Raw genomic sequence first — 118,069 nt, 5'->3', positions numbered from 1 at the left:
CACACCTCCTGTGCTTCTCATAAGTCATAATAGGCCCTTGGTCATTTTCAGCTCCAGGCCCATGTGGCCCTCAATATGGCCCTGTTAATGCACATTGATTCATCCTACAAAATGGCTGCCTCTTCAAGTGCCACTGATTACAGATGATAGGTTCAGTTTTGGGCCAATCTTATCATCAAGGGCCTGATTCAGAAATGGTGCAAACCCGATAATTTTGCAATTGAGTGATTATCGTGGTCTGCACATTCGTATGAGTCACACAGTGCATGCGTCAATTTGCGTTACCATCGGTGGTCGCAACAAGGATTTGGCTGCAGTGTGATTGACAGGCAGGGAGCATTTGGGTATGTAACTGGGGTGTGATGATTCAAACCCCAGTGTTTGTCGATCTATTTGGGGGCATGTTGCAGACTGTGATTGCGATCCCAAAGGCAGAAAACATGGCTGCGGCATCTCAGTTCCTGTGGCCATTCCGAGCAGGCATAGGGTTACTCAGAAGTTCAATATTCGCCTTATCTGCATTGTTGCTGCATCTTTGGAAAGCAGCAAGTTTGACCTCACATAAACAGATCAAAAGAACTCACCATGTTATATCTGTTTTTGATGTAAAATTTATATTTCAATAATAACTGGGAGCTTCCAAAATCATATAAATATACCTGAAGTCTATGTGCAGGTCTGATTTTAAAGTACCTAGGATGTATGGTTTTGGAGAAAATGTATATCTGACTAATAACTACAGAGAACAGTGCTAACGCGATACATACAGGGGTGCCGAGAGGGGGGGGCGGGTACTATTTATCCGGGGCTGGGCTTCCTGAGTGGCCTGGCAGGGGCCCGGGTCTGGTGCCGCCTCCCTCCCTTCTCCCACCCACACAGCAGCCCAGCACACAGCGTGTGTTGGGCTGCAGTGGGAGACTGCATGCGGCTGCTGATCAGCAGCTGCAGCAGTCTCCTATGCCTGTGGGGGGCACACTGATCGCTCCCTCCTCATGCTTTGCGCTGGGCTGAGGGGCTCACAGAACCCCCCTCCCCAGTGGGCAGCAGCACTGCAAAAGTGTTTATTTTTTAGCTCAAGGGGAAATGGCCACATCTCCCGTGATTAGGCCATGCCCCCTCATCACCTGGGCCCAGAAGGGCTCTCTACGCCCCTGGGTACATAGTATAAATGACTGTGGAATTCAAAAATAAAATGTATGACACATTTTAATAAAACAAATTAAAACTTCAGATAATAATAAATGCAGTAGATAAAATGTTTTATATGCAGCAGGTATGAAGGACAGTCTGTAGAATATTCAGACATATGGTACAGTATGTTTTTATGAGAAGTGGTCACTGTTCCATAGGTGTATGTAAAGAGGCAATATTAAGATTGATTGTAAATGATGTCCAGAAATGAAGATGGGAGAATAAGTTACCAGTTCTTCCTGGTAGATAGAGTCCCATAAGCAACGAAGATCCTTGGCAGATAATCGGCTCCTGTACTCTTCGGCTGTAGAATCTGGATCAATTAGTCCCAATGAGCAGGTGGTGGAATCCAATCCGTAATGACCAAATGTCTACATCCACCTTTGAAACAGGCAAATGATCTTGTCAGCTGTAAGGACTTTCCAGTTTCCAGATTACAAGTCCAACTTTATGGCAGGTTATGGCAGCTGGCAATGGTACAGAGAGAGGATTTAGCGATTTCAAAATACCTGGCCATTGGCCTGCCAGGTAAGTGCAGCCAAACCCCCAAGTTGGAGTATCCATGCCACCTCCAGGATGTACATATTCATGATATGGTCATGCTCCCCACTCAGTTGGTCATCCTCTTTCATTGTGCTCTTGGCAACAAGCACTGATAGTTAGGAGGTAGCTATATTAGGAATCCACTGTGGTTCTGGACAGATGTACTCTCTTTGAGACATTAATAGGGCAACTAAAAATGTTAAAAAAAGACTTTGGGAAGTTGTTTCAATTCTTCTAAAGAGGACAAGTCGAGAAGTTGCCCATAGCAACCAATCAACTTCTACCTATCATTTATCAGTTACACTCTATAAAATGATAGCCAGAACACTTTTAGAGACTGTTAAGCTATGGAGATGGAGCAGCTTACTATATTCTTGGGTTGCCGAAGGTTCCCTTCAGCAACTATTGCCCCATTGCACATACTGGAAATATTTGATAGGGATACATATATGATTTGTTGACAGTAGAATGCAGACACATTTGCAAAGTTATTTAAAGCATTTTAATCGTATTAGCATTACGATTTTAAGCATGATAGTAAAGCATACTTTTTAAAATTATGTCAGCACTGTTTAAATGCTTTAAATGACATTACAACCGTTTCAGCATTCTCCCGTCGACATTACTCTGTGGACAAATGTGGACTATTTAACTACATCGCATTTGATAACATTTGCACAAATGAAACCCCTAACCAGACACACATTTGCTCTAGTTTTCTCACTTGCTCATAGCAACCAATCAGATTCTACTTAACATTTATCTAGCACCTTCTAGAAGGTAATAGCTAGATTGGTTGCTATGGGCAACATCTCCACTTCTAAAAACTCTCACTTTAGTAAATATAGCCCTTTGTGTTTTTGCAAGGCAAGTAAAACACAATGTTTTATACAGTATGTCGATTAAATTAGGTCTTCGGTCATCAAACTGTATTGCTTGGTAATGTCAAATCAGAAATCTATTGTTTTATGATTATTGGATAGCAATGTTTATTATTTTCTTTATTAATAATATCTATTGATAGACGTATAACACAATAAAGATTCTCTATAAACAAGAGCAAAATAGTAACGATAATTTGCGTGAACCAAAGAACACATGGAAAAAGCCCTTCTACAGGGTTATAAATCTTCAACTTTCATAATTTGTTGTCACTCTGCACTGCATTTGTAAATTTTAATTTTACGGAATAAATAGAACTGGGGTAATAACAATTCTGCCATGTGGTGTGGTTGGCGTAAGACTGAGATCATTTAAGCCCAAACTCCTCTGGCGATGTGCGCAGAATGTCAGGCCCAAATGTGGAGTGAAGCAAAAAATTTTTTAAAAGTTTTAACATTTTTGCTCAAGTTTTTCTTTTTTTTTTTGTCCATTTATTTAACTGAACTTTTATTAAAAAACAAAAATGTAAAATTTAGTTTACTGTTTTATAATAAAGTCTAACATCAGCTATAATTTATTTTTTGGCCAACATTCCTAATTTCCAAAACCAGCAGAAATATGAGGAACAAGTGTTGAACAAACAACCATATACTGTACGTAGGTAAGAAAAACATTAAACTTCCTATCGACTGATGTCAGCCTACATTTCTACACCAGGTGAATACAGTAAAAAACATATCTGCAATAAAGACACAGAGACATATTGGTGGGGAAAATGGTCTGCTTTATTTCATTTATTGAAAGGAGGGAAAAAGTATGACAAGGAAGAAAGAACTATACTACACACAGCGTCACCATATTACCCAATTACTCCAATAAAAGGCTTATATGGGGGCCAACTGCCAGCCCGTCACCAACAATTCAAGGACTAGATAGGGTCCTTATCTGGTCCAATGGCCAGTCCATCATCAACAACTCAAGGAATAGATAGGGACCAATGGCCAGTCAATCATCAACAACTCAAGGACTAGATAGGGACCAATGGCCAGTCCATCATCAACAACTCAAGGACTAGATAGGGACCAATGGCTAGTCCATTACCAACAACTCAAGGGCTAGATAGGGGCCAATGGCCAGTCCATCACCAACAACTTCTCAAGGCTTAGATGGAGGCCAATTGCCAGCCCTTTGCCAACAACTCAAGGTAGCCAACCACCCACTGGGACCAGTTGTGTCGCTGACTCCAGTAGGGTAGAATAATCCTGAACCCGTATATTAGCAGGGAGAGAAACTCAAAACCTATAGTGACATAGCCACTGTTATTGTACTTCCTGCAAAACAATAAAGCCGACAACCACAATAAGTGTGTGTGTGTGTTAGGGGTGGGGGATGGGGTTTAGGAACTATCAGACACAAGAGACCTCCCAACCAGAAAATTACTATTATAAACCAGCAACTCAGCCCCAAAACTCCACCCTTTAACTGTAATAGGACTACACAAATCAGACCTTAGAAAGGGAACATCCTTGCATTTTTTTAACCCTTACACTTAAATGCTAGCTAGTGCCTCAAGAGAAATGTTCCTGGTGCAAAACACACATGAAAGTCTTTGAAAAAGTAATTTCTTCCAGAATAACTGTATTTGTGTACCATTTCATATACAGTATATACTGTACATTTGATGCAAATGTAAGTCTTCTTTCAAACAATAAACATTATAATTTCCAAACTTTTATATAATTTATTTACGAAATATTATCTTTTTAAAACTTGAGAGAGCAAAAGAACCTGACCTGAATGAGTTATATTTTTTAATTCACCACCCACTAAATATAAAAATAAAAGTGACTGAATGGCCGATATATCGCCCAGTGTGTACCCAGCTTATGGGAGGAGAGGTCAGGGTTAGGCACTAGGGGGAGGGTTAGGCTAAATCATACTTATTGATGCAGGATCAGACGGAAGTCATCCTGATGGCACCACTGGACCCAGAAGACATCACTGAGCCCGCCGAAACAGGTAAGTAATCACTAGACCATAAGGGACGTTTTATCGACATTCTAATCATGTCAACATTTCATCAGTCTCCAGATGATGAATGTCAACATGGACACAAGCATGTCGGCATGTTGACATACGACAATGTTGACAAAATATACCACACCTGTTTAAAATAACTCATCCCTTATTGCGCCAGCACTGACGGCTTGCTCCAGTCACTGCCTATGATAGAAAACCAACGTAGCGTTGTTTGAAACCATAGTGCATGGAACCCCAATAGGAAGCAGAATATTGAGTAAAAACGAAATTTTAGCTTGTTACCATTTACAATACAGGTTGAGTCTCCCATATCCAAAATGCTTGGGACCAGGGGTAATTTGGATATCGGAATACTCCATATTTTGGAATATTTGCATACCATAATAAAATATCTGGGAATGGGACCCAAATCTAAATACAGAAGGCATTCATGTTTTATATGCACCTTATACACACAGCCTGTAGGTCATTTTATACATTTTCTAGAATTTTGTGGCTCAAAGTTTGTGTACATACATGAAATTTTTTTATGCTTCATATACACTATATATATATATATATATATATATATATATATAAATATAAGCGAGTATAGTTTTTGGCGCACAAGGGGCACTGCATAGGGGGGCTGTGCAGTGCCCCTTTTACAGTGCTCCCAGTAGTGGTCCCCCCTGTGCAGTGCCCCTTGTGACCCCAGTAGTAAGCCCCTTATATAGTGCCCCCAGTAGTAGTCCCCCTATACAGTGCCCCCAGTAGTGGTACCCCCTATGCAATGCCCCTTGTGCCCCCAGTAGTGGTTCCCCCTGTGCAGTGCCCCTTGTGCCCCCAGTAGTAAGCCCCTTATATATTGCCCACAGTAGTAGTCCCCCTATGCAGTGCCCCCAGTAGTGGTACCCCCTATGCAGTGCCCCTTATATAGTGCCCCCAGTAGTGGTCCTCCCCTGTGCAGTGTCCCTTGTGCCCCCAGTAGTAAGCCCCTTATATAGTGCCCCCAGTAGTAGTCCTCCCATGCAGTGCCCCAATAGTGGTACCCTTTATGCAGTGCCCTTTAAACAGTGGCCCTAGTTGTAGTCTCCCCCCTCTATGCAGTACCCCCAGTATTGCCCTTTATATAGTGCTCCCAGTAGTGGTCCCCCCCTTGTAGTGCCCCTAGTAGTAATCCCCCCTTTTGTAGTCTCCCCTTGTAGTAGTCCCCTCTATCCAGTGCCCCCAGTAGTAGCTCCCCTTGTAGTGCCCACAGTAGTAGCCCCCCTTGTAGTGCCCCCAGTATTAATCCCCCCCTTGTAGTGCCCTCAGTAGTAATCCCCCCTTGTAGTGCCCCCAGTAGTAATCCCCCCCTTGTATTGTCCCCAGTAGTAATCCCCCCTTGTAGTGTCCTCAGTAGTAATCCCCCCCTTGTAGTGTCTCCAGTAGTAATCCCCCTTGTAGTGCCCCCAGTATTAATCCCCCCCTTGTGGTGCCCTCAGTATTAATCCCCCCCTTGTAGTGCCCTCAGTAGTAATCCCCCCTTGTAGTGCCCCCAGTAGTAATCCCCCCCTTGTATTGTCCCCAGTAGTAATCCCCCCTTTAGTGCCCTCAGTAGTAATCCCCCCCTTGTAGTGTCCCCAGTAGTAATCCCCCCTTGTAGTGCCCCCAGTAGTAGTCCCCCCTTTGTAGTGCTCCCAGTAGTAGCCCCCCTTGTAGAGCCCCCAGTAGTAATCCCCCCTTGTAGCACTCCCAGTAGTAATCCCCCCTTGTAGTGCCCCCAGTAGTAGTCCCCCCCTTGTAGTGCCCCCAGTAGTAGTCCTCCCTTGTAGTGCTCCCAGTAGTAGTCCACCCTTTGTAGTGCTCCCAGTAGTAGCCCCCCCTTGTAGAGCACCCTGTAGTAATCCCCCCTTGTAGGACTCCTGGTAGTAATCCCCCCTTGAAGTGCCCCCAGTAGTAGTCCCCCCTTGTAGTGCTCCCAGTAGTAGCCCCCCCTTGTAGTGCCCCCAGTAGTAGTCCCCCCCTTGTAGTGCCCCCAGTAGTAGTCCTCCCTTGTAGTGCTCCCAGTAGTAGTCCACCCTTTGTAGTGCTCCCAGTAGTAGCCCCCCCTTGTAGAGCACCCTGTAGTAATCCCCCCTTGTAGGACTCCTGGTAGTAATCCCCCCTTGAAGTGCCCCCAGTAGTAGTCCCCCCCTTGTAGTGCTCCCAGTAGTAGCCCCCCCTTGTAGAGCCCCCAGTAGTAATCCCCCCTTGTAGTGTCGTAATAAAAATAAAAAAACACTTACCTGAAACCCCGCTCCTACTCCTGGTCCCGCCGCTGCTATCAGCTCCTCCGTCAGTCCTCCAGGCCGCTTTGCATCATGGGAGATACGTAATGACGTCATGACGTCTCTCCCATTACCCACTGCGGGAGCCGGTAGATGCCAACAAACACAAAGCAAACACACAGCCGCCGGCTGTTTGTCACTGTGTAGCGCTGACCGAACTCCGTCCGGTCAGCGCTACACACGCGGTGCAGCTGTGTCACAGAGACACAGACTGCCCGTGGCCCGCATGGTACGCAGCTGTGGTGCCCTCCACTATGTGGCGCCCTATGCAGCTGCGTACCATGCGTAATGGGAGAACCGGCCCTGCTTATACACAAAGCCTGAAGGTAATTTTATACAATATTTTTAATAATTTTGTGCTTTAAACAAAGTTTGTGTACATTGAACCATCAAAAAACAAAGGTTTTACTTTCTCAGTCATGCTCAAAAAATTCCGTATTTCAGAATATTTGGATATGGGAGATGCAACCGATAACTGGTATTGGCAGATCAAATAATCACCAAAACATACATGAAGTGGACTATTATAATTTTATTAATAAAGTACAACAAATATGTACAACATATTTGTGACAACAAAATAATAGGTACAAGAAACAAAAATTCACACCAGGTTGCATTGTGCAAAATAAATACATACAATACATTTGTGACACAATAGGGTATTAAAATAACAGGAGTCATAGTACAAAACATTTGTTATTTATAAATATTTATTTTTTATTATTGCACACATGGCACTAGAGTAATGACCAAGTCATTTCATTAGTTTTCTACTGAAATGGTCAATGCTGCATTTTATTTCACATATATTTATAACATAACATATTTTATTATTGATGGAAATCTGTCAGCAAAATGTAAGTATAATATATAAATGGATTAAACATACATTGACTTGCAATAAATAAGTGTGGCATGCAGGCCCGCCAAGTGCCGCGCTGGGCCCAGGTAAAAGGGGGATGTGGCCTAATCGCGGGAGGTGTGGCCACACCCCCTTTGGTAAAAATAATAATAAAAATAAACGTTTATCAGCGGCACTGCGTGCTGGGGAGGGGGGCGCTGTGAGCACCCTCAGCCTGGCGCATAATCAGTTGGGGGCGCGATCAGTTTGATCGATCCCCCCCACAGGCATAGGAGACTGCTGCAGCTGCTGCTTAGCAACCGTGAGCAGTCTCCCATTGCAGCCCAGCATACAGCAGAATGTGCTGGGCTGCTGTGATGTAAAAGGGAGGGGGGAGCGGTGCCAGACCCCCGCCGGGCCCCTAACGCAAGTCCGGGGGAACGGGTGATTAGTACCTGGTCCCCCCCCCCTCTCAGTGCCCCTTGTGGCATGTACATATTTCTGATTGGTTAATTAGTGCATGGCCTAATTTGAAGAGATGTGCAGTTCGGCTTTCCTGAAAAACTCAAAGTTTGGGGTTCAGAGTCGAATCGGATCCCATCTCGGATCACTTTCTGGGTTCCAAGTAGAACCGAGTCCCAACTTGAGTCTCCTGTAAATTCGGAACTCGGATTTAAAAACCGAATCTCGGGTTTTGGATTGCATGTAAACAGGCCTCTACTGATTTGTCCTGATTTTCAATCTGGATGTTGCAAGGTATGCTATTGGTTTTTTTGAAGCCCCTCTTTTGTATATTGTTATTAAGAACAATTAATTACAAACTGAGCTTACTATGAATATAAGTTCTGTAGCAGTATTGAGGTTAAGCAATAATTTTGCACAACATATTCAAGAAATTCCTTATGTATGGTGATCATCGAGTGTCAGTCGTGTATTCCAAGGAACAGTTTCAAAATGCCCCATGTGACACAGATAGCCAAGATCTAAGTACAAACAGACTTAGCAGGAAAGCATAAATACATCATGCCTCTGTAAGATCCCACCTACAGTATTAGCTATGTCAGTGATAGGTTACTTTTACATTTTTTAATACTGTAAGTAAAGTAGTCTTTGTTGTCCATCCTACATTGTATATTATAATAAATTCAAATGCTGATAAAAAATTGCAATGTAATGACAGTTGGTAAGAACTCGGACCCCTACCACCAATGTCAGTGATGCATGAGAGAGAGTGAGGGGATGGTTTTAGAGAGAGACAGTGGGAGAGAAAGGAGAGGTGGCAAGAAAGTGTAGAGGTGGGGAAGAGAGTGAAGAGCAGGTGTAGAGGAAGATGGGGATAAAGTGTCAGGAAGAGAGTAAAAGAGTGTGTGTGTTGGGGAGGGGGGAGAAGGAAAGAGATAGCGATAGAGAGACAGAGAGAAAAAAATAATAAATAAAAGCCAAACAATGCCGAGCATTACAGCTAGTATCTGAAATTAATTTAGTTGGTCTTCCAAAATATACGTTAGCTGTCTGCACACAATATGCCTACAATACATTAGCATTATTAAAGTATGTATTGATGAGTAGATTCCTGCAATGTAATTGTATGGTGAATGCTACTTTGCATTAAAAATATACAGAATCTAATGCAATGCTACTGGTCAAACCTTATACAGAGCACATAAAGGTTCTCAGAAGGTATTTTATTGTCAGCATGTGATCAGAGGTGTTTTTTGCATTCAGACATTGACAAAAGTTAGTAGAACTAGTCGAAACTAGTGTTTTAACAAATAAGACATTCCACATTTTCTAATGTTCTTGTAGTTATCAGAAATATTTTCCCCATAACTGATAAGAGCACATTTTGCATAAGTACAAAATGAAAGGAGTTGACTACTCTCAACTCTCAATAATCCCTCCTGAATAAAACATTCACAGAAATTAGGTGGTAATGTGCACCACCATTTTAAGTAACCCTGACTGCAAAATGAATTGCTCTAGATGACTAATTTGTTTTTAAATTCTTCTACTTTGAGAGAAATATGTGTAATGCTATTATATTCTGTCTTAAAAACACAACTATAATATACTGTATATAGTGATATTTAAGTGTAACACTTCTGACATGACCTACTGGGAATCAGTATGAGATGCCGGTGCTCGGGATCCCAGTTGTTAGAATCCCGATGCTGGCATCTCCAAAGGGTTAACATACCAACACTTATTGGGCAGTATGCTAACCTTTTCCCCTCTCAATACCCAAACCTCTCTTTGGTGCCTAACCCTAACCTCCCCCCTAGTGCCTAAACCTAACCTCCCCCTCCCCGGAGCCTAACCCTCCCCCCTTAGTGCCTAACCCCAGGCCCCGGTAATAGGTGGCGTGGCCTAATAGCGGGAGGCGTGGCCACGCCCCCTTGCCGATAGAAAAAAAAAAGATTTGCAGCGCCGCGCTGGGGAGGGGGGGGGGGGTGCTGTGAGCCCCCTCAGCCCGGCGCAAAGCCAGCGGGGGCACGATCAGTGTGATCGCTCCCCCGCACAGGCATAGGAGACTGCTGTGGCTGCTCCTCAGCAGCCACGAGCAGTCTCCAACTGCAGCTCAGCACACGCTGTGTGCTGGGCTGCTGTGAGGGGGGGGCGGACCCGGGCCCCCGCCAGGCCCCTCAGAAAGCCCGGGTAATCTGTACCCGCTCCCCTGCCTAACCCTATCCCTCCCCCTAATGCCTAACCCTGCACCCTAACCCCCCCTAACACCCTGATACTTACCTTCAGTATCCCGGCGGTCGGGATGACAGCACCAGGCTTCTGACCGGCATTGGGATTCCGACGCCGGTAATAGGAGCATTAGCATCCAGACTGCCGGGATGTCGAACACATACTGACCTATCCTGTAGCAATCAGACACTTACTGTAGACTCATTTTCAAGTGTACTATCTAAATCAGGGGTCTTCAAACTTGGCCCTCCAGATGCTGTGGAACTACACATCCCAGCATGCACTGCACATAGTTTTAGCATGCTGTTACATCAAAAAGGTGGCAGTGCATGCTGGGATGTGTAGATCCACAGCAGCTGGAGGGCCAAGTTTGAAGACCCCTGATCTAAACTGTAGTTAATCGGTTGATATAGCACCACTTCCCTATTCACCAGTTATCTGACAAATCATTAATGCACGGGACACTAACCGCAAAACTTAATTTGTGTTGTGTGCCAGAAGGTAAAAGTGAAATACTGTGTTTTATGCTCTACAGTATATTTAGGTAAAGATAATTCTGTGGGAGTTGTGTGATGCCAAACATCATGGCGGACCATCCCCAATCTCCCCATATATATTTACAAATTCTTTTATTTTCTGGTTGTTGGAGGAAGGTGGGGGGTTTTGGTGCAAATGCTAAAATTAAATTTGGTAGACAGTTTTTCTGAACATTTATTGATATTAAGAAAGCGACCTTCTTCTTACAGCAAATACTTTAGCAATGGTGGTGTTTATTTTTGGATCACTGGATAGTCAGCAGAGCATATTAAGACGTGTTGGAGACTCAAACTTTGAGGGTTGGCCAGGGACCAACAAAGCCCTAATTCTCCACTAGAGGCAGTGTATTTGTCGGAATCAGTATTTAGAACTAGGCCAATTGCACCTAGTGGTGGCAGCTATTTTGCTACACAGTTCATGGGTCAAACCTTTCCTAACCTCACAAGTGATAAAATAACTAAAGGAAAAACAGAAATAATTTAATTTATATTTGTGGAGGAGAAAATATGTGAGAGATCTATCAAACCTTCTAAAAATGAAAAGAGTAGGTGTCATGCATAGCAACCAATCAGATTATAGCTATCATTTTCTGGAATGTATTACATAAATGATAGCTAGAATCTGGTTGGTTGATATGGGAAACATTTTTAGAAGGTCTGTTAAATTTCTCCATATATCCTGCTCTGCAGCAATACTGTCCTGTGTAAATGGAGTAGAAATAGGGCATTATAGCAGCAAAGGTCATGTACCTACAGGCCCCAACTATGTTGTCATTTCAGGCCTGTACTTAGGACCATCAGCAGCACCAGGAGTAATAGTTTTGGTTTAGAGGTGCACACTAACTGTACGCAATACTGATATTCACACAGTCGGCCGATGTTGGAAGTACCGCGCATGCGTCTGAGTCGAGTTGCACGGTGCATGCATCCCGATGGTTACCGCCGGAAAACACTGAACGAATTTGAACGCAAGAGCCATGGATATGAGTGGGCGTTGCTGGGAGGTAAGAGGGGCGTGGTTAGACAGAAGCGGGTGTGTCGCTGACTGCAACTGCGTCTAAAGACTCATACACAGGACACCATGGACCTTATTCAGAGTCGGTCGCGAGCGCTGAGCGCTCACAACCGACTCGATGTTGGTCCACAGGGCATGCGCATGACGGAGACTGCTCCGTCGTGCGCATGCGCGAGCCCCCGCTAATGACGGATCACCCGTCGTTAGCGGGCTCGAAGCAGACGGAGCGAGCTGTCGATGTTGATTGACAGCTCGCTCCGTTTGCTGGGCGGGCCGGGGGCGTGCCCGGCCAAACGGAGGCGTTCCTTTCAGAACGCTTGCCGTTTTGTGGGCGTCCCCACTGACATAATCTCTGTTTGAGCAGGAAGCTCCCTGGGGCTTAAGTTTGACAAGACCCTACCCTAGGGTCTCGTCGTAAGCCCCGATGGTCGCGATGGTCTTGACCATCGCGACCATCTCCCTTAGCAGTCGTTAGAGCTGTGGGTGTTAACCCACAGCCTAACGACCGACATGGAGGCGGCCGTTCAGGATGCAAGCGGCCGCCCTGTTTCTGAGCGACTGCTTGCATCCTACGACCGCCTCTGAATGAGGCCCCATGTCCGGATTGAGAAATTGTATCTGCCATTGGGCTGGTGCAAACTTAAATGGTGCGACCCATGGTGCAGTGATGGTGCGCCTAAGATGGATTAGCGCCGCTGCTGGTAGGCGTCTCAGTAGGAAGATCATCGGTCATGGCATTAGCATACAGTCGCAGACACAGCTGTGGAAAACGAAGCAGCAGTACCTAAGTGCTCCTCAATCAGGCCCTTTATTTCAAATGCTATTTTTCAGTGTAATACAACTTTATTTAAAGCATACTTGCCTACTCTCCCAGGAAGGTCGGGAGCCTCCTGAAAATCGAGTGGCGCTCCTAGCCCCCCAAAAGGTGGGCAAGTTTCCCGGGTCGGCGCCACAACCCCCCTCACCCAACTACCGCTGGCGTCAGCTCCGTCTTGTAAGTGCCTAAGTGGGAGGTCTGGGGGAGCCGATGATGCGATCGCGTCATCGTGTCTCCACCCCCAGCTACACAATGCTGGTAATCTTGGCATCGTGTGGTGGTGGGAGCATGGCTGTGATGACTCGATCGCAGAGCCATGCCCCCATCCGCCCCAAAATTAGCGTCACGCCCCCCTGCTGTGCAGATATGGCTGCTTCCTCCCGGAGGAGGCAGCTGCATTGTCAGCATGTATGATTTAAGGTGATTATCCACTTTCTGATACCTTTCATCCTAGCTTCCTTCTGGGTCTTTTATCTTCAGAAAGTGCTATATTTTAATTTCCATCGGATTCTGCACAATGCTCTTCTCGGGATACAGTGGTATGGAATGCAGAGGCCTAAGCTGAGCCGCGTCACATCCTAAGTCAATATAAATAAGATAACTCTGCCTAGTTATAAATTAAATGAAGCTGGAAAGCACAGACGGAAGCCATGACCATAAAGTGACATATTTAGTAGAAGTTATCCGGAGGTGGAACTCTCTATTAAGCTTTTTTTCAAAATGGGTGTAGTCTTTGTTGCCAGAAGTATATAAATAAGGGAAAACCTATGCAAGTATACAGCAGCTGTTTCTTGAGTACATTACACTACAAGCTTTGGGGTGTTATAAAACAACACAATTATTTCTCATACAGGAACGGTAGATACACATGGTGCAGCTACACAGTGTCCACATCACCAGCAGATGCTTGTGTCGGAGCCGTCGTTCTTATTCTTCCTCCTCATCCTCATCCTTGCTTGGGGCACATCTTTGGAAACAATGCACAGTGGTAGCCAGGAAGAAGCTAGAAAAAATGGCAGCGATGGATACGGCAACTCCGGAAAAGATAATGATTAAAAAGTCTGTCAGTGACAAACTGAATTTGCATTCGCTGAAGCTGATGTCTGACAGTTCGTGTAAGAAAATCTTTCGGTCCTCTAAGGAGCACTGAATTTCCTCCACACCTGTGGAAAGGAAAAAAAGTGGAGGAAACAGAGTCAGCTTTACATAACTCGGCGGAATAAACATGACATAATTTTTGTTAAAGAATGTGGAGCATTAGACGATAAATCTATTATACTATACACTATATCATTGATTCCTGCCTTTCCCCGCACTGCCCCTGGCAGGGGAAATCATTACAAAGCACATCATAAAATGCCTTGGATTTGCACCAGTGCACCTAATGGTCTGCCCAGTGTGAATCCTGCTGCATGCCGATTCTTCCTGTGCACCATTGATGGTGCATCCGTGATTTACATTGATAGCGATAAACCATTGCTAATAGCCTTCAATGGCTTACACCATTGATGAATGTCCGTGCTTGTGACACTAGGCGCGGTCCAATCAGGGAAGATGGGCTGGAGGCTAAGAGGCATTACAGGGGAGCAGAGCTATGCAGCATGTCCCATGTATCATGACAAATCTCAAACCATTGTCATACTCTCTGCCATTGATGGTGGAAACCATTGGATCTCTGTCATCGATGGCAAAACGCTTAGCCATCAGTGGCAAACCATCAATGGTTGCTACCCATCGATGGCCAATGGCCATCCCAGAGCATAAGGCCGGCGCCGGTTTAAATTTACCATGGTCCGGACTGGCTTCGGCTACTACAGGCAGCTCAGAAAGCAGGGAAGAGAAAAGAGAGAGAGCGAGAGGGGCCTATTCATCATCACTTAGTTTTTACAAAAGCAGGTGAAAATTAACATTTTCACCTGCAACTGTAAAAAATAAGTTAATGGGCCATTCATCAAGAAGGTAAAGCAGGAGATATCTTACGGTCCTCTCCCAGAATGGCCCGCTGTCCCCATACACTAGTACTTATCTTCCTTTTGCGGGATAGCCTGCTGTCCCCATACACTAGTATGGGGATAGAATTCATCAAGCTTGAATGCGGTAGCATTCACCATATTCAGATAGCGAATGCTCCCGCTTGTGGATCGCAAGCCATTCCTTCCCTATGGAAGGATCCCTCCTCCCCTGTAAGGCTCCTTCTGCCGAACGTCGGGGCTATTGTGCGCATGCGTGACCTGTAGGTCACACATGCGCACTATTGTCACTGCTCCGAAAAGGAGCAGTGAAGCCACTCGTGGGGCCAGTTGATTTCGCATCAATGATGAATTGCTCCGGATTCCGTGGCTAGTTAGAATGTTAATTATAGTTCGGACCCCAATAATTAAAATCATGAATAGGCCTCAGAGAGAGAGCAGGGAAAGAAATGAGAGCAGAAGAGAGAAAATAAAGCAGGGGAGAGCAAAGAGAGAGCAGGGAAAGAAAAGATATCAGGAGAGAGAAAAGAGTAGAGGAGAGGAAAGAAATTGAGAACACATTAGAGAAAAGAAAATCCAAGAGAGAGAACAGAGGAGAGACAAGAGACAGCGGGTGAAAGAGAAGAGAGAATGGGAAAGAGAAGAGAACAGGGGGGAAAAGAAGAGAGAACAGGGAGAGAAAAGATGGAGCAAGGGAGAGAAAATAGAGAATGGGAGAGAAATGAGAGAGCAGAGGAGGGAAAAGAGAATATGGGACAGAAATGAGAGAGGAGAGAAATGAGAGAGCAGAGGAGAGAAAAGAGAATACGGGAGAGAAATGAGAGAGCAAAGAGGAGAGAAATAAGAGAGCAGAGGAGAGAAAAGAGAATATGGGAGAGAAATGAGAGAGCAGAGGAGAGAAAAAAGAATATGGGAGAGAAATGAGAGAGCAGAGAGGAGAGAAATAAGAGAGCAGAGGAGGGAAAAGAGAGGAAAGCAAAGAGAGCAGTGAAAGCCATCAGGGAGACAGCTGATCTTCAGATCAGCTGTCTTCGTGCAGGAGCAATGATGAATTGCTCCGGCGCTCGTGGCGAGTGAGAATGTTAATTATCGGGACTCCGATAATTACCGTAATGAATAGACTCCTATGAGAGAGAAATGAGAGAGCAGGGAAGAGATTAGAGAATTAAGAGGAGAGAAAAAAAGAGGCCTGCTGTGCTATGGGACCCTTATACACACACCCTTTCCCCTGGCTCACACTGAGTCCTGAGAGGTGCAAGTGCAGTAGGTGCATAGAAGAGATCCCGCTCTCTGCGCTGTTCAAAGCAAAGCGGCGCTGTCCTTAGACTGCAGGGGAATTGCTGGGATCCGAATTATACTATTGGGAATGGTGATGTGGTGTTCTGCCCAACCACAGTTACTCTAGATTAGGTGTGGAACTACACATTCCAGCATGCCCTGCCACAGTTTTGCTATATGACAATGTTAAAACTGTTGCAAGGCATGCTGCGATGTGTAGTTCAACAACAGCTGGAGGGCGCCGCTAATTGCCCACCCGTGCTCTAGATGCTACTTTATCATCTCGCATGGACTCTCTCTGCCCTCTTGACATTACAGAATCATCTTTCCTTAAATCAACTGCTCCCAATAATTACTTATGAGATAATTAGTAACTCTTGTTAATGACTCATATCCTCTATAACATTATTCATCATGATCTAAAATGTTCAGCATTGATTTTTCTTGTCATTCTCCTTTTTTCCAGCTCAACTGAAGAGAAAATGAAGATTCAGGCTAGCGGCACACTGGCGCTTTCCAGCTTCAGAGGAGCTCCTGCCTAATCTTTATAGAGTCTTTACAGCAGCATTTATACAATGTACGGATTGCATGGAGAGCCGATTATTTAAATAATTTAATATTATATACAAATGAATACAATTATATTTTAGTATAACATCTCCAAAGCTTCTAGCAGGCCCTCAAAACCCACTTATTTATTAAAGCTTCCAATTATGATAACCCACCACTCTATTCCATACTTACCTACTCTCCCGGGACTGCCGGGAGCAATCAGGTGCTGCTCCCCGCCCCCTGCAAGAGTAGGCAAGTCTCCTGGGACGGCCTCTGGCCCCCGATGACCTGTGCGCTGAATCGTGTCATCGTAACCCTGCCCTCTGCTTTATAATGCTGGTAATATCGCCATTATAAAGCCGGTGTGGCCCCGCACTGCCCACTTCAGCCACCAGAATGTCGGTAAGTATGCTCTATTCTCCTCGCTCTGTGTCACCACTGTCTGCCTGCCCACACCCTTTAGATTGTAAGCTCTAATGAGCAGGACCCTATTCCGTCATGTGCTTTTCTCTCCCTCACTTATACCATAATCTCACCCCACTGCCCACAATGTCAACAAACCTTTGGTTCCAAGAGCTGGGGCTACTTCTTTAGGTATTATGACTACATATAAAACAATATTATATAGCTCGTATCTCATGTTCTGCGGTGCTTTGTACGGGGGCACCAAGAGGGGTGGAGTGGTTGGTACTAATTACCCAGGCTTGCTAGCGGGGCCCGGGTCCGACACCCCCACCCTCCCAGCACCCTCTTACCTGTCAGCAGAATAGCCCAGCACACGCTGCTGTCTGCAGAGCAGCAGCAACAGTCTCCTCTGCCTGTGGGACATACTTGCCAACTCTCCCTGATTGTCAGGGAGACTCCCTGAAATGGAATCGGTATGATTTACCACCGGACGCATGTCCAACGGTTGGAATCCCGACACCAGCATCCCGGGAGCAGTGGAAATCCCAGTCGTCCTCAAGTAAGTATTAGCTAACCTAATTCTACCCCCGAACCCTAACCCTCCCTTAGGGATGCCTAACCCTAACCTCCCCCCCAGTACCTAACCCTAATCCCCCCTCTAAGTGCCTAAACCTAACCCCCCCTTCCCCACTGCCTAAACCTAAGTCCCCTGGGGGGGTGCCTAACCCTAACCTCCCCCCAGGGGTGCCTAACCCTAACCCCCCCTTTCCCCTAGCCTAAACATAACCTCCAGGGGGGGGTGCCTTACCCTAAGTCCCCCCTGGGAACCCTAAACCTAACCCTCCCACCCACGGCTATCCGCGCTCGCGCCCGACGTCCCTTTGATCGGGATGTTTGGCGTCGCTCACCCAGCGTATGCCTAATGACAGGCGTCGGCATATCAACGCCTGTCCTAGACCCTTGTCGGGATATGACAGTCGGGAAGCCAGCTGTCGGGATTAGGTCCGCTAGCTTCCCGACTGCATACCCCTGAAATAGTAGCAATCTCCCTGACCCCCTGAAAAGTCTAACATCTCCCTGATTGCACCTTACCCCCATTATGTAGCTGTTATACAGGGCCGTAACAAGGGTACTGCGACCAGTGCCATGGCTGTCAATGTATCTGTTTATTATCATTCTCACTTGTAGCTTCCTCTTCTTTCATCCCGAGCATCTCCTGGCCTCCCCTATGTCTTCCCTGGCCCTTCCCCATGAGGCCATTACCTTTTTCAAGTGCACTATCTTATGTCCCTATTTAAAAAATGGAGGGGGGGGGGGTTAGCGCCAATGCTCTCTCTGGCACAGGGCACCAAAAAGTCTAGTTACGGCTCAGCTGTTATATACTTGGAAAAATAAATAAATCATAGATACATTCAAATGATATAATCAGTGCCATTTCAATACATTGATAGACCTGAAAAGTATCAGTGTGTTTTTATCAACAAGTAGATCTTACTAACTGCTTTGGGGCTTGTGTATATTTGGATGAAAGCCAATTTAAAAACACGCCTCTCAGATTTAGCAGTACACGCCCACTTTACTGCCGCACTCATAGGTGCTGCTTTCACAATCTCCTTGAAATGCTTTTTCAAAAGTAGGCAAGTATGCTCTGTGGGGGAGTGACAATCATCCCCCCCTGGATTTCCGCTGGGCTGAGGGGCTCACAGCTCCCCCTCCTCCCCAACGATTTTTTTCTCTAAAGGGGGCGTGACCACGCCTCCCGCTATTAGGCCACGCCCCCTTCACCTGGACCCGGGCTGGCTCTTAACGGCCCTGGCTTTGTACTGTAAATCGGCTGCACCGTTTCTGCTTACATATAATGTAAGGCGCTGAGAAACTCTTGTGGCACCATATAAATACAGGATTATAATTAGAGATGTGCGCTGACCCCCTGTGTTTTGGTTTTGGATCTGGATTAATTTTCGCGTTTTAGTTTCGGTTTTGCCAAACCACCCTCAAATGTTTAGGTTTTGGATCTGTTTTTTTTTTTTTATATTGATAAAAACAGATGAAATCATGACATTTTTGCAATCCAAAATCCTAAATTCGGATTTATAATCCGAATTCCAAACCGTAGGAAGATCAGAACTGCGACCTGGATCTGTCCGGATCTCCTCAGGAGATCAGAACCGCTACTCAAGCTGGGTACACACGAAAAGATTTTCTGTCCAACCATCCAACCACTTGATTGGTTGGAATGAAAATCTGGTAATGTATGGGAGTAACTGACGATCAGCAATTTGCTTCTAAATGCCAGAAAACAGATGAAAATGGTCTGTCAGACAAGTTTGTTAAATGTTTGATCTAAACAATTTGTTCAAACAATAGTTTTTGTCCATTTTCCGGCATTTGGGAGAAATTGCTGATTGTCAGTTACTCCCATTCCTTACCAGATTTTCATTCCAACCAATCAACTAGTTGGATGGTTGGACAGAAAATCTTTACATGTGTATGCACCTTCAGTTTGGGAATTCGAAATTCGTGTGTATTTGGATTTCTGGAGAACCAAACTGCACATCTCTAATAATAATGATAATAATTATACACACACACTTAATAATACGTACCAATTACCAGTTCCCCGCACTGAATAACGGCGCACAGTTCATGGACTTATGTTTTTATTTGGCGACTTATGAAATCTTTATAATCCACAGTACAGGATCCATTATCCACGATATATTTTTCAGAAATCAATTTTTTAAAAAGAGTTCAGATGCTCACACGGGTTACAGTATATGCAAACAAAAAACCATGCAGCATGATATTAATATTTACTACAGCTTCTAAAACAGACAAGAGGTGGTGTTGCCCATAGTAACCAATCAGATTCTGTCTATCATATTCTATAATGAAATAGAGAAATGTTAGCTAGAGTCTGATTGGTTGCTATAGGTAACACTACCACTAGCCTATTTTAGATGCTTTATTAAATATACCCCCTAGGTCTTTGTAACATCTGGCAGAAGTGCTCAAACTACTGTATGTTCCTGATTAGAACTTGAACCTAATTTAAAGCCTAAGAGATTGTGTAACATTGTGCTGATTACACTGTGCTTCATGATCCTTTAATGACTATTTATAAATTTAGGGAGAGAAACGTGAGAAAAGTGTAATTCACCTGACCTGGGGTTACACTTGGCTGTTCTCCTGTGACATGTACGTCTAGAATTCAGTAACGGTCGGCAGTATTTTTTTCAATGCATTTTTTATTTATTTCTGTTGAGAAAGTCATTTTCCATGTACATAGCACAACTCTTGTATCAGTTCTGGATACTCACTAAACTGTTGTGTAGTGTACAGTATAGATATATACTAAGCCTTGGAGAGAGATCAAGTACCAACCAATCAGCTCCTAACTGTCATCTTCCAGCCATATGTTTGAACAATGACAGTTACAGGAGCTATTTGGTTGGTACTTTATCTCTCTCCACTTTATTTCTCTCCAAGGCTTAGTACATCTACCCCATACAGTATGTGAGAGAAATGATCACATCTGTTCTGCAGAACATTCCCCTCACACCTATAATTCTTTATACTTCTCGAACTTCTCTGTTCTCCAGTCACAACACAGAGCAGAGTGACACCATCATTATCCTAGCCTTGCTTATAGACTATAAATTCTGTGAAAATTACAAATAAGGTGTGAACAGTTTCATGAGAAGTTATACAGTATTCAATTTGTATGAACATTCATAGCATCTTCTCTCACTTCTAATGTATTCTATCCAGGGGTTAAAGTGGCCCGTAATGGGGCAGAACTGCGTTCCGTTAGTTGTAATTGGAGGTGGAACCCATTTCACCTCAGTCCGCCCAACTTGCCTGGCCTCAGAAAAAAAGTACTGGCAGCTGCGGCTGTCTGAAGGACAAGGCCCGCCTAAGCCTGCCTACCCACCCGCCAATGTGGCCTGGCTGAACGTCCCGCCTAACTGGCTCGGTCGGCCCACCCACCTTGCCCGGCCACACATCAAGTACAGGCAGAGACACACAGGGGCTGGGGGGAGGGGACTGACTGAGAGACATGATGAGGAATGGGGCTTAGAGACACACTGGTGCTGCGGACTTGGGCTGAGAGACACATTGGGGCTGGGGAATGGGGCTGAGAGACACATTGGAGCTGGGGAATGGGGCTGAGACACACTGGGGCCAGGAGAATGAGGTTAAGACACACAGGAGCTGGGGAATGAGGCTAAGAACCACAGGGGCCTAGAGAGCCACAGGTGGGCCTGGAGAGATGCAGTGGGGCCTGGAGAGATGCAGGGGAGCCTGTAAAGATGCAGGGGGTCTGGAGAGACACAGGGGACCTGGGGATGGAGAGACACAAGCGGTCCTGGAGAGACATAGGTGGTCCTAAAGAGAGACACAGGGGACCTGGAGGTGGAAATACACAGAGGAGCCTGGAGAGACACAAGGGGGCCTGGATACGAAGAGAAACAGGGGGGCCTGGAGAACCACAGTGGGCCTGGAGAAAGACAGAGGGCCTGGAGATCGAGAGACATAGCGGGGTCTGGAGTAACACAGAGGGGACTGGGGATGGAGAGACGTAGGGGGTTCTGGAGTGCAGAGCTGTTCGTCATTGTCACTTCTAATGTTGAGTTGAAATGACACTGGAAGCTTATGAGAGTATATTATGCTTTTTAAAAAAATACCATTGTGTTGGATCATCCTGCTCCCACTGCCCCCCTCCCTATTGTGTGTGATCACCCTGCTCCCAGTCCCCCCCTTGTGTGTGATCACCCTGCTCCCAGTCCCCCCCTTGTGTGTGATCACCCTGCTCCCACTGCCCCCCCTCCCAACTATGTGTGATCACCCTGCTCCCACTCCCCCCTTCCCCACTGTGTGTTATCACCCTGCTCACACTACATGTGATCACCATGCTTGTTCCCACTGCCCCCCTCCCCTACCTACTGTGGGAGAGGCTAGGGGTGTGGCATCTGCCAGATGGGCAGGATGGGGGGCATATAGGAGGGTGAGTTCCACCACCTCTCTAAGACCACTTTAAGCACTGGTTCAACTCCAGCTTGATACAAATTGTCAGACCACAGTATATGACAATGGTTCCCAAGCTGGATGCTGTGGCTCTCTGGGGTGTCGCGGTGCACTTGCAGGGATGCCACAGGCTGATGGTCCAGGACCAAATCAAATTATTTATATTCATTGTGATAGGCAAAACTAATTATAGTGGCTGCCAATCTTACAATGGGTGGACAAAGAAAAGTTCCATCCTGTCCACCACCACATAACTGACCCTAAGGATGACAGGTAAGCATATTTTACTTAATTTAATTATATTTTCAGAATTTCTCAAAAACAAACTTTTGGCAGCCCCGCTCTGTGCTCCGCCTTTAGAAGAGGAGATCTGTTTTGCACAACTTCAGAACAGATCTCTATCGATTCCTTGTAGCCCCCGGAAGTGATGCTATACTATTTTATCTCATAGGAGGTTGACATTACAGCTGCTTTGGGTATACTAGGCAGGGAATTGGTATGAAATCGGCGGTTCGATTCCCGGCAGCGCCTGGCCGACCAAAGCAGAGTTCCCGGCAGCGAAAGCCCGACATCGCTGGAAATACCGATCGTCGATAGATAAGTACTGACTAACCTAACCTAACCCCCTAACCCTCCTTAGGGGTGCCTAACCCTAACCTCCCCCCCAAGTGCCTAACCATAATCCCCCCTCTAAGTGCCTAACCCCCTTCCCCGCTGCCTAACCCTAAATCCCCCCAGGTGGTGCCTAACCCTAACCCTCCCTCCCCCTAGCCTAACCCTAACCCTCCTGGGGGGGTGCCTAACAATAAGTACCCCCCGGGTGCCCTAAACCTAACCCTCACCCCCCGCGGCTGTCCGCTTGCAGCGCCCGGCATCCCTTCGATCGGGATGCCGGACGCCGGTCTTCCGGCGTCTGGGAAATGTCAGGCGTCTACATCTAGATGCCCGGCATTTCACCCTCGCCGGGATATGACAGTCGGGAAGCCAGCTGTCGGTTTTAAGGCAGCCGGCTTCCCGATTGTATACCCTAGGCAGCACCAGTGTGGATTACCTTCCCCCTTTTTTTGCTGATCAGAATTTGGGGCTACTAGATTAGTGGTTAGGGTAGCTGACACGTAATGAGTGAGTGCCACTGACTTAGAGGTGTGAACAGACTGCAATTTGCGAACGGATCATTTGAATAGCCACCCCTTGTTTTTGAACGAACGACCGCAAATAGCGAACGGCTCTGAATCAGGCCCAATGTGTCCAGTGAGCAACATCGGCAGCCGCGGGCCCGGCGGGCGTGCTGGCATCGGTAAGTGCATGCACATTTGCTGATGCCGGCAACGACGAATGACGGCGGGGGCGCCATGCTGCATCCGGCAGCATGGCAACGCTAACGATATCCCCAGGTTGAGCTGCATGTTCAGACGGCTGGGGATACCGTTAACGACTCGCGGGAGCGTGCATTGTCCGTCGTTTACTGCATACACACTGAACAATATATATCGCTCAATAATATCATTATCGTTCATATCATTCACAATTATCGTCCAGTGTGTATGTGGCTTAAGAATGACATAGTCCCAGAGCAGTGAACTACAATGGATTTACTATTATCACTGGCTGATGTGAGGTGAACTTATTACCTGTAAGCAATGGAAACTGCCAATCCCCATTTCTGGTCCACTGCTCCCTCCGCCTGAACCGCAAGTCCACTGTTCTGCTCTCAAAAGACATGGGCAGAGGCCTTTTCTCAGCAGGTGCTGGACCTGTTTATTTTGTATTAACTTCTTTTCATTTAGAGATTCAGTGAAATCTGTTATCATTACTGCTCCAGCTGACTGCTATTAGGCTCCCCTTTGTCTAGATTTTGCAGCTCCAGAGGGCAGCAACCAAATATCTGAGTTCTGGTCTCCTCTGGTTACTGGGTACTGTAATCTACACTTGGACCTTCTTAGTTCAATCATGTATCCATCCATGGGCACAGCCATTTTGGTGTAGTTCACAGACCTGCAGCTCTTCTGAATCTTTCCCAGCTGATCTCAGCAGCCAATCATACGTGCTGACACCCTATTTAAACTTCCCAGTCTTTTTCCTTACTATGAGATCCTATTCTATCTCCCAGAATAAGACTTTCTGACTCCACAGCTATTCTAGTGACTTTGTTTCTAAGTGCATTGAATTCTTTGTACCAGTACTGGCTTAGTCTTCAACCCTGTTTCTCTGCCTGTGACCCAGACCCTTTGGCTTTTTCCTTTGCTTAAGAATTTTTGATTGTGACCCTGACCTCTATCTTAATTGACATCACTCTTTGTATTACAATTTGGCACTGTGTCTAATTTGCTTTCACAGTTTATATGGGAACCACAACCTTTGGAGTGCCTTGTGGGGTTTCCTGGTGAAGACCAGGTCCCTGTTATACTCTATGCCCTTTGGTGAGTACCACCAAACCAATTGCAACTACGTTGAATCCATAATGGTTTCTGCAGGGAAGCCATTTGCTCCAGATATCTTTTCATGGGGATCTTACTAAGGAGGTCATTGCTTCAGCAAAATTTCCCCTCAATTACAGCTTTCACCAATTAAATCGGAGCAGGAGGTCACCATTCCTCCTCCATACATAGCCTACCAAGCTTTCTTTTGTAAACAATGGGCAGAGACTCTTCCTCCTCACTATTTGGAAAGCTTCATTGATATCATGCCTGGCAACAGTGGCGTCACTAGGGTATTTGGAGCCCAGGGCAAATTTGTAAATGGAGCCCCCCCCATGTGCGCGAAAAATGGGAGTGGTCACAAGGGGTGTGGCCACTGAAAAATGGGGTGTGTCAAGATGACACACACCACTTTCTTGTCACTGGAAACATTTCTTTCCATTTGCACCTTAATGCAGTGCCCCCTATGCAGTGCCCCTAGTAGTGGTCCCCCTTATGCAGGTACCCAGTAGTGCCCCTTATATAGTACACCCAGTATACAAAGCCCCCAGTAGTGGTCCCTCTTATGCAGGCCCCAAGTAGTGCCCCTTGCACAGTTCCTCCTGTAGTAGTCCCCCTTATGCAGCCCGCCATTAGTTGACCTTATACAGTGCCCCCAGTAGTGATCTCCCATATGCAGCCCCCCAGTAGTGATCCCCCATATGCAATGCCTTTATACAGTGCCCCCAGGAGTGATCCCCCCTTATGCAGGCCCCCATTAGTTATCCCCCTATGGAGTGCCCCCTGTAGTCGTTCAGTGCCCCATGTAGTGGTCCCCCCATTGCAGTGCCCCCAGTAGTAAGCCTCTTATATAGTGCCCCAGTAGGAGTCCCTGTTGATGCAGTGCCCCCAGTAGTAGTCCCCCCTATACAGTGCCCTTTATATAGTGGCCCCAATCGGAGTCCCCCTTGATGCAGTTCCCCCAGTAGTAGTCCCCCCTATACAGTGCCCTTTATATAGTGGCCCCGGTAGGAGTCCTCCTTGATGCATTGCCCCCTGTAGTAGTCACCAGTAGTGGTCCCCCCCAATGCAGTGACCCCAGTAGTATCCCCCCCAGAAACAGTGCCCCCAGTAGTAGTCCCCTCCTTATTAATAGTGTTCCCCCCCAGTAGTGGTCCCCCCCGAAGCAGTGACCCCAGTAGTAGTCCCCTCCTTTGTAATAGTGTCCCCCCCAGTAGTGGTCTCCCCCCCCGAAGCAGTGCCCCCAGTAGTAGTCCCCTTCCCCCCCGATAAATACACAGACATTAATCAATAAATAAAAGTAAAATACTTACCTGAATCCATGCTCCAGCTCCCGCCGCCGTCTGCACGTCAATCCTCCCGGGCTGGCGGGCTCTGCATTACGGGAGAGACATCATGACGTCTCTGCCATTACCCACTGCAGGAGCCGGAAGGGAGCCCGCTCTTGTAGTGGGCGCTGCGGCTGCAGCAGTCAATAAGACTCTATCTGACTCTCATTGGCTGCAGTTTAACACACACATAGCCGCCAGCTCTGGCGGTGATGTGTGTGCAGCAGCAGCCAATGAGAGTCTGTCTGACCTCATTGGCTGCTGATCACACACACATTGCTGCCGCTCGGCGGTGATGTGTGTGCAGTAGCAGCAGCCAATGAGAGTCGTCTGACTCTCATTGGCTGCTGGTTAACACACACAGCGCTGGCGGCGATGTGTGTGTTAGCACAGCCTGAGCCCACCCACTTGCTAACCTCCTCCTGGCGCTATTGGGCAAGAGCTCAGGGGGAGGGAAGGGGCTCAGCTGTGCAGCACAGGACCGGCGCTGGGAAGCCTAGCATCGGTCCTGTGTAAATATGTAGCGCTGACCGCACACACTGCGGTCGGCGCTACACTGGCTAACTAGGGCGGGCCGGTACCGTGACCGGCGGTGACCACCCCTGCGCCGTCGGCCCCACAGCGCCCAGGGCACATGCCCCGCTCACCCTGCCCTAGTTACGCCACTGCATGGCAAGCTTCTTCCTTGGCAATGAGCCTATCCTCACTCTCTTCTGGGGAGGCAGGCAGTGCCAGAATATATCAAGGACGACTTTCAATGAGGATTGGTCCATCTTTCTACCTCTACAATGTTCACCAAATTAGATCAGCGATGGGCCTACAGCCTTATTTAGAATCTGGAAAGGAGAGAAGTGGAAAACAACCTTCAACAATCAGGATGGGCATTATGAATATCTTGTCATACCTTTTGAACTCTGTAAAGCTTAAGCTGTGTGCCAAAATTTTGTCAACAAGATCTTCTGCGATCTACTGTTCTCTATCAATCAGTTGTAGTGTACTTAGACGACATCTATTTTTTCCTCAAAACGTATGTTCTTGTCACATCTCACGGATGGATAATGGATGCTAGCCCATATTTTGGGATCGGCGAGACCCAGTACTGAGGCGCGGAGTCTAACGTGCCGGAGGTATTCACCAGGGACCACCGCAAGGAGGTTTGGTCTTAGCTGCGTCTGACATGCAGATCGTGGCCCTCAGACTTGGTTCCCTAATACAGGTGCTGATGTGTACTGGATAAGAGTGGCATACGATGAAGGTGTACAAGCCATGTCAGAACCAAACAGACAAGATGGTACCAGGGATCAGACGTAAACAAGTCAAAAACGGAATATCAATTGCAGTACCAGGGATGAGCTGGAGCCAAGGTCAGGAATGAGCAGTAAGGATCACTAAGAACACTGGAGTATGGTTGGGAGCTTATACTCTGGCACCTGTCTAGTGCCAGAGAAGCCAGAGCAGAAACATCAGCAGCGGGCGCAGGGGACTCCCCACTCGCTGCCCGCCGGGAGTTCAGGGCTGCTAGGCCCGGTAAGTAAAGGCTGGTGTCTGGCGCTCTGTGAGAGTTCTCTTCACTTCAGTTTTCCTGAGGTTTTGTCTCATCTGTGGGCACACCAGCTCTACTACAAGTTGGAGAAATGTGTTTCTGTGAACAAGATATATATTCACTTTCTTGGCTTCATTGTGTCCGGCTCAGGACTGCAAATTGGCCCTGATAAGTTTCTAACCATCATGAATTGGTCTCCTCCTATGGACTTTAGGATTCAACAACTATCATAAGCACTTCATCTGTGAATATTCATCTTTGGTGGCTCCTATTACATCTCTTCTCATGAAACAGTCAAAAAAAAGGGGGGTACTGTCACACACCACTGTGCAGTGTGACTTACTGGCTACAGCAAACTGCTATTAGGTTCCCCTCTAGACTTTGTGGTCCTCTTCTGAATTTTTCGCAACTGATCCCAGTCATACAGTATGTGCTGTTGCCCTATTTAAATTCCACAGTCTACTTACTCAATTGTCTGTCTCCCAGAGAAAGACTGCCTGACTGCACCAGTATTATAGTGGCTTGTCCTCTCAGTTGATTGACACTTGTATACCAGTTCATTTGGTTTTGTCCTCCACTTAAGAATCTTCGCTTATGACCCTGACCTTTAGCTAGATTGACCTCGCGCTCTGGATTCTAATCATCCTGTCTGATTTGCTTTCACAAGACTCTTCCACATAGTCTGTTGGTACTTATGCGGGAGGGGATGGGGGTGTGACCTGCAGATTACCTGCACCTAAGTATAAAAGGTTAATGTATCAAGCAGTGAAAACAGTGGAGAAGTGGAAGAGTGGAGAAGTTGTCCATAGCAACCAATCAGCTTTGAGGAAGCATTTATCAAATACATTACATAAAATGATAGGCAGATGCTGATTGCTTGCAATTGGCAACTTCTCCTCTGGTCCACCTCCAATCTTTTCACTACCTGATACAGTACATATATCCTATATTTCCTTGGATGTTTCCCTGGTGAAGAACAGGCCCCCTTTGACCACACACCTTGGGTGAGACTCACCAACCAAAGCGACTACGTAGAATGCCAAAATCCTCCCTGATGTTTGACACCTGTAACTTGAACAGTGGTACAGAAACTTTGGCATATGACTGTTTACCATAATGCCAAGAATCCCAATAAATAAACCTGATCATGCCTCAATCTGTAAACTTCTAGAAACAAACTGTAGTATGAGAGTAACGTAAGGAATGTATACTGACTTGAAGAGAATTGGACACCATGGATGACTATGTGCTAAGAATTTTCTACATCCTCAAATGTCTATTCTAATTGTAATGGGGAAATGTGAGAAATGTGGGTTTCACCTGACCCTGGATTGTATTTTCCTGTTGCTCCTGAGAGAGACGTTTTCTTAGAAATCTTGAAAAGGTCACAAAAGTATAAATGTTTTATTGTTGTTTCTTATTGATCTAGGTCTTATACCAACCAAGATAGAATTTGAATTTCTTAGAAAGACTTTAGTGATTAAGAGCACTGATTGCGAAAACAGTGACAGAAATTCTGGCTCACAACCCCCAGTTTGAATACTTGTGTCTTTTTGACTCATATCGGTTATGTTTTTGACTTAGTATATACCATCCAATATTTCAGTCCCATTATTGGGTACATCGGGCACTGTTAAGTCACAGTGAGTGGCTGCATAACAATGGATCCGTGCCTTAAGCTTGTGTTACATTCCCATGTGCACTACAAGCAGGTGTATGCTGCAGCTGTGAATGGGACATGCCTTACAACTTTCCCACTGGGGCACAAACATGTCCCCCAAATTAGGACTGCCCTGCCTAAATAGTTAAGATGTATGTAAAGGAATCATCTCTTTTGTATGTTTGCAGTATAGATAACATAACATAGGTATACTTTCCAAAATTCTGAATTTGAAAGTCGAGACACGTCAGGCAATATCTTCGCTCGATTTAAACCATGCCACCTACTGTAATTATAACAGTAAGCTGGATATAGCCAACACAGCTAAGACGAACCTTGAGCCTTGATGTGATTGCTACTTTGCCCCTCTCCAGATGGCATTTGCTGGTTTTCAAAAATTGGGTGCTATTTTCATAGACTCATGATTCCCAACAGTACACTCCCTATCCTGCCCACTTCACTGCCCACTAGTGGGTGGGATGCAGGAGGGCTGAGAGAGAAGGTAAATATGACCTGCACCCTTGGGCACAATACAAGCCAAAATTAAAATGATGTCTTGTGCACTACTTATGTGTTGAAAACCCCCCATTACATTTCCACTATGCTCCTTTCCAACCAGGAGGCAGCATATTAAATTGGCATGCACAGGGCCGGATTATAGGCAGGGCGATAGGGGCGGTCGTCCTGGGGCCCTACACATAGGGCACCCCCCACTCTGTCCCCAGCACCATCAGCAATATTTTTTTTTAATCTTACCCAAATGCGGCCCGCGATTAAGTCCCGCCCCTGTATTTGGCTCCGCCCCCTCATTCTGCTGCTGGCCTGCTGCCACTAAAGTAAGCAGCACTAATGTACAGTAATGTTTCTGTGTCTATGTCTCTATGTATGTATGTATGTGTGTGTATATATATATATATTTATGCGTATATATATATATATATATATACACACAGTAAATATATATATATCTCTATATATATATATATGTATATAGACACACACACATCAGGCAGGCAGTCCGATGTATGTTTGCGTGTGTGTATACTGTATACTGTGTGTATGTATATATGTATATAGTTCAAATATATACGTACATAGTTGTGTATATATATATGCATGTGTGTAAAAGTTATGTATTTATGTGTGTATATATATATATATATATATATATATTATGTACTGTATGTATATACAGTATATAACTTTTATCGATGGGGGCCCCCACACGGTTGTTGCCCAGGGGCCCCCGCAGTCCTTAATCCGGCCCTGGGCAAGCACTATATAATAATGCCTAAGTCAGCTTCAGTATCAGGCTTCATCCTAAGTGACATCTTCTTACAGTCACTCTGCGCCTTCCAGATGCAGGAAACCATGATGTCACCGGGCAGTAAGCTCGACTCTGACATAAAAATAAAAAGCAGACGGAGGCATTTCCATTTAGATTATGCCAGAATTGTACTGTATGTTTTCCCTGGGAGGAGGGAGCCACTGTTACATAAGGCACTGGGTAAAATGTACCTTTCCACTAATCCTAAATGGGATACGGTCAGTAGCCTGGCAAATGGGATGCCAGCTTCAGGCTACCGGTGCCAAAATTCCGACACCTGTCAGAATCCTGTCGCCGTCATCCCAACCGCCGGCATCCCAAAGGTAAGTAGTGGGGTTAGGGGGAGGGTTAGAGGTTAGGCAAAGGGGGAGGGTTAGGGTTTGGCACTAAGGGGAGTGGGTTAGGTTTAGGGTGCGGGGAGGGGAGGGAGAGAATAGGTTTAGGCATACTTGCCTACCCTCCCGAATTGGTCAGCAGCCTCCCAAAAATCGGGTGCCGCTCCCGACCTCCCGGGAAGGCAGGCAAGCTCCCGGACACCAGCGACCCATCCACCCCCCCTGCATTTACTAAAAAAATCCTGGCAGCGGAGGCGCCAGTGACGTGATTCGTGCTGAATCGCGTCATCAAGGCCCCGCCCCCTGCCTCACAATGCCTTTAAAAATGGCATTGTGGAGAGAGGGCGGAGCCGCGATCGCGATACCACACCCCCATGCCCCGCCCCAAAATGTTCATCACCGCTGGGCCACGCCCCCTTTTCTCTGCGACCCGTCCCCCGCTGAGAAAGCCCGACAGCTCCCCTCCCGGAAGGAGGGAGTGAAATGTCGGCATGTATGGGTTTAGGCACTGTCGGGATGCCGACATCAGGATTTTGACCGCCGGGATCCCGACCGCCGGCAACCCGTACCCAACACTTTTAATATAGGCAGGTACTTTTACTTATGAAATAGAACTATCAAATATATATATACAATGCCCCTACAGGTAGCTGCAAACTTTAAATAAGCATTTATACTGTAAATCAGTTACAAAGATTAGTGTACACTTTTGTTTGGTCTGCAATTGCATTCCTCGAGGTGTCAACTTTTTCAAATATTTTGCATTCTCTTTGGGCTCTATTTACTACAATTTGCATATTGAATGCGTATTGTAGTGTGATATTACCGAGTGAATTCGCATATCACAGGTATTTACTACAAATCCCTTACAGGGACAGAGCTTGCGATAAAGCTCTGTCCCTGCAAATCCCCTTCGGAGCCTTATCACTGTATTTTCACAAAAAATACCGTGATTAAGTGCCTGCGCATGTGCCGACCGACCGCCGCTGCTACCCCCCGACCGGCTTTAAGCCCCGCCCCCGGTGCTAAGCCCCACCCTCCGCGATCGTGGACCCCGCCCCCCCCTCTCCCTTACTTACACTTACCTGCATTCTCCAGGCCTCCGGTGATGGTCTCCATTCCTCCGGTCAGGTGATCTCCCATACTGCACTGGGACCTGATCACCTGATGACCGGGCAGCAGAGCACTATGGGAGACCAGCTGACCGGAGGGGAGTCATCACCGGAGGCCCGATCACCGTCCCTGGAGAGGTAAGTAATTTTTTTTCTACAATTTTTTTTGCAGTGATCAGCTTGCGGTCTGTTTAGACCACACAGCTGATTACTGGGACCGACTCCCGGCTCTGCTCTCCCCGTTAGAGCAGGCCAGGAGTCCGGTAACCGGGGGAGACCCTGGATAACGCCACCTCCAGGTGGCGTTATTATCACAGGGCTTTCCCCGATATTTTTTTCACATTTATTTTTAGTAACTCTGGTCGGATCACATTTCCCATTACAGTTATGGGAAATGCGATCTGCTTTACTAAAAATAAGTGATACTTGGGGGTTGGAGTAGAATTTTACGAATTCTACTCCAATTGCCCTGTAATAACTATAGGTGATACTAAAATAATGTGAAAAGGGTGTGAAAACACCCTTTTTCACTTTATTTTAGTAAAAATAATGTTAATAAATAGAGCAGGGCCGAAACTAGGATATCTGTCACCCGGTGCAAGGCAGCAATTTTGCGCCCCCTCCTTTCTCGTACCTGGAGTATGTCCTTGCTCCTCCATAAGGCAGTGCACTACTCAGACGTCCCTGGTATAATGACTTACATTATTCCACACACCATAATGCCCATTACACATTATGCCACACACTGTAATGCCTATTACCAAAGTGCCACTTACATATTTGCCCAACACCATTTTATGCCCCACAGTAATGCTTCTAATTACTTTAAAATTACCTGCTCGTTGTCAGGGGTTACATGCTCGTTGCCAGGGGGTTTCATGCTTGTTGTCAGGGGATTTATGCTTGTTACCAGGGGTTACATGCTCATTGCCAGGGGTTTCATGCTCGTTGCCAGGAGTTACATGCTCGTTGCCATGGGGATTATGCTCGTTGCTAGGGGGTTTCATGCATGTTGTCAGGGGGTTTCATGCTTGTTACCAGGGGTTCCATGCTCGTTGCCAGGGGTTTCATGCTCGTTGCCAGGAGTTACATGCTCGTTGCCATGGGGTTTATGCTCGTTTCCAGGAGGGTTTGAAGGGAGAAGATGCAGCTCTCAGCATCCTCTCCCTGCAGCGCCAGCGTTCCCGGCACTTCCGGGAATGCTGTGTGCATTGCGCTCTGCTAACAGACTCTAGAGGTCCAGTAGGACCTCTAGCATCTGTCTCTTCCTTGGCGGCGGCCATTTTTGGACGGCCATTTTCAGCAGAGTCCATGCGAATCTGCTGAAAATGGCCATCCAAAAATGGCCGGTGCCAAGGAGGAGACAGACACTAGAGGTCCAGTAAAGACCTCTAGCGTTTGTCTCTTCTTTGGCGGCGGTCATTTCCGGATGGCAGAGTCAGATTTTTCACCCCCCCCCCCCGCAATCCCCTCCCAGTGCACGTGCACCTCTAGCCCCCCCCATAGTTGCGGCCCTGAATAGAGCCCTTAGTGTGATATGTACACATACAGTGGTCAGAGTGGAAATGTAGAAATGCCGTACTCTTACAGCTGTTTGCTAAATCCAGAAACCTGGCATAATCCCTGGCGAGTGCTAAACAGATTATACTTCGTTAATAAATGGGGGCCTGTATATTTCAGCACTGTGGATGAGACAAGTACCATGCCTGTATATTACTGAATTGGATTTGATGCTGAATTTTGGATTACTGTGCTGCTTTCCTCATTAATACACTTTATTTAATTAATCAAATGGTGATGTGCTGGTCTTCTTTTTAGCTTGTTGCCAGCTGAAGTGTGTTTTTCTCTATTTGGTATTGAGACCCAGAATATATGACTACTATTTTAGTGTGTGCAAGATAGATAAAGGATGAGAGAGAACCGATAGTGTCGGCACTCAGATCTTATGCAAATAAGTTCAGAGACTCACTCCATATTTTACTCATTATTATCTCTTCTTACAGGAAATATTGGAGTTGGAATATGGGGTGAGTCTCTGAATTTATTTGCACAAGATCTGACTGTCACCACTAGGATCATTTCTTTGTATATCTGCAACGTGGAGACCAACAGACACAGCAATTGTTGGTTAAGTTTGAGTGCCGAATACAGTCTATGGTCGGTATCCTGTGATCCGGCATGGACCACAGGACCGGCAACAGGGGGGTACAAGGGGGACACTTACTGGGACCCGAGATTCTGAGGAGCCCCATGCATGTCCCCTCCATCCCTTGCCTCTGGCCTGCTGCTGTAAACACCAGGCATATGCAGAATGAGACGAGAAGGCGGGGCCAGGGATGTCGCACCGCTGGAACAGAGAGGAGCCAGAGCTGACTGCGCGGGAAGAAGAACAAAACAGCACAGCTGGAAAGTGTTGGCTGGGCTGGGCTAGAGAGACACGGGCGGATGGTGCAGGGCTTCAGATTAAGGGGGATCTTGGGGTGGAGCTGAAGGAATGAGGCTGAGGTGGAGCTGAAGGAATGATGCTGAGACACACGGGGACTGGGAAATGAGACTGGGCCCTGGGTGACACATGGGCTGGGGAGACATAGAGGGGCTGGGGAATGATTAAGGTAAAAGACAGAGGGGATGAGTGATTATTTAACTGAGACGGAGGGGCTGGGGGGTGATTTTACTGGCATTATAAAGCAGGGGGTGGTGACACGATTCAGCACGATTGCATCATTGCACCCCCGGACCGCCCGCTTTTGCGGCGATCGTGGGGGAGGGTCGCGGGGGGGCTTGCCGCCATTCCGGGGGACTTGCCTACTTTTGCGGGGTGTTGGAGGGTTCAGGAGGCATCCAGGTAGTCCCGGGGAGAGTAAGCAAGTATGATATTATTGATTGTGTATGTTTTCTTTTCATTTGTTTGCTATAAGAAAGGACAAGGACTGTATAGTCCGAAACATCGCAATTTCAATAAACCAATGTGTTTATGCAGCCGACTGAGGTTTGGGGTGCCGTTTATTATGAACTGTGTTTGAAACAGTTTTTTGGCACCCAGCTATTATTTACCCAGAAGTGCACCCTATTTCTAAGCCTATTTATATTGTAATCTTGCGAGCAGGGCCCCCTTACCTCTGTCTGTCTGTTTTATTACTGTTCTATTAGTGTTGTGTTCCCAATTGTAATGCACAATGGAATATTCCAGCGCCATATAAGTAAATGATAATAAATAAATAATATTTAAAAAAAAATAAATATATATATATATATATATATATATATATATATAGTCCAGAGTAAAGTGACACTCAGTGAGCAGCTCAATAAAATAATATACAGTGCGGTACAGTACACACTATGTTGTTTTTCTTTTTGTTTTTTTCCACATATCGTTTTCCATGGTCCTACGACCGAAGAACCCCTCACCAGATAACTTGTTTATAAATCATCCTCTTTGGTCTCACTTGTGATTTAATTTTTCTAGACACTAGTAGGCGCTTCTTTAATTACCTTTCTATATTCCATACTTGCCTACTTTTGAAAAAGCTTTTCAGGGAGATTGTGAAAGCAGCACCTATGAGGGCGGCGGTAAAGTGGGCGTATACTGCTACATCTGAGAGGCGTGTCATAAAATTGATTAACATCCACATGTAAATGAGCCCCGAAGCAGTTATTAAGATCTACTTGTTGATGAAAACACACTGATACTTCTCAGAAAATACATGTAGCCATAGGGACCATTGTGCCTATAACCAATGCAGGGAAATTATACTAATGAACCCATTTGAATGTATATATCTCTGTTTTTTCCTTTATATAACAATGTCATAATGGGGTAGGGTGAAATGAGGGAGATTGGTAGACTCTTCAGGGAGACAGGGAGATTGCTGCTATTTCAGGGAGTCTCCCTGACAATGAGGCATATGCTATATTCACTATTGGGCACCAATCCCTATCACTTTTTTGGAGCAGCCACTTAATTATTATTTAAGGAGTGTCACATTTTAAATCGGAAGAAATAATCCCTCATCACATATTGTTTTTCACTATTTGTAGTGTTACATCACAATCAGTGCGCCACTACATCTCTTACACGAGATATATATATATAAAATTATATATTCATTTATTTTAAATTACGGCAAATGCAGCTATGAGGCTGTTTAATTAAATGAAAGAGATGTCAAAGTTCCCTCACATGTAATAGATCAAGCATGTTAACTGTCAATTATTAATAAGCCTGGCCTAAATTCCCTGTGGTAATCACAGAACCTAAAAGTCTATGACAGACGACGGCTCATTTGGGAAGTTTTCATTGTTTTCTAAGCCAGCCATTATTAAGAGTGCAGATTCAATGGGGTACATTTACTAAAGTGCAGGTTTATAGAAGTTAAGATGTTGCCCATAGCAACCAATCAGATTCTAGCTATTATCTTTTGGAAGGCACTGGATAAATGACAAGTAGAATCTGATTGACTTCTATGTGCAAGATCTCCACTTCCATTAACCCACACATTAGTAAATATACCCCAGTGTCAGGGGCATATCTATAATGGGTGCACCCATATTTCTTAATACTCACCTCTCCGAAGTCCCGCGTCGCCTGTCACAGCCCTGCATAAAACACCTGGAAAATGTCCGCCGCTGCCATATTTCCAGCATTTTGCACATGCGCAGTGGGGAAATCGATGGCAAAATTGCGGCCGCACCATTTTTCTGGTGATCTGCGCGTGCGCAGTAGACTCTGGGCACAGACTAATGTTTAGAGTCTACTGCTGCAGTCAGTCCACCGCCGGGGAGAGAGGAGGGGGCCCTGGACGGGGAATGCACACGGGCCCCCACCATTCTTAATATGCCCGTGCCCAGTGTATCTGTTATATCATCTTCATTATCCATGATACATCTACAGATCCATCTGTTTTTTTGCCTTTACCTGTGGATTGTAGCAAACAGGGCTGGTTTAAGGCTTGTGGGGCTCCTGGGGCAACGAGGTTGTGGGGACCATCACCCAAAATTGGTTCCCCACCCACACACCCACTCCCTCGCTGCCAATGCAGTGTATTACATCATGTTGCGGGGTCTTTATAGCTATATAATAAGCAAGAAAGTGTGTGTGTCTGTCTGTTTGTCTTTTATGCACGGCCAGAGTTTTGGACCTAGCTCTACCAAATTTGGTATGATGGTGTAGTTTGACCAGGATTAGGTTTTTGCCTAGGTTTGAACTTTGTCATGGCCACACAAACTCTAAAAATGAGGACACTCTTAAATTACACAGGTTCCGGGGCTGGCTCCAGTGTAAATTAGCAGAGCAATCTTGATGACTCATGCAAGTTCATATTAAATCCAGAGCCTCTGTGTTTGCATTAGGGATGTGCACCGGTCCATTTTTGCTGGATTTGGCTCTGATTCGTCGTCCGGCTTTGGATTTGCCAAACTGCCGTGAATGGCTTTTTATTTGGATTTTTTACAAAAATGGACAAAAAAGCTAAAATCACATAATTTGGGATTTTGTTTGTTCCTAGAGTAGGCTGCAGTGAGCTGGCTGGTTACTAAGCGACAGAGCATCGGCACAGACACCGCAATTTAAAGTACATCTATGAAACATTGCCAAACAGCAGTGGCAGAAATGAAAGGTAGTACAAGATGGAATTGTCCCACCCACCCACACAGTACTTGTATACACAGTGGGCTACGGCCCAAGGAGCCACAGTGCTTGTATACACAGAGGGCTATGCCCCAAGGAGTCACAGTGCTTGTATATACAGAGGGCAACGGCCCAAGGAGTCATGGTGCTTGTATACACAGAGGGCTACGGCCCAAAGAGTCACAGTGCTTGTATACACAGAGGGCTAAGGCCCAAAGAGTCACAATGCTTGTATACACAGGGCTATGGCCCAAAGAGTCACAGTGCTTGTATACACAGAGGGCTAAGGCCCAAGAAGTCACGGTGCTTGTATACACAAAGGGCTACGGCCTAAAGAGTCACAGTGCTTGTATACACAGAGGGCTAAAGAACAATTAGTTATGGTGCTTGTATACACAGAGGGCTACTGCCCAAGGAGTCACGGTGCTTGTATAGACAGAGGGCTACGGCCCAAGGAGTCACAGTGCTTGTATAGAGTACATAGTGGGATACAGCACAAAAAAACTCTATTTTTTTTCTACTTTTTTAAAAAATATTCTTTTTTTTTTTTTTTACACTGGAGCAGATGGGCATGAGTACAGCGCAGCATACATCAACATGCCTTGTACACACAGTTGAGAGTCTGGACACAACCACTTTAATCAGCAGAGTAGCGAAGCATACATCAGCGTGCCATGCAGTGTGCCCCCCTATACACAGTCACTTAACAGCACTTGTGAATCTGGAGTCGGACACAGGCTACAGCCACTTTAAACAGCAGAGTAGCGCAGCATACATCAGCGTGCAGTGTGCCCCCTATACATAGTCACTAAACAGTACAGCCACTTGTTGTGAGTTTGGAGTCTGGCCACCTTATTGCAGAGCAGTGTGTGTGCCGAGTAAGAATGGCGCCGAGTCCCGGTCGTGGCGCCATATATAGAACCAAGTCTCACGAGAATCTGACGTTGGGAGGATGATGTTCGGCCACAAAGTGGGATCCGAGTCAGACGGGAATACCCGAGCCGCGGTTTTAGGTGGACTCGGATCCCCTCTGTACGGAGCGGTTCGGGTTCCACAGAATCCGAACCGCTCATCCCTAGTTTGCAGGGTCACATGGTGTATGGCCACCTTAAGGTCAAAGACAATTCTTACAAAGTCTGTTAGCTCCAAATTTGACTGGATCCCACCATTTTATATCCCCCTACTATGAAGAACTAGGTGATAAGATCTTAGAGTTCCGTTCAGGGGTTGTACTAAGTGTATAAAAGTAATAATACGAAGAATTCAGGAAACGTTAGTTTTTTATTTATTTTTTTATTTTTCTCTAATACTCATAAAATTAAATAAATGTAGATAAAAATACTACCAAACGTCTTCTTAAAAGACAATAACATGTTGCATAGTTAAACCTAAAAATATTTTTTTTCTTAACAGCGAAGCTTATATAGCAGAAAGACGCAACTACTATCAAACACAGAAGTTAAAAACTGTAACATGCAGAATACACCATTTGTTCTATTGAGTTGATCATAGACACATAGGGGCTCTTTTAAGAGTTGTTTGCAAAGCCGATGGTTTGTGTATAACTCTGATGTTGAAGATCTCTGCAGGCGTAGGATCTGTACTGTGCAGGGGTAGGATCTGTACTGTGCAGGCGTAGGATCTGTACTGTGCATGCGGAGGATCTGTACTGTGCATGCGTAGGATCTGTACTGTGCAGGCGTAGGATCTGTACTATGCATGCGTAGGATCTGTACTGTGCATGCGGAGGATCTGTACTGTGCATGCGGAGGATCTGTACTGTGCATGCGTAGGATCTGTACTGTGCATGCGTAGGATCTGTACTGTGCATGCGGAGGATCTGTACTGTGCAGGCGTAGGATCTGTACTGTGCAGGCGTAGGATCTGTACTGTGCAGGCGTAGGATCTGTACTGTGCAGGCGTAGGATCTGTACTGTGCATGCGGAGGATCTGTACTGTGCAGGCGTAGGATCTGTACTGTGCAGGCGTAGGATCTGTACTGTGCATGCGTAGGATCTGTACTGTGCAGGGGTAGGATCTGTACTGTGCATGTGTAGGATCTGTACTGTGCAGGGGTAGGATCTGTACTGTGCAGGCGTAGGATCTGTACTGTGCAGGCGTAGGATCTGTACTGTGCAGGCGTAGGATCTGTACTGTGCAGGCGTAGGATCTGTACTGTGCAGGGGTAGGATCTGTACTTTGCAGGCGTAGGATCTGTACTTTGCAGGCGTAGGATCTGTACTGTGCAGGCGTAGGATCTGTACTGTGCAGGGGTAGGATCTGTACTTTGCAGGCGTAGGATCTGTACTGTGCAGGCGTAGGATCTGTACTGTGCAGGCGTAGGATCTGTACTGTGCAGGCGTAGGATCTGTACTGTGCAGGCGTAGGATCTGTACTGTGCAGGCGTAGGATCTGTACTGTGCAGGGGTAGGATCTGTACTGTGCATGTGTAGGATCTGTACTGTGCAGGCGTAGGATCTGTACTGTGCAGGCGTAGGATCTGTACTGTGCAGGCGTAGGATCTGTACTGTGCAGGGGTAGGATCTGTACTTTGCAGGCGTAGGATCTGTACTTTGCAGGCGTAGGATCTGTACTGTGCAGGCGTAGGATCTGTACTGTGCAGGGGTAGGATCTGTACTTTGCAGACGTAGGATCTGTACTGTGCAGGCATAGGATCTGTACTGTGCATGCGTAGGATCTGTACTGCGCAGGGGAAGGATCTGTACTGCGCAGGGGTAGGATCTGTAATGTGCAGGCGTAGGATCTGTACTGTGTAGGGGTAGGATCTGTACTGTGCAGGCGTAGGATCTGTACTGTGCAGGGGTAGGATCTGTACTGTGCAGGCGTAGGATCTGTACTGTGCATGAGCAGATCTTCTTCTGCGAGATCGCTTGCCGTACCTGGTATTATGATGCACAGACAACAACAACAATAATAACAATAATAAAAATATATACTGTAGGTACCACAAACATCTTCTGCTCCTACATGCACCACTACTAAACTATCATGATGGAGTTTGTACTTTGTAAACAGCCTGTAACTACTGTATATTTCCTCCTAGAACTTCTCAATGGGCACCTAGGGTATAGAATATAGTGAACATAGGTCCAAGGGGGCCCATATTGATATAGGCACCCACATAGTAGACATATGTGCAGGGAGAGCTGTAAGTGTGGCAGGAGGGCATCATGCTTTAGTGGTGCTCTGCTCGCTGGTCCAGCTATTGATCTTGAATGAGGATTTCAGAAACTTGGGTTCAGAACTGCAGCCCAACATGTGTGCACCCTCGGGAAAGCTCCCCAGGTTTGTCTATGCCCTTTGACTGTAATTGGATTAGGAGCCAGCCCAATTTTCTAGTTTACAAACTTTGGTTATAGGTTGCCACATTCTGCTGCATTCCTTGCTTCCTGCCAGCCCATCTGCCCCACTCGTTAGGTACCTCAACTGAAACACTCTCCGTACCCGGTTCTCGACACCCTATCTGCCACATTCCCCTTACCTGCTGCCAGGCACCCCTTATGCTAAACTCCCTCCTGCCTGACAGCCTAGATACCATATGGCTCCTCTCTGCTGTGGTAAATCCCATCGGTCACGTGTACCTTTTTGCTACTTATGAGGGCATCCCACAATATGATAAGAGAGAAAAACATTAATTCTGACTCCATAGAAAGCTAGCAGATTAATTCACTGGATTATATACTAGAAGGGCCATACTGAATTAGCCACAACTTTGCCACTAATCGCGGCTGCAACTCTTTGATATTAAATTAGAAGTCTGCGCAGGTCAACACAGCCATCAATGGAAGTTAATGCGGCTTTTAATTCGCAGATCCTGAAAAGTGATAAGTAGAAAAAAATATGTATCTCAAGGTATAAATGTGTGTGATTTGTTGCAGAACTTGCGGATGGGATGCGATGCGATATTTGACTTGAGTACATTGCAAATGCAGGGGCAGAGCTTGCGCGAAAGCTTTGTCCCTGCGAAACCTATCCCCAGGGCCGGCACCAGAAATCTTGGGGCCCGTTACACAGATATTTCTGGGCCCCCCCCCTCGACCCTGACCCCTTGCCGATGCCAGCAGTGAGAGCTAGGGCCTTGCTGCATTCGACAGCATGGCCGCCGCTAACTAAATCGCCCACTGGATCTGCATGCAGGGCCAACGGAGGATGTCACTGATGATGCGTGGGAGCGTGGTTCGTCAGCAACATATAAAAACATATATACATAATATAGGTATAAATGTACGTACATATATATAGACATATACATATATAGTTACATATATACCCATGAGGCCGCGCGCCTGCGCTGGCCCATCTCCCTGGCCAAGCATCCGGCCTCACTCGGTACAAGTGAGTGACACGGGGCCCAGTGGCGTAACTACTGCCCCCGCAGCCTTGGAGGCGCCGGGTAGCTTGGGGGCGACGGGGGCAGTGGTTATGCCACTGCAACTGTGAGCGCTGGCCTCTGAAGTGATCGGAGGCTAAGGAAGCCTCTGATCACTTCAGAGGCCAGCGTTCCCAGTCATGACATCACCCGCGACCTGGGGAACCTGCGCGGCCGCGTCTGCTCCATCTATTTAGATCCATTCAGCGTGGCAGCCGGAGAGACAGCCCGCATGACAGCGCGCAAAGTCAGGTAAGTGAGTGGGGGGGGGGGTAGAGGTTTGGGGAGGCCACAACTACGGGGGGCACAACTTTAATGGGCACAATTACAGGGGACCCTGCATAATGGGCACAATTACAGGGGGCCCTGCATAATGTGCACTATTACAGGGGGCCCTGCATAATGGGCACTATTACAGGGGGCCCTGCATAATGGGCACTATTACAGGGGGCCCTGCATAAGGAGCACTATTACAGGGGGCCCTGCATAATGGGCACTATTACAGGGGGCCCTGCATAATGGGCACTATTACAGGGGGCCCTGCATAAGGAGCACTATTACAGGGGGCCCTGCATAATGGGCACTATTACAGGGGGCCCTGCATAATGGGCACTATTAAAGGGGGCCCTGCATAATGGGCACTATTACAGGGGGCCCTGCATAAGGAGCACTATTTATTACAGGGGGCCCTGCATAAGGGGCACTATTACAGGCGGAATTGCATATGGGGCACAACTACAGGGGGCATTGCATATGGGGCACTATTACAGGGGGCCCTGCATAATGGGCACTATTACAGGGGGCCCTGTATAATGGGCACTATTGCAGGGGGCATTGCATAAGGGGCACTATTACAGGGGGCATTGCATAAGGGGCACTAGTATAAGGGGCACTGTATAAGGGGCACTAACTTGATACACGCAGTTTACAGGTTATAAACTATGTTCCCAATAATCTGGTTCTACACGGACATAATAACTGTGCAACATGTCTTGAGCTGAGGTGACAGACTGGCAGGAGCAGAGATGAGGGTTGGTGAAGTAGATCTGTCAGGGTGGGATGTAATGGGCATTACTGTTTGGCATAATGTGTATTTGGCATTACTGTGTGCACAATGTGCTACTAGGGGCATTACTGTGTGGCATAATGTGTTGTATGTGGCATTACTGTGTGGCATAATGTGTTGTATGTGGCATTACAGTGTGGCATACATTTGTTATAAGGGCATTACTGTATGTCATTATGTGTTATACGTGGCATTATCGTGTGGCATGTGTAAAGGGCATTGCTGTGTGGCATTGCTGTGTTGTAAGGGGCAATCCGGTGTTGCACACTGTGTTATAAGTGGCATTACTTAGTCTGTCATAATGTGTAAGGCACGTTATTGTATCATGTAACCACACACCTTTAATGTCGTCTTTGGTGTGTTTGATCTTTGGGCGGGGAAGGGGGACGCCTGAAACTTTTTTGGCATGGGGGAGCAAAATTTATAGTTACGCCACTGACGGGGCCGGCCAGGGAAACACTTTGAAGGGGGAGCAGCAATGGGTAAAATTACACTTTTACACAAGCCGTGGCAGAGAGGTGCTTTGTGCCCCTCAGCCAGAGGCATAACTAGAACTTTTTGGGCCCCCTAGCAACATTTTTAAGCCCCCCCCCCCTCACTTAGGTCTTACACAATGCCCACAATAGGTCCCCTAAAACACTAAGGGCCTGATTTAGACTTGGTGAATAGAGAGAGATATCTCTCTCTCAACTGATCATCTTGGTGAAACCATGCTGCACTGCAGGTGGGGCAGATTTAAAATGTGCAGAGAGATTTAGTTTCAGGAGGAGTGTTTCCAAACTGACATCTAAATTGTAGATTAATAATAAAGCTGTGCAGTATTTGTGGGCTACATGCAAAAGCAGCCAGTATTTACCCCACATTATGTATTTACACTCCTTGCATTGCAACATGGTTTGTCCAGGTACACAGTAAAGTGCTATCTCTCTCTCTATTCCCAACTCTAAATCAGGCCCTAAATGTCCACTGTAATGGTGCCCCTTATGCAATGCCCACTGTAATGGTGCCCCTTACGCAGTGCCCCAGTAGTAATAATGCCCCCTGTAGTAATGCCCCCTTGTAACAATGCCCCCTGGTAATAATGCCCCTAAAAGTAATGCCCCCTGTAGTAGTGTCTCCTGTAGTAATGCCCCCTGCAGTACCACCAGTAGTAAGGGCCCTTGTAGTGCCCCCCAGTTGTAATGCCCTTGTAGTGCCCCAAGTAGTAATGCTCCCTGCAGTGCCCCAGTAGTAATGCCCTTTGAAGTGCCCCCAGTAGTAAGGCCCCTGTAATGCCCCCTGTAGTGCCCCCATATTATGCCCCCAGTAGTAAGGCAGGCCCCAGTAATGCCCCCTGTAGAGACCCCACATTATGTCCCCAGTAGTAAGGCAGGCCCCTGTAATGCCCCCTGTAGTGCCCCCATATTATGCTCCCAGTAGTAAGGCAGGCCCCTGTAGTGCCCCCATATTATGCCCCCAGTAGTAAGGCAGACCCCTGTAATGCCCCCTGTAGTGCCCCCATATTATGTCCCCAGTAGTAAGGCAGGCCCCTGTAATGCCCCCTGTAGTGCCCCCATATTATGCCCCAGTAGTAAGGCAGACCCCTGTAATGCCCCCTGTAGTGCCCCCATATTATGCCCCCAGTAGTAAGGCAGGCCCCTGTAATGCCCCCTGTAGTGCCCCCATATTATGCCCCCAGTAGTAAGGCAGACCCCTGTAATGCCCCCTGTAGTGCCCCCATATTATGCCCCCAGTAGTAAGACAGGCCCCTGTAATGCCCCCTGTAGTGCCCCCATATTATGCCCCCAGTAGTAAGACAGGCCCCTGTAATGCCCCCTGTAGTGCCCCCATATTATGCCCCCAGTAGTAAGGCAGGCCCCTGTAATGCCCCCTTTAGTGCCCCCATATTATGCCCCCAGTAGTAAGGCAGGCCCCTGTAATAAGGCACCCCCTGTGGCCGCACACTGACATACACACACACGCACAAAATAAAAACAATACTTCCCTTAAACCCCGCTCCAGTGCCTGTTCCCGTCTGTCCGCGGAGCCCGCTCCTCGGAACTGTGGAGTGACGTCATGATGTCACTCCCATAGTGCACTGCGGGACCCGGAAGCCAGAGCCCAGGAGTGAGCTCCGTCCTCCGGCTGCCGCTAGCGCCGGGGGGGGGGGGGGGGGGTCGGAGAGAAGGAGCTGGACGCCCGTTGGTAACACAATCTCAGCGGGCGCCCGGCAAATGGAGGGTGCAGGGGGTGCGATCGCTGGGCCAACGGGCCCCCTGCACCCTCCGTAGCTCTGCCACTGCCCTGAGCCCTGGGGCCCCTCAGAACCTCGGGGCCCGGTACAGGGGTGCCCCTAGTCCGCCCCTGTCGCCTGCCTCTCCCCACACTTCCCAGGGTATTTTTTGCGCACAAATACCCTGCGACTGTGCCTACCGCCCCCGCGACCGAATGGGTAAGACAACATTAAAACACAGATATTAAAAGCTATTTTGCACAGAAATGTATATGTATTTATTTTATTGTATAATATGTATTTTTAAAGAGTTATATTTAATACAATGTCCATTTAAATGAAGACAACGTCCCAAAGGTATTAAAGTTAGGAACTCTCTTTTCAAAAAGAACACAATGTGAGAATATAAAGGAAAATAAGTATTCATGCAAATGTAATAACTAAGTAGTAATCCCAAGTGTTTTATTATGAAATTAAATAATAGAATTGGCACAGCATTGCCTCGGGCTCAAGCCGCTTGTGGAATTTTCTTTGGTACCAGCTGGATCATCCGCTTGCCAAGTGGCAGCATGTAAACTTTTGGGGTCAATGGCCTGAAGATTTAAATAGACAAGAAATAATAATTTCTAATAGTCCGATAGCAAAATATTTAATTTTAGAAGGAATGATTATCTTTTCTGTACTTTATGGACGCCCCAGCTCTAACCCAAGTGGCTGGCTTAAGCATAGTGTGTTAGAGAGCCTTGCTACTAGTCAACGGCCACTAGGACCGGCTCTTTGCTGGAGGAGCAACCTCTAGCCCGGCCTTCTATTCATGCCCGCGTTCCCGCCGCATCTCCTCTCCGTCTGGACTAGGGATGGTCATCGGTGGTTTAACATCGATAGTGTGTAACCATCGGCATGGAACCATCAATGGTTTTGCCATCGATAGTCAGCCCTACTTTATTAGACAGCCCTACTCTATTAGTCAGCCCCGCTCTATGGGCCAGTCCACCCAATAGATTTGGGGGCGGGGCTTCACATGTAGTGCGGGGGGCAGAGCTATGCTTCATGTCCTGGCTCTACGTAGGGGAGAAAAAAAAAACATAGGGAGACTCTGTGCCATTGATGGCAGAAAACCATTCGCTCTCCGCCATCGATTGCAAAACCATTGACCATCATCCCTTGTCTGGACTCCGCAGTGAACAGACCTACCCCTGAGTAACTCTACGCTGAGGAGAGTGGCCTGAGACAGCAAACTCCACTATACTACCTCCGCTGAGTATAACATATACTGTAGGTCATGCTGCCACCACTGCATTAGTGTACACAGTGAGTGCACACCTGGCGCACCACAATACGCAGCAAACCCTACAAATGCTCCTGGCTGCAACTGGACTATCCAGAGAACCTGTACCTGCTATATAGTAATTAATTAACCCTTTATTGTCCTGTTCCTGTTGCCACCTGGTTAAGTCATCAGCCGTGTGGACTGACCTCTATTTACACACCGCTGCCACCTACCACCGTAGTGTCTGCCAGTATAGTGGACCACGGTTTCCACTTTTAATTAATCACAGTGGAGGAACCGAGTGGAGGACTCTGGAACAGATGGACATGCATTACTCAGCTCACCCTTCCTATCCAGCCCCACAACAGCTGCGTTAGTCATGCAACCGGGGTATTAGTACAGTTAAATATGAAATTTCAACTTACACAGCTTAGATTTGCACAAAAGCAGTTTACGGATGGGACATCGATAACTAAACATCCCCAACTTAACGTTGATGCTATTTTTCAGCAGGAACAAGCAGGAACTCAGGGCCTGATTCATACCTGCTCGCTAAGATGAATACTCTCGCTGCTGCTGATGGTATGCAGTGTGTATGCATTGTGCGCATGCATCGCAGTGCGAGTGCGCATACCTTAGCGAATGTTCACAATTCATTTGTTCGCTGCACATAGACAGCCCAGCAGAGTGAGTGACAGGGGAAGTCGTTTGTAGGCGGTAACAGAGGCTGGCCATTAAAAACGGGGGAGTGGAGGTGCAAACGCAGGCGTGCCTGAGCATCTCAACGGCGTGTTAGAGGTGTGCATAATTATAGGACAGTATCATAGTACACGTCACCTGGCTTGTTTTAACACTGAAGTGCTCGCAGTGCTTGTGGCAGGGTATAGTCAACCTCAAGCACTGCGATAGCATCCGATGTTACCCGATGTACCGATGGTTGCATACACTTCCTGGACATGACGTGCACAAGCGGGTGCCTTAAAACAGGCTGGTGGGTGTGACCGGATGGCTTCCAGCCCGGCAGGGCCGGTTCTCCCGTTACGCATGGTACGCAGCTTCGTAAGGCGCCACATAGTGAAGAGCGCCTCAGCTGCGTACCATGCGGGCCGCGGGCAGTCTGTGTCTCTGTGACACAGCTGCACCGCATGTGTAGCGTTGACCGGAAGCAGTTCGGTCAGCGCTACACAGCACAAACACACAGCCACCAGCGCCGGCAGCTGTGTGTTTGCTTTAGCAGCTGATGAGAGTCAGACTGCTGCTCCCACTGCCAGAGCCGGACATCTTCCTGCTCCCACAGTGGGTAATGGGAGAGACGTCATGACATCACTGCCATAATGCAAAGTGGAGGACAGAGGAGCTGATATCGGCGGCGGGACCAGGAGCAGGAGCGGGTTTCAGGTAAGTGGTTTTTTTTTTGTATTTTTTTATTACGTCTCTACTGCGGGCGGGGGGAGGTGGATTACTACTGGGGGCACCACAAGGGGGGATTACTACTGAGGGCACCACAAGGGGGGCTACTACTGAGGGCACTACAAGGGGGGGACTACTACTGGGAGCACTACAGGGGGGCTACTACTGGGAGCACTACATAAGGGCTACTACTGGGGGCACTACAAGGGGGATTACTACTGGGGGCACTACAAGGGGGGATTACTACTGGGGGCACCACAAGGGGGATTACTACTTGGGGCACCACAAGGGGGGCTACTACTGGGAGCACTACAGGGGGGGCTACTACTGGGAGCACTACAAGGGGGGCTACTACTGGGAGCACTACTACTGGGGGCACTACAAGGGGGATTACTACTGGGGGCACTACAAGGGGGGATTACTACTGGGGCCACCACAAGGGGGGATTACTACTTGGGGCACCACAAGGGGGGCTACTACTGGGTGCTACTACTGGGAGCACTACAGGGGGGGCTACTACTGGGAGCACTACAGAAGGGCTACTACTGGGGGCACTACAAGGGGGATTACTACTGGGGGCACCACAAGGGGGGATTACTACTTGGGGCACCACAAGGGGGGCTACTACTGGGGGCACTACAAGGGGGAACTACTGGGGGCACTACAAGGGGGGGACTACTACTGGGGGCACTACAAGGGGGGCTACTACTGGGAGCACTACAGGGGGGCTACTACTGGGAGCACTACATAAGGGCTACTACTGGGGGCACTACAAAGGGGATTACTACTGGGGGCACTACAAGGGGGCACTACTACTGGGGGCACCACAAGGGGGTATTACTACTTGGGGCACCACAAGGGGGGCTACTACTGGGAGCACTACAGGGGGGCTACTACTGGGAGCACTACAAGGGGGGCTACTACTGGGAGCACTACAGAAGGGCTACTACTACGGGCACTACAAGGGGGATTACTACTGGGGGCACTACAAGGGGGGATTACTACTGGGGGCACCACAAGGGGGGATTACTACTTGGGGCACCACAAGGGGGGCTACTACTGGGGGCACTACAAGGGGGGGACTACTACTGGGAGCACTACAGGGGGGGCTACTACTGGGAGCACTACAGAAGGGCTACTACTGGGGGCACTACAAGGGGGATTACTACTGGGGGCACTACAAGGGGGATTACTACTGGGGGCACCACAAGGGGGGATTACTACTTGGGGCACCACAAGGGGGGCTACTACTGGGGGCACTACAAGGGGGGAACTACTACTGGGGGCACTACAAGGGGTGGACTACTACTGGGGGCACTACAAGGGGGGAACTACTACTGGGAGCACTACAGGGGGGGCTACTACTGGGAGCACTACAGGGGGGCTACTACTGGGAGCACTACATAAGGGCTACTACTGGGGGCACTACAAGGGGGATTACTACTGGGGGCACTACAAGGGGGGATTACTACTGGGGGCACCACAAGGGGGGATTACTACTTGGGGCACCACAAGGGGGGCTACTACTGGGAGCACTACAGGGGGGCTACTACTGGGAGCACTACAAGGGGGCTACTACTGGGAGCACTACAGAAGGGCTACTACTGGGGGCACTACAAGGGGGATTACTACTGGGGGCACTACAAGGGGGGATTACTACTGGGGGCACCACAAGGGGGGATTACTACTTGGGGCACCACAAGGGGGGCTACTACTGGGGGCACTACAAGGGGGGGACTACTACTGGGAGCACTACAGGGGGGGCTACTACTGGGAGCACTACAGAAGGGCTACTACTGGGGGCACTACAAGGGGGATTACTACTGGGGGCACTACAAGGGGGATTACTACTGGGGGCACCACAAGGGGGGATTACTACTTGGGGCACCACAAGGGGGGCTACTACTGGGGGCACTTCAAGGGGGGAACTACTACTGGGGGCACTACAAGGGGGGGCTACTACTGGGAGCACTATAGGGGGGCTACTACTGGGAGCACTACAGGGGGGCTACTACTGGGAGCACTACAGGGGGGGCTACTACTGGGGGCACTACAAGGGGGATTACTACTGGGGGCACTACAAGGGGGGATTACTACTGGGGGCACCACAAGGGGGGATTACTACTGGGGGCACCACAAGGGGGGGCTACTACTGGGGGCACTACAAGGGGGGCTACTACTGGGGGCACTACAAGGGGGATTACTACTGGGGGCACTACAAGGGGGATTACTACTGGGGGCACCACAAGGGGGGCTACTACTGGGGGCACCACAAGGGGGGATTACTACTGGGGGCACTAAAAGGGGGGGATTACTACTGGGGGCACTACAAGGGGGGAATACTACTGGGGGCACTACAAGGGGGGGAATACTACTGGGGGCACTGCAAGGGGGGATTACTACTGGGGGCACTACAAGGGGGGATTACTACTGGGGGCACTACAAGGGGGGCTATTACTGGGGGCACTACAAGAGGGGGGACAACTACTAGGGGCACTATATAAAGGGCACTGCATAGGGGGTACCACTGCATAGGGGGGGAATACTACTGGGGCACTATATAAGGGGCTTACTACTGGGGGCACAAGGGGCACTGCACAGGGGGGACCACTACCGGGGGCACTGTAAAAGGGGCACTGCATAGGGGTACCACTACTGGGGGCACTGCATAAGGGGACTACTACTGGGGGCACTATATAAGGGGAATAGTACTGGGGGCACAAGGGGCACTGCACAGGGGGGGACCACTACTGGGCGCACTGCATAGGGGGACTACTACTGGGGGCACTATATAAGGGGAATACTACTGGTGGCACAAGGGGCACTGCACAGGGGGGACCACTACCGGTTGCACTGCATATAGGGGGTACCACTACTGGGGGCACTGAATAGGGGGACTACTCCTGGGGGCACTATATAAGGGGAATACTACTGGAGGCACAAGGGGCACTGCACAGGGGGGACCACTACCAGTGGCACTGTAAAAGTGTCACTGCATAGGGGCGCCAAAAAATATACTCACTTACAAAAAATTTGGGCTAGGGCCGGCCCTGCAGCCTGGACTCCCGATCACAGGTTGGGGTTTCGATCCCCACTAGACCTTGGGGTATCAGGGATTCCCACTTACCGTCAGTGACCGCCTGTCTCTGACTCCGCCCACTGTGCTGTGGGCGTGTAACGATGCTGCCACCACCGAACTCCTCCTATCGGCACTTGGAACCGGTTTCAAACACCCAGGCTCCTACCTCAGCACTTGGAACCGCTTCTGTTGCGTATGCGTTTGACTAGCTGCGGCTACACCCCCTGATTAGTGTCGGCTGATTCCTCCTGATCGCATGCGATGAACCAGGTCAGCACGGTAGCTGGCAGAAGGCTTGAACTTGGAGACGCTGAGCCCTTACCCAGAACAGCCGGAGAACAGAATAGCGTTTGGCGCAATTCTGTTGGTTGCAGGATTGAGATGCAATTGAAGTCAGGCAAGATGTTTATTGCTCAAAGTCTTAAAAAGACTCAACCTTCCGAATGAAGGGTACACAAGCATACAGAAATGTTATCAATCAGCAGTTTTTCTCCTCAAAGCATTTACAAAGATGTACAATTTTACCAGACACAAAGGGCTCTATTTATTAACATTATTTGTACTAAAATAAAGTGAAAAAGGGTGTTTTCACACCCTTTTCACATTATTTTAGTTTCACCTGTATTTATTACAGGGCAATTGGAGTAGAATTAGTAAAATTCTACTCCAACCCCCAGTATCACTTATTTTTAGTAAAGCAGATCGCATTTCCCATAATTGTAATGGGAAATGTGATCTGTGTGCAAGTTACTAAAAATAAATTGTAAAAAAATACCGGGGGAAGCCCTGTGATAATAACGCCACCTGGAGGTGGCGTTATCCAGGGTCTCCCCCGGTTACCGGGCTCCCACTCTGCTCTAACGGGGAGAGCAGAGGCGGGAGCCGGTACCAGTAATCAGCTATGTGGTCTAAATAGACCGCAAGCTGATTACTGTACAAAAAAGAAAAAAAAAAATTAAAATTTTTTTTTTCACTTACCTGAATCCAGGGACCGGTGATCGGGCCTCCGGTGATGGCTCCTCTCCGGTCAGCTGGTCTCCCACAGTGCACTGGGGCCCGGTCATCAGGTGATCGGGCCCCAGTGCAGTATGGGAGATCACCTGATCGGGAAGCCCGGAGAAGACCACCGGAGGCCAGGAGGATGCAGGTAAGTGTAATGAAGGGAGGGGGGGTCGCGGGAGTCCGCGATCGCGGGGGCGGGGCTTAGTGCCGGGGGGCGGGGCTTAGCATCGGTGGAGGGGTAGTAGCGGTGGTCGGTCGGCGCATGCGCGGGCTCTTAGTCGCAAGCTCTGTCCCTGCAAGGGATTTATAGTAAATCCCTGTGATATTACCTGAATTCGCAATGCGAATTCACTCGGTAATATCACACTACAATCCGCACTCAATATGCGGATTGTAGTAAATAGAGCCCAAAGCCTTCTTTTATGCTACTCCAATACACATTACCACAGGGGGTAAGTCCGCCCAGGGTTCCTCTTAGCCAATCAGGCTATCTCACAAAACATAAATAATAAATGCGTCTTACATTTCACAGAAATTAAATAAATTTCCTCGATACCACCCAAAAACATTTGGTTTTCCTAAGCACAGACTGGCAGACTCATTTATTAACTACTTTATCACTCAAAACTAGTGATAAATATCACTGTGTATGATAAATGGTGCTCCAGCCAATCAGCTCCCAACTGTCATTTTTCTAACAGTTGACAGTTGGGAGCTGATTGGCTGAGCACCATTTATCATAAAAAGTGATATTTATCACTAGTTTTAAGTGATAAACTCGTTGATAAATGAGGTCCAAGTTGAGTTAGCATATACTGTTTCTGAAAAGGTAAATATAATGCAAATTTCTATTGCATTCGTCCTTTCACATGTCTCTGACTAAACCAGTTTTGGCTTTCGGAGTCTTTTAACCTTCTAAGTTCTTACACAAAATAAAAGCTTCCTAAACACAAACAACTTGATTTCCCCAAACTTGCAGGGGTATTGTACACAGACACACACTGGAGACCTCTGCATTGCATTTCTGTGAAAGTGCTGTAAACAAAGGTTTGGGGCTCTATTTATTATCATTATTTTTACTAAAATAAAGTGAAAAAGGGTGTTTTCACACCCTTTCCACATTATTTTAGTATCACCTATAGTTATTACAGGTCAATTGGAGTAGAATTCATAAAATTCTACTCCAAGCCCTAAGTATCACTTATTTTTAGTTATCAGATCGCATTTCCCATGATTGTAATGGGAAATGTGATCTGCCTGGTAGTTACTAAACTTAAATAGTGAAAAAAATACCTAGGGAGGCCCTGTGATAATAACGCCACCTGGAGGTGGCATTATCCAGGGTCTCCCCCGGTTACCCGGCTCCTGCTCTGCTGTAACGGGCAGAGCAGAGCCCTGCGCCGGTCCCAGTGATAAGCTGTGTGGTCTACACAGACCGCAAGCTGATCTCTGCTGAAAAAAAAAAAGTACTTACCTGACTCCAGGGACCAGTGATCGGGACTACGGTGATGTTCTCCCTCCAGTCAGCTGGTCTCCCATAGTGCACTGCGGCCCGGTCATCAGGTGACCGTGTCCCAGTGCAGTATGGGATGTCAGCTGACTGGAGGCATGGAAGACATCACCGGAGCACCGATGACTGCAGGTAAGTGCTATTGAGGGAGGGGGAGTCGCAGGGGGGGCCGCGATCATGGGGGGTGGGGCTTAGCACCGGGGGCGGGGCTTAGTACCGGGGGGGGTAGCAGCGACGGTCGATCGGCGCATGCGTCGACACTTTGTCATGGTAGTTTTTGCGAAAATACCGTGCCTAGTGTGAGGAGGGAATTCGCAGGGACAGAGCTTTATCGCAAGCTCTGGGCCTGATTCAGAGCCGGACGCTCTAAATGAGCGCCCGCTCTGAATCAGGGCGTGTTTTTTTTTTTCCGTCCGGCCTTTTGGACGCTCGCATAGCTGTGGGTTACCACCCACAGCTTATGCGAGCGTCCATGATGATGGTCGCGATGGTCAAGACCATCGTGACCATCGGGCTTGCGACGAGACCTCGGTGACCGGTGACCGCAAGCCGGTGACCGCAAGCCCTGGAGTGATTTTGGCTCTATCAGAGCCAAAATCACTCCCACTGACATCACTAGTGATGTCAGTGGGGCCGGACCCAGACGGTAGGCGTTCCCATGGGAACGCCTCCGTCTGGCAGCCACGCCCCCGGCACGCCCATCAAGGGGGGCGTGCTGTCACTCACCATCGACAGCACACCCCCTTTGGTGCGAGACCCATAACGACGGCTACCCCGTCGTTATTCGGGTCTCGCGCATGCGCACGACGGAGCTCCCTCCGTCGTGCACATGCGCACTAGGGCACCATCGACCCGCTTGCGAGCACTCAGCCCTCTGTCCCTGCAAGGCATTTGTAGTAAATCCCTGTGATATTGCCTGAATTCGCAATGAGAATTCAGTTGATAATATCACACTACAATCTGCATTACAAATGCGGATTGTAGTAAATAGAGCCCTTGGGGGTCTATTTACTAAGCAGTGTTAGGAGACAGAGTGAAGAGTGAAAAGGTGCCAGCCAATCAGCTCCTATGTGTCATTTTTCAAACACAGCCTGTGAGATGACAGTTAGGAGCTGATTGGCTGGCACCTTATCACTTTTCACTCTGTCTCCTAACACTGCTTAGTAAATAGACCCCTTGGTCACTACATCAGGATAATTCACATATCACTAGGAGGTGAGAATGTCACAAAACCATTTGCCTTAAATGTTACAGCCTTCTAAAACAAAACAACTTATACATTCCTTATAAGTGCATTTCCACAACTGTGCACAGCACATTGAATATGACATGTTCAAACACATTACGTATACATTCGCAGTATGTGGCGCACTGCGCCTAAAGCAGACATCCTGACATTCTGGCTGCCTCTCCCGGGAGGGGGCAGCCAGATCGGCAAAATCGGGGGCGATTGTGGGTGGAACTGGGGGCGTGGCCACATGATCACGTCATTTTGGCACCGTCCCTGCTACACAATGCTGATAATCCCGGCATTGTGAAGCAGGGGCGGGGCCAAAATGACGCGATTTGGCGTGAATCACGTCACAGGCCCCCCTCTGCCGGGGATTTTCTTGTAATTGCGGTGGGGGGCAGGAGGGGTCGACAGCTGCCGGGAGACTTGCCTGCCTTCCCGGGAGGCTGGGAGCAGCACCCGATTTTCGGGAGGCTCCCGACCAAATCAGGAGGGTAAGCAAGTATGGCCTAAAGGTCCTTTTAAAAATGGTGCAACGGCATGAGGGTTAATCCTTTCAATACCTTGGCAGACATTTTAATCATGTGTGGTCAGCCTCCGGCCACACTGGGTGTCTGCATACACTCTAAGAAATACTGGACGTGGTATTTGCATACACATCGTGCGAGCGATCGCATCTAGCGAGTGGCTCTGAATCAGGCCCTCAGCTCCTGAACCTAACATTAAGTATCACGAAATGTCCTGGGTCAAAACTAATTTTCCATAAGATAAGATATACTTTAAAGTCCCTTTTGAGTGCCTTATTTTCTAAATATTATATACAGTATATGTGTAATATATATATATATATATATATATATATATTGAATTGTTTTTCTATAGCTCCATCCCCAGTAGCTCCACCCACAGTTCCTGAACCTATTTTTCCAGAAAAATAGCCCTGTATATTACCATTGACTCATATCTATCAATGTCATAAAAAAACATCAACTACAAAACATCAATGTTTTTGGACTTAATATAAATATCAAAACATTGATCATCAATGTTGGATGTCTAGCCCTACAGCAATTCTAATATTCTATTCTATTACTAGCTATTGCCCGCGGCCAGTGTCGGACTGAGGCATGAAGGGCCCACCGGGGAAATGCAGTGGTAGGGGCCCATGCTTAAAGGGTGTGGTCATGCACCAGAGGGGGTTTGGCCAGCAACCATAGACCATAGTGTTGTTTCTATAGAAGGGAACCGAGTCCCCATGTTGATCCGTCGTCCTGCTCCTCCAGGTAACTGAATGTCTAGAGGGGATGGGCTTACAGACAGTGGGGCACACCAGGAATTTCCCCTGTAAACCTGTGGGAGAGTCCAACCCTGCCCGCAGCTTTGCCCATGATGAAATCGCTTCTGCAAACATATTTTATTTGAGGTGTTCTAGTTGTATTGCTTTGCATAGGGGTCCTGTCGCAGGAGTGGCCCACGTGACCAGCAGCACTATACAGACTGGTGGCAGCAGCGTGGTGGCGTCCCTACCTTTTCATGCACCCAATGTGGGTGTGTTTTTTCTTTTTGGGTATTTTAGTAATTATAAGATGCTAAGCATTCCATAGCGCTGTGAATTATTGCCATCTTTATATACTAATATCTGCTCAAAACACTCTGTTAGCAGGTACGGTGAGGACAGCTATGGATTCCTCTGAACTAGTTAATGGAGTCTACTAGAAGAGAACAGTTGAGAGTATCCCAAGCAGAGCAATATGCCTTTGAGCAATACAGTTATATTAGCTATATATTTGTCCAGTAGCTCCTCGTGTATTTATGTGTAATTTGACTGGAGCCCAGAACTACACATTAATACATAGGGTTCAATAATCCTGCTTTTCTGGAGGCCACAAGAGTATTTACTATATCATTAGGGCTGGAAGGAGGAGTGCAATAATTCTTCCCCATTATTATCGCTCTAAGCCACACATGGCACGAAATCAGTCACTGTGACTTATTAATCAGTCTTCCAGGGTCTTAGTTTGCAACACAGATGCTGACAGTGATGCAGCAGTGACCAATCAGGGACTGTCCTAGAAATGAACACAACACTTCCTTACTGTCAGTGACCTTTTAGTTTGTCCAAAGTGCCATAGTGCTGCTAGTTGTGGAGTACTTTGAATTAAATTAGCCTTTATGTTCAATTCTTATATACAGTTCAAAATTCACACACATACAGACATGCACATACACACGCACACAGTTAAAAAAACCCCAAAAACCCTATTATCAGTCATTTCATTGAAAATCTGTCAGCAAAATGTTATATTTACTAAAGTGCAAGTTTTTAAAAGTGGAGATGTTGCCCATAGCAACCAATCAGATTCTACTTAACATTTATCTAGCACCTTCTAGAATATAATAACTAAAATCTGATTATTTGCTATGGGCAACATCTCCACTTCAAAAAACTCTTGAACGGCAGTGAACTTGTAAGGAGGTCTGATAATCAAATAAATGTAAGAGGAAAGGTCTGAGTCGGGTCAGTACACAAATGATCCGAAGTTTAGAGCAGTAAGCAGAGGTATAGTCAAAACAGGAACTTGGTTAGCAAGGTTCATAGTCTTCCTAGGGATGATGCAATCACCTAGCACTTAGTGTTAGGCGAGTTCCCAATTTATTAGAAGAGAGGGTATGTCAGAGCCTGGACAGCTGCCATTACAGTGCACTGAAGACCATAAGCCAGGAACTGCCACTCCATCCAAGCCAATAATGTCAAATGCCTGATACCCATAATGTCTGGCCAACTTCCTATAATACAGACTCCTGAGCATAAAGGAGCACACAGGTATTACTGAGCATAGTACAGAATGAGACCCTGAAGCATATTCCAGTATAGGAAAAAAAGCACATTGCTTGCAAATTACAGACTCTGCAGCCCAAAGCATTCATCCGGAGCTTGAACTTCTAAGATGAACAAGGTATGGTTAAAGGAAGGTCTCCGACAATTTAAGGGTACTCCAAGTATAAAGATGAGATATGGATGTTCCTGCTACTCTATGCTCATGATCTAAACAAAGCTCACAGGAAAGAAGAGAATATTATCTTTTACTTATGAATTGGTACAGATAATTACGGTAATTGTTGTATGTAGTAGCAACTCTTTATCCAGTAGACATGTATAGACTTGTGTGTAAGTTTGGTGTCAAGAGATTCAAGCAATATCATAAATAGGCTCAGGACACATATCTGACAATATCGGCAAAAGATGACCTTAATATCAAAGGAAAAGTAGATGCATAATGGGCTGGTGACTCCAGCATTTGCAAGTTAGCGAGTACTTACTTGTGGCTTGCCCAATCTCCTGGCCCAACAGAAAACAAATGTACAGTACTGTAATACCCCTTTCACACTTGCAGCAATAACCTGGGTTATTTCACGTAAATGCGCAACAACCCAGGTCACTGTGTAGTGTGAAAGTGCCAGGTTGAAATAACCCAGGTCGAGTGACCCGTCATTTCAACCCTGGTAACAAGCATGGTTGAACATGGGCTCAACCCGGCTCATGCTGCAGTGTGAATGGGTAACCCGGGTTCACAGCATAGGAAGAGCCGGCGCTTGGAGATGCCTCAGCTGTCTCGCACCCGGGATGGACCCGTGAACAAAATCTTGGCTGCGACCTGGCATTACGTTGAGAAAGGGGTATGACTGGGGGCACCACAAGGGGGGATTACTACTTGGGGCACCACAAGGGGGGCTACTACTGGGGGCACTTCAAGGGGGGAACTACTACTGGGGGCACTACAAGGGGGGGCTACTACTGGGAGCACTATAGGGGGGCTACTACTGGGAGCACTACAGGGGGGCTACTACTGGGAGCACTACAGGGGGGGCTACTACTGGGGGCACTACAAGGGGGATTACTACTGGGGGCACTACAAGGGGGGATTACTACTGGGGGCACCACAAGGGGGGATTACTACTGGGGGCACCACAAGGGGGGGCTACTACTGGGGGCACTACAAGGGGGGATTACTACTGGGGGCACTAAAAGGGGGGGATTACTACTGGGGGCACTACAAGGGGGGAATACTACTGGGGGCACTACAAGGGGGGGAATACTACTGGGGGCACTGCAAGGGGGGATTACTACTGGGGGCACTACAAGGGGGGATTACTACTGGGGGCACTACAAGGGGGGTTAGTTTGCAACACAGATGCTGACAGTGATGCAGCAGTGACCAATCAGGGACTGTCCTAGAAATGAACACAACACTTCCTTACTGTCAGTGACCTTTTAGTTTGTCCAAAGTGCCATAGTGCTGCTAGTTGTGGAGTACTTTGAATTAAATTAGCCTTTATGTTCAATTCTTATATACAGTTCAAAATTCACACACATACAGACATGCACATACACACGCACACAGTTAAAAAAAACCCAAAAACCCTATTATCAGTCATTTCATTGAAAATCTGTCAGCAAAATGTTATATTTACTAAAGTGCAAGTTTTTAAAAGTGGAGATGTTGCCCATAGCAACCAATCAGATTCTACTTAACATTTATCTAGCACCTTCTAGAATATAATAACTAAAATCTGATTATTTGCTATGGGCAACATCTCCACTTCAAAAAACTCTTGAACGGCAGTGAACTTGTAAGGAGGTCTGATAATCAAATAAATGTAAGAGGAAAGGTCTGAGTCGGGTCAGTACACAAATGATCCGAAGTTTAGAGCAGTAAGCAGAGGTATAGTCAAAACAGGAACTTGGTTAGCAAGGTTCATAGTCTTCCTAGGGATGATGCAATCACCTAGCACTTAGTGTTAGGCGAGTTCCCAATTTATTAGAAGAGAGGGTATGTCAGAGCCTGGACAGCTGCCATTACAGTGCACTGAAGACCATAAGCCAGGAACTGCCACTCCATCCAAGCCAATAATGTCAAATGCCTGATACCCATAATGTCTGGCCAACTTCCTATAATACAGACTCCTGAGCATAAAGGAGCACACAGGTATTACTGAGCATAGTACAGAATGAGACCCTGAAGCATATTCCAGTATAGGAAAAAAAGCACATTGCTTGCAAATTAGACTCTGCAGCCCAAAGCATTCATCCGGAGCTTGAACTTCTAAGATGAACAAGGTATGGTTAAAGGAAGGTCTCCGACAATTTAAGGGTACTCCAAGTATAAAGATGAGATATGGATGTTCCTGCTACTCTATGCTCATGATCTAAACAAAGCTCACAGGAAAGAAGAGAATATTATCTTTTACTTATGAATTGGTACAGATAATTACGGTAATTGTTGTATGTAGTAGCAACTCTTTATCCAGTAGACATGTATAGACTTGTGTGTAAGTTTGGTGTCAAGAGATTCAAGCAATATCATAAATAGGCTCAGGACACATATCTGACAATATCGGCAAAAGATGACCTTAATATCAAAGGAAAAGTAGATGCATAATGGGCTGGTGACTCCAGCATTTGCAAGTTAGCGAGTACTTACTTGTGGCTTGCCCAATCTCCTGGCCCAACAGAAAACAAATGTACAGTACTGTAATACCCCTTTCACACTTGCAGCAATAACCTGGGTTATTTCACGTAAATGCGCAACAACCCAGGTCACTGTGTAGTGTGAAAGTGCCAGGTTGAAATAACCCAGGTCGAGTGACCCGTCATTTCAACCCTGGTAACAAGCATGGTTGAACATGGGCTCAACCCGGCTCATGCTGCAGTGTGAATGGGTAACCCGGGTTCACAGCATAGGAAGAGCCGGCGCTTGGAGATGCCTCAGCTGTCTCGCACCCGGGATGGACCCGTGAACAAAATCTTGGCTGCGACCTGGCATTACGTTGAGAAAGGGGTATGAGTTGCATTATTCACAGTGGCAGAATATGTTTCAGCAACTTTAGCTAGCCAGTTTGGTTGTGCTGCGCTGTGCTATGCTGTCCTGTGCTGTACTCTGCTGTCCTATGCTGTGCTGTGGCCACACCCTGTATACCCTGAGATAGTGGCAAAATGATAACTGGTGCTTAAGGCACAAACAAGACCAAAGTTTGAAGTACTCAGGGAAAACAGGGGAAGTTGTTGAATGGATGAGTTAGAAGAGAGTTAATATCCATGCTTGTCGCTACAACAGGAGCCTGCATACTGAGAGTTGTATGAGAGGTGTGTTGCTATAGTGTGAAATAAATCTTGTACAAATTGTTCTTCATTAATTTTAACATGCCTTGGCAATGTCCTTAATTATCTACTGCTACCTTAGCCAGACTAGCAAATTGAAGGGATCGTGAGATGTCACAACATGAGATATCACAGATACCCCTTTCAGACTTATACCTAAAACCCGTGTTTTTTGTGCGTGAACGCTCATCAACCCGGGTCTTGTGTAAGTATGAAAGGTGCAACCCAAGTTTTTCCTGGGACTTGCAACCTAGGTAGCCGGCCCGGCTCCAGTGTGAAAGGTGCGACCCGGGTCTTTTTAGACCCAGGTCACGCCTTCAACAAACTGATTGGCTGGGGACAATGGCGCTTGAGATGAATGTTGGAAAACCCAAGTCACTGCAAGACCCAGGTCCGATGTGAAGGGTGGCGACCCAGGAATAACCCGGGTCACCCCCCCCTTTGGTTGAGGGGGTATCCCGGCTTCAACCTGTGCTCGGCATCCCGGGTCCATGCCGGGTTGAAGCCGGAAATTTATGTCTGAAAGTGGTATCAGTGACTGCTGTGCAAGGCTCTTGTAGAGACAGAGTGGACCTACATACAGTGATTCTTATGGTAAAGGAATCAATATTTCAAAGCTTAAACATATTTTCATTATCATGATGTCTCAAATGATTTTATACCATCTGCCAAAACTGCAGCTTTCCCCAATAAGAGAAATGCTGGACTGCAGCCACCAGAGCTGTGTTCTGCCCAGTATTGCAGTAGACAACATTACCATGGGCCAAACTCTCCAGGAGTGTTTTGTTCATGGGATCAGTAGGGGTATTCTTCTTCAAAGGAACACAGAGTGGTTTTAAATTAAAAGGTCCCTATGAAGTTAATTAAGTAGAACATTACAATGGAATACTACCTCTTTAAACCTACTGCTGTTACACTTGGCAGGAGCACATCTGATGCCAAGAAGGGTCAGAAGAACTAACGATGAGCAGATTGTGTTCCCTTCTACATCCCTGACTTCAGAGATATAACAAGACTTGATATAAGAACAGTAAGCAATGTCTGTAACTCATACTGAACCCATTCCCTCATTAGTATAACTAAATGGGTGTAGATGTTCTTATTGTTCGAATAATTGAATGGATGAGTATACACAATATTTAATAGCGAGGATTTTTTTAAATTGATGCTTGAATTTTTTAAATGCAGCTGTATGTATTACATAACTGCTATCACTAACAGCACCTTCCCCAAATAGTAGAACCACGGCGGTTTCTCTGGGACACTGTCATAACAACAGCAAGTTTAACTATGCCGGGGCGGAAAAGTACATCACCAGGCCCCCTTCAAACTTTGCTATTAGGACAGTACACATACTGTACATATATATGACCTGGGATGTGGCATGACTGATTGACAGTCTGAAGGTGGACATGGTCATTAGGTTGACCACCAATATGTAGAATGTGTTTTTAGGATGACATGGTTAAATGGTCGACACATTTAAAAGGTCGTCATTTAACTTATCAACACAAAAATGTCGACATATGTTTTTATTCTTATTTTACCTAAACACGAAACCTAAAAATCATCAGTAAATCATAGGTCTGCATTTAAGGCAAGTACAGCCCCATACATATGATCTGCTGCACATTAGGCGAGTACAGGACCATACATATGACCTGCTGCACATTAGGCGAGTACAGGACCATACATATGGCCTGCTGCACATTAGGCGAGTACAACCCCATACATATGACCTGCAGCACATTAGGCGAGTACAGGACCATACATATGACCTGCTGCACATTAGGCGAGTACAGGACCATACATATGACCTGCTGCACATTAGGCGAGTACAGGACCAAACATATGACCAGGTGCACAACAGGCGAGTACAGGACCATACATATGACCTGCTGCACATTAGGCGAGTACAGGACCAAACATATGACCAGGTGCACAACAGGCGAGTACAGGACCATACATATGACCTGCTGCACATTAGGCGAGTACAGGACCAAACATATGACCAGGTGCACATTAGGCGAGTACAGGACCATACATATGACCTGCTGCACATTAGGCGAGTACAGGACCATACATATGACCTGCTGCACATTAGGCGAGTACAGGACCATACATATGAGCTGCTGTACATTAGGCGAGTACAGGACCATACATATGACCTGCTGCAGATTAGGCGAGTACAGGACCATACATATGACCTGCTGTACATTAGGCGAGTACAGGACCATACATATGACCTGCTGCACATTAGGCGAGTACAGGACCATTCATATGACCTGCTGTACATTAGGCGAGTACAGGACCATACATCAGAGCTGCCTACCTTTAAAAATCTCTTCCCGGGAGAAGCCCGGGTAAGAGAAGCAGGAGGGAGGCAATGGGGGCGGGGCCTGACGATTCACGTCATTAAGCCCCGCCCCCTCACGGGGAAATTGCCGCGATTGGCTAGAATTTGCATAGGGGGCGGGGCTAAATGATGTGATTCATGTAGAATCACGTTTTAAGCCCTCGCCCCCTACAGGGAGACCCGCGATCGCAGCGCGTATTCTCCTCATTCTGCCCACTTCACTAGGAAGTGGGCAGAATGCGGGAGAAATGCCTACCCTTCCGGGGGTGCGGGGGGTTACCCGAAAAATCGGGAGCCTCCCGCGAAAACCGGGAGGGTAGGCATGTATGCCATACATATTATCTGCTGCACATTAGGCGAGTACAGGACCATACATATTATCTGCTGCACATTAGGCGAGTACAGGAACATACATATGACCTGCTGCACATTAGGCGAGTAGAGGAACATACATATGACCTGCTGCACATTAGGCGAGTACAGGACCATACATATGACCTGCTGCACATTAGGCGAGTACAGGACCATACATATGACCTGCTGCACATTAGGCGAGTACAGGAACATACATATGACCTGCTGTACATTAGGCGAGTACAGGACCATACATATGACCTGCTGCACATTAGGCGAGTACAGGACCATACATAGGACCTGCTGCACATTAGGCGAGTACAGGACCATACATAGGACCTGCTGTACATTAGGCGAGTACAGGACCATACATCAGAGTTGCCTACCTTTAAAGATCTCTTCCCGGGAGAAGCCCGGGTAAGAGAAGCAGAAGGGAGGCAATGGGGGCGGGGCCTGACGATTTGCGTCATTAAGCCCCGCCCCCTCATGGAAAATTTCCGCGATTGGTTAGAATTTGCATAGGGGGCGGGGCTAAATGACGTGATTCATGTACAATCACGTTTTAAGCCCCCGCCCCCTACAGGGAGACCCGCGATCGCAGCGGGTATTCTCCTCATTCTGCCCACTTCACTAGGAAGTGGGCAGAATGCGGGAGAAATGCCTACCCTTCCGGGGGTGCGGGGGTTACCCGAAAAATCGGGAGCCTCCCGCGAAAACCGGGAGGGTAGGCATGTATGCCATACATATGATCTGCTGCACATTAGGCGAGTACAGGACCATACATATGATCTGCTGCACATTAGGCGAGTACAGGACCATACATATGACCTGCTGCACATTAGGCGAGTACAGGACCATACATATGACCTGCTGCACATTAGTCGAGTACAGGACCATACATATTATCTGCTGCACATTAGGCGAGTACAGGACCATACATATGACCTGCTGCACATTAGGCGAGTACAGGACCATACATATGATCTGCTGCACATTAGGCGAGTACAGGACCATACACATGACCTGGTTGACATTATGTGAGTTACAAAAACAAGAGATTAGGCGCTAATGAATAATTAAAAAAAAAATATATATATATATATATATAAAATTATATACAGTCAGGTCCATAAATATTGGGACACTGACAGAATTTTCAGATTTTGGCCTCTATTCACCACCACAATGGTTTTGAAATGAAACAAACAAGATGTGATTTAACTGCAGACTTTCAGATTTAATTTGAGGGTAATTACATTAAAATCGGGTGAACGGTGTAGGAATTACAACAGTTTCAATATGTGCCTCCCACTTTTTAATGGGCCAAAAGTAATGGGACAATCAACTCAAAAGCTATTTCATGGACAGGTGTGGGCTATTCCCTCGTTATTTCATTATCAATTAAGCAGGTAAAAGGTCTGGAGTTGATTCTAGGTGTGACATTTGCATTTTGAATCAGTTGCTGTTAACTCTCAATATGAGATCCAAAGAGCTGTCACTATCAGTGAAGCAAGCCATCATTAGGCTGAAAAATCAAAACAAACCCATCAGAGAGATAGCAAAAACATTAGGTGTGGCCAAATCAACTGTTTGGAACATTCTTAAAAAGAAAAAATGCCCCGGAGAGCTCAGCAACACCAAAAGACCCGGAAGACCACGGAAAACAACTGTGGTGGATGACAAAATAATTATTTCCCTGGTGAAGAAAAACCCCTTCACAACAGTTGGCCAAATCAAGAACACTCTCCAGGAGGTAGATGTATATGTGTCAAAGTCAACAATCAAGAGAAGACTTCACAAGAGTGAATATAGAGGGTTCACCACAAGATGCAAACCATTGGTGAGCCACAAAAACAGGAAGACCAGATTAGAGTTTGCCAAACAACATCTAAAAAAGCCATTACAGTTCTGGAACATCCTATGGACAGATGAGACAAAGATCAACTTGTACCAGAGTGATGGGAAGAGAAGAGTATGGAGAAGGAAAGGAACTGCTCATGATCCAAAACATACCACCTCATCATTGAAGCATGGTGGTGGTAGTGTCATGGCGTGGGCATGTATGGCTGCCAATGGAACTGGTTCCCTTGTATTTATTGATGATGTGAATTCTGAAGTGTTTCGGGCAATATTATATGCTCATATTCAGTCAAATGCTTCAGAACTCATTGGACGGCACTTCACAGTGCAGATGGACAATGACCTGAAGCATACTGCAAAAGCAACCAAAGAGTTTTTTAAGGCTAAAAAGTGGAATGTTATGCAGTGGCCAAGTCAATCCCCTGACCTGAATCCGATTGAGCATGCATTTCACTTGATGAAGACAAAACTGAAGGGAAAATGCCCCAAGAACAAGCAGGAACTGAAGACATTTGCAGTAGAGGCCTGGCAGAACATCACCAGGGATGAAACCCAGCGTCTGGTGATGTCTATGCATTCCAGACTTCAGGCTGTAATTGCCTGCAAAGGATTTGCAACAAAGTATTAAAAAGTGAAAGTTAGATTTAGGATTGTTTAGTTTGTCCCATTACTTTTGGCCACTTAAAAAGTGGGAGGCACATATAGAAACCGTTGTAATTCCTACACCGTTCACCTGATTTGGATGTAATTACCCTCAAATTAAATCTGAAAATCTGCAGTCACATCACATCTTGTTTGTTTCATTTCAAAGCCATTGTGGTGGTGAATAGAGGCCAAAATATGAAAATTCTGTCAATGTCCCAATATTTATTGACCTGACTGTATATATAATCTTGCAGTCAAATGACCAAAATATTTTTGTTAATAGCAGCAAAATGACATGTGTGCTTCGGCATACACATCTACACCAACACTTACTATGGTGTAACAAAGACATGCAAAGAAAAAAGTCTATTTGCGCTAATAAAAAACCATTAATTTATAAAGTAGAATAAAATAATCAGGGGGTCTGATGTTCAATAAAAAAATATATATATTTATTTATTCAGACTAGGATATGACTAGCCAAATAGCAGGTACGCATTAGGTGAGTATAGGCCTATACATATGAATAAGTGCACATTAGGCGATTACAAGCCCATATTCATAATAAAACTACTACTAATAATAGTCGATATACCTTTAGACAACAAAGCAAATAAATCAGTAAAGTAATTAAATTCCCCATACAGACAGTGTTAAAACCATGTATGTCTAAGTAATGTGTTATGATAAAAATGGGGTTTAATATTTACATACTATACTACTCACAGCTGCGGCTGTCTCAGTCTCGGCTCTGAGCCACACTCGCACAACCCTTTTCCCCATTAGACAGTCAGCTCCCCCAGGAGCAGTCCCTCCCTACTCTTTCATTCTTTCTGCGTTTATTAGGTCCCTGTTTCATGTGTGCCCTGTATTTCCCACTGTTCTGCTCTGCGGAGCAATGTGGTGCCTTACAAATCAATGACAAGAATGAGAATTATAATTTAGCAACATAAAACTTGTCACATCTCCTTGACAGTTGCCATGGTAACTGCTGTTCGGCCTAAGTTTTAATTCGATTGATCTCTCACAGGGGCTGTAAGTCCACACACGCTGAATTATATGAAACACACGCAACAAACACTTTATACACAAAGCACAATTGGCATTATAAATACCAATTTAGTATTCTCATTTTTTTTTAGCAATGACAAAAAATATTTCTTATAATAATTAAGGGGCCTATTTAGTTAGTTTCATTTGGTAGAGAAAAAAAAGATAATACATATAAAAACAAGTTAAAACCTTAGAAACTGAAACAGTACGGCAATTTTGTTGAATGATTTTCGCTGCAATACTTCTTAAATAGGTGCAAATGTTGTATAGGTCATAACGAAAGTTGCCGTCACTGGAGATAGCAACCCTTCTCCCCCTACTGTAGGTCTTCTTCCCCTTTGACAAATTACTCCCTAAAGACGGGCATCATGAACGCAAATGAAATATATATCTAATATATAATTATAAAAGCTTTGCTTTCACAGCTTGGCTACGACGACTGAAGCCATGGCAATTCCCAATGGCTATGTTTTTCCCGGAGAGGAATCCACTGTGCGCAATTGTGGGCAGATGGCTTTACATGCACAATAGGTAAAATCTGTCAGGACCCGTAAAAGTCTCCCAACTCCCAGGATAGCGAGCAAGAGTCCCACATTGCTGCGAATCACGTCACCATTGTCCACACCCCTTTCCCCACAGCATAATGCCATTAGTTGCTCCACTGGTTAGTGGGTGGCAGCAGGGTCGGTGATACCATTAGGCGGCTTTAGGCAGCTGCCTCGGGTGCCAGGAGCTGGGGGGCACCACTGAGGTTGCCTAATGCTGCCCATCCACTTAATGATGCGGGGGACGACGGCACGATTACGACGCCGTCGTCTTCCGCGGGGTGAACGGCATACACTGAACGTTCAGACGTTCAGTGTATGCAGATCAATCATCCCCGAACATGGCAACCTGCCGGCAGTCGTCAGGTTGACCGTCATGTTCAGGCGATGATTGATGTTAAAAACGACCAGCAGGCGCGCGTATCGCTGGTCGTTTTTAACCTTTTGCTGCCCAATTTGCGGGCGATTACCAAGCGATGGAGCGATAACGACCGCCGTTATCGCTCCATCGCTAGGTTTAATCGCCTAGTGGATGGGCAGCTTAAAACTAAAATGAAGGATGTCTATGTAAGATGACAGATGTGTAAGCCTATTCCTTTTGCTTTCACTTGGTCTGTCCTTTCTTCTGAATGACCGGAACACTCATTTATTTATATAATATTTATATCATTTTTTAATGACATTAGACAGTAGATTATACTGTTTTCCATTATATTAATTTTATTAATACTTTTTTCCCTTTATTTTTTTTAAAGTTTAAATTCCATTGTGCCTGTATGAACCAACAACGCCAGGTCATTCTTGCACATATGCAAAAAGTGAAGTGTGTGTCTGAGCAAGTGTGGAGAGGGTATTGGGGTAGCAGGGGCGGTAACATAAAGTTTTGCCTAGGGTGCCTACAAACCTTGCCCCATCCCTGCCGTAGTGGGTCCATGATGATGAAAATTGCATTGCCACGGCACACTTGCACCCTGGACCTAAAGGATCTCACAGAACTATCGGTGTCTACAAGGTGATTACTGAACAGCAAAATCGATAGAAATGTTGTACTCTTCTGATTATTTTTTATTTTAAAAAATATTAATGACTACATTTTTGGGACAATAGGACAGGCAGGAACATGCAGAGAAATGTGTCTTATGCTCTATGGGGTGTAATTGTAAATAATGAGCGGACAACAGAGGCATCGCTCTAATGAGACCGTCCAGATTGCCTGCACACATCTATCAATCATCTCCGCTGTTCAGGTGACAACTAGATTTACACAATCCTTTACTGCTGGTAGATGAGAGCCCCTTAATCTTGCAGCCTCCTTACAGATAATTACATAATATTACTCAGCACCAAATAACAAATTAAGCCATTATTTAAAGGCATAATAGGACACTAGAGCTGTAATGATTTCCCGTCCCACAGTCCACGGCGCAGACAGATGGCTTCAATCTCTGCTGGAAACACACAGAAATTAATATTCACTAAATCAGTGCTGACTGTATGCCCCGCACTGCAAAACTGTAATATTTGCACTTCTAAATATACTGTAAGCAGGTCAGCGTTTCTCCAGATGTTCTTCAACAGCAGCTACTGTACCAGCAATCACGCCATCAAGCTGTCAGAGGGCAGTGAGATTGCAGAGCGTACTGGCCAACCATTAAATGTAATTGTCAGGGACAGATTGATGCCTGTCAATCATTTTTCACCTTTACAAGACAATCAAAATTTTTTTTTGTAAACAATATTATAATATTTTTTTTCCCCATCACTACAGCATATAACAATATATTATTGTCATTGTTATTGAGCAATACATGAGACATGCCACTGTGTGGCCGGATGACCTCGCTCCTTCAGGGGATCACAGATTTTTGTCACTGATAGAATGGGGGGGTACTCAACCCTGAGTAACCTGAGTGGGCTTACTTTACCACTCCTAGGGATGCCTTCTCAACAACAGTAACCGCCTGTTAGTGACTCCACCCACTGCGGGTAATTCACTGCCACCAGCAGGCTCCTGCACGGGCACCTGGAACCGCTTCTCCCAGGCTCCTACCACCCATCCAGAAAAGAGGCACCATTCCTTCTGATGAAACCAAAGTGTATTGCATCTGGAAAAATGCGTCAAGGCTTTGGTGACACACACCAGTACATTGGGACTGTATTTCCTTTATAATTGGATCAGCATTTTTCTAAATAGGTCCCTACCTTCAATTAAAGGTACCTTTGCCATCCTGCTGAGGTGCTGGCGGTCTGTGAACCAGCAGGGGCAAAGCGGAGATCACATAATGGTGGGTACACACAGAGCGATTAAAATGAGCGATTTGAACGATAACTACATCGATATTGTTATCGTTTAAATCGTTAATTTTTAGGACCCTACAAACTCACCAATACCCTGAGATGCACGGGCACGTGTGGTCGATATCGACCATCGCCTGTGCATGAAGGTCAAGTTGCTCGATATCAAGCAATTTACTATAGGGACCCGCGATCGTTGGTCGTTATAGTCGTTGGTAGGTACATGAGGTCTCATTCAGACGCGGTTGCAAGTGCCGATGCGCTCACAACCGGGTCGATGGTTAGCCCTGCGCATGTGCAGCGGCCGCACTGCGCGAGCGCAAGCCCCGGAGCGAGAGAGAAACTCTCTCGCTCCGGAGCTCTCTACAAAAGGGGCGGCTGTTGATGTTGATCAACAGCTCGCCCCGTTTTGTAGGCGGACCGGGGGGGGGGGTGGTTTCCAAAACGGAGGCGTTCCTTAAGGAACTCCTACCATTTTGTGGGCGGCCGCACTGACATCATGATGTCAGTGGGGAGTTTCCTGCTCGATCAGAGCAGGAAGCTCCCTGGGGCTTGCGGTTGCTGAGACCCAACCTTAGGGTCTCGTCGCAAGCCCCGATGGTCGCGATGGTGTTCACCATCGCGACCATCAACCTGGTCAGTCGCTAAGCTGTGGGTGGTAACCCACAGTTTAGCTAGTGACCGGGAGGCCGCACTAAAAAATGGGATTTTGGTACCTACCGGTAAATCCTTTTCTCTGATTCCACAGGGGACACTGGAGGTGCTTATGCTGGGGTATAGAGGCGTGGATAACTGGAGCCGGCACTTTAAATAATTTAGAAGTGTGAAGCTCCTCCCCCTCTATGCCCCATCAGCCCTCAGTTTAGAAAATGAAGACCGAGAGGAGATGGAGAACAAGCGGAGTAAGAAAAGGAGAGAAGAACACACAATAACTGTATCACACAACATACGGAACAAGCCGAACAGGCAGGCTAAGAGCGCAGAGGTGGGCGTCCAGTGTCCCCTGTGGAATCAGAGAAAAGGATTTACCGGTAGGTACCAAAATCCCATTTTCTCTTTCATCCACTAGGGGACACTGGAGGTGCTTACGCTGGGGACGTCCCAAAGTTTTTACCCCACGGGCGGGAGCGCTCTGAGGCACCTGCAGAACTAGGCGGCCAAACCGGGATGCCGAAGAAGGAAACATATCCACTTTGTAAAACTTGACAAACGTGTGAACTGAAGACCAAGAGGCCGCACGGCACAATTGTGACGAGGAGGCTCCTCTACCGGCCGCCCATGACGCACCCACAGAACGTGTGGAATGAGCCGAAATGGACGAAGGAGGCAGACGGTCGGCACTAACATAAGCCAGATGAATAGTCAGCCGAATCCAACGTGCCAAAGTCTGCTTAGACGATGGACAACCCCTCCGAACAGCATCATAGAGGACAAAAAAAACGACTCAAACTTAAGGAGGGACGCTGTCCTGGCAACATAGTTGCGGAAAGCCGTAACCACGTCCAAGGCAGAAGAGCCACCAGAGTCCTCCACCAACGACGGTACCACAATAGGCTGATAGATATGAAAAGCCGACACAATATTGGGAAGGAAAGCGGCTACCATCCGGAGTTCCGCCCTATCAGCTTGAAACACAAGGTAAGCTGCTTATCAGATATAGCCCCCCATTCTGAAACTCTACGAGTCGAAGCAAGAGCCAGGAGGAGGACCGTCTTCCAAGACAGGTATCAACATCCTCCAAAGGTTCAAACATGGGCAACTGAAGAAACAGAAGCACTAAGATTAGATCCCAGGGAGCTATTGGAGGTACGAAACTGTGCTGCGCGCGCAAAACCCCTTACAGAATGTCAGCATCTCAGGAAAGAAGGCCAATTTCCCTTGAAAGGAAAATGGAAAGGTCAGAGACTTGCACCTTTAAGGTTCCTAGACGAAGGTCAGAATCCAGACCTGTCTAAAGGAAAGCAGAAACCGTGGATAAACGAAAAGTCCTAGACAGAAGACCCCGACCGGAACACCATAAGATATAAGCACGCCAGAAGCGATGATCATGCGCAGCCGAAACTGGCTTCCTGGCACGTATCATGGTGGGGATAACCGCGTGTGGGATCCACTGCGTCTTAGGATATCGGTTTAAAGAGCCACCCCTTAAACGCAGTTGCGCTAAGTTGGGGTGTATGAAAACAAAACCTGCTGTAGAGGATCAGGGCGCATAGGATAGGACCACGGATCTTCTGTCAATAGAGACTGAAAGTCCGAGAACCAACTTCTCCGAGGCCAGTTGTGAGCCCCGAGAATTACAGAGGCTGTCTCTTGTTTATTCCCTTTTTAGAAGTCAAGGAAGACGTGGAATCGGAGGAAAAAGATAAACAAGGTCGTAGATCCACTGACTTGTCAGAGCGGCTACTGCTTCCGCCTGCGGATCTCGAGTCCTTGACACGTATACTCTGAGCTGACAATTCAGTCGTGACGCCATGAGGTTCACCTGAGGACATCCCCATCGACGTATCAGTGCGCTGAACACGTCTGGATGAAGCTTACATTCTGGACCTCCTGTCAATTTAGGTAATCTGCTTCCCAGTTGTCCACACCTGGGATGAATACCGCCAACAGGATTACTTACTGGTTCTTGGCCCACCGGAAGATCTCAGTTACTTCTCGCATAGCCATGCGACTCAGGCCGTTGATGAAAACTGTCGGACTGAACTCTTACCGGATGAGCCCCTTTAGAAACTCTGTTGCCTATCTGAGCATTGTTCGCTCTGAGTTCCAACGCCTTTATGGCCCACTTCCGTTCTAGAGGGGACTCTTGAACCTGAAAGTGGTAATCGAGGACTACTGCTCTCCATCCTCGGAGGCTGGCATCCGTAGTTACGATGATCCAGTTCCACACTCCGAATTTCCGGCCCGCTAAAAGATTTGGTGGATTGCGTCCACCAGAGAAGGCCACTCTGGTAACCGGGCTCAGACTGATCTGTCGTTGTAGAAGCAGATGAGACCCTGACCCCTGGAGTGAAACCAGCCGAACTGTAGTGCCTCGAAAGCAGCTACTATCTTTCCTAAGAGACGCAGACAAAGAAGCATTGACACCTTCTTTGGTCTGAGGACCAGCTGGACTAACCTCTGTGCTTGACCTGATAGAAGAGATACTGAAAAAACAGATCGTCCAAATAATGGATTATGTTCACTCCTGATGACCGAAGGAGAGTGATCATGACTGCTATGAATTTGCTGAATATGCGGGGAGCCGAGGATATGATCTTTCAATATGGCAAAATGCAGAAAAGCTTGGTGTGGTTCCCATAGGAAAATGGAGGTAAGTATCCCTGATATCCAGGGATAATAGGAACTCCCCTGGTTCTAAGCTCGCAACAACAGCATGCAGATTCCATTTTGAAACGATACATCTATAGATACAGGTTTAAGGACTTGAGGTTCAAGATGGCCCTGACCGCACCCTCCGGTCTGGGCACTACAAACAGGCTTGAGTAAAGCCCCATACCTCGCTGATGCTCCGGAACCGGAACCAACACAGATGACACTACTAGAGACCTGATAGCCTCCTGTAGAACTTGAAATTCTTGCAAGTGGGCTCCCACCGCAGGAGACCCCAGGTGGGACGGAAAACCGTCATGCCACCTGTTTCTCAGCTGAATTAGACTCTGGTCTACGTGCAACCATGTGTGGACGACCTCTACCTCCTCTCGGTTGCGTAGGAGCACCTCTGGCTCTACCATGAAAGGAATGAGGTCCAGTATAAGGTCTTCTGGGAACCGGAGCAGTAGACGGGAGGAAAGAGAACTTACCGCCCCGTGGCTTGGGATATCCACTTGTCCAATTCCGGGCTAAAAAGCATGTCACCCGTGAATGGTAAACCCTCAACCGCACGCTTGGACTCTGCGTCCGCCTGCCAAGCGCGCAACCACAGAGCTCTGCGTGCGAGCACTAATCTGACTAATATCCTTTGAAGCTTCTCCCAAGTAAACTGCAGACTCACGGATGTGTTCTGCTAATAGACGTAATTCTGCTCTGGAAGTACCTGAGTCCAAACCTGAAATCAGCTGGTCAGCCCAGCAAACCACAGCCTTGTTAACCCCGGCGGTAACAAGGTTAGGACTAAGTTGAGCTCCCGTTGCGGTATATATAGATCTTAGTGTTGTCTCCAACTTACGATCCGAAGTGTCCTTTAAAACAGTAGCTCCCGGCACCGAAAGTGCTGTTTTCTTAGTGAAATGGGAAACAGACATCTACAGGAGAAGGAGTTTCCCACTTCTCCATCATGGATGATGGAAAAGGGAAGCTAGACGGAAAACTACACCCAGATGCAGAACAGGTGCTTTACCCTCTGCACCATCTCTGGATACACATTAAATAGTCAGTGGACGTGGGATCTGAACCCAGGTCTTGTTAATTTCTTGTAAAACTTCCTCCAATTCACCCTCTACGGTATCCTCTGTGGCGAGGAAATCTACGTCCGTCTCTTCTGACTGGAGAACCGTCATTAGAGTACGCTTGTGAGACGGGCTTTGGTAGGAAGTGGAGGGTGTAGGCATCTGAACCAGGGTGTCTAGAGACTTGGTGAAGTCAGCTACCCCAGGAGGTTGAGACCTGCGCGCCTCATGCCAACTCCGATGTTAAATTTGACATAACTCCTACCATGTCAGTGACCCATGGCGGAGCAGGAGAGGTAGTAATCGCCATCTGTGAATCCGTTGTTATACAAGCATCACATAACGTGGACCCCGTGGCATGTGGCTTGGTCTGTTTGTTACACTTGGAACAGACAAACAACCTTTGAGAGGCCTTGGTTCTGTTGGACATGGTACACACAGTCACTCAGAGAAACGCAGCATAAAACAGAAAAGACACAGACATAAAAACAAGAAGGCTGTGGGACACAGAGGAGGAGAAACCCCCCTCCCACAGATCAGATTCCCCTGCACTTACACCCCAGTTACTTACAGCCTCTTTACCATGGATGTAATCAGGGGATGTTGTCCTGCAGCACAGGAATGGCAGCAGAGGAATCCAGCCTTCTGTGTCTTACACTGCAATCTCCTATATAGAGATGCAGTATGATCTGCTGTGCAATGAAGAGCGGCAGCCCTGCTGTTATACAGCCGCTTGTCGTTTAGGGGAGAGAGACCCGCGCAGCCTTTAAGCTCTGCCCCCTTATTTATGCCCTAAAGGGTTTTACAAGATGGCTTCTGTGGCCATTAACCTCCCCCCCGCGCGCCACACCGCGTGTACAGCGGACCGCTTTACCGACTCTCTGCCCTGCGTGTAACAGTGGGGAGAGGGAGAGCCGGGCGGAAGGAGGGAGAGCAGGCGCCTGGTCGCGCTTGTAGCGCACATATCCCCTGTCCCGCGCTACTGTAACAGCGGGGAGAGGGAGAGCCGGGCTGAAGGAGGGAGAGCAGGCGCCTGTCAGCAGCCCCGCGTGTAACAGCGGGGAGAGGGAGAGCCCGGCGGGTAGGTGAGCAGGCGCCTGGTCGCGCTTGTAGTCCCGCGCTACTGTCGCACTTATCCCCTGCCCCGCGCTAGAAACAGCGGGGAGAGGGATAGCCTCGGGAGGAAGCAGGTGCTCGCGCTTGTAGTGCACTTTATCAGCCCCGCACCAGGAGAGGGAGAGCATAGTGCTCTGCATTAGCTGCCCAGCATTCTAATTATGTAAAACCGCTGGGCAGCGGCGGGGCTGGAGCCGGGGGATGCGCAGGTGATTACTCACTGCGTGGTCCCCGATGGAGTCTCTCTGCATTCAGCACTTCTCTCTTCTTCCATGTGAGAATGTGCTGTGGCGATAAGGAGCTGTCAGTGCTTTTCATATAAGCGCTGTGCACTCCTTCCTGCCTTCTATAAGGACAGGGCGCCAGGTACCCGGACCCCACCTTTAGAGAGGTGGCGAAGGGTACCTAATGTAGTGTAAAACGTGTACAAAATAAATAAACCTAAATAAAAGAAAATATATGTGCTGCTGGATCACAGCAGATTGTGACCAGCTCCATGAGGCACATTTTCTAAACTGAGGGCTGATGGGGTATAGAGGGGGAGGAGCTTCACACTTCTAAATTATTTAAAGTGCCGGCTCCAGTTATCCACGCCTCTATACCCCAGCGTAAGCACCTCCAGTGTCCCCTAGTGGATGAAAGAGAAAAAAGGAAGCGTCCGCCCTCATTCAGGGAGAGCGATCACTTTTTGCGACCGCCTCTGAATGAGGGCCATGGTGCGCTGGATGATCGATATTGATCGTCCAGCACACCCGGGAGATCGAACAACGATATCGTTATACAGAGGCAGCATAGCTTGGATTAATAAACATAATAAACATTTTCCTATTCTGTTGCTTCACAATTAACCCTTAAATATATAAAGGCATTTTCTGGATATAGGGTCCATTTTATTGAACTGCAATAAGCATTTTAAGCAAGTGACATATATATTTATTTGGGTGCTTATCATATCGTAGAAAATTACTGTGGACGTTACGTCCTTGGAGGGGTGAAAAAGACACAGAATATACTTCTGAACTGTCCTTGTTTTAAATCCGTTATACTGATGAGAATAATTTTTATACAGTCCTATCCTATTATTGCTGTTTGAATACTGTTGAATTTTATTTGCTATAAAACCAGCATAATAAATATTTTATTTTATTTAATACCTCTGAGTAATGTACTATTCATACTGGTGCTCCTCTCCTTGTTTTGTTATTAGTAGGAAGCAGAACCTACTGTGGGAGCTATTGTGTAGAATAGCATTAATGTAATTGGTTGGTGATTCGCACCATATTTTTTATATTCTTCCTACCACCGGCACCTGGAACTGTCTACATCTTGGGTATATGTGGGTATGCTGCTGCAACACTTCTGGGTAGTGTCGGTTAATTTCCACTGGCCTTTCACTATGGAGCATTCTGCATGTGTAGCTGGCAGAGGGTTTCAGCTTGGAGGCACCGCGCTCCAACCGGAACAGCAAAAGAAAGGAATAGCGTTATTCTGGTAGTGACAGGATACAAGCAGATGCAGGCATCTTAAGGCAAGATGTTATTGCTCAAACGTCTTTAAAAAGATGAGTCCCTTATGGAAGGTGCTTGGGATAATACCAGAAGATATACACACATGCAGAGCTCCCAGGACCTAATTTTATACAGTTCTACCACACAAGCCCACCCTGGGTCCCTTAACCCAGCGGTTTTAAACCACGGCACACTACGGTTTTTCAGTGTGCCGCGCCATTGTTAGAGCCGGCAGTCACTGCCATCGATCAGATGAAGTACTGCAGTCAGTGCGGACCGGGCAGCGCTGCTGCTGAGCTCTTCTGGGAAGCTCAGGTGTGTCCTGGTTGTGACTTCTGTAGACGCGGCAGTGTGACATCACAGGTCACGCCCTTCCACTCAGCCAACCAGTCATCCCGTCTGCTCCACCAGCCGGCCCGCCAGCCAGCCCGCCAGCACTCTGCTGTGCTGACAGCTCTGCACTGTTTCAGCCGATGAGGCACAGGTAGGTGCCAAGTCTAAATGTGGGAGCCACGGTGATTGTTGTTTTTTGGGGGGGGGAGCAATGTGTTTTTTTTCTGTAGGGGTGAGCCATTGTTTTTTAGTTTTTCTAATGTACTGTATGTGTGTTTTATCCCTGCAGAGGCCAGTGGCGTAACTATAAATTTTGCTCCCCCCTGCCAAAAAAATTTCTGACGCGCCCCCCCCTATGCAGGGCCCCAGGTAGTGGTCCCCCTATGCAGTGCCCCTTGCATAATGCCCCCAGTAGTAGACCCACTTATATAGTGCCCCCAGTCCTAGTCCCCCCAGTAGTAGTCCCTCCCAGCAGAGCCTCCAGTAGTAGTCCTCCCCCAGCAATGCCCCCAGTAGTAGTCCCCACCAGTAATCCTCACCTATGCAGTGCCCCCAGCAGTAATCCCCACCTATGCAGTGCCCTCAGTTGTGGTCCCACCAGTGCAGTGCCCCTAGTAGTAGCCCCCGCAAGCAATGCCTCCAGTAGTAGTCCCCCCCAGAAATGCCTCCAGTAGTAGTCCCCCCACAGTAACACCCCCAGTAATAGCCCCCCAGTAGTAGTCCCACCCCAGCAGTCGTCCCCGCAGCAGTGCCCCTAGTAGTAATCTCCCTCTATACAGTGTCCCCCAGTAGTGGTCCCACCAGTGTGCAGTGCTCCTAGTAGTTTTCCCAGCAGTGCCCTTAGTAGTAGTCCCCCCCAGCAGTGGCCTTAGTAGTAGTCCCCCCCAGCAGTGCCCTTAGTAGTAGTCCTCCCCCCCAGCACTGCCCTTAGTAGTAGTAGTTCCCCCCAGCAGTACCATTAGTAGTAGTCCTCCCTCCCCAGCACTGCCCTTAGTAGTAGTAGTAGGCCCCCCTAGTGCCCTTAGTGGTAGTAGTCCGTCCTCCCTCCCCCAGCAGTGCCCTTAGTGGTAGTAGTCCCCCCCCTAGTGTCCTTAGCAGTAGTCCGTCCTCCCCCCCAGTGCTCTTAGCAGTAGTCCGTCCTCCCCCCCCAGTGCCCTTAGTAGTAGTCCGTCTTCCCCCCCAGCAGTGCCCTTAGTGGTAGTCCTCCCAGCAGTGCCCCCCGCCCGGCCAGCAACACACGCACACACAAAGAAAATAAAACTCCGCTTACCTTGATCCCCGCTCCGGCATGCTCCTCCGTGCAGCGTCCTCCTGGGCCGGCCTGCTCTGCATGATGGGAGAGACGTCATGACGTCTGTCTCATCACACACTGCAGGAGCCGGAAGCCCGGCTCCCGCAGTGGGCGCAGCAGCCGATGAGAGTCTGACAGACTCTCATCGGCTGCTAAAACAAACACACAGCTGCCGACGCCGGCGGCTGTGTGTTTTTTGCTATAGTAATGTAGTGCGGACGGCACTTATGTGCCGTCCACACTACCGCCCTGCCTGGGTGACTAACAGATGCTAGAGGTCCAGTAGGACCTCTAGCATATGTCTCCTCCTAGGCGGCGGCCATTTTGGGAGGGCTGTTTTCTGCAGATTTCATGCGGACGGCCAGTCCGCATGGAATCTGCAGGCAGCCACCTCGCCCCACAAGCCTCCGCACCCCCAAGCCACCGCGGGGGCTGCGGGGGCTGTAGTTACGCCACTGGCAGAGGCCAATGTACAGTATATGTGTATTATTCCTGTGGAGGCCAATGTAGTGTGCTTTATTCCTGTGGAGGCCAATGGGTGTGTTTTTTTTATGTGCAAGCCAATATGTAAGTTTTTTCATTGGTCGCGCAAGCCACATCGCCGGAAGGTGTGCCTTGGCAGTTTTAAAATCTTGCGCAGTGTGCCTCAAGTTGAAAAAGATTGAAAATCACTGACTTAACCAATCAAGCTAAAGCTGGCCATACACCAGACCAACTTTCCTCCAACCATCCAACTAGTTGGTTGGTTGGAATGGAAATCCGGTAATCAGTCATTTGCTCCCTAACAACGGAAAACACGAAAAAGGTCGTTCAGGAAAGTTGATTAAATCTGTTTAATTTAAACAACTTGTCTGAACAACAGCTGTCGTCCGTTTTCCGGTGTTTGGGAGCAAATTGCTGATTGTCATTTGCTCCCATGCATTACCGGATTTTCATTCCAACCAACCATTTGGATGGTTGGAGGAAAGTTGGTCTGGTGTATGGCCAGCTTTAGTGCATGTGCTGTGCCTGCACGTTGTCCATCCTTACAAACTCCAGGCACTGCTTTCTTAGCTGCACTGGAGACTTTAGAAGTGAGAAGATAGAAGAGAGAAAAAAAGAAGAGATTATAATTATTATTATAATTATTACTAATAATAATAATAATAATAATAACCATTATTTATAGGGTGCCACAAATGGTCCACAGCCGCTTTGATCTAGGTAAGTGCATGCAAGTATTTTTCTATATTATTGATAATAATAATAATAATAATATTTGTATTTTTTATTTTATTAGGATTATGTGCAAAATATTTAAAAATCTAAAAAATTTGTAATGTATATAGGCCCTCATTCAGAGCCACTCGCTAGCGGCAGTACGCTCGTTCCGAGCGATGTTCGCACATCTGCGCATGCGTACGGATCGTTATACGCATGCGCGAACCAGTCAGTGCGGCCGAAATTCATGTGCTCGCAATATAGCGAATGCCTGCTATTTTGAGTGACAGAATGAGGCGTATGTGGGTGGTAACAGGGGAAGGTGCTTGAAAATGGGGAGTGGAGATCCGAACGCAGGCGTGCTTAAAGGTCAAAACGGGCGTTTTAAGGGTGTGCATAATTAATACAGCAGCGTCATTGACCACGTCACTGGGTTATTTTATAGCCAGAACTGCTCGCAAGATTGTGGTAGCAAAAACCAACCACAAGAATAGCGAGCAGTTCATACGCTGGTCGATGTACTCGATTAATCTAATAAATAGCGGACATGACGTATGGTGCGTGCGGCCAGGGGGCGTTTATAACAAATAAACGAGCGTATGTTTTGCTCGCTCATTCAGACTTAGAGGTGTGAACAGACTGCAATTTGCGAACTGATCATTTGAATAGCCACCCCTTGTTTTTGAACGAACGACCGCAAATAGCGAACGGCTCTGAATCAGGCCCATAGTGTTGTTTTTTTAAACTTATTTAAATATACTGTATAAAGTTTATTTCCTTTTTGTTTTGTTTGGTACTTGTTAATTATACGGATGCCACCATACAGTAGCTGCTACGGTAGTTACACTTGAGTTGCTGTTTTGTAATCTTTAGCTGCCTGGCTGTGGTGGTGATGACTGATTCACTGACTTGAGGCCAGCTGCGGGTTATTTGAAAAAAGTGGTTCAAAAGGAAAAGCTACAGTGGCGTCTGCATAATTAACAATTACCAAAAGCAAAGATAGCTTTATTCTGTGGGCAGACTGTTTCAGGTGGATATCCTTGCTGTCTGCTAACAGGTCACACCTTCTCTGGCTGCTGGCGGTATGCAATCGGGAAGCCGACTGCCTAAATACCGGCAGCCGGCATCCCGACTGTCATATCCCGGCAAGGGTGAAATGCCGGGCGTCTAGATGTAGACGCCCGGCATTTTCCCGACGCCGGGAGACCGCGCCCGGCATCCCGATCGTAGTGATGCCGGGCCCCGCGAGCGGACAGCCGCGGGTGGGGAGGGTTAGGTTTAGGGCTCCCGGGGGGGACTTAGGGTTAGGCACCCCCCCGGGAGGGTTAGGCTAGGGGGAGGGAGGGTTAGGGTTAGGCACCCCGGGGGGGGGACTTAGGGTTAGGCACCCCCCCGGGAGACTTAGGTTTAGGCAGCGGGGAAGGGGGTGTTTAGGGTTAGGCACTTAGAGGGGGGATTAGGGTTAGGGGGGGTTAGGGGGGTTAGGTTAGACAATACTTACCTATCCACGATCGGGATTTCCAGCGCTGTCGGGCTTCCGCTGCCGGGATCTCTGCTGATGTCGGGCTGCTGGCGGTATTTCATACCAATTCCCTGCTGGCTACATCCCTTAAGTGGGGCATCGCTATGATGATGGGACCCTCTTATTGTGTTCCCCCAGTAGGCCCTTCATGCCCCACTCCAACACTGCATGTGCCCCTAGTATAAAATTAATACTGTGCTTACCTATGATATACTGGCACATATTTTAGTTTAGTAATACATCCAACATTGTCACACAGTCTGTTCTAATATACCTATTATATGCTGTACACTCTAGAACAGTGCTGTCCAGCTGGTGGCGCTGTTTTGCTTTTTAATTCCATGAGAATTTCAACAGCTAGGGTACATGCTGCTAGTCTCTGCTGTAACCAATCCCTTAGGCCAGTGTCTCCAAAACTGGGTGCAGTGGCAACCTGGGGTGCTGCAGAGCACTTGCAGGGGGGCAGGTTGGTGGTCCAGGACCAAATTCAAATTTTTCTGGTCAATGTGATCGCAAAACCAGTGCTGGTGGCTGCCAATCATAAAATAAGTGGACAAACAGAAGCGCAACCCTGTCCGCCATCACATAAGGATGACAGGTAAGCCCAATTTACTTAATTTCATCTTTTTTCTGAATGTCTCAACAAGACACTTTTGGCCTCTGGTGGCATGGAAAAAATGCTGATGCTTTACTGCATTAGGCGCTGTAAATAAAATACATTAAAAATGATTAACTCTACAACCCACCTGCTCGTATTCTTCCGTCTGACAACTCCCATTACCATTGTTAACTGGAAAGATGATTGGTGAAGAGAAAAGAGTGGTTTTTGGTGTATTTGATCAAGCCCACCTGTTGCACACATGAGTCCCGGCTCCAAGCACTGAGCTGACACCATTGGAAACAGCAGAATTATCTCCATTACAGGTACCAGTCCAGGTTCTCTCATTAGAGACACACACTAAAGCCGCACATCCACTAGGCGACTAGGGAAAGACAATACGATTACAACATCATAATCGTACTGTCTTTCCCCATCCCCTGCAGTGTCTACACCGAACGATTAGTCGTTCAGTGTAGGCAGCCTCCCTCATCCCCGAACATTGTCAATCTGTCGTTACCGGCATATTGACCGGCATGTTCAAGCGATGATTGATGTTGGAATCGACCAGTGGGAGCGCGTATCGCTGGACGTTTCCGACACGATTAATGAGCAATTGCACGATTAAGGTTGTCGTAATCGTGCAATCGCTCATTAATATCGCCTAGTGGATGTGCGGCATAACACTGCCATGCAATGTCTATTGATACCAGGGCAGAAGTACAGTGTTAATCCTGACAGCAGAATGGTCTTTTCTTTCTTCAGTCCTCACCAGCCAGCTGTCCTCTCACCTGCCGTTCACTGTAATCCACACATGGACAGACAAGAAGAGGCAGATGCATACAGAATATCAGCAAGTATGAGCAGATGGATCACTCAATCAGAAACTTTTCCAAAACATGTCTATATGTGGTTACAATATCTAGTGGATTATAATACTTTTCTATGAATACTTACTTTGTGTATGTGTACATTACTTTGGAAAGTGCTATTTAGAAGACGTTATCATATTTATGTACACTTTTTTTTTTCATGCAAAGATCTGGATATAGTTACAATGGGTCATCACCTCTGGTATGATAGGAGATAATTATTATCTACTAGCCAGGATAGCTAGCGTTGCCCGGATTGAAGACTGGACCCTGAAGTACACCTGCAGACTTTATTTGTTTACATTGTCCTAGTCTATAACCCCATTCCATTGATCCTGAAAAGGACCCCACTGTTTGCTAACATGTATGCAAACAGTGGCGTAACTACTGTGGGTGCAAGGGTTGGGTATGAAATCTCGGCTGCCAGGATGCCGCCGGCCAGAATACCGACAGCGGCATCCCGACAGCCAGATTCCAGACACCTATAGAGAACAGCAGTGAGTATTTTTGTAACCCCTACCCTAACCCTCCCTCTCCAGTGCCTAACCCTAATCTCTCCCCCTAGTACCTAAACCTAACCTCCCCCACTCCGCACCCTAATCCTAACACTCCCTCCCCGGGGCTTAACCCATACCCTCCTCCTAGTGCCTAAACCTAACTTCCCCCACTCCACACCCTAATCCTAACACTCCCCCCCGATGCTTAACCCATACCCTCCCCCTAGTGCCTAAACCTAACTTCCCCCACTCTGCACCCTAATCCTAACACTCCCTCCCCGGTGTTTAACCCATACCATTCCCTAGTGCCTAACCCCGCTACCTAACCCTAACCTCCCCCTAACACCCCGATACTTACCTTCGAGATGCCAGCGGTCGGGATACTGGTGCTAGGATCTCGACCTGTCGGGATTTCAGTACCGGTATTCAGACCGTCAGCATTCTGCACGCCAGGATGCCGACTACATCCCAGGTGCAAGGGGTGCGGCTGCTATGGTGCCCGAGCTGCCTCTCTGGACCACCGTTCACCCTGCACCCAGTCACGCACACAAGGTGGGCCGGTCCAGTCAGGGCCGCCTGGGTGACAGCGGTGTTTATTTGGTGCCAGCTGATTACAGTTGTAGCATCATCAGGCAGACAAGGAGAGGCAGCACCGCCAGTCACGAGGAATCAGAGTTCGCGGACCGGCAGGCAATCAGCAGTGGTGGCTCCTGATTGGCTGCCGGTTCGTGAGCTTCAATTGTCTCACGACCTGCACCGGTTTCAAATTGCGCCGGTGCTGTCTGTCCATATCTGCTGCTGCCTGAAGGTGCCCCAGCTGTAATTAGGTGGCCTGGCACCAAATCCACACCTGCTGGCTGGCACAGGGGGAGACGAGAGGCTGCTGGAGGGACACGTGGAGGTGAGTTGCTTGGGGGGCATAATGTATTAGGGGCATTACTGTGTGGCATAATGTTATGATGGCATTTCTGTGTGGCATAATGTGTAAGGCATACAACTATTCTGTTGAATAATGTGTTATATGGGGCACTAGCATAATCTGTAGAGGGAATTACTGTGCAGTATAATGTGTAAGGGGCATTACTGTGTAGTGTAAGGAGCATTACTGAGTGGCATAATGTACTGTATAAGGGGCACTATTACTGTATGGCATAATGTGTATAAGGGGTACTACTGTGTGGCATAACCTGAATGGGCTCTGTGTGGCATAACATGAATGGGCTCTGGGTCTGATTCAGATCCGGTTGCTAAGCTGCGAACGCTCGCTAGGGGCGATAATCGCATATCTGCACATGCATATGCATCAAAGTACACATGCGCGAACCAGTCACTGCGGCCAGGAATCGTGCGCTCGTAGTACACAGTCTGGACGCTACTTTGAGTGACAGCGCTATTTGTGGGTGGTGACAGGGGAAGGTGCTTGTGAACAAGGGAGTGGATTTGTGAATGCAGGTGTGTCTGAGCGTCAAAACGGAGTTTAATGGGTGTGCATAATTAGCAAAGTAGCATCATTGCACACGTCACTTGGTTGTTTTTTTGCCTGAATTGACCGGAGTGCTTGCGGTGGGGTAGGGGCTACCAAGTGCTGCGTGCAGCTCCGATGGGTCTCGATGTTCCCGATTAATCACACACTTCCTGGAGATGGCGTGTGCTAAGAGAGAGAGGTGGGCGGCTTTATACTCCTGCGTACGCTCACTACCGTCGCCCTCTAAGACATACAGGGCGTCCTTAAGCCAGACAGTGCGATCGCTGGATTTGCATACCCGGCCCCTTTTGGCAGTGAGCGAGCGCAACTTAGCGACAGGGTCTGAATCGCCCTCTGTGTGAGTGCGAATGTATGTGATTTTTTATTTACCTCTGGGGGACCCTTTAGGATCTTCATATGTGGCCCACAAAGAGGCATATTCAATTCCAGGCTAAAAGACCCGTACTTTTCGCATGCTGGACTTTTCGCCTACATCGCTGGTTTTCAATGCGGAAAAGTATCGCGCGCATGCCTGCTTTTCCCCATATTCAATTAGAAATCGGCGAAAACGGGACCTTGCGAACTTGTAAATGGCTCAAAATAAGTAGTTCAAAGAAATTTGGGGTACCTGAAAATGGGTGCTAGCATATTTTTAAGTTGCTAAAGTGTAGTTTTAAAAATCGTTAATAATCCATCTGCCACAAGCACCTGCAAACTTAAAAACACCTGGGGCATACTTGGGGACCCCCCTGGAGTCTATTTTGATAGTTTTTATGTTTGTCCCCCAACTTTGTACTTCTTCGCCACCAAAAATGAAAGTACTTTTTTGGGGTGATCTAAAGATTTTTAAAACTTTTTTTTTTTAACGCAGTTTACCTTTGGGGGACTATCCGAAGGGTGCAGGGGGGTACCCGCAGCTTTGCACTCCAAAACCCCAATTCTACACTTTTTTTCGACACCTATTCGAAGGCGAAACTTTTTCGCAGGTCCCATTTCATTGAGTTTCCACACCAGGCGAAAAGTCTTCGGAATTGAATATGGAGGAAACTATTTTTGCAAGGCGAAATGACGTCTCTCGCGATACTTTTCCGCAGAAACTGACTTTTCTCACCTAATTGAATACGGCCAAAAGTTGTACGCCTTTGGGCTGACTAACATATGGTCACTTTAAAAAGGACTAACTCTGGATTTAATATGAACTTGCGTGAAAGTTTGCTCAGACTGTGAGGTTAAAAGGATACTTTTGTAGCTTTCACACATGTTTTGACAGGCTGCCAGTTTCCACTGGAGCTAGCCGCTGAACCTGTGTAATTTTAGAGTGTCCCCATTTTTAGGGGTTGTGTGACAGTGTGTGGCCCTGAGGATTTTCAAACCTAGGCAAAAACCTAATCCTGGTCAAACTACACTACCATGCCAAATTTGGGTAAGCTAGGTCCAAAACTCTGGCCGTGCATAAAGGACAGACAGACACGCTTTCTCGCTTATTATATAGATGTTAGAACTTCCTTTCACCAGAGCATGCTACATATATTCTTGTTCACAGTGAAGGAGTGGGATTATCCTGTTTTGGCTTTGTTTTTCTGACTTGATGTCCCCATTTGATATATAATTGCCACATATTACTCATTAATTTGTCATTACTAGGTACATACATTGTAACCTCTATTGTATTTTACATAATGAAACAATTGTTTAAATCTGAAATACACACTGTATGTACACTAAGGGCTCTATTTACTACAATCCGCATATTGAATGCGGATTGTAGTGTGATATTACCGAGTGAATTCGCATTGCGAATTCAGGCAATATCACAGGGATTTACTATAAATCCCTTGCAGGGACAGAGCTTGTGATAAAGCTCTGTCCCTGTGGATCCCATCCGCACTCTAGTCGCTGTATTTTCGGAAAAAATACCACGCCTAAGAGCCCGCGCATGCGCCCTCCCACCGTCGCTGCTACCCCCCACCGATGCTAAGCCCTGCCCCCCGCGATCGCGGACCCCCGCGATCCCCCCTCCCTTCATTACACTTACCTGCATCCTCCTGGCCTCTGGTGATCTTCTCCGGGGCTTCCCAATCAGGTGATCTCCCATACTGCACTGGGGCCCGATCACCTGATGACCGGGCAGCAGGGCACTATGGGAGACCAGCTGACCAGAGAGGAGCCATCACCGGAGGCCCGATCACCAGTCCCTGGATTCAGGTAAGTAATAAAAAAATTTTTCAATTTTTTTTTTTTACAGCAATCAGCTTGCGGTCTGTTTAGACCACATAGCTGATTACTGGTACCGGCTCCCACCTCTGCTCTCCCCGTTAGAGCAGAGTGGGAGCCCGGTAACCGGGGGAGACCCTGGATAACGCCACCTCCAGGTGGCGTTATTATCACAGGGCTTCCCCCGATATTTTTTTACAATTTATTTTTAGTAACTATGGTCGGATCACATTTCCCATTACAATTATGGGAAATGCGATCTGCTTTACTAAAAATAAGTGATACTTAGGGGTTGGAGTAGAATTTTACTAGTAATAACTACAGGTGAAACTAAAATAATGTGAAAAGGGTGTGAAAACACCCTTTTTCACTTTATTTTAGTAAAAATAATGTTAATAAATAGAGCCCTATGTGCCTGACACTTCCAATACGGATACTTGTATTCTACAATAAATATATCTTAATAGAGTATTAAAGTGCAATTATATTTTTGTCCGGTTGGCATTCCCATGATTAATAGCCAACCCAACATTTTGTGTCTAAATTAATCTATGCTTTAATATAAACTGTTTTGAATTAATAACCAGTTTAGGAGGAGACCTGCTTGGTTATACTTTTGGGAAGGAGTCTTTTCTTCTCCCTCCTATTCGCACAATTTCTTTTATTTTTTTAAATAATATTTTATTACATATCTAATAAAAGTAAATTTTTTTTTAGTTTATCCTAATAAAGCGTGCCCACAAAAAAGAGGTTCTCTTCTTTGTTTTTGCTCTCTTGCAAAAAAAAAAAATATTCTGTTTAGTCAGTGACTGCAGCCCAAGTGGCAAAAAGCAAATAGCTTAATAAATGATGGATAATGTATATAAAACCATAATCAAACAAATGTTTATACAGTATAGCTTACATTTTATTTTCTTACATAGGGGCCTATTCATCAACCGATAAATGGCCCGGTAACCATGCAGAAATGCTAGTATTCCGCATGGACCACCTGATATTCAGCGAACTTCGAAAACTGAAAGTTTTCGGAGTTTGCTGCAGAGAACAAGCGCCATCATCAGACGGGAAGGAGTTCCGGGGGATGCGAAGAAGGATCCGAGGGAACCGCACATCTTTAGCAGACATGTTTATTTTTATTGGATCCAGCTTTCACACAAATAATCATATTATTATAAGGGCTTTTACACACAAGTGTTGACTTGATAGACACAACCTTGTAATATTTTGTCAGTTTTATCCGGGCTTCCTCCCTGCACCATAGTGCACTAAGTGGCATACTTACTTATTATCGGGCTCTAAACGTTATAAGTACAATTTCTTATCACTGATATCCACGGGAATAAGAAATGATTAATCGCTTGCATGCAGGGCCGGATTACAGGCGGGCGGTCGCCCTGGACCCCCACACATTGGAGGCCCCCACACTGTCGCAAACAGTCCGGGTAACTCTGGATCCTCTCTGGCCGACTCCCGGCAGGCAGCAGACAGCACTGCAGTGACAGCACACTCCTTCACTGATAGACAGCGGCTGACGATGGAAGCTCCGCCCCCTCACTGACATGCCGCGATTCGCGGGTGTACTGGCAGGGGGCAGGGTCTAATGTTGTGAAGTGCCTGCTCCCATTAGAAGCCTGCCCTGTACCTGATGCTGTACATAGAGGTAGGGAGTGTGTGTGCGCTCTCCCTTCCACCCCCCACGCCAGAGGGACTTCTGGGTGTTAAACACGGAAGTCCCATCACATAGGATGCTCTTATCAGGAGATCTGTCCTTTACGATATTCTACGAACATGGCGTGGTACTTAGCAGAAGACAGGCGGGGTGTACCACATCGCCGTCACGATGCTTAGTATATCCCGCCCTATGTATCACTCCCTCCCTTCTCTCTGTCTCCCTCCCTGTACCTCCCTCCCTCTTTCTCCCACCCCCTCTCTCTCTCTCTCTCTCTCTCTCTAATCCCCTTTGCCACTAGCAGTGTACTAGATCATGTCCGCTATGCTGCCGGGAGTCTGTTCCCAGCAGTGCTGCGGCCTTGAAGTAGCATGCTGCGACCTTGCCGGTCAGTGGAGAGTCCGGAGACAAGGTAAGGGGCATAGTAGTTGTTGTGTGGGGCTGTAGTAATTTTATTGATGGGGCCTCCACAACTTAGTTGCCCCGGGGACCCCATAAGCCTTAATCTGGCCCTGCCCGCATGGACTGTTAATCACCCGCAGGGACAGCGACTTCGAATGTGATAATTTCACCTCTCTTTTTTCGCAACTGGGGACGTTCTGAGCATGCGAGGAGGCCATTGCCAGGGAGGGTTACTTAGGGACCCTCTCCCGGAAATTTTCCAAGCTTGGTAAATTGGACAGCTTTGTGGCCCCCATAGAAACCTATTTGGCTGCTGTCATACATTCAGGGGATCCTTAATATTTGTGGATACCCAAAATATTAATTGGTAAATATGTCCCTAAGTATTTATTATTGAGTGCTCCTATTGAATTTCCATTATATTGTACAGTGTTAAAGACGAAAGCTCATGAATGCTGTAGGCGAGATTAAAATTTATGCAAAGTGAATGCTTGTCAAACAAACACACGTGAGTAGGTCCTTACATTGGTTTTGGAGCTCCAGCATTCCAACATACATACATCCGAACACATAGGCAAGTGAAATGAATGTAAAATAGGCCCCGTCCTTGACCCGCACAAACCTAGATCAGCCCAAACCATACTTGGCTACTAAACCAGAATGGCCAATTGGCTCCCGAAAATCGCTCACGACCACCTGGAAAAGTGGGCAAGTGTCCCGGCCGGTCGCAACCCCCTACGGATACCCCCGCATCCCCATGCACACACCCCTCATCGTGGCCCTGCCCCCTACTTCACAATGCTGGTAATCTCGGCATTGTGAAGAGGGGGCGGGGACACAATGACGCGGTCGCACCCTGCTCCGTCCCCAATGCTGCATCATCTCCCTGTCACGCCCCCCTTATGCCACGCCACCACCCCCCCTCCAGTAGAAGCCTGGCTACCCCCTCAAGGGGGGAGGGGGCTGAATGTTGGAAAGTATGACCCAATCCTTGCCCAAGCTGTCCAAAATCGCCTACTTTTTGGCACCATTTTTTAATTTCAACAAAATCAGGACAGTTGGGAAGTTGTGAAATATGGCTCCAGTGTCCAAGGACTTTTACTAATCTTTGTTATCGTGCGTTATACACAATTTCATCAATACATATAATTTCCGTATTAGCAACGCATAAGTAACAAACATCTACATGCTGTGGCTATAATAAGTCAGACTGAGCCAGCTAATATTGTGCCGCATTAAAATGTAAATAATTAATAATGAATGCGCTGTAAATGTCTAAAATATATGATTGGTTTCTATGATACTCTGTAGTTGTAATAATGAATAAAATAAAATATTGTATTTTATAGTATACACTGCACTTCTGCAAATAACTACGGCCGTTTGGGTAAGGAATAAAGAAAGGTGCCATTACAATTGCCACCTTAGGCAGAAGTCTACATTTAGGTTTAGTGGTGAATTTGATATTAAATATGAATTTAATGTATATAAACTACCCTCAGAGACTGAATGCTCACAATACTATCAGTCGAAAATTAATAACATTGTTATTTTACCCGAAATTAAATATTTACTACCACTGCAATTAATAAATACTTATTTTTATTTACCACTACAGTGATTAGAAACATATTAGATATACCTACTGAGTATATGTTATTACACTTCAACTGCTATTTGGTTTATTTAACTAAATCGATTAGCAGGAGCGTAGCTAGACCTATGGGGTCTCCATATCTAGCTATGCCCCCACCTCACCTCCTGAGCCCAGCGCTCCATCTGCCCTAACTGATGCGGGAGGAGGCGTGGCCATGGTATGGGGTTGTCCTAGCAGGCTCAGCACATACCCAACCGAACCACGATACGGTGGACGTCATATCGTGCGGTCGTTTGACAACGCACGATCTCTTGAACGACCGCACCATATGTCGTTCACCAGCCGCATCAAAAACCATGGGGTTGTTCAATTGACAGATTGAGCAGCATGTAGGTTTGTTCTGTCGATGTGATGAATGACCCCGTGACAGACATGCATGGTCGTTCATAGTGGGTACGCACTTGCTGATGTGGACGATATGCCTGCCCGATCCACCTGTGAAATCATCTAGTGTGTATTCGCCATAAGAAGCAGTTAGCAGGATCATAGGTGCCCGCGGTCCGGACTACATACGGCAATCACTCCCACACACTTGCTGCACCCAGCCAGCAGCACCCCGTGTAGCCCCTCCCACTTGTAGCCCACGCCCATACTAATACATAGTTGAAGAAGTAACCACGTACTTGCCTACTCTCCCTGGACTGCCGGGAGGCTCTCCAAAATCGTGACCCTGCAATAGTAGGCGAGTCCGCCAAAATAGCGGCCGCCCCCCCACGATTGCCGCAAAGTGGGCGGTGCAGGGGTGCGATGATGCGATTTGTGTCATTGTAGCCCCACCCCCTGCTTTATAATGCTGATAATAATATATAAACTGCCCCCACAAGCCCTGTTGCACCAACCTGGCAGCCCTCTCCCGAAGGGGGCTGGCCAAATTTCGGTAAGTATGAGTAACCAGGAGTAGGAGGTCACCACTGTGATTGCTGTGACCACTTCTCTCATTGTAATGACTCCTGAGGTGGGCTGGGTGCGGTGCCCCCATAGCAACCACACCCACGGTAGTTACGCCCCTGCTGGATGGTCTTTCTATAATACTGTGTAATAATGACCTGCCATATTGTTATACTATAACATTTTACTTTTTTTTTAAATCCGGATCCTATGAGCATAGAATACTGGAAAATGATATACAGTACACTAACAATGCCCCATGTACAGCGCAGATAAATAAAAGATAATAAAATGAATATCAGCATAACTGTAGCCTCTTTTTTATGCCTGTTTAGAGACCCTTGATGAACTACATTTACAGGCTGAAAGGGGTGACCTGACTGAATGTTCTCTCAGGCAGGGAGGAGAGGGGGCTTCTCTCATTCACGGTGAATAAAGAAACCTTATTTACAAATGCTCTTTCTTTGTATACTAATTCCCCACAGAGGACTAGTCCTGGGTACTAGACCCTGTGAGCCTGGTCTGAGGGGTGTTCAATCCTGATCTTTCTCACACATAATTCTATGCGCTCTCAACTTAGGTAATAACTTCCTACCTTATTACATTGCGGTTGCTGGGCTGTTATGTGGAATCACCTCTATTGACCAATAACCGCAGTCACCACAGTTAGAGCTGAATAGCTTCTAATCACCACAACTGTTGTGTGAATGTTTCTAATCACCACAATTCTTCATACCGTCTCTCCTCTCCCATCCCAGAGCTCAGTTTCAAGCTTTTAAGTGGTTAGGGATCTGAATGCTTTTGTCAGTTTAATTACTGTCTGCAGCACCATGGCTAATTGTGTGATTTCAAAATGACTCATTAACATAGATTGTGACCCATTCTGTCCACTTTTAGGGGCCTGTTCATCATCGGAGGAAATATAAGTAATCATCTCGCTGCGAGGGATGCTTAAGTATCCAACTCGCATCGGGGGAAACGTGACACCGGAGCAATTCATCATTGCTCCGGAACTGGGACAGCTGCTCCGAAAATCAGCTGTCTCCGCCGGTTAGTATCGCAGCTACAGAAGCAGCTGCGTTACCTCCTCCCCGTCGTCCCGGCCTACGCATACATGACCCGAGGTCACGCATGCACACAGCCGTCGGGGAGGTAGTAAGGAGGCGGCGGAGGGATCCGCTCGGATCCCTCTTCGCATCCCGGAACTCCTTCCCATAGGAAGGAGCGGGTATCCGAGAACACACGCCGTCTGAAGATGGCGCTTGTTCTCGGAAGCAAACTCCGAAAACTTTTCGGAATATCAGGGGTCCTTTTGAAGAATAGGCCCCTTAGTCACATTGGAATATGTACCCACCAGACTACCAGTGCACTTGTAGGGGCAGATCTATGAAAAACTTCGGCCAGCCCCTAAGGATTAAGAATCCTTATTGTCATACATCACGGCACTAAGGTTACTTTATTTGATAAGGCCTGTCCCGGCGATCAGTAAGATGTAAAGTGATTTCATACGTGATCACTTTACTTCCCGGTTGGCAGCGCGAACAGATTTCAGCCCATCAGAGAGGGATCGCAAGATCCCTTTCCGGCAGGGTCGGCACACTGAAAGTAACGTGCTAATGCCATTTGAAGATGCCCTGCAGTGCTATGCTTTGCGGATCTTGTTACATACCTTCTCCATAAAAACTATGGGGATGGCTGATGCGAGGACTGGCGACAATATTTTCGATATCTCCTGCTTTCTATCTTGGTGAAGTTAAGGGATACTTATTAAACAGCCAGTTTCTGTATATTTTAAGGACATATAATAATAACAACTTGATAAATGGGCTCTATAATAAAGTGTCCTACACATACTTACCTACTCTCCCGGAACGTCCAGGAGACTCACAAATTTCTGCAAGATCTCCCGGCAAAGTACAGTAGACCAGCCCTTCGGAAGTGGGGGATCCTGGAGAAATGCTGTAGCCAGAGCCAATATTGCTTCTTTAACAATCTTTTTAGGGTAAATTCTGTACAACTAATTAAGGTTATGTCTTCCCTTGGTGCTTTCTACCAGTCAGGGACTGCATTGGAAGACGCAGTTCCATTGGCACCAGTGGACATGTACCATTGGACATTGTGAACCACAAGGTTGTTTTAATGTCCGATGGTGCGGCTCATGTCCGCTCGATTGTGTGACTATTTGCCTACCGCAGCGAATTTCAGTTGCAGCCGGTGAGCGTCTCGGTAGACAGTCCATCGGCTGCGGCATTAGCATAAATTTGCAATCGCGGCTTCGGTCCACTTCTGAATCACAGCCAAAGTTCTTAAACACCTGGCGTTTAGCAGCACTTGAGTAATGGACAGAGAATTCGGTGAACATGGGAATCCATTGTCTAAGCATGGGGCAGGAGTATGGGGCCAGCTCAATGTGGTGACTGTATGATTAACTAGTACTAATTTGTTATTTCTCCTTTTCTGGCAGATTAATGAGACCAGTGGTTGGTAGCCTACACATGCATAGTGACACAACATCTTCAGGCATTTTAACCATTTCACTTCCGACAATACACTCAGCACATATTACAATAGCGAAGGGTTAAGTGATGGTATTTTCTAGTAAAAATTAAACAGAAAATGTGATTTCATCAAACGAATTAACTCAAACCTGTATTGATATCATTGATACATAGCAAGACTATTTTCCTCACCCACCTTTCTGTAGTTTTTTTGAATTTTCACCAATCCAAAAAAAGAGGTTGGCAAACTCACAGTCACATATCCACGGGTTTCCCTCCAGGCGTACAGTCCGAAGGGATGGCAGCGATTCCAGGGCACTCACACTCAAACTTTGTAAGTTATTGTCATTCAATTCCAGCACTTGGAGGGCCTCCAAGTTTTCAAAGGCATCTTCGTGCACCTCAGACAGATTGTTGTTCCCCAGGCTTAACTTTATCAGCTTCTCGGCTGATTTAAAAATCCCGGCATCAAGCTGCGTCAGGTTGTTGTAACTTAAATCCAGGAACACCAGTCTGCTGGAGCTGCTGAAGGTGCCCTCTTCCAGAGCGGTCAACGAGTTGTTCCGAAGATCCAGATAGACCAGATCGGCGTAAAACAAGAACAGATCCCCGGGGATGGAATGTATGTGGTTGTTGGCTGCCAGGAGTTTCCGTATATCCAATGGGAATAGGTTCGGGAGGCTTGGAAGTCCTTGGTCCCTGCAGTCTATTGTGTGGTAGTCCAAACAGATACAAACCGAAGGGCAAAGAAGACCTAGAGGTAAAATGAGCAAACAGCAGAAGCAAAAGAGTGAAATGTAGCAAAGGAAGCATGGCAACATGGTAAAGGATTTAAAGCAGAGAGTGGTACTAGGAGAGAGACATTGTGCATAGCTGAGCAGCAATGCCCGGTACTTGTGTGTGAGTGTATCCCAGAGATCACATAACATCATAGATCAGATAGCAGCAGACTTGGGGGAGGGGAAACAAACGGGGAATGTTCTGTGCATGGAAAATACATCTCCACTATTGTCAAAATGCAGCCTCTGTCTGTGCTTCGCTGTTGACCAGATCTGGCTGTTCCTTACATCTTGTTGCTGCTGCCATTGTTAGGGAATAGTAGAATAAAAATCAGATATCCCAGTCCTGCTGTGACCCTACACGGCTGCATGCTAGAGACAGGTCTGCATATATGTGCATCATATGATCACTTGCATCAACATTCAGGGAAACATTACAGGAGTGGGAAAAAAAAAATGCAGGGCTTTAAAATGCTGAGCTGAACCGCTGAAGCACTGACACATCGTATGATTGGAGACTAATGGTGCATACACACGGTCAGATTTCTTGGTCAATTTAAATGATAACGTTATCGTTTCTTGTTTGATCATTTCAATCAACCTTTTTTTGCCCCATCAAATGACCAAACAATGCACGGGCACGGATGGTCGACATCGATATGGACCATCGCCCGTGCATGCAGGCCAACCTGGTTGCTATCGTTAATCGAGGATCGTTATAGTAGTTGGGGGAATGGAGCATGTGCTGGATGATCGATAACGATCATCCAGCACATGCTGGTCGATCAGACAACGATATCTGATCGTTGTCTGATCTGACCGTGTGTACGGTCCATAATACTTTGCATCAGTACTTTAAAGATGGAGGGATGATTTTATTATCCTCCTTATCCTATTTAACAAACCTGAATGCTGGTGATATCACAGGTGTTTTTGAAAGATGATGTTTTGCTTCGTTCTGAATTTGGTGGGCAGATCTGAGCCACAACGGAACCGCTCATCTCTATCGATATCAGTGCGATATCTCCAGTATTAGGTAAACTAATGCTGCTGACACCATTTATTTCCCAGTGGGGACTGAGGTCTGTCTTACATTATCAAGCTTCTTAAACCTTAGCTTTTCGGATCTTGGATCAGTTAGCCGATGCCATCTTGAGGTGGCGTTGTCGCTATAGCCTAAAAACTAGAGATGAGCGGTTCGGTTTAACTCGGTTATTTTCGGATCTCAGGAACGGCATCATATTGGCTATCCGGCTCTCATGTGTTTTGGATAGTCGATAAGATAAATAAGAAGCAATCCGAACTTGCACTAATTTGGCGAAATGAACTGAGTCAAAACCAAACCGCTCATCTTTGTTAAAGCAAAACATTTTGGACTTCATATAAAATGTTTACATTTCTTAGGTTGTTTCCAAATCAGGGAAAAAGCTGGTTTTGATAACTGGCAAAACAAAAATCAGCATAAATACAAAGTAGTCTATTGTGCCTCCTTCAATTGTGTACACCCACATCGTCTAGTGATTGTAAGCTCCTATGAGCAGGGTCTTCTTCCATTTGTCTTCTCTAGATAATTATACTAACCGTACACTGTAATTATGTATATCAAATTTATATACATTTGTATTAAAACAAATGTCCAGAAAAATACAGGCACTTATCCAAAATACATCTTTAAAGTCCAAATGCCAAAGTCCAATATTGTTAGTAAGGAAAGAAAAAAGGGCAATCAGGATTAGATACAATAAACCAATGGGTTTACCGTGCAATGAGCAACGTTTCCAATCAGTGTGATTCTTTTTCAAGCTCAACTGTCTTTATTATACAGCATGTATTAAGATCTATACAATCACACTTTCGATGCAATCTGATGATCGACTTCACTCCTGTTCGGAAGTCCCGACCACAGTGCCGATACACGTGAACACACCTATGCAATCTTACTTGTGACCTTTGATTTCCATCTGACCAAATTATCTTAAGTTTAATTATGCACACCCACAAAGGTGACACTGATGCTGGAGGAGCATCGCAAGAACGGTCGTAAGAATGGTCAAAATAGTGTGCACACTTCACTTTCGGGCCGATATGGCACCATCGAATCGAATGAATATTAAACAGCACATAAGATGTGATCCTATGACCAGTTGTCATCTGACAAAACATGATGGAAGGTGCATACACACATTTGATATCGAATGAGCAGGTCAAAATCGAAAGAACTGTCGATGATTGTATAGGTGTGTACCCAGCTTTAGTCTGTACTTACTGTATGTATCCTCTTGTCAATGTTATCCCTTTGTATGGAGCTACGGAACCCTTATATATAAAAGATAATAATAGTTATTCTATGTAGAGATGTGCGATTCGGTTCTCCAGAAATCTAAATCAACCCGCATTATGTAAATCCGGAGAGATCCGAGTCGCAGGTCTGATCTTCCTGTGGTTCAGAATTCCGATTTTATATCCGGATTTCAGGTTTTGGATTGCAAAAATTACATGAATTTAGCTATTTTTTAAAAACTTTTTATCAATTTAAAAAAAAAAAAAAACAGATTCAAAACCACAACCAAAATACTTCAGGGTGGTTTTGCAAAACCAAAACACGAAGATGAATCCAGATCCAAAACCAAAACACGGGGGTCAGCGCACATCTCTAATTCTACTGCACTGAAGCGACTACAAAAGGGGCTCCTTCATCATTCCTTACACAAATGTACATAAAATGAATGTAAGTTATACTAAACTAGAATAGTGTAGCCCCCCATGAAGTGTGCGTGTGTCTGCTGCTTGATGTGGATGGGATCTGTGAGTTCTGTGATGGAGAGAGCCAAGTTTGGCGTTGTGAAGCGAGAGATGCTCCCGAGTAGACACGGGCTGAGCTGGGAATGTGCAATATGCCTAAACTCTGAGATTGATGGGAGCCAGCAAAGCTGCAGAGAATGAGACTGAAATCCCGAGAGAGAGATGACAGAATGTGAAGCCTGAGCAAGTGTGCTGACTACCAGATGAGGATAGTGCGGAGTACCGCTGCTGATCTGTGTGTACGTCTGATGCTGAGAGAGTGAGTGCATGCTCAGAGGTTCCCCCTCGTCATTTCAAGGTTGCAAAAATCTTTATCCTAATTGCATTTGACAGCGAGTAAGAGACAGTCATAATCCGAGGGTGAGGGTGAACGCCAGTGTGAAGGTTGTGTGTCAGCAAGGGAAGAAATTCATCCAGCCTTGAATAACAGGGTCATAAGGGTGTTACTGTACAAGCAGCATTACTCTGCGGATGCAGCGTAGAATACAAAAGAGAGAGAGAGAGAGAGAGAGAGAGAGGGAGAGAGAGAGAATGAATAATGGTCCCCCAACTAACAAACTTGGTTTGATGAAGGGACTTTGTGCTGCACAATAATGTGATACAACGCTGTTATTCATACTGTCATCTTCTCCGAAAGTGGAAGTCAAGAGATGGAAGGATAAGAGTCTGCAAATAATTTCCTCAGTGGTAGCTGTGGTCATTTCACCTTCTGCATCTGCAGTTCACATGGTCCCCTGTTCTGGAGCCTGAATGCAGAACATCTGGCATTAACCCATCGGATACTGAGGTGGGAAAGGTTGAGCTACAGCCGGGCAGTTGTCCCAGTCAGGAGTTTAGCTAAACATTCTACCTCCACCCGCCCAGGCAAACATCAGTTACATATAGATATAAAGGATTAGTTTTGTAAAATCACAGTGTTGTTGAGTACATCCTTTACTCCGTGTATTGGTCAGTCAGAGGAATTAAGTGGAATATTTTGTTCAATAAAACATTGATTCATTCTTTTCTTTCTGTACAAATGGCCAGTAAAGCATAATAAACAAGATTTTATTTGCAGGAAGAGATCTTTAAGTGAGATTAAAGGGCGCAGAAGGTGATTTAAGGGGGCGTCGCAAAGAGCATTTTTTTATTTTTATGATTCTTTATTTTAAATGGTCACTATTCATAATACTTGATAGAAAAGAAAGGGGCAAACAGAGGGTAGGAGGAGGGGAAGTAGGGTGGGAGAACACGTTGCATTTAAAAATTTAAAATACAGCAACTTAGGAGGCAAAACAAAAATTTGGAGGGTAAACATCAGATGTCGCCCAAGGGTCCATGCACAGAGTTATTGGAAGAAGGGGGGCTGCGCTCAGCAATCAACCAGTTAGCCCAAACTTGAGAGAAAACATGCCCTCGGTCATGAAGGTAATAAGTTATTTCCTCCATGGTCGCAATATGCCAAATCTGACTCTTAAGTAAAGAGAGGAGTGGTGGAGAGGTTTTTCCAAGTTTAGCGCGATAAGGGATTTCGCCGCTGCCAGGATGTGTGCAGCCAATTGCTTAGAAAATTTGCCAATATTCAGGGGTGAGTAGGAGAAGGGGACAATAATTGGACTGTTCCATTAAATGTGGATTATAGTATTCCTGCAGCCACAGCTTCGCCAACAATCGGGTGAAGACTGGAACATTTTATGAAGTCTATCGGGTATAATACCACCTATAATTACATTTTGTATGCAGTCTCTTTAATTTTGGTTGCAATAGAACTTTTGGCTATCCCCAGTCTCATGTCGTCCAAAGCCTCATCATCTGGAGGAGGTCCAAGGTCTTGTTCCCAAGCAGTTTCGTGAGGTCTAAAAGAGGGAAGGGTAACATCTAAAAGGAGGGCATAAATCTGGGAAATGAAACCCTTAGATAAGGGGTAATGCCTAAAAAGATTGTCAAAAGGGGTAAGGGCTCGGAGGACAGATAGTGGAGGTAGTGATTGTAAAAAATGGCGAATTTGAAAAAATTCAAAAGGGTTAAGCGTCTGGGATCGGATTTTTTGCTGTAATGTTGATGGGGATAACCATTGACCTTGGTCAGAGAAATCAGTGGTGAATCTAAGCCCTACATTAATCCTCTTATGGAACCTCACAGTGGAGGAACCAGGAGAGAACAGGGGGTAATGTCAGATAGGAGTTAAAGGTGATGCTGGAGAGGTAAGATTCATTTTGTGTGAATGGAGATCCCACAGTTTCTAATTAAATTTGATAGTAGGGAGTAGTTTGGGCGCAGAAGGTCGGTGTGCGGGTAATATGCCCAAGCAAAGAGCATTTTTAACACAAAACTGTTTGCTTCAATGCCTCATAGATGGTGACGGTATATAGTTTATATGGTGCACCTTCCTGGTGGTCATAATGGGCGCTGTACTGCCCAAGGTCCATCTAGATTACACTGGGTAGCTTACACTCCTTTTACATGCATATGACCAGCAATATAGTGTCTCGGGAAATGATTTGTAATGCTGGTAATAGTAAATCAGACATAGACAGGCAACATAAGCCCACGCTATAAACACTTTGCCATCTCTGGAGGACTGGAGATTGGTATTTTTATTTCCCTGATAAAGTTATTGGCAGCCAACCCATTGCTGTGAATGAGGGAGGTCTGCGGGCAACTTACAGTATGTGCATGGGTCCGGTCACACCTGCAACCTATGCGACTTCTGAAGTTACATTAGTGAGTACATGAGAGAACTGCTTCAGGTATTTCCAGTCGCTGACTGCGATTGCGGCAAAAGACGCAGTTGCACTGACACAGGAGGCCATGTTCAATTCTCCTTCCACTTGCTAGTGGCATAAAAAAACACTGTGTAAATATGGCGTGACTCAAGCGCTGTACTGCATTCTGCACTAGGGGCCTGATTCAGAGCTGAACGCTCTGACCAGAGCGCTCGCTCTGAATCAGGGCCCTCCTACCTGAAAATGGAGCGGCTTCCTGGCCGCTCGCATAGCTGTGGGTTACCACCCACAGCATATGCGAGCGGCCAAAAAGATGGTCCATCAGGCTTGCGACGAGACCCTGCGGTAGGGTCTCGCTGCCGCAAGCCCAGGAGTGATTTTGGCTCTATCAGAGCCAAAATCACTCCCACTGACATCACTAGTGATGTCAGTGGGGCCGGCTTCAGACGGTAGGCGTTCCCATCAACATCGACAGCACGCCCCCTTTGGTGCGAGACCCAGAGTGATGGAGAGCACATCGCTATCCGGGTCTCGCGCATGCGCACGACGGAGCTCCCTCCGTCGTGCGCATGCGCAGTGGGACAACATCGACCCGCTTGCGAGCGTCCTTTGCTCGCGAGCGGGTCTGAATGACCCCCTATACCCGCTCCTTGGGGCAGCATACAGCACATTATATTTCTATGCTCTCCACACTTGCATAGTGGACTGCATACTATTGGCCTGATTCAGATATATACATAAACTTGATGGTTGAGATGCATATCTGATGTTTGGGTGTCTGTGCATGCTCAGGATCCGTGGTGCCCACTTGCAGACAGCTCCTGCGTGATTGCTCGCCATCCTCCCTTAGCAGCAGCACGACTGACATGCTGCGGTGTCTGGGGGCGGAGACCATGACCATTGTACAAAACAGGGCCGTCACCCCTGTTTTGTAGGTGTGCCAAACCCAGGGTCTGCATTGTTAGACGCAGACTTCCTGGACCTGGCATAGGGGTTCCGATGGCCAGGCTGAGTAAACTTTGAGGGCAGCGACCATCACAACCAATGATCACGATGGTGATCCGCAGCAGCGTCTATGGAAACTTAGATTAATAGAGGGAAGTATGACAAACAGCCCTGAAGGTTTGCTTGAATAAGATAAGGCGTGGCCTACCCGTAAAGGGGCGTGGCCTATCAGCACGCCCCGTTAACATCACTCCGTGCTGTGAATAGATGCTGTGTGCATGCGCACAGCATCTATTCACGCTCTGCAGACACGCTGCTCTGCATAGCAGAGCAGCGGTGTATGCTACTCCCAACTTCCCTCCCACCCTGGGACACTGCAGCCCACAGGTGGGACAGCGGGACAGACCCCAAAAAACGGGACTGTCCCGCTGAATGCGGGACAGTTGGGAGGTATGATAGGTGGACTCCATCATCCATATTGTAAGAAGGGACCCAGTGTGTGGATTAGTGATGATGATGATCACCAGGATAGAAGGGGGTAGGGAGTAGCAACAAGCTGCAACCATCAGCTACCATTCTACTAAGATGTGCTATAACAGCCTACATGGGTGCCCTGCAAACTTATATGCAGTGGGTGCGGTGTGGGGGCAGCCGGTACTGTGAGTGGTGGGTGCTAATTGTGGTGTGATCTGTGCTGTGCTGGCTGAGGGATGATGGGTGCTGTGAAGTAATATGTGCTGTCAGGGGTGCTGTGCTGGGTGAGGGGTGATGGGTGCTGTGCTCTATGCTGTGCTGGGTGAGGGGTGATGGCTGCTGTACTCTAATCTGTGCTGTGAGGGGTGCTGTGCTGGGTGAGGGGTGATGGGTGCTGTGCTCTATTCTGTGCTGGCTGAGGGATGCTGTGCTGTAATCTGTGCTGTGAGGGGTGCGTGCTGGCTGAGGGATGCTGTGCTGTAATCTGTGCTGTGAAGGGTGCTGTGCTGGGTGATGGGTGCTGTGCTCTATTCTGTGCTACCTGAGGGATGCTGTGCTGTAATCTGTGCTGTGAGGGATGCTGTGCTGTGAGGGGTGCTGTGCTGGCTCAGGGGTGATGGGTGCTGTGCTGGCTCAGGGGTGATGGGTGCTGTAATCTGTGCTGTGAGGGGTGCTGTGCTGGCTCAGGGGTGATGGGTGCTGTGAAGTAATATGTGCTGTCAGGGGTGCTGTGCTGGGTGAGGGGTGATGGGTGCTGTGCTCTACTCTATGCTGTGTTGGGTGAGGGGTGATGGCTGCTGTACTCTAATCTGTGCTGTGAGGGATGCTGTTCTGGCTGAGGGATGCTGTGTTGTAATCTGTGCTGTGAGGGATGCTGTGCTGTAATCTGTGCTGTGAGGGGTGCTGTGCTGGGTGAGGGGTGATGGGTGCTGTGCTCTATTCTGTGCTACCTGAGGGATGCTGTAATCTGTGCTGTGAGGGGTGCTGTGCTGGCTCAGCGGTGATGGGTGCTGTAATCTGTGCTGTGAGGGGTGCTGTGCTGGCTCAGGGGTGATGGGTGCTGTAATCTGTGCTGTGAGAGGTGCTGTGCTGTGAGGGGTGATGGGTGCTGTACTCTGTGCTGTGAGGGGTGCTGTGCTGGCTCAGGGGTGATGGGTGCTGTGCTGTGAGGGGTGATGGGTGCTGTACTCTGTGCTGTGAGGGGTGCTGTGCTGGCTCAGGGGTGATGGGTGCTGTGCTGTGAGGCGTGCTGTACTCTGTGCTGTGAGGGGTGATGGGTGCTGTACTCTGTGCTGTGAGGGGTGCTGTGCTGGCTCAGGGGTGATGGGTGCTGTGCTGTGAGGGGTGATGGGTGCTGTACTCTGTGCTGTGAGGGGTGCTGTGCTGGCTCAGGGGTGATGGGTGCTGTGCTGTGAGGGGTGCTGTACTCTGTGCTGTGAGGGGTGATGGGTGCTGTACTCTGTGCTGTGAGGGGTGATGGGTGCTGTAATCTGTGCTGTGAAGGATGCTGTGCTGTATGTGGTGATGGTTGTTGTACTCTGTGCTGTGAGGGGTGCTGTAATCTGTGCTGTGAGGGGTGCTGTGCTGTATGGGGTGATGGGTGCTGTAATCTGTGCTGTGAGGGGTGCTGTAATCTGTGCTGTGAGGGGTGCTGTGCTGTATGGGGTGATGGGTGCTGTACTCTGTGCTGTGAGGGGTGATGGGTGCTGTAATCTGTGCTGTGAGGGGTGCTGTGCTGGCTCAGGGGTGATGGGTGCTGTAATCTGTGCTGTGAGGAGTGTGGTGAGGGGTGATTGGTGCTGTGCTTTAATCTGTTTTGTGAGGGGTGATGTGCTGGGTGGGGGTTCTGGGTGGTTTCCCAAATCTGTACCCCAAAATATAGATTTTGCACTTCTTTTCTCCTGCTATACTGTGGGGAAAAGTATCGCCTATTTCAGTGCATTGACTTTTCAAATTGAATACGGCCCATAGTATGATGGGAGGAGTGTGCACCACAATTTGTATTGGACTGTCCGGTGGAAGTATGCGCTGGAATTTCTTACTGCTACTTCCTAGCTCTTGTGATGTAACTGTTCTGTTTATAAAGTTATGGCGTTATTATATGCTCTTCTCCAGTAAAGAAGCACAACGTGTTTGTGGTGCCCTATATACAAACATCAACTCCATAATGTAACAGTCGGAAGAACTGGATCCATCTAACATGCAGGAAACAGGAATTTTAATCACTACTTTTGATAATTGGGTAAATGTGAGGTGCAAATGTTTGCACTTACCCTCTTTATGGACTCCATGTGGAAAGGAGTCAGGCAGCTGTGGTTGAAGGACCTACAGATGTGTCCACCTACATCTAGCCTCCTTGCGCGCTAAACAACCCCTCTAGTGGCTTCATGTCGTGGGGTGACTCGGTAGCGCAGAACTTCTTTTTGTGCAACGTTTTACATTCAAATGCTTCTTATTCATACAAAGGTGCAGATAGAAGGCACAAGCAGGTTCTGCTGATTAAAATGATATGCAGCATGCCTATGTTCTGTGAGCGAGTGCGGGTGTATCTGCATGTGAAAGTGTCACAGCCGTTGACATGAGTATCGCAAATTGTAGCACACAGAGGAGAGATGTATGTGGACACATCTGTACCTGGCACCGTCACCAGCTGCCCAACCTCCTGATTGAAAGGCTACAACCTTAGGAGCTGTATTCACTGGGTGAAGTCTACCTACCCTTATATTTAAATCTCACTGAAGCTGTAAAACATTGAGTAATTACAGCTACAATGGATCCATTGAGGCAGCATTCAGGGGATGATGAAGTCAGTGGTAGCAAGTACATCAGGGTAAAACTCCAGCCATACAGGAGATAGTGGCAATGTCTGTACAAAGCTTCACGGAGTGGTGCCTGGAGGGAGCATCAGGGTCATTGGCCCAGGAGCAGGGAAAGGGGTTCCTGTTAGCTTACTTCATCTGAAGATATGGTCTTGAGTGGTGAAGGCAGGCCAAAGTTAGAAGCATGTCTAGGGTGAACTTAAAAAGATCTGAAGTGGGGAGACGATGGTAGTTGGTTCAAGAAGCAGGGCATGGGATTTAGGGAAGGTCCAGGTCTGGGTTGAGATGGGGCAGGTAGAAGGTTGAAGCCGCAGGTTCATTTAATGGTAGTTGCTGGAGTAAGAGCAGGTAACAGGTAGTGGAGGAGAGGGCAGGTGAGTGAAGGAGCTAGACTTGGACTACTCCAGATAATTTGGTGGCTCAGGTGATGAAGGGTGAATGAGAGAGCTAGACCAGGCATACTCCAGATGAATTGGGGCCCCCAGTGATGAGCTCCTCAGGGCATGTCCATGCCCGCTGGAGTCTATTCCTGATTACCCATTATTAAAAAAAAACCTCTGCAACAGCAATTAGCTTCTGTCCCCCAGAAATATAGTACTGTCTATGAGAATCAACGAAAGATATGCACCGAGAGAATAAACCAAAGCTGTTAAAGCATGGCGGGATATTGCTTCACTGTGAAGCATCACTGATTGTGCAGGTATACTTTGCTATTATTAAGCTCTGATTTGTAGTTGATTGGACATCGGTCGAGGACACTCTTGCTGTGCTGCGATTTTTGAATGTGCAAATATCTGCAAACAACAAGCTCCCGCTTTTGAGCTATTGCATGATATCTAAGCAGTATTATTGTGCATCTTGATTTAAACCTTTTAATATGGAAGAAGTTTAAAACGGAGTTCTGTAATGCAAAGATGGTTTATTAATATAGGATTATACCAGAATTTCAAATGAATGTACTGTATATTGATTATATTATTAACTTTTTCAGCCTGCAGGCTTAGAATGTTCTTTTTTTTATTGTGTTTTTATTTGTTGAATAAATATTGTGTTGATATTACGCTCACAGTTATATTATTTATTTGACCATTTACCAATAGATCTGTTGCTTGTCTTTTTGTACTACATTTCTCCTGTTGGGAATGAGCATTATCTCTCTGCGGCAAACAGAATCCATAAAACCAGGGTAACCAGTAGAAAAAAATAGAGATCTGCAGATTTTGCTGCATGCAAGTTTTCCTGTTTGCCAATAGTATTGTGTAACACCAAAAGGAATTATATAATTCTGCCCGATCATTAAAGCAAATGATGATATATGCTAGTGCAAGTATCTAGAAATAGCAGACCGCCATTACCCTCTGTGATGTCTGACATACCCCGGGCCAGACCAGCTCTAAAGTGATTGATAGGATCCTGTACATTGGGGAACCGTAAGGTAACACTATTTTTAAGCAAGCAACGGTCAAATGAATGTGGCCGCTATATCATTAACAGAGATGGGGATTTGTAAGATGAAATGCTCCAATACGTGTTTGGTTCATGAAGATAAATGGGGGGAATAACCCTGTTTGTTACAGTGCGCAGAAAAGGAAAGCACATTAATTTCATGGAGTGACAACTTAACAAAGAATTTGCCTGATATATCAAACTATAAGGTCTTACAGCTTCTTATGGGGATACAATGTTGTGGATGGACGTAGGTTACATTTGCACAGTTCTACCATAGGATAACATGCAGGAAAATTAATATGAAGATATATATATATATATATATATATATATATATATATACGTTACACCCAGCAGTCATAACATTAAAACCACCTGCCTAATATTGCATAGGTCTCCCTCATGCTGCCACAACAACTGTGATCCCTCGTAGCATGGACTCCATAAGACCTATGAAGGAGTCCAGTGGTATCTAGCAGTGGATCCTTTAAGTCCTGTAAGTTGTGAGATGGGGCCTCCATGGCTTGGACTTGTTTTTTCCCAGCACATGCCACAGATGCTCGATCGGATTGAGATCTGGGGAATTAAGTGGCCAAGTCAACACCTTGAACTCTTTGTCATGTTCCTCAAACTATACCTGAACAATTTTTGCAGTGAGCAGAGGGTGCATTATACTGCTGAAAGAGAGCACTGCCATCACTTGCCATAAAGGGGTGTACTTGGACTGCAACAATGTTTAGATAGTTGGTACATGTTAAAGTATCATCCACTTGAATGCCAGAACCCAAGGTTTCTTAGCAGAACATTGCCCATGCATGACATTGCCTCCACTAGCTTCCCATAGGGCATCCTGGTTCCATCAAAGTAAACAACACACACGCACCCAGCCATCCACAAGATGTAAAATGTGATTCATCAGACCAGGTCACCTCCTTCCACTGTTCCATGGCCCAGTTCAGCTGCTCACGTTCCCACTTTAAGTGCTTTCTGCGGTAGATAGGGGTCAGCACGGACACTCTTGGCAAAATTTACTAAGTTGACTGCGGTTTGGCGGCGGTTTTGCTATCTGCAGATTTACTAAGGCCAAAACCGTTGCAAAACTGCCGTCAAAACACATTTTAGAATAGAACAGGGCTGTCATTTAGAAACCGCTGCAATACCGCCACCAAACCCCCGGGGTTTAGAACAGAATAGAACCCGCCGTCAAACTGCCACCAAACTGCCGTGGTTTAGAACCCGCCGTTTAGTAAATTTTCCCCTCTGACTGGTCTGCAGCAATGCAGCTCCATACAGATGTGATACCATTCTATAATAGACAACATTAATTTTTTTCAGGAATTTGTGCTACAGTAGCTCTCATGTGGGATAGGACCAGATGGGCTAGCCTTTGCTCCCCATGACCCTATTGCAGATTCACAGGTTGTCCTTCCTTGGACCACATTTGGTACTAACCACTACATACCAGGATCATCCCACAAGACCTGCTGTTTTGGAGATGAGAGAGAAATAAATATATATATATATATATATATATATATATATAACCACATAATGTCCACACTGCCGTCTTATTAAAATACAATGCTGGGGTAGCTATCCCAAGCAAGGAAAAAACCTTGCCAAAAGACAATCTCCAAAAATGAGGGAGCACTCACCAGGCTTCAAGAAATGTTCATAAAATAATGAGGAATAAGGAATAAGGAAATTTTTGAAAATAAAAGTAGTAAGTTCAAAAGGGATAAAGAAGATTATGAGAAAGGTCAAGTGCGCAATTGGCACACCATTTGGAGAGAGTTTACAAAGAATGTCAGGACCAACCATGATTCCAGGTGGCAAAAACAAAATAATTTTAGAGAATATCCAATACGGGATAATTCAGGATGGATAACACCCACTCATAAATGGAATCATGGTATCAGTAATGATATTTCTCCATTTCGGTGGCAGACAGTTTCTAAACAAAAAGCATGGAGAAAACCCCATTTTGAAAGAAATGTTTTCCCTCCCACACGTTCCAATAGATAACAAGCCCTTACAAATTTGCAACATGATGAAAGTTCACCGAATCATTTTTTAGACAAAGGCCAAAAAAGATTTTTTCCTGGCAGAAACAGACTAAATAGTTATAACAGTCTCTAACAGTTATACGGTAGAAGGAGCAAGAAAAAGATTCCGAGACGAAGAGGGAAAAGAGAGGGACAAAACTCCTCAAAAAAGAAGATCACTACATCTAATGAACCAGAGGAACAAAATAAAATAGGTATCTTCAATTTGTCTAAGTTTCCCTTCTCAGCTACTACTAGTAGCTTATTTCAAAAAGAACTCAGTTTTGCCCTGACGACGGGTATAAATAAGTTTCAAACATACATAGATTTAAATTTATACATACGTAAAATGACATTGAAAAGACATTTTATACGTAATCATAATAAATCCATGGCTCCATTAAAAAATTGGGATATAAATTTGGGGGGGTGCTCCAGCCTGAAGAAAAAGTACTTTTTACCCCATCGAATCATGTGGCTCTTGCATAGACCTTTTTTCTAAATTAGTTAAAAAGGATCTAGATAAAATCAATAATACCTCTAGGATTAGAGATAATAACCTTACAAAGGGGGAAATTTAGTCATTAAAAACGCTAATTGACAGTAAAGAATTGGTAATTAAGCAGGCAGATAAGGGGGGGGGGTACTGTTATTATGGACAGAGACAAATATGTACAGGAAATGAACAGATTGTTATCAGATACTAAATCTTATACTAAATTATCCTGTGATCCAACTAGAGAATACTTGGTAGATCTTAAAAAGTTCCTTGAAATGGGGTTATTAGACAAGGTACTAACACTTGTGGAATATAAATACCTCCATAATGAAACCCCGAGAATCGCTACAATATACCACCTGCCTAAGATCCACAAGGATCAGATATCCCCTCCCGGTCGTCCAATAATCTCCGGAGTGGATTCCTTAACTTCAAGATTATCAAAGTACATTGATGTACTGAAGAAATATGTTCCCCTTTTAGATTCATATGTTAAAGACTCCACGCATTTCATACCGATTCCCTCTAATAACCCATTCTCAGATAAATTAGTCCTATTTAAACGCTATATAGACGATTTGTTAGTCGTCTGGTGTGGATCAGAATTGGAATATGTCAACTTTGTACAGTACTTAAATGTGAATGAGTTTAATTTGGGTTTTACCTCTGACTTTCAATCAGAAAAAATAGCTTACCTAGATCTATCATTGTGTGTTAAGAACTGCCTTGACGATAACGGAGTAATCAACACTTCAACCTATTTTAAAAGTGTTGATAGTAACAACTATCTAGATTTTAAAAATTATCATTTAAATCAATGGAAGAGAAATCTCCCTTTCTCTCAGTTATTAAGATTGAGGCGAAATTGTTCAAGTATTGAAATGTTTGAAGATCAATCTAAAGTTTATGTAACAAGATTTGTTGAAAAAGGTTATCCATCTAATTTAACTGATGCTGTTGTATTGAGGGTGAAAAATCTTGAAAGATCTACACTACTGCAATATAAGATTAAGGGCTCTATTTACTACAATCCGCATATTGAATGCAGATTGTAGTGTGATATTAACGACTGAATTCGCATTGCGAATTCAGGAAATATCACAGGGATTTACTACAAATCCCTTGCAGGGACAGAGCTTGCGATAAAGCTCTGTCCCTGCGAATCCCCTTTGGAGCCTTATCACGGTATTTTCGCGAAAAATACCGTGACTAAGTGCCTGCACATGCGCCGGCCGGTTGCCGCTGCTACCCCCCTGGCGCTAAGCTCCGCCCCCAACACTAAGCTGCGCCCCCGTGATCGTGGACCCCCGCGACAACCCCCCTCTCCCTCAATTACACTTACTTGCATGATCCGGGTGATGTTCTCCATGCCTCCGTTCAGGTGATCTCCCATACTGCACTGGGACTCGATCACCAGATGAACGGGCAGCAGTGCACTATGGGAGACCAGCTGACCGGAGGGGAGTCATCACCGGAGGCCCGATCACCGGTCCCTGGAGTCAGGTAAGTAAATTTTTTTTTTTTTACAATTTTTTTAATCTTTTTTTTACAGTAATCAGCTTGCGGTCTGTTTTCGAACACACAGCTGATCACTGGGACCGGCTCCAGGCTCTGCTCTACCCTTTAGAGCAGGGCAGGAGTCCGGTAACCGGAGGAGACCCTGGATAACGCCACCTCCAGGTGGCGTTATTATCACAGGGCTTTCCCCGATATTTTTTTACAATTTATTTTTAGTAACTTTGGTCGGATCACATTTCCCATTACTAAAAATAAGTGATACTTAGGGGTTGGAGTAGAATTTTATGAGTTCTACTCCAATTGCCCTGTAATAACTATAAATGATACTAAAATGTGAAAAGGGTGTGAAAACACCCCTTTTCACTTTATTTTAGTCAAAATAATGTTAATAAATAGAGCCCTATGGGAGAGAATACAGATAAGGAGAAAACATTTAAATGTCCTTTCATGACTCAATTCTCCAGTCAAAGTGAAGTAGTTAGAAAGATTTAAATAGACATTGGCATTTGATCAAAATGGATCCGGTTTTATCCACATTTGTCCCTGATAGAGCTGAACTTGTTTTTAGAAGAGCTAAAACTCTGAAGAATTTAATGTGCCCTAGTTTATTACCTATGTTGAAGGATCCTATAGAATCTTCATCATTTTTAAATAAAGCACAAGGATTTTATACTTGTAATTCATGTAAAGCATGCCAATATGGGCTGAAATGTCATAAGAGCTTTGTTGGTAACGATAGCTCAAAAGAATATAAAATTAAGGGTGTCATTAATTGCAATACAACCTATGTGATCTACATTTTAATATGTGGTTGTGGAAAAAAGTATGTGGGGAAGACCAAGCGTTCTTTAAAAATTAGAATCCTGGATCACACTAGGAATATAAAGAATCTAATCGAAAATCATAGTGTCCCACATCATTTTAAGGCTTGCCAAGCAAGTAAATTGCAAAACCTGAGATTTTTGGGTTTAGGACATGTTAAAATAGATCAAAGAGGTTGTGACAAACTTAATTTTCTATCCAAACGAGAAACATATTGGATTGTCACTTTAAACACACTGCACCCTGTAGGTCTAAACGAAGGGTTTGAGATCACACCTTTTTTGTTCTAAATGTTTTTCTGGATTATTTTTCAAATATTTTTTAAAATTTTCTTTTGGATTTGTATCTTTCAAATAGGCATTAATTTTTATGATTATGTTTTAACACATATATACTTATATATTCCCATCAATTTAATTTTTTTATTATATTCAATACCTGAATTCTAGATAAGTTATATGAAGTGATTCGTTAATTTTTGTGCATTTATGTGTCAAATTTATTCCTGTGCATTGTATTAATTGTTTTATATGTTTTATTTTCTTGCATATGTAACATCGTTACATGTATATGTTTATTTCCGCTGGGAACGGTAACTCCGACTGCTATTTAATTATTTATAGGCAGTAAAGATGTGATGTTATTTTTAAGACACTGCAGCCAGAACAGGAATACATATGCACATTCAAACTCAACATAAGTGTTGCAGTGTGCACCTGTATGATATCAATGCTGAATAATATGTAGCAAAATGATTGATTACATTGTGTTTATATGGGGAGTCCTGGACACACCTCTGATGAAGTCCATGTGATGAAACGCATAGGGGCGTGGCCTAGCGTTATTATGTGATATGAAGTTCTCTGATGAGACAACCCGCTTGTTCCCGGAGACTTGATTTCGTGTGCTGTATACCTGCGGTGGTCTGACCGCTTTCTTTGGTACGTCATTTATGACATATGTTTGATGGAAATTTGGTTTCTTAATAAATGCTTGAGATACTGCACTATGGCGCTCCTTCTATTTTACTTGTGGCGAGATATATATATATATATATAATATATACTAGCTGAAGTACCCGGCATTGCCCGGGATTTTAAGAATGTTTGTTTATGCATCATCCTCCAACATAATTCTCCTTAGGCAGCCCTCACGAATAGTGTGACAAACTTCCCCATCCACAATCCTAAGGTCTTCGAAGGTAGTAGGACCTGTAACGGTGTACAGCAAACTTCGGAGATAGAAGCATTCAAAATGTGTCGGATGTACAGTGTAAACATGGCCAAGAGCTTCTGTTGCTCTGATACTAGGGTGACTGTGTACTTCCTGGTTGCTGGATCGCACTATGAATTGCACAGTGACTACCTCCAGTTCATTGTGCAGCTGTTTCCAGCATTCAGGGTCTCCAAGGTGTATAAGATTCATCCAAACGGTTTTACCCTTCAGGGGCTGACAAAGGAATGAAACGGAAGTAGCCTCTGTGCGTTCCATAGTGCGGTCCAGCGACCAAGGAGGTAGACAAAAAAGTTTGGTCGCCACTGTTGACACCATCTAGCTGTGTAAGCTCATGCATGAGCTAGTATAAATAAAATTTGTGCTGCAGAGCTGCGTTTTTACATCCCAATATAGTTGCCATCTTTATGGACCTGATTCTAAATCGGATGGATCTCTCCTCATGGCTACAGAATAAAATTCCATAATTCCTTAGTATGTAGCAAAATGCATGTTATAACATTAAATTATGAAATTAAACAAAAATAACATTATAATATTTTTATTATTGACCTTGCAGATGGCCCAAGAAGAATGGTGTCCAAATCTGCATCTAACAATATACCAAACAGGTGGACAATGCTTTTATTTTTCTTTGGTGTTTGAGGTGTAGAACCATGAGAGATCTTGGCTTGTAAACTGTGGATTTGTATGGAAAGACAGAAGGAGGGAAGGAAACATTTTCGCTTTTATATAGTAGATAGTAGAGACAGAAATGAAAAAATAGTAGATAAGCGAAATCCTTTTCTAATTCCGTACCTGACCTGTAGAGGGCGAATGCTATGCAGAAATTGTGTTTTGCAATTAATTAAAAATTAACAGTAATTTCAAATTTTTTTTGTTGCGTCCGCCGTGTTTTAATACGCTCGTATGTAAAATTTCACGATCTTGGCTTGTAAACTAGATTTGTATAGAAGGACAAATTTTCGCTTTTATATAGTAAATATATACTTTATATGGTCGATGTTTCAGTCTCAAGGACCTTTGTCAAGACATCCAATCCTTTCCAAAGTATATAAAAACAAAGTGTCACCAAGGCTGCTTTTTTATATATATATCTTTTTACTGTGATCCTTTGATCCACTGTACATCGTCTTATCTAGAGAATACATTGGCCCAACCACCTCATATTACATAATAGGTGCCCCATTCTACCTCTATACAACCCTCTGGTTCTGACAGGCTGGACAAATCAAATCAGCTGATGATTTTTAAAACTGGACCAGATTACACTGTGGCAGTTTTACTCTATATCCTGCCTCTGTATATATATATATAAAAATTAATTACAATTGAATGTCAGACGACAATTACCTTCTCTGAGCCCATGACTATCTGAGTACCCAGGTCTTCCCTCATAACAACAGAGCTGAGATATCATCAGAGAATGTGTGGGACTCAGGCATATGCAGTGAAACCTAGAAGACATTGCTTGGTCCTTGCTAGAGCAGATGCGTATGTGGGGAGGTTGGGTGTCCTGAGTACCCAGAAACACTCCAGAGACAGCTTTCTCTGCGCTTGGCACAGCCCATGATTCCCAATTCATCTGCAGATTGCAGCGTTACACCATGAGGGGGCAGGGTATAATGATAGTACCCATCCCCACCAGTGACCTACTACCCTCTCAAAGTGAGTGTGCGTTTTATGTAATACTGTATATGTGTACTATCTATAGGCATGCTTCCTGCCCCTGGGCATTGCTGTTTATATTTGTAGCCTGGCATCACTGTGCTCTCTGTATTGCAGGGAATATCATCCACAGAACTCTTGTGCGTCTCATCCAGTAGAAATAAAAAATAAAAAAGTCTGCTCGATGATTATGGGGTCTATTCACTAAACCTTGGAGAGAGATAAAATGGAGAAAGATAAGTCAATCAGCTCCTAAGTCCTAACTGTCATGTTACAGGCTGTGTTTGAAAAATGACAGTTAGGAGTTGATTGGCTGGGACTTATCTTTCTCCATTTTATCTCTCTCCCAGGCTTAGTGAATAGACCCCATAATAACTTTGACTAAGGAACCTATTCATCAACACTAAAAAAATCGAGGGAGGTAATTAGGTTTAGAACTCACATGGGGCTCTATTTACTACAATCCGCATATTGAATGCAGATTGTAGTGTGATATTAACGACTGAATTCGCATTGCGAATTCAGGCAATATCAGAGGGATTTACTACAAATCCCTTGCAGGGACAGAGCTTGCGAGAAAGCTTTGTCCCTGCAAATCCCATCCGCACACTAGTCACGTTATTTTCAGAAAAAATACCATGACAAAGTGCCCGCGCATGCGCTGACTGGCTGCCGCTGTTAAGCCCCGCCCCCCGCGATCACGGACCCCCCGCGACCCTCCCTCCCCCGCGACATCCCCCCTCCCTTAATTACACTTACCTACATGATCCGGGCCTCCGGTGATGTCCTCCATGTCTCCGGTCAGGTGATATCCCGTACTGCACTGGGACCCGATCACCTGATGACCGGGCCGCAGTGCAGCATGGGAGACCAGCTGACTGGAGGGAGGACATCACCCGGAGCCCCGATCACCGCTCCCTGGAGTCAGGTAAGTAAATTTTTTTTTTACTATTTTTTTTTTTGCAGTGAATCAGCTTGCGGTCTGTTTAGACCACACAGCTGATTACTGGGGCCGACTCCCGGCTCTGCTCTCCCCGTTAGAGCAGAGTAGGAGGCCGGTAACCAGGGGAGACCCTGGATAACGCCACCTCCAGGTGGCGTTATTATCACAGCGCCTCCCTAGGTATTTTTTTCACAATTTATTTTAGTAACTACCAGGCAGATCACATTTCCCATTACAATTATGGGAAATGTGATCTGCTTACTAAAAATAAGTGATACTTAGGGGTTGGAGTAGCATTTTACGAATTCTACTCCAATTGCCCTGTAATAACTATAGGTGATACTAAAATAATGTGAAAAGGGTGTGAAAACACCCTTTTTCACTTTATTTTAGTCAAAATAATATTAATAAATAGAGCCCATGGTGTTCTACCTAATTACCGGGGGAATTCATCATTCTTCCTTTCCATAAGTATCTATTCCGACTTCCATCTCCCAACTACCAGGCTGCCTGTCACAGCCTGCAGCCACGAACCCCGACTCCCTTCAGAAGATTTTTTTTTTTTTTTATTAACTTTACTGTGTTCTGCCGGGACAACACACAGAGCAGCAGCTGGAGCCAGAGGAGGAACTAGGGAATGACGGAGAGAGCTGAGGAGGACCTGCTCACGCTGACACAGGTAAGTATAACCCGCTATACGGCACCTGACAGTATTAGTAACACCATCAAATTCCGAAAATACATAATCTTCGGAATTTCACCCTATAGGGAGTGTTGAAATTAACGTAGATGGACTTAACCAGGAGATATCAGTGATATCTTCTGCGTTAAGTGTGTTAATGAATACTAAAAAACGGTAATTAAGGAAAATATCCTTAAAACCGTTATTTTAGTGTTGATGAACAGGCCCCAGAAAATCACAGCAGAAATTATTAAAGATAATGCAACATAACAATTCAATACATTGTAAGCAATTAATGGTGGGAAATCGTTTTATTTGCCCCCAAATTACTGTAATTTTCAATGCATTTTATACTTCTTAGCAGTGACATAAATTACCTTCAATATGAAATACTGACAAACGATCAGTGTATATAGAGTAGCTAAGACCATGTCTATGTAATAATTATTAACTAGTCTAGCAGTATTATAAATAGAATTAAACTGAGAAGGACTGTACAACTTTGCACATACTTTTTGTTTAACATACAGAAACTAACTATAATTGTTCTGTCTCCTTTAGAGCAGTAATGTGTAAGTTCCAGTGGACATTCACAAAAATATGTCATGTTCTGCCTGAGTAGTGATATGTGCAGGACCCTCTACTGGTACAGAACATTGTGACATTACTTCATTTGACATTTAATTCGCCTTGCTAATAAAATGAGTGAAATGTCAGGAAAAATTAGATCAACTTGTTAAATGATCTCACACACAGCACAAAAGACGCCGCGTTACCTATTTATAGCGTGGAGAGATTCTGACATGCTAATCATACAAAGTCATTAAAATTTAGATGAAGTGCCGAAGCAAAGAATTAATGCAGCGTTAAAGTTTTTAATTGCGAATCTCTTGACACCAGGCTTTATCTGACCATCAACTCCATTAACCGCAATGGAAACATTGTTTGTCTTATGCCAGCGAAGGAAAAGACAATCAAGGATAGAACCATGGGCGCATTTTATAATACTCCAGTAAATGTAATTGGATTTTGTCAGCTAGCTTTGGCTCGGCGGCTTGGATGTTATTTTGATAAATCTCTACCCATCTTCCAAAACAGTAGATTGTTTACAGATGCTTGTTTTATTGGATATTTCCCTACACAGTATGGGAGCTAGGTGTACTGTACATGATTGTAGTGTAGAGTGTAAATTGATATTTGTCCGCTGTACATTACTATGCGTGGGCCTCAGATGGTATTCACAAGGGACAATTGACACCTGACTGCCACCTGTCATGACAAGACTGTCTCGCACTGGCCATATATGTTACATGTAGTGGATTCACAAGTCATAGAATATATATTTTTTTTAAATTAACTTATTGTAGGTACACATTTTATATTGTATAGTTAGAGTACAAAATTTAAGTGCTGCATTCAATGTATTCCTATTGATTTGGTGGCAGCATGGCCGGTTCTAGACATTCCAGAGCTCTGGGTGAAAGTTTCCTTTAATGCCCTGAGCTAGGTGGGTCTGATTGGCAGCATGGCCACAGGGTTAAATTTAGAAAAATGATACAAACAAAATAAAATAATGATTGCGGGGCTGGGGGGGCACCGTTTGCCTTAATCTTAGCTTGTAAAGGCACACGGGCCCCTTCTCCTTTCTTCTGCTGCTCGTGGTGTGGCATCATCACGCCCGACAGTGGGCATCTGCATTCTGGGAGACAGTGGGAGTGAACAACTGCACATCATGGCACCGCTGCAGTTTATATGGATTGGGTATGAAATCCCAGCTGTTGGGATGCCGCTGGTCAGAAATAGAATACCAACAGCGGCATCCCGACAGCCAGAATCCTGACACCCATAGAAAACAGCGGTGAGTATTTTTTCTAACCTCTACCCTAACCCCTACTCTAACCCTCCCTCCCCGGTGCCTAAACCTAACCTCCCCCTCCCAGCACCCTAAACCTAAACCCCCTCCCTGGTGCCTAAACCTAACCTCCCCCCGTAGTGCCTAAACCTAACTTCTCCCTCACCGCACCCTAATCCTAATACTCCCTCCCCGGTGCCTTACCCTAACCCTTCCCCTAATGCCTAACACTAACCCGCTACCTAACCTCCCCCTAACATCCCGATTCTTACAGTACCTTCAGGATTCCGATGGTAGGGATACTGGTGCCAGGATCCCAACCTGTCGGGATTTCGGCGCTGGTATTCAGACCATCGGCATCCCGCACGCCAGGATGCCGACTACATCTTGTTTATATATATATATAGTATAAAACTGCCATATGTATACACAGGAGTGGTTAGCTAATAGATGTCATATGCATACACACACACAGTATAGAACAGTCATGTGTATACACTGGAGTGGTTAGTTAACAGATGGCATATGCATTGATTTGCAGTGAAAGCAGACATGTATCTATACCACAGTAAATGAGTGCCCACACTGCCCAGTATTATACACCGTATGCTGCAATATTGTTGCACTGCTCCTGCACAATGATATCTGTGCATTGACCCCTGCTGTATCTCACCTGCGGCAGCCGCCACCTCCATGTCTCTATTGGCATCTTCATCAGTTTCTTCCCCAGGCTAGCTCCCTCCTCAAAACGAGAACCGGCCCTGTTTATTTGACAGCCTCCTCCATGGCCCTCCCTACGCCTGAAGCTGTGGTCACTCCACACCGATCTTCCTTGGTTTCC

At 46.3% G+C, this 118,069-nt stretch overlaps 1 protein-coding gene across 1 annotated transcript; it reads right to left on the bottom strand.

Annotated features, from left to right (window-relative positions):
* Positions 1-10,764: 10,764 nt before the first annotated feature.
* LRRC38 (leucine rich repeat containing 38) lies at positions 10,765-94,998 on the bottom strand. Its single transcript, XM_088455756.1, has 2 exons — positions 94,190-94,998; positions 10,765-14,016 (listed from the first exon to the last, which is right to left on the bottom strand). The coding sequence occupies exons 1-2, from the start codon at positions 94,923-94,925 to the stop codon at positions 13,781-13,783; spliced, it is 972 nt and encodes a 323-aa protein (XP_088311882.1). The 5' UTR covers positions 94,926-94,998; the 3' UTR covers positions 10,765-13,780.
* Positions 94,999-118,069: the final 23,071 nt, after the last annotated feature.

Source organism: Taudactylus pleione, unplaced genomic scaffold, assembly GCF_031769625.1.
Source record: "Taudactylus pleione unplaced genomic scaffold, aTauple2 ptg000671l, whole genome shotgun sequence".
In the NCBI taxonomy this organism is placed as follows: domain Eukaryota; kingdom Metazoa; phylum Chordata; class Amphibia; order Anura; family Myobatrachidae; genus Taudactylus; species Taudactylus pleione.
The sequence above is the reverse complement of the archived record's forward strand: the minus strand, read 5'-3'. Positions and strand labels throughout refer to the sequence as shown.

Bases quoted from the DNA above. Each gene is read 5' to 3' on its own strand.
- LRRC38 (XM_088455756.1), bottom strand. From the start codon at position 94,925: ATGATGTTATGTGATCTCTGGGATACACTCACACACAAGTACCGGGCA. The intron at 14,017-94,189 runs GTGGGTGAGGAA...TCCTTTCCACAG, and splicing joins TTCAAAAAAACTACAGAAAG to GTGTGGAGGAAATTCAGTGC.